This window comes from Vespa mandarinia, chromosome 4 (genome assembly GCF_050613455.1).
Source record: "Vespa mandarinia isolate Hongniang chromosome 4, ASM5061345v1, whole genome shotgun sequence".
Taxonomy (NCBI): Eukaryota; Metazoa; Arthropoda; class Insecta; order Hymenoptera; family Vespidae; genus Vespa; species Vespa mandarinia.
In genome coordinates this window covers 579,183-697,500 of record NC_140813.1, presented here as the reverse complement: position 1 = coordinate 697,500, position 118,318 = coordinate 579,183, and the positions used below count along the sequence as shown (strand labels likewise).

At 32.9% G+C, this 118,318-nt stretch overlaps 20 protein-coding genes and 2 long non-coding RNA genes across 68 annotated transcripts in view; 11 read left to right on the top strand and 11 right to left on the bottom strand.

Annotated features, from left to right (window-relative positions):
- LOC118447121 (uncharacterized) overlaps positions 1-7,596 on the bottom strand; it is an 18,397-nt gene extending 10,801 nt beyond the window's left edge. For both annotated transcript variants that reach the window (XR_014982022.1, XM_085656270.1), the window contains exons 1-3: positions 7,447-7,596; positions 7,181-7,340; positions 2,492-5,998 (exon numbers count right to left, since the gene is read on the bottom strand). Coding sequence is in view for 1 of the 2 variants with exons in the window: in XM_085656270.1 (XP_085512396.1) it covers positions 2,492-5,946 (3,455 nt within the window). In the remaining variant the exon portion in view is untranslated. The remainder of the gene's footprint in view (positions 1-2,491; positions 5,999-7,180; positions 7,341-7,446) is intronic.
- LOC118447150 (uncharacterized) lies at positions 7,541-11,381 on the top strand. 2 transcript variants are annotated; one of them, XR_014982023.1, is made up of 3 exons: positions 7,541-7,731; positions 8,189-8,369; positions 11,198-11,381. It is a non-coding gene; the product is annotated as an uncharacterized LOC118447150 (long non-coding RNA). The 2 variants fall into 2 exon arrangements; XR_004839795.2 differs by lacking the exon at positions 11,198-11,381 and having other exon boundaries at positions 8,189-8,710.
- A 1,216-nt stretch (positions 11,382-12,597) lies between these two features.
- LOC118447137 (G protein-coupled receptor Mth2-like) lies at positions 12,598-17,490 on the top strand. 10 transcript variants are annotated; one of them, XM_085656425.1, is made up of 8 exons: positions 13,393-13,722; positions 14,040-14,209; positions 14,338-14,571; positions 14,879-15,120; positions 15,503-15,660; positions 15,822-16,055; positions 16,286-16,555; positions 16,660-17,490. In XM_085656425.1, exons 3-8 carry the CDS (start codon positions 14,464-14,466, stop codon positions 17,100-17,102), a joined length of 1,455 nt encoding a protein of 484 aa, XP_085512551.1. In that variant the 5' UTR covers positions 13,393-13,722; positions 14,040-14,209; positions 14,338-14,463; the 3' UTR covers positions 17,103-17,490. The 10 variants fall into 10 exon arrangements, with proteins under 10 accessions (XP_085512556.1, XP_085512555.1, XP_085512550.1 ...); XM_085656426.1 differs by having other exon boundaries at positions 14,040-14,319; positions 14,460-14,571; XM_085656430.1 differs by lacking the exons at positions 13,393-13,722; positions 14,040-14,209 and adding an exon at positions 12,598-13,035 and having other exon boundaries at positions 14,460-14,571.
- An 894-nt stretch (positions 17,491-18,384) lies between these two features.
- On the top strand, positions 18,385-23,100 carry LOC118447129 (G protein-coupled receptor Mth2). 2 transcript variants are annotated; one of them, XM_085656713.1, is made up of 7 exons: positions 18,385-18,926; positions 19,071-19,851; positions 20,194-20,432; positions 21,096-21,262; positions 21,399-21,632; positions 21,826-22,095; positions 22,197-23,100. In XM_085656713.1, exons 2-7 carry the CDS (start codon positions 19,714-19,716, stop codon positions 22,649-22,651), a joined length of 1,503 nt encoding a protein of 500 aa, XP_085512839.1. In that variant the 5' UTR covers positions 18,385-18,926; positions 19,071-19,713; the 3' UTR covers positions 22,652-23,100. The 2 variants fall into 2 exon arrangements, with proteins under 2 accessions (XP_085512839.1, XP_035734552.1); XM_035878659.2 differs by having other exon boundaries at positions 18,385-19,851.
- Positions 23,101-23,184: 84 nt separating this feature from the next.
- LOC118447134 (inositol polyphosphate 5-phosphatase K) lies at positions 23,185-27,269 on the bottom strand. 5 transcript variants are annotated; one of them, XM_085656727.1, is made up of 9 exons: positions 26,675-27,269; positions 26,400-26,608; positions 26,251-26,331; positions 26,001-26,148; positions 25,718-25,893; positions 25,418-25,645; positions 25,166-25,319; positions 24,889-25,078; positions 23,185-24,810 (listed from the first exon to the last, which is right to left on the bottom strand). In XM_085656727.1, exons 2-9 carry the CDS (start codon positions 26,564-26,566, stop codon positions 24,629-24,631), a joined length of 1,326 nt encoding a protein of 441 aa, XP_085512853.1. In that variant the 5' UTR covers positions 26,567-26,608; positions 26,675-27,269; the 3' UTR covers positions 23,185-24,628. The 5 variants fall into 5 exon arrangements, with proteins under 5 accessions (XP_085512853.1, XP_035734572.2, XP_035734573.2 ...); XM_035878679.2 differs by having other exon boundaries at positions 26,400-26,513; positions 26,675-27,264; XM_035878680.2 differs by having other exon boundaries at positions 26,251-26,324; positions 26,675-27,261.
- Positions 27,270-27,404: 135 nt separating this feature from the next.
- On the bottom strand, positions 27,405-38,917 carry LOC118447131 (uncharacterized). Of its 12 annotated transcripts, none has more exons than XM_085656724.1 (11): positions 38,469-38,917; positions 37,760-38,317; positions 37,511-37,661; positions 37,179-37,276; positions 32,517-33,002; positions 31,291-31,524; positions 30,625-30,782; positions 30,098-30,498; positions 29,749-29,826; positions 27,877-27,915; positions 27,405-27,802 (listed from the first exon to the last, which is right to left on the bottom strand). In XM_085656724.1, the coding sequence occupies exons 5-11, from the start codon at positions 32,886-32,888 to the stop codon at positions 27,717-27,719; spliced, it is 1,368 nt and encodes a 455-aa protein (XP_085512850.1). In that variant the 5' UTR covers positions 32,889-33,002; positions 37,179-37,276; positions 37,511-37,661; positions 37,760-38,317; positions 38,469-38,917; the 3' UTR covers positions 27,405-27,716. The 12 variants fall into 12 exon arrangements, with proteins under 12 accessions (XP_085512850.1, XP_085512852.1, XP_085512844.1 ...); XM_085656718.1 differs by having other exon boundaries at positions 27,407-27,915; positions 37,760-38,152; positions 38,208-38,317; XM_085656717.1 differs by having other exon boundaries at positions 27,407-27,915; positions 37,760-38,047; positions 38,208-38,317.
- Positions 38,918-38,931: 14 nt separating this feature from the next.
- On the top strand, positions 38,932-40,295 carry LOC118447146 (tetratricopeptide repeat protein 36-like). The gene is made up of 3 exons (XM_035878704.2): positions 38,932-39,123; positions 39,195-39,392; positions 39,559-40,295. Exons 1-3 carry the CDS (start codon positions 39,024-39,026, stop codon positions 39,807-39,809), a joined length of 549 nt encoding a protein of 182 aa, XP_035734597.2. The 5' UTR covers positions 38,932-39,023; the 3' UTR covers positions 39,810-40,295.
- Positions 40,296-40,495: 200 nt separating this feature from the next.
- Positions 40,496-42,789, bottom strand: Trp1 (translocation protein 1). Its single transcript, XM_035878694.2, has 5 exons — positions 42,683-42,789; positions 41,731-42,180; positions 41,309-41,656; positions 41,123-41,226; positions 40,496-41,045 (listed from the first exon to the last, which is right to left on the bottom strand). Exons 1-5 carry the CDS (start codon positions 42,716-42,718, stop codon positions 40,868-40,870), a joined length of 1,116 nt encoding a protein of 371 aa, XP_035734587.1. The 5' UTR covers positions 42,719-42,789; the 3' UTR covers positions 40,496-40,867.
- Positions 42,790-42,873: 84 nt separating this feature from the next.
- Positions 42,874-49,301, top strand: LOC118447107 (putative phosphorylase b kinase regulatory subunit beta). Of its 2 annotated transcripts, XM_035878614.2 has the most exons (20): positions 42,874-43,589; positions 43,673-43,791; positions 43,878-44,013; positions 44,089-44,296; positions 44,384-44,740; positions 44,837-45,034; positions 45,123-45,261; positions 45,331-45,611; positions 45,727-45,741; positions 46,164-46,394; positions 46,452-46,639; positions 46,734-46,849; positions 46,961-47,103; positions 47,164-47,296; positions 47,404-47,546; positions 47,613-47,815; positions 47,931-48,068; positions 48,139-48,379; positions 48,498-48,605; positions 48,720-49,301. In XM_035878614.2, exons 1-20 carry the CDS (start codon positions 43,552-43,554, stop codon positions 48,894-48,896), a joined length of 3,312 nt encoding a protein of 1,103 aa, XP_035734507.1. In that variant the 5' UTR covers positions 42,874-43,551; the 3' UTR covers positions 48,897-49,301. The 2 variants fall into 2 exon arrangements, with proteins under 2 accessions (XP_035734507.1, XP_035734508.1); XM_035878615.2 differs by lacking the exon at positions 45,727-45,741.
- LOC118447108 (uncharacterized) lies at positions 49,160-51,502 on the bottom strand. The gene is made up of 6 exons (XM_035878616.2): positions 51,286-51,502; positions 50,762-51,101; positions 50,532-50,692; positions 49,813-50,463; positions 49,435-49,688; positions 49,160-49,298 (listed from the first exon to the last, which is right to left on the bottom strand). Exons 1-6 carry the CDS (start codon positions 51,301-51,303, stop codon positions 49,184-49,186), a joined length of 1,539 nt encoding a protein of 512 aa, XP_035734509.1. The 5' UTR covers positions 51,304-51,502; the 3' UTR covers positions 49,160-49,183.
- A 428-nt stretch (positions 51,503-51,930) lies between these two features.
- Gint3 (GDI interacting protein 3) lies at positions 51,931-54,552 on the top strand. Its single transcript, XM_035878520.2, has 6 exons — positions 51,931-52,429; positions 52,546-52,772; positions 52,866-53,018; positions 53,133-53,541; positions 53,617-53,912; positions 54,026-54,552. Exons 2-6 carry the CDS (start codon positions 52,696-52,698, stop codon positions 54,417-54,419), a joined length of 1,329 nt encoding a protein of 442 aa, XP_035734413.1. The 5' UTR covers positions 51,931-52,429; positions 52,546-52,695; the 3' UTR covers positions 54,420-54,552.
- A 359-nt stretch (positions 54,553-54,911) lies between these two features.
- LOC118447072 (synaptic vesicle 2-related protein) lies at positions 54,912-58,580 on the bottom strand. The gene is made up of 7 exons (XM_035878519.2): positions 57,969-58,580; positions 57,242-57,426; positions 56,963-57,159; positions 56,817-56,880; positions 56,616-56,741; positions 56,292-56,500; positions 54,912-56,023 (listed from the first exon to the last, which is right to left on the bottom strand). The coding sequence occupies exons 1-7, from the start codon at positions 58,135-58,137 to the stop codon at positions 55,411-55,413; spliced, it is 1,563 nt and encodes a 520-aa protein (XP_035734412.2). The 5' UTR covers positions 58,138-58,580; the 3' UTR covers positions 54,912-55,410.
- A 357-nt stretch (positions 58,581-58,937) lies between these two features.
- Positions 58,938-60,972, top strand: unc-119 (unc-119 lipid binding chaperone). 6 transcript variants are annotated; one of them, XM_035878527.2, is made up of 5 exons: positions 58,939-59,118; positions 59,221-59,411; positions 59,698-59,841; positions 59,936-60,235; positions 60,347-60,964. In XM_035878527.2, exons 2-5 carry the CDS (start codon positions 59,267-59,269, stop codon positions 60,472-60,474), a joined length of 717 nt encoding a protein of 238 aa, XP_035734420.1. In that variant the 5' UTR covers positions 58,939-59,118; positions 59,221-59,266; the 3' UTR covers positions 60,475-60,964. The 6 variants fall into 6 exon arrangements, with proteins under 6 accessions (XP_035734422.1, XP_035734420.1, XP_035734419.1 ...); XM_035878526.2 differs by having other exon boundaries at positions 59,204-59,411; positions 60,347-60,963; XM_035878525.2 differs by having other exon boundaries at positions 58,939-59,147; positions 59,204-59,411; positions 60,347-60,963.
- Positions 60,934-62,522, bottom strand: LOC118447074 (sn-1-specific diacylglycerol lipase ABHD11). 2 transcript variants are annotated; one of them, XM_035878523.2, is made up of 5 exons: positions 62,226-62,522; positions 61,999-62,155; positions 61,526-61,891; positions 61,062-61,392; positions 60,934-60,997 (listed from the first exon to the last, which is right to left on the bottom strand). In XM_035878523.2, exons 1-4 carry the CDS (start codon positions 62,339-62,341, stop codon positions 61,075-61,077), a joined length of 957 nt encoding a protein of 318 aa, XP_035734416.1. In that variant the 5' UTR covers positions 62,342-62,522; the 3' UTR covers positions 60,934-60,997; positions 61,062-61,074. The 2 variants fall into 2 exon arrangements, with proteins under 2 accessions (XP_035734416.1, XP_035734415.1); XM_035878522.2 differs by having other exon boundaries at positions 61,074-61,392; positions 62,226-62,521.
- A 288-nt stretch (positions 62,523-62,810) lies between these two features.
- Positions 62,811-64,003, top strand: LOC118447158 (transmembrane emp24 domain-containing protein 2). The gene is made up of 3 exons (XM_035878709.2): positions 62,811-63,041; positions 63,372-63,718; positions 63,831-64,003. The coding sequence occupies exons 1-3, from the start codon at positions 62,915-62,917 to the stop codon at positions 63,978-63,980; spliced, it is 624 nt and encodes a 207-aa protein (XP_035734602.1). The 5' UTR covers positions 62,811-62,914; the 3' UTR covers positions 63,981-64,003.
- Positions 64,004-67,958: 3,955 nt separating this feature from the next.
- Positions 67,959-83,055, top strand: LOC118447083 (protein Wnt-5b). 9 transcript variants are annotated; one of them, XM_085656568.1, is made up of 10 exons: positions 67,959-68,883; positions 69,369-69,409; positions 69,597-70,039; positions 76,568-76,653; positions 80,736-81,001; positions 81,100-81,280; positions 81,381-81,492; positions 81,571-81,673; positions 81,788-81,955; positions 82,106-83,055. In XM_085656568.1, exons 4-10 carry the CDS (start codon positions 76,574-76,576, stop codon positions 82,291-82,293), a joined length of 1,098 nt encoding a protein of 365 aa, XP_085512694.1. In that variant the 5' UTR covers positions 67,959-68,883; positions 69,369-69,409; positions 69,597-70,039; positions 76,568-76,573; the 3' UTR covers positions 82,294-83,055. The 9 variants fall into 9 exon arrangements, with proteins under 9 accessions (XP_085512694.1, XP_085512695.1, XP_085512692.1 ...); XM_085656569.1 differs by having other exon boundaries at positions 67,959-68,321; positions 69,369-70,039; XM_085656566.1 differs by having other exon boundaries at positions 67,959-69,265; positions 69,369-70,039.
- A 135-nt stretch (positions 83,056-83,190) lies between these two features.
- On the bottom strand, positions 83,191-84,543 carry mRpL18 (mitochondrial ribosomal protein L18). Of its 2 annotated transcripts, XM_035878559.2 has the most exons (4): positions 84,246-84,543; positions 84,017-84,130; positions 83,655-83,901; positions 83,191-83,332 (listed from the first exon to the last, which is right to left on the bottom strand). In XM_035878559.2, exons 1-3 carry the CDS (start codon positions 84,434-84,436, stop codon positions 83,673-83,675), a joined length of 534 nt encoding a protein of 177 aa, XP_035734452.2. In that variant the 5' UTR covers positions 84,437-84,543; the 3' UTR covers positions 83,191-83,332; positions 83,655-83,672. The 2 variants fall into 2 exon arrangements, with proteins under 2 accessions (XP_035734452.2, XP_085512701.1); XM_085656575.1 differs by lacking the exon at positions 83,191-83,332 and having other exon boundaries at positions 83,505-83,901.
- Positions 84,544-84,796: 253 nt separating this feature from the next.
- Positions 84,797-87,721, top strand: LOC118447082 (PHD finger protein 12). 2 transcript variants are annotated; one of them, XM_035878548.2, is made up of 5 exons: positions 84,797-85,083; positions 85,203-85,402; positions 85,698-85,975; positions 86,067-87,091; positions 87,189-87,721. In XM_035878548.2, exons 1-5 carry the CDS (start codon positions 85,036-85,038, stop codon positions 87,564-87,566), a joined length of 1,929 nt encoding a protein of 642 aa, XP_035734441.1. In that variant the 5' UTR covers positions 84,797-85,035; the 3' UTR covers positions 87,567-87,721. The 2 variants fall into 2 exon arrangements, with proteins under 2 accessions (XP_035734441.1, XP_035734440.1); XM_035878547.2 differs by having other exon boundaries at positions 84,799-85,083; positions 86,064-87,091; positions 87,189-87,719.
- Positions 87,717-89,104, bottom strand: LOC118447084 (GPN-loop GTPase 3). The gene is made up of 3 exons (XM_035878558.2): positions 88,843-89,104; positions 88,472-88,668; positions 87,717-88,356 (listed from the first exon to the last, which is right to left on the bottom strand). Exons 1-3 carry the CDS (start codon positions 88,885-88,887, stop codon positions 87,747-87,749), a joined length of 852 nt encoding a protein of 283 aa, XP_035734451.2. The 5' UTR covers positions 88,888-89,104; the 3' UTR covers positions 87,717-87,746.
- Positions 89,105-103,820: 14,716 nt separating this feature from the next.
- Positions 103,821-112,669, top strand: LOC118447188 (uncharacterized). 2 transcript variants are annotated; one of them, XM_035878789.2, is made up of 5 exons: positions 103,821-104,254; positions 104,342-104,614; positions 104,692-104,837; positions 111,353-111,868; positions 111,969-112,669. In XM_035878789.2, the coding sequence occupies exons 2-5, from the start codon at positions 104,360-104,362 to the stop codon at positions 112,162-112,164; spliced, it is 1,113 nt and encodes a 370-aa protein (XP_035734682.2). In that variant the 5' UTR covers positions 103,821-104,254; positions 104,342-104,359; the 3' UTR covers positions 112,165-112,669. The 2 variants fall into 2 exon arrangements, with proteins under 2 accessions (XP_035734682.2, XP_035734680.2); XM_035878787.2 differs by having other exon boundaries at positions 103,823-104,254; positions 104,358-104,614.
- LOC118447186 (carbohydrate sulfotransferase 11) lies at positions 105,257-110,833 on the bottom strand. Of its 2 annotated transcripts, none has more exons than XM_085656354.1 (7): positions 110,323-110,663; positions 109,122-109,291; positions 106,859-107,115; positions 106,357-106,597; positions 106,093-106,272; positions 105,828-105,985; positions 105,257-105,290 (listed from the first exon to the last, which is right to left on the bottom strand). In XM_085656354.1, the coding sequence occupies exons 1-7, from the start codon at positions 110,333-110,335 to the stop codon at positions 105,272-105,274; spliced, it is 1,038 nt and encodes a 345-aa protein (XP_085512480.1). In that variant the 5' UTR covers positions 110,336-110,663; the 3' UTR covers positions 105,257-105,271. The 2 variants fall into 2 exon arrangements, with proteins under 2 accessions (XP_085512480.1, XP_035734679.1); XM_035878786.2 differs by lacking the exon at positions 105,257-105,290 and adding an exon at positions 105,342-105,708 and having other exon boundaries at positions 110,323-110,833.
- Positions 112,441-117,082, bottom strand: LOC146873035 (uncharacterized). The gene is made up of 3 exons (XR_014982035.1): positions 116,742-117,082; positions 115,374-116,656; positions 112,441-113,117 (listed from the first exon to the last, which is right to left on the bottom strand). It is a non-coding gene; the product is annotated as an uncharacterized LOC146873035 (long non-coding RNA).
- Positions 117,083-118,318: the final 1,236 nt, after the last annotated feature.

The following is a 118,318-nucleotide window of genomic DNA, read 5'->3' as shown; positions in this document are numbered from 1 at the left end:
CATATGAGGACCCTCCTTTAATACCTCCCTCTCTTTCTCTTTCTCTCTCACTCTCTCCCAGCCCCCTCCTTCTCTCCCTCTCATTAAAGCCGTCCGCTCGTCGAGCGCTACGCGGAGAGTAGCATCCTAATGCTATTTACACAAGTGCTCTGCCGGAGCGAAAGGGCGTACGTACGAAACAGTTCGGCGCAATGTCGACGTACCAATACATATGTACGAACACGTGCGTATTATGCTTGGAAAATATAATGCGTGTGTGTAGTGGGTATGCGTGACTTTGTTTGGAGAGAATAGAGGGACGAGCGGAGGAAGGATATATGGCTAAATTTTCACATTTAACATTTTCCTCAACGATTAATTCACTCTATTGTAAACAAATTACTTTACGCAATCGAATCGTTGTTGCATTTTTTAATTAAATAATCTTTTATGCGAATTCACGTTATTATTGTTGTTGTTGTTGTTGTTGTTGTTGTTGTTGCATTTGGACTTGATAATCCTTTATGTCAAAAGTTATTTCGAAAGATATAACAGTTTGTGGGATTGAACGATTATATCATCTTTATCGTGAAAGTTGATAACGTAATATTCGTATATGTACGAAAAAAAAGAGAGAAAAAAAAGGAAAAAAAAAAGAGAAAGGAAAGAAAAAAAGAAATTTAAGTCGATACTCGTAATGATTTCGATGAAAATAGCTCGTAATATTTTATATGGGCCATCCTGTATACAGAAAGATCCCGTCAACTCAGACTTTACGATCTAACCAGATTGCTCAGTAATCCGTTATTTAAGCTTATTCGCATCATTCTCCGACTTCGGTTTAATACCGTATTGCGTAGATGAATCTTTGGGACTTTCCTAATCTTTTTTCTATTTTTTCTTCTTTATATATATTTTTATTTTTATTTAACTTTCTTCCATTCCAAGTAAAATCACTTTGAACCAGCGGGAGAGAGAGAGAGATGATTCGTTCATGTCATACTACGTTGTCTAGCTCGACGAGTAAAACGTCATTATGGGATTGCTTTTCATTGTCATTGTTTAACTATTTAAAATAGGACCCTATAAATTTGAAATATCATTTAGCAGGTGCATCGCACAAGTAAGTAACGAAGCGCCTCAGTCTAACGTAGGACAAAAAACGAAGTGGCGACCTAGTTTTCTAAAGTGCCAATGGCCGATCGCAAGACTGTATTGCTCCTAATTAAGAATGGTCTTTATTGTCAATTAGCTATCAGGAATTAGCGTTGATGGGAAAGGGGCAGCTTGAGATGGTCTTAAAAGATAGAACGCTGTTGGTGCCGCCGCTAAGAACGAGAACGAAAATCGATATCAATGGGTATTAGGTATATATGTATATATATATATATATATATATATATATATATATATATATAAAAGAAAAAAAGAGAAAAAAGATAACGAGGTAACGAGGGGTAGGAGGGAGGGTTAAATGAACGAATAGAATTTATTTTCTCTTTGATGATGATAATGCAAGATGGCCGTCACGATGGCCGAGAGGAAGGAGTACTGACTCTCTCATGGTTGGTCACGCGAAGAACGCGAAGAAAAGGTGTAAGAGAAACACAGTACGAGTGTAAGACCGTTCCGATCTCCGTTTAAATAATTTAGTAGTGGCCGTATACGTACGTTGATCGGCTCGTTATAAGCGAGTTGACAGGTCGAAGGTGGAGCAGGGCCGGTAACGCCGCCATTGCGTGGTGATATTAAAATGCAAATGATCACTGTCACCGACGGCGCTTGTCGCAGTATTTCCTCTCCTTCTCCATGAAATCGCCAGATATTCGAGACAGAATATATCTCTTTCTCTTTCTTTCTAACATACATATATATAGACATAGACGCATACATATACACACTCCTTAGAGCTGTATGCATAAACCATCGCGAAAGTCCGAATAGCTCTTCCTTAACTATCATATCGAAGGAAAGAAAAATGATGCGAAGGATAAAAGGAGCAAACGAATTATTCTCGTACACGTCGCGATAGACCTTTCTATATAGTTAAATATTATATAATCTGATGTTAAAGAAATCTTGCGCAGCATAAAAAATTTGAACCACGCATCATGACACCATTTGTTCATAAGCGAGAGGGAGGGAGGGAGAGAGGGAGGGGGGAAGAGAGAGAGAGAGAGAGAGAGAGAGAGAGACGAACGAAGATATTTGATAACGTTGCGAAATAAGTGAATGCTTCACGGTCACGTATCAGGCGATAAAACAATTGCAGAGGAGTGGACGATGTATCAACTTTCGTAGATTCTACATTTAAAAAGTCTAGAAGACTAGAGACGATCTAATATAAAGTGGCCTTCGTATCTTTTCTCCACATTGTCCTAAATAAACTCTAAGAAAACGGATATGTGTCTGGAGAAATCGAGGACACGACAGCGACAACAAAGATCGTTAAAAAGAATTGGAAAAAAAAAAAAAAAAAAAAGAAAGAGAAAAAAGATAGATGAAATATTACCTGCCAAAAAGGGGATGCCAAAGTTGCGAATCATCCGGCGAACTCGCTGTTGAGCTTACTTCCGGCTCCTGTTTAAGCAATCCAGTTCGTACCCTGAGTAATGGCGGATAAGGGCTGGAGCGGCGATTGCTAGAGAGATCGATAGGCGCCGGCATCAGCGTGCCGATAGGCTTGCAACTAAGCTTGGGCCTTATTTGCGTACCGTTCCTGATACCATTGTGATTAACGTGACTTGATCCTTTGTTAACGCCATTGCCGATCCTGGATTGGAATTGTCGTGACCTGGAGACAGGACCTTCTCCGTGATCGAGCACATGTTGTAGATGAGTCAAGGATATCACTAATAAATCTGGATCTCTTAATAGATCCGGCCTTGTTAATGCTTCTGGTAATCTTAATTCCGGTCTCGAGGTTAAAAGTTTTGGAATTTCGGTAGCCGGTGCCGCGGCCAAAGCTGGAAGATAGTCACGTGGTACTAAAAGGGGATCAGGTATTAAATGACCGGACGTTTCTATCAGTTCTCTGAGTTGACTGGCTGGATCCAAGAGTTTGTCCGTACTAGTAGACGTCGCGTAAGCTTCTTGATATTCAGCCGATTGCATCCTGGATCGTACTAAAATTTTATGATAACCAGCCTGTTTTCTTAGCCGATTAATCGCCCATTCGGTCGACATAGGCTTCTTTAACGCAGTACGATCGCTTATTAAGAATGTACTATGAATATCACCGCTCGACATTGGCCTTCCATTGGTATTCTTTATATCCTGATTCTGAACGTTCGAATGCTCGTGGAAGGTTCGTACCGTTCTACGCGTACCACCATTCGATTTTTCGTTATCTTTGGAATAATCCGACCGACTAGTCATATATTCGTTGGTTACAGGCTCGCATCGATTTGACGTAGTTTCCCTGTTCTTATCATAATCTTTATTTTCCAGACAACTTGGCGACGACAAAATACCCTTTAAGGTCAAATCGTTCTTCGCATCCTCCGAACAGGACACCGAACAAGGTGGGCTGGGTAATAGTCTTTCCAAGTACGCCGAGGAAGGCCTTTTGGAGGCAGGCGAACATGGGATACCACTAGGTTGGGGCGAAACTACTGTACCGCGAGATCTAAGTTCCTCAAGTACTTGCTCGTCAAAGTGTTCCACATCCTGATACTTACACTTTGCCTGAGCTTCGCTACTTCGACCGGAACTGTTCCATGCACCGTCCGTACGATCCTTAATACTTTCTATGGGAGTGTTTCTGTCATCCTGATTATTCCTAGAATTCGATCTGCGAAAACAGCCACTATCGACGCTATCGTAAACCAAAGAATCGGCCTTTTGTCTTCTAAGATCTTCTAAAACTTGAGAATCGTAATCATCTTCGTCGTCCTCGAGATCCCTCTCATCCTCCTCCTCGTGCGGGAAGTCAGTTTTTGGAAAATTGACGGTACTTTCTGGCGATTCCACCCTGTCCTTCGTTTTTGGAGACGTCGTATTCGTCGTTGACTGCGAATTGGATACGTTGCGATAACGATAATTCGGTATGACGATCGACAAGCCCGGAAGGTTTCGAGGTAAATTTAATACTTGACCACGGGCATCGAACGATTTCGTTGACGAATAATCGATCATGGAACCTTTCAAAAGTTTTTCTACATTTTCTGCCTGAGAATCGGGCGATCTGCTTGACGAAGAACTTTTCGAAGACGGCCTGGAGGAAGGTACGATTGAATTTTTCGTTCCCTCTTGGGGATGGGCCGTCGTAATCGAAACCGAAAGTCCTGGAGTATTTCTGAGAGCTTTCAAAATCTTTGAACTGCTACTGTAATCTATCTTCGTTGGTTCATCGGGTGCTTCCTCGTCTACTTCGGATACGTTCATAGCCAAGCTATTTTTCCATTTGTGAAGAGGATTGGGTTCGGACTTGGAACGACTAATACCACCGTCAGCTTCTACCACTTTGCAAGATTTCACATCGACATTATTTTTGCAATCGACAAAAGTAGACTCCTTCGATACGTGACTCTTTTTTTCGTCGATGTTCGAATTGCAACGTTCGAGTATCTTTTCCTCGTGTACCTCCAATTGATCACAATCATTAATATTATCGTTATTTTCAACATTTTCCTTTTGATAATTGGATATAAAATCTGTCCTTGATTTACCTTTAACTGAATTAGGTAAGGCAGGATCTAAGTCTTTATTCTTCTTATCGCTAATCTTTTTTTGATATACGTTTTCACTCAAAACTAATTCGAAAGTTTTCGTAGAGTGCATTGGTAAATCGGCATTGGGCGTGTCGGTTGCTAAAACGGGTGAGGCTGTGGCATCTATCATATTTAATATGTCTTGAATACCCTCCTTATTTCCTCGACATTTTTTGTTATCATCATTAATCTCTTCCTCCTCTTCCTCTTCCTCGTTGTTGTCGTCGTCGACGTCGTCGTCGTCGTCATCGTCGTCGTCGTCGTCGCCATCGTCGTCGTCGTCGTCCTCATCTTCATCCTCATCTTCCCCACCGATATCCTCATTTTGTCTTTCGTTATTCGGTTCTTCGTCCTCTTCTCTATCCTTCTCGTTATCGTTGGAATTATCGCCGGCATCCTTGGGATCGTCAACGATTTTATCGTCCGTTCGTAACAAAATATGATGGTGATGATCGGGTAGCTGAGATAAGTGAAGATGTTCTAGGACCACTCGCGGTTGAAAGTGTACGTCTTTTTGCAATCTCTCGAGATTGCTTTTACCGTTCGCCTTTATACAATCATTCGTAGTATCCAAAGTAAAGGAGCTGTCATCCTTTTTTCTTCCATTGTCTTCATTGTCATCCTGCTCGTCGCTATCATCATCCTCCTCCTCCTCCTCCTCCTCTTCCTCCTCCTCATCCTCCTCCTCATCCTCCGAACAAGAGGCCCTTCTTCGATTCCTTTCCCAATCCGCCATAACTCGGACTCCATTTTGGAGATTCTCCAATGGGAAATAATCCGGTGAATATTTCTTGTCCTTTAAAAAATCTTCGTACCTGCGTTTCTTACCCTTATCTATTAAATTATTATCTCTGATAATTGCGGTTACGGTCTTGCCATTTTCTTTCTCTTCGTTCAAACTCGAACTCGAAGACGTACACGCCGGTGTAGTCTTCTTTTCTTGATTTGCACCAAGACCGGTAGAATACATGTTCGATGTCGTTCTCGGTATCGAACGCCATCCTTGCGCGGTTTTCGTTAATTTTATACGATTTCTCTTGTCGTAATCCTCACATCTAACCTCGACTATTCTCTGTTCCCTTTGAGAGGCCCAAAGGAATATCGGATTGACCTTTGGCCGTTTTTCTTCCGGTTCCTCGGAAGGCTCCTTTCGAGCGTGTTTTGGATGTTTCTGATGATGATGATGATGATGATGATGATGATGATGGCGTCTTTGACGTCGGGGCACTGTGCCCCGTGCAGGGGCCCCGCTCATCACTCCATGCAAAGAACGGTGGTTATCCTGCCACTCGTCCAGCAAATGTTGACTAAAACTCACCAGTATTCTACCGTTATTAGCCTTGTCTTAAAATCGCTTAGCGTCTAATCCAATCTCTCTCTCTCTCTCTCTCTCTCTCTCTCTCTCTCTCTCTCTCCCTCTCCCTCTCCCTCTCCCTCCCTCTCCCTCTCCCCCTTTCTTTCCTTTGCCTCTTTTCTTCGAAAGATAATCGTACTATGTTCCTGGTGCACTTTTACAGGTACTTCGAATCTGCTTTCTTTTATCTGGCAAACGTCAGAGTTTCAACGTCGCACAACCTTACGTGGAAATCTTCCTTGAATAGTTTTTATTATATCAGAGGACATCTATCGTATGAAATACGTATCATAAGAGTTTAAATCGTCGCATATCGCATACTTGGTAAACGTACTTGTTTGTAGCTTCGAACGATGACATTCCCCTGAACATTCGTTCACCAATCGCATCGCGCGCATCCGTCAGCTGGACATCGATTTACACTTCTCGTACCAATCGTTCGTCGTTCACGGACATCGAAAGCCGCATGTGCGAAAGTCAATGACCGATCATTGATTTTCGATCGAATCAGCTCTTTCGTAGCTGCGATGATATAGAGTAAGATCGTATCGTCGTGTTACCAAAACTATCGTCCCCATCGAAAAAATTAGGAATAGCTTTAGCGTCGTCGTAAAAATTCAGCTCTTTCTCTGCCATGCACGAGAAAGCTTCTTCTTTACGAGGAGTTCGTTGACATCCGGTAGCAGAGCGGTCGACCGTTTCAGAGGACGTACTTCCTATACTCTCCAGGTACACGCCAACGCTGATGATGCTGCTGGGGTCGGCGACGTTCATCTGGCTATCGAACCGTGACACGTAGACACAGAGAGGGGAAATAGAGAGAAGGAAAACCACCGACGCTAACGTCGATCTTCATCGAAGAGATTCAACGGCGTCGATTTGCATCGAGCTTTCGGCGTCGACTCCGTTGAGAGAGATAGATAGATGGAGCGTGAGCGAACGAACGAGCGAGCGAGCGAGCGAGCGAGCGAGAGGGAGATAGCGAGAGATAGAGATAGATAGAAAGAGAGGGACAGACAGATAGTAAGAGAGAGAGAGAGAGAGAGAGAGAGAGAGGGAGAGAGAGAGACAGAGAAAGAGAGAGAGAGACAGAGAAAGAGCTTGCAACTGGCAGCACTGTGTTCGACCAATTCACCTCAGCCCAAGCTCTTCTTCCTCTTCTTCTACCTACGATGCAGGTAATAGCAGCAAGAAAGGTAGCTCGTTACTCGACACTGAATAATACCAGGTACTAAATACCCAAATAATTTATGTGAAATATTCTAAATACGGTTTTTTCGACTCCTCTTGTATACCTGAAAGAAAATACTTTGGCGTGAAACGGTACGTATTCGATCCGCACGGCGTAGTGTCAAGTGCTCGTTCGTACTCTAAGATATAATTTAGGTTTAAAACACTCACGTTATCCTTGACCTTGAGTTCCGATATCAAAGACATATTAAAAATTTCACGTCGATGGATTGTCATCTATGACATAACGCCGTGGGACGCACGGATGCCGGTTATACATCGTTACGCGCGGTCTCACTGCCTGGGAGCTACTGGCTGTGCCTCCTTGTTGCCTTCCTCACCACCACCACCACCACCACCACCACCACCACAGTCGCCGCCGCCGCCGCCACCATCACTACCACCACCACCACCCCCGCTCCGCGGGATCGTGATACAGGGACGTCTCTATTCCCGGTACCTCGTTTCTTCCTTTTTTTTCCGCTCCCTATTCAAATTACAATCGAACTTGTTAACTGTTAAAAATCACCAAGAAAAAAGAAGAATTCTTAAATTTGTTCAAAACTTTTTAATAACTTTAAATGATAAAATCAATGAATATATCTGATACATTAATAAATCAATTTCATTTGTTCATTCATCTTCCGTAATCGAAAGAAATTATTCATTCAGACATTATACGGTTTTTTAATATTAATCGACTTATGTAAACGAGAAAGTATCGAGACTTGTTTTGTTTATTCATAAATAAACTACCGGTCGCGCTTCCAATACATTTTCATCGAAATAATTAATTTAAGAATATAAATTAATGACAATGTAAATTAATACATACCGTAATAATTAAACTTAGTTTTTTTCTTTTTTTATATATATTAGTTGAAGAAACGTTATAATTAATTTTTTGTTTTAGAAAAACAAAGTCTAGCTGAGATCGTTATGTCGATGGAAAATTCCGCTTGATATATCCTCAAGGCGACGAAATGTCTTGGGTCGATACTGTATACTCTTACCCCTTACTCCGAGCCGGCTGCTCACGACCGGAGCACCGACCATGGAATGAGCCGAATAGGAGGAGTAGAGATAGATAAAGAGTGAGTGAGTGAGCAAGCGAGCGAGCGAGTGAGTGTGTGTAAGAGAGAGAGAGAGAGAGAGAGAGAGAGAGAGAGAGAGAGAGACTGGTGATGAGAAAGAGAAGAGAGGAAGGAAGGAGAGGTAATACAGAGCGAAAGAGTAAGAGAGAGAGCAAGAGAGAGAGAGAGAGAGAGTGAGGATATCGAGGGGAGGGGAAATACAACCTGTATATATGCATACTCGTATATACGTACACGTATATACATCGTATATACACCGAAGGTAAATTCAATTATAATGGCGTCAAACGGCGTACCATGTTTGGATGATTTTGTTATTACCATTCGTATCTGAAACGTATCATATCGTATCTCTTACAATCGTATAATCTTTTTTGTATGATGGAAGAAGAAAGAGAAAAGAAAAGAAAAAAAGAAAGGAAAGAAAAAAAAGGAAAAAAGAAAGAAAAAAAAGAAAAGAAATGAAAAGAAAAAAAAGAAAAGAAAATAAATATAAAATAAAGCGTATCAGAAATGATTCTATTATGGCGTCGTCTACACGTATCTTACTTACACGAATAGCATCCGTACAATACGGCTCTTGCTAATGCCACAATGAAAAAAAAAAAAGTAAAAGATTGTCGGTCGTGCTGGCACTTTTATACCGATTTTACATTTACTGCGTCACGACTCTAGGATAGTCGTGTTAATGTGTCTTCGTAACTAGTTTATTTGTTTGAAAAAGATAAAGAGAGAGTGAGAAAGAGAGAGAGAGAGAGAAAGAGAGAAAGAGACGAAGAAAGAAAAAGGGAGGTTTAATCACGTAGAAACGCATTAAGTGGCTTAACGAACTCACCCTATGTCCTCATACAGGAAAAAAAAATGAAAATACCGAATATTGCAAATGTTAGGGGAATCTGCGGAATACGAAATATCGTGGTATAAAGCAAAGGAGATATATATTTTAATTAATTGATTAAATTGTGAAGGGGGAAAAATTAATAGAGAGAGAGAGAGAGAGAGAGAGAGAGAGAGAGAGAGAGAGAAAGAGAGAAAGACGAAAATTGATCGAAATGCAATCCGCATTTCCAATACGGCTACAATAACGTCGATACCGGTTCATACTTTCAATCCAATTTCATACTTCCGCCTTTTCCATTTTTCGTCAACGAAAACGTTACGTCCTCGTTCTCCTCATCATCATCGTCGCCCTCAACGTCGTGACGATTCTCTTTCTATTACTTCTTCTTCTTCTTCTTCTTCTTATTATTATTATTTCTCTTTTTCTTCTTTCTCTTCTTCTCTTTTTCTTCTTCTTCTTCTTACTCGTTTCTTTTTTTTTTTTTTGGTTTTTTTTCTTTTTTGTAGTATTTTTCTTCTTTTTCCTTCCTTTTTTTTTTCTTATTTTCTTTTCCTTCTACGCATTCGCGGTGTTCGTGGGGGCCGCGAGGTGAGCCGCACAAGGTCACGTGGACTTCGTCCGCCATTGAACGAATGTACTTTACGTAGAAGGGAGACGTCACCGCAAGACCCAAGAGATTCGCGCGATACTCGTGACAATTTTCTTCTTAACAAGGCCAATATGATTCCTTCGTACGACAATTTTACGAAAAAAAGAAGAAGAAAAAAGAAAAGAAAAGAAAAATGTAAGATGGGGAAAAAAATCTTGTTGTTCGTTTAAACAACAAGATCTATATAGTTACTGGCTAAATTGATTGATTCGGAAAGATTCTTTTTTTATTCCTTTTTTTTTATCTTCTTTTTCTTCATTTATTTTTTATCCATATTGGATAATTCGAATTGATCAATTCTGTCGGCCTAATGTAATTAATGGGGAAACGTTAAAATTTTTTTTTTATTCTTCCTCTCTTTCTCTCCCTCTCTCTCTCTCTCTTTCTCTCTTTTTCTCTGTTCCTTCCGAAAATCAATGTTTCCGGCTATCTAACTTAAGTTGGTAGTGATAAAGTCGGTTACATGGCTTCCATCAGGTAATCCGAGGGAGTTGGTGTAAGGAATCACAAGAGTGTATCTGGATAGTGATATAGGATACACCAAAGCAATGATTATACAGTTACCATGCGGTTTTTATTCACTCCTTATCAAAGACATTTGAATATATTTGCATTTTTTGAAATCGAAATACATTGTTAGATAGATATATTGATAATCGTATAAATTAAGATAGGAGATATTACAATAAATAATATTTCACATATATTTATATTATTTTCAATTTGATCAATGGAAATCTTTAAAAGTTCAATTTATTAAAGTATATATTTAATAAAACATAGGAGAGCTCTGTATTACCGATCGATAAAACTTTAAAGTTTGCTACATTTTATCCTAGAGAGCGGACTTATATTCTTAAGAGACAATTTTCAAAATTTCAAAAGCCGCGCAAAAACGTACGAGAGGAAAGTATAAGTTGATCGAATCCATGAGAATATTAAAGAGAAAAAAAAAAACGAGAAACATTTTACGATTAATCGGATTTTATATTTGTAAATATTCTTAGACAATTCAAATTTAAAAAGAAAATTTATTGTCTGCATTTAAACGAATACTTTGTCGAAAAATGTCGATTTTATCCAAATTTGTATGATACATAATTCTAATAATTGAAAAGGAAATATTTGAGATGAAACGTATCTTTTTTTTAAGGGCATCGTTAAAAAAAAATTATTTATTTTGTCTCTCTCTCTCTCTCTCTCTATATATATATATATATATATATATATATATATATATATATAAAATATATATATATATATATATTTTTGCAAAATAAAATGGAACAAATTAAAAATATTCTTATGAAATTCAATCGTAACTTTTATTTTCCATAGGAAAACTACCAGTAATTCTGAAAACAATGGTTTACGTCAGCGAATGTCGACTCATTTGATTTTCAAGTATTCAAGTCATCATAGCTTAACCTCTCTGCCTTTCAATTCGTTTTGTTATATAGTCTTTATATATATATATACTAATTTATAGATCTAAATATATGTTTGGCTTTTAGAAATAATACACAAATTGAAGCTATTCATCGCTCCTTGTTTCATAATTGCTTATTCCATGAAAACATTCAAGAACAATTCTTTAAATTTCTTTTCTTTTTTAATTATATTTTTGATATATAAGGTTTATTTTTTTGACAAAAAAAACTCATCTCCAAAAAAATACTGTCTCTTCAAAAATACAGTTTAGAAATTAAAAAGATAGTACGAAAGATCTTTTTCGTAATTTGAAAAAGTGCAGTTTTTGTTTAAAATTTTGTTTAAAGTTTTGTTTAAAACGAAAACTCGTTCATTAAAATCTGTCAAGAATTGCGCCCGAATTCGGATTCGCATAAACGATATTTTCCACAATTTTCACAGCAACACGTTTGATCGGTGTTTTTAATCATATGGTTAAATTTATTGTAGAATGTTTTTGTTAGCTTCGAAATCAAGTCTTGGAATACTTTGGTTTGAAGTGTTCAACGAACTCGATTCAGAGAAAGAGGTGTAATACAGAAGTTATTTCGATCCGAAAATATTTTGGAACTGTCTTAATATTTATTTCTTAAACTTATGCGTCAGAGTGAAATAGAGAGAGAAAGAGAAAGAGAGAGAAAATTATATACATTTAGGAACGATCAACAATTTCAGGTTAAACAAAATTATATAGATATAGTAAATTTATTTGCGTAAAAATTCAATGATCTGAAAATTATTTTCAATCTAATTTTTTTTTCTCTTTGTTTTCTTCTTCTTCTTTTTTTTTTCTTAGATGAAGAAATAATCGATCAATTATCCAATCGTAACATATTTTTCTAAGGATTATCGAAATTTTTGTTTACAACAAACATTCTGTATATCGAAGTTTTTATTTTTTTTTTGTATAGACAACGAAAAGTATGCAAACGCGGAACAAATTTCCAACGTTTGTAGAGATCTATGAAGATTAAGTCGAATGATGATAATAAACTAGTAAACGTAATGACTCTTTAAATATACGCGGAGAATGATTAATATTCTTGGTCAAGTGTAAAATAATTAAAAATTTACGTCGAAGTTTAAACATTTTTCAAAAGTGTTGTTAATGGTTAAGTTATAAACAAGTCACAAATAAATGGATTTTTGTGCTTTACCGAGGTTACAACTTCGGTCTATAAAAGAAAATGTAATTATTGCATATATATATATAAACGATTACGTTTATAAACTAGTCACAAATGAACGGGTTCTTCTAGCTGCACCAAGATTATAAATTCATTCTAAAAAAAAGAAAAAGAAAAAAAAGACGCAAGAAAGAAAAATGTGATTATTGAAAATAAACTTGTGGTATGCTCGATGATAATCAAGGTTTTTTCCTGAATGCGGGAATTTTTTTTCCTTCTTGATACCACAGCAACCATTTGAATACTTTGAAAGTATTGATTCTTACAATTGATACCGAGAGAGAGAGAGAGAGAGAGAGAGAGAGAGCGAGAAAGAGAGAAAACAAAGAAACGTAGCTAAAAAGACAACGCAAAAAAGGATTTAACATAAAAGATCTAGATGAACGCTTAAACGTGTGACGTGGGTGGAAAGTGCGCGTGACATTTTATGAAAACATAGTGGGAGATCTTTTATTTGACGTCTTATAAAATTAATAATGCTAGCGTATGCTATATACATACGTAATATATACTAGATGAGTCAATTGGAAGCACTGAATATTTTGATTACTTTTTATCTTTTGATAAAATCAAATTTCTGTATATTTCTCTTAAAATGAAAAAGAAAAAAAAAAAAAAGAGAAAAAGAAAAATAAATACAAAGAAAAAAAAAAGAAAGATAAGAAATATGTTACGTTTCTAGAAAAGGATCGGATATAAAATTGAAGGGACGATACTTTATACGATTTAAAAATTTTAACAAAAATCTAAGAGAAAATCGTGTTATTTTAATATACATCTTTCGTAAGATTAATATATATTATATATCTCATGAATGATTGAACTTATCAAAGAGATTTCAAGGAAAGTGATCAGTTTCTTTCCAATCGTGGAAACGTTAACTACGCGAAATCATATTCTTTATCGCGTTGTCGCTCGTAATCATTAAGAAAAATTCTCAAAGCGAATGTTTGCGAATAATGTATAAAAGTTTAATGGAAATTTAAAAAAGAATCGAAATATTATAATATTTTGTGTTTATTTTTTACGAACGATTCTCATTAATTGTATTGTTTAATCGTATTTAAAAACGAATCGTGTACACGTGTCGTCTTCCTATCTTCGAACGATATATTCGATTTATAGAACGCACGGTTTTATTGATCTTCGTCATGTTTCTCAAACGAAAACGAAATGTCAATGTGTCTTTGAAGAAAAAATTAATATGTAATTGATCGTTTAAATATACGATAACTATTTATTCTTTCTTGCATCTTAACAGATAATATTTTTAATTAATACGATGATTGATATGATTCGTCTGTGAGATTTGACTGTGTCCATGTTTCTGTATGCGAACGGATATATATATATATACATATATATATATATATATATATATATATATATATATATATATATACATATATACATATAGAATAGGTCTGTGTTAAATTATTATCGTAGAGGCGTATATATAAGAGATATACTTGACCGACAAATAGCTGCTTTTTCAAAAAATATATATATATATAATGATTTAGTTTTGTTATTGAAGCGTTTATGTTCAATAAGGAAAAAAACATTAATAAGAAAAATGGCGTGTTCATACGGAAATAGCACACGCTGATAATCTCTGTGATAGTATCACAACGTGGTTGGAACTATACCAAGAAAGAAAAAGAAAAGGACACCATAGATGACAAGATAAAATGTATATACCTAGGCACGTCGATTAACTAGAATGAAAAATATTAAGAGATTAGGAATATACCGATTTATGACTAGACGACTAATAATAGTCTTCGCTTTTCATCGTTGAACGTAGGCTAACTTTTTCAGGAAGTTTTCTTTAAATTAATCGTCTAATTGTATGATCTTTTCCAACTACGAGTGAATATTTTGATAAGAAAAAGAAATTCGACGATTATCAAGCTACAAGTTTGACGAAAACATTTTTACAGAATTATGCATAATTCATCGTATTCGTTGGTGCCGTTAATTATAAGACTCCTTTTAATATCGAGATTGATTATCGTCGAAGGTTTATTGCCCGTTATTCATTCTATTACATTGGTACGTTAATTTTTATTTTATTGGAAAAATTTCTATTCAATGCCAGATAGGTATATGAAATGAATAGTATATAGTATCTATATACGTTATCGAACCGATGACTTCGATTTTCTTCGCAATTCTACGTATAACGCAAGCCTAAGAATGAAATTTTAATTACTAAATTGCTATTGATTTACATAAGTACATTCTCGTAGATAACACTTTTCAATATTTTCGAGACCTTTATATTCGTTTGAAATGATTTTTATTTTCTGTTTTTTTTTCTCTTTTTCCTTTTTTTTTCTCTTTTCCTCTTCTTTCACAGAAGAACGAGATTATTATACCAAAAGAATACCAAAATCTACCTTTGATAGCGAAATGTTGTTCGACGGATCAAATTTTAATTCGAAATAAAGATCAAAGCCCAAAATGTGTCCCTTCGAACTATTATTCGGTCTCATCGTTCTCACCGCTTTTTTGCAAATTCAATTCATCTGGTACTTGGTCTTTGGGCGAAGAAGCTAATCGTTTTGTTGCACTCATTGGTTATCCTTGTCGTTATGAAAGGTAAACTTTTTTTCTTTGTTCTTTATTTAAATAAGAAAATAATTCATTCGTTCTACGTAATAAATTAATAAATTTTCACTATCATTTCCTTTGCTTGTTCGATTGTATCTATAATCAACAGAAAAGAAAAGATATAAACATGTCGTAATTGATTTTAAGCGAAACATTATACGGTGTATTTCTAAAAATTTATCTACGCAAATTATATCATAATTTTTATTAGAATTTTCCGGAGATAAATTTTTCATCATTGTAAAGACAATTTCCGACGAAATAGAGTTTCACATCGGGATATATGATAGATCAGACGTATTAAATTTTTAAATCTTAAATATTTAATAATTTGAAATTGATTGTTAATCGTTTGAATATATTGTTTCAGTTTCGACATAAATACGGAAAATGATACGTATTATCTTTTACGAAATGGCTCGATATATTTTCCTTTATATGAGCATTCCATGCTAATGCCTGGTATAAATTATTGCATGGATGTAACACCAACGTTAAATCTTGTTACTGTGGTGTGCTCTTCTATAGGTAAATAATGTGGAAACGTCCAATTAAAAATAAATATCCTAACATTGTAAAATTGTCAAGGATATAAAAAAAAAAATCCACGTTTCGATTTATTTATTTATTTATTTTCTTTTCTTATTTTGCTTTTTTCTTTTTTTTTTTTTTCGTTTTTTTTCTTCCAGATAGTAAAATATTGATGGCAGGCACACAGATAATTTGTTATGCCTGCGGACTTATAATAGCCGTATCATTTCTAATCCTGACCATAGTAGCTTATTCGATAACGCCTAAATTAAGAGACGTTTATGGTAAAATACTTCATCACTATTGCGGATGTCTCGCATTAGCATTTATTATTTTAGCGATTACACAACTCGGTGGTGTACATTGGACGAGTGATACGTGCATGGCCATTGGTACGTTTAGAAAATGATCAATTTTAAATTATAGTTAGATCGGGATTTCACAAAGGGATCGAGAGCCGAACGATGTTGTTCCAGTAATTAACTTGGATTCATAAGTTATTGCTCTATTTTTTCCCATTTTGGAGTAATACGATATAATCTCTTTCTCTCTCTCTCTCTCTCTCTCTCTCTCCCTTTCTATCTTATTTATAATTAATTTATTAAACGATCGATTTTTACAGCCTTCGTCGTACAATTCTCGTTCGTCGCATGTTATTTCTGGTTGAACGTGATGTGTATCGAGACATGGTCGTTAATACAAAATCACGTTCATCATGATGCCTATCAAAGAATAAAACCTAATGTACTCTTTTTTTATTACTCGATATGGGCTTGGGGATCTTCGGGTATTCTTATTCTTGTATCACTAATAATGGATCTAAATCCGACGATACCGACGATATATATAAAGCCAAACTTCATTAGCGAAAACGACAGCTGTTGGTTTAAACGTAAGTTCTTTTGAAATTATTTATTAAATAATAATTCATAAAGACATTTTATAACGATTAAAAATATTTCTTATATATATATATATATACGTATGTTATTTCAGCGGACAGTAAAACTATGCCATACTTTTTCGTTCCAATTGGATTTCTCTTGCTAATCAATTTAATATTCTTTATCCTAACGGGAATTACGATAAGCCGATATCAAAAAGATCTGGCACTTAGACGATTAATCATAAATCAAGAATCCGTACGGCAAGAACAAATGGTATTTTATAATTTGAAGAAAACATTTATGATCTGCATAATATTATTTCTCTTTATGACCTTAACTTGGGCCTTGGAATTGATATCTTGGTGGACCAATATTTATTTCTTCGATTGGTTAACTTTGGATCTAGTGAATATATTGCATGGTGTTTTTATATTCAGCCTTTTCGTACTTCGTCAACCAATTAGAGGTTTAATTTGGTTTAGGATAAAAGAATTTCGTAATTTCGATAAAAAATCGATAATTTCGATTCCAATCACTAATCAATATTCCTAATTTTAATCTTCTTACAGTTACAAATGAACGATAAGATTTGTTAAACGATCAAACGATAATATGACGGTAACATGTATGAAGATTATTTGTTATATATGCTTAATCATTGGTTTTATTCGCTTGTAATATGCATAAGGTTTAAATTTAAAACAATTAATTAGATATAATATGATAATTAGATATAATATGATTTGAAATTCTATTATACAGGCGAATTAATAGAAAAAAGGTTAGATCTTCAACGAATAATCTCAAATTTGTCGACATGCATATGATCGATTTTTATAAGAATTCATTGATTTATTTATATTATTTAATAGAAAGAAATACGTCGTAATAATGGCTTCTAACTTTCGATGTGTGTAGTTTTTATAAAAAAAAACACACACACACACATCGGCAAAATATAATATGAATATATAATGTAAAGAAAATTTAAATTCCTATTTCTTGAAAATTATTGAGTTTTACGTATATCTGTTATCTTAGAAGAAATTATGAATTGAATTTTATAATATAATACGTGAGAAGATTCTTTTCGTAAAAGTAAGATTAAAAAAAAAAAAAAAAAAAAAAAACAAAAAAAGAAGAGAAAAAGAACATTCTAATATTATCAATAGCTTAGTGAATAACACTTCGTTAAAAAAAAATTATTTAATCATACCGCATAAAATTCTTTGATGCATTTTTACGATGATTAATCTCAATTAACTTTTTTTTGAACACATATTATAATACGCTAATGTATTCTAATATACCCGTCTATAAATTAAAATTAAAACTCTCGAATCAATTATCTTCATTGCATTCATATTTCCTGAGTTGACACTGGCTAATATTAAAATGATTAAAAAAATGTTAATGAAAAGTTGTTTTTCTTTATTAATAATAATAAAAAAAAAAAAAAAAAAAAATCAAATGAATTAAATTTTAATATAAAAAATAAATAACGTTAGCGTTTGAATTTTTATTGTATATTTATTCAATAAAAACTCAAATGGAAACATTTTTTAAAAATAGAATAGACAGGATTACTATGAACTACTTACTTACGTTGTTCTTAGTATATTCCAGCTCATTGCTTTATTATAGTTAAAGCATAATTACTTGCATAAATCTTCAAAATGAAAGCAAACGTCGATGGTGATCGTAAAGAGAAAGAATAATAGAAAAGATTTGTAAATTTTGAAATGAAATGACGGCAAACTTAATATTGTATCATCTTAGAAAGTCTATGTGTAGGTATCTCTTTTTGTATACGTAGAAATGATCTCGAGCACTAAACGATAAAACCTTGAGAGTCTTGAGGAGTCTGGCCAGTGCCTTCGCAGACGTGGATCCGCAAACTACATGAAATCGGTGTCTTTAACGCGTTCTGTGTCTGCGTCATCGGTTAATTCAATTTCGATAGACCGGAAGTATCTCTCACGAAAATACGTATTTGAATATAATGTGAGAAATGGTTATGATTGTGAAAGAAAGTGCGAATAATTACACTTACTTCTTATATTTATTTTTTACGATTGATCAAATTTATCAAAAATATACAAGAAAAGTCATTTGAAAACTAATACACGAACATCATAATCCAATACGTGTGTTATATTAGGTTTTTTGTTATTTTTTTTTTTTTTCCTTTTTTTTCTTTTCCGAAAGACAGATTAAATCAATAGAACAGCTCCCTCGATCCCTATCGATTCATCTTCGTCCCGAATTCTTACTCACAGTCAAAGCAAACATTTCGGTAAAAAAAGAAAGAAAAAAATAAAAAAGAAAGAAGAAAGGAAAAAAGAGAAAAGAAGAAAAAAAAGCGAAATCTGAAAGGCACGTGTATTTCGTGGATTACTATATACACTCGACAGACTTTTTTTCGATTTGTTACGACAGCTTACGTGATCAAGAAAAGAAATAGCAGAATTTCCAAGTCATTGGCCATTCATTCATTCCTATTCTCTCTTTCATCTCTAGGAATAACGTTCTCTGAATTTGATATTCTAAGAAGATTGCCCACGCCGAATTTTTCGAAATACCGGAAAGATGAAGTCATTAATTTGCACGTTATAAGCATACTTTTCAACGTCGAACGAGTCAGATAATATCGAGAACTCGAGTGTATCTGATTGGTAAGTTTGTTCGCGTGCATCAAAAAGGTGTGTATTAAATTATTGTCAAAGATACAAGAAAAGGTATAACTAAACGAAGAACTTTAGCTCGTCTATTGAAAGCGTCGTAATCAAGAATAATTCAATGGAAAATATGTCTATTAATATATCCATTTAAAAATCTAATATAACTGACATAAATATGTATTACTGATAGTCGAGTGAAGAAAATGTCAAGGTGAAACGGAAGATACCGAAGAATAAGAAAAAAAATCGACGAGAGAAACACGAAACGAGTCGATTGTTGATTGTAAGAAAAAAAAAAAAAAAAGAAAAAAAAGAAAAAGAAAAATCGTTTGAACAATATGCCAATCATTCATAAACGACAAATGGTCTTCTTAAGATTTCTTAATGCCAATCGTTCGAAAGGTGAACGAAATTCTCTCTGAGTGTATTTCTTGATAGAAAAAAAAAAAAAAAAGAAGAAAGAAAGAGAAAAAAAATTCGACATGCATCGACTTAACAATCCGAAAAGAAACTTGTGCAGTATTATGCACAACTTAACATCTTTGTCTTTACTCTTCGTTTTAATGTCGAGACTAATTATCGTCGAGAGTATAATGCCTGTCATTCATTCTATATCATTGGTACGTTGATTTTTATTTCATTACAAAATTTTAACTCAATACTGAGTACATAAATTATGCGGTATATATATGTGTGTGTGTGTGTGTGTATATATAGTACTTAATCGCATAATAATTCTAAAGAGTTGAACCGACGAATTCGATTTTTTTCACAATTCTATATGCACCTTGACATTAAATGAAATTTTTATTACGAAAACGTTATTGATTTACATTTATTATCGTAAAAACGCTTCCTACGTGAATTTTAATTTATATCCTAGTGAATTAATTATATTCGTCGTAAAACTTTCTCAAATATTAATTTAAAATATATTATATTTTATTTTCTTTCATTTACAGCGCAACGATACATTTATACCGGAAGACTACAAAGATCTACCGTTAGTTGGAAAATGTTGTCCGACGGATCAAATATTCATTTTAAAAAAAGGTCAAAGTAGGAAATGCATTCCATCGAATACATCGGAGTTAATATTCTCACCATCTTTTTATGAATACAATTCATCTGGTATTTGGCTACCGGGCAACGAACGTAAACGTTTCGTTGCCCTCGTTGGCGAACCTTGTCACTCAAAGAGGTATTATTTTTATTAACAATAAGAAAAACTTAATATTTTTCATTATTTATCAATAAATAATAAAATAATTCGATAAGTGTGAAATAAAATGAAAGATGAATATTTTCGATAAACGTGATGGATGTGTTTTCTCACGGGCATCACATTATTCGAAATGTGAAGAGAAAGAGGGGGGAGGGAGGGAGGAGAAAGAGATAGAGAAAAGAAAAACAATCTTGATTATAAACGCGATGTTGCAGGTAGGTTTTTTTTATGAAGAATATTATTTATCTATCGTTAAAAAAAAAAAAAAAAAAAAAAAAAAAGAAGAAAAGAAAGAAAGAAAAAAGAAAAATTATTATTTCTTCGGGCTTATCAATGTTCGGCCGGATCAAGTATCACCAAGTATCATCGTAATCAGTTTCAACGTAGAGTTTATCATTGTATTCTTACGTAAACCTATCATATATTTTTTAACGATCCATTGGAATGTGCCGTGATCGTCTTCCAATCGATAAAACAATCATCGAATAAATATATTTGGGGTTTTTTTTATCGGTATACGAGGAAGAAGAATCGTTCGCATTAACTTCTCCGCGTTCAACAATTTCAAATTATTTTTAATGAGAAACATTCTTTTTTGTTTTTTTCCTTTCTTTTCTTTTCTTTTCTTTTTTATTTCAGAGTCTCGGTAATACAACAAAACGATCAAGAAGAAGACCATTATCTTTTACTTAACGGTTCAATTTCTTTACCCGACTCTATTCCTCGTATCCTCATGCCTGGACAAGATTATTGCATGGAAATCACCCCAACGTTAGGTCTGGTAATAGTGATATGCTTTCCGAAAGGTATATAAATTGATAAACGTTCAACGAAAAATGAACGTCATTGTTAAAATCTTCAAGACAATAAAAAAAAAAAAAAAAAAAAGAAAAAAAACAGAAAAAGAAAAAAATTACGCGTTACCGATTTCTCTTATTTTAGATAATAAAATATTAATGGCAGACACTAGAATAATATTTTATGCCTGTGGACTTTTAATATCCGTACCATTTTTAATACTCACCATAATAGCCTTTTCAATAACGCCCAGGTTGAGAGATATCTATGGAAAAATACTTTGCCATTATTGTGGATGTCTCGCTTTAGCGTTCACCGGTTTAGCCATTACGCAACTTGGCGGTGTACATTGGGAAGGTCATACATGTATATGCATAGGTAAGTGTAACAAAAAAAATCGATCAATTTGAAATTCTATCAATATTTCATTCTCTTTAAGGTATAACCGATCGAACGTAATAAAAATAATTAAATTGATTATCAACTCATTGCTCTCCTTTTCCCATTTTGATGTAATACCATGCTCTATTATTTATAATTAATATATTAAACGAAAGATTCTTTTTTACAGCCTTCATCATTGAATTCTCGTTCGTGGCATGTTATTTCTGGTTGAACGTAATGTGCATCGAGACATGGTTGTTAATAAGAAATCACGTTCATCATGTTGCCTACCAAAGAATAAAACCTAATGTACTCTTTTTTTATTACTCGATATGGGCTTGGGGATCTTCAGGTATTTTTATTCTTTTATCTATAATAATGGATCTCAACCCGACGATACCAATGATATATATAAAACCAAACGACATTAGCGAAAACGACAACTGTTGGTTTAAACGTAAGTTCATTCCATTAAATAACAATTCATAACAATATTTTATAACAATTAAAAATGTTTCTAATATATATGTATATACATATATATATATATTATTATAGCGGACATCAAGACGATGCCATTCTTTTTTGTGCCAGTTGGGTTGCTCTTACTAGTCAATTTAATATTTTTTATCTTAACGGGAATAACGATAAGACGATACCAAAAAGATCTATCGCTTAGACGATTAGCCAGAAATCTGGAATCCGATCGGCAAGACCAAAGGATGTTTCGTAGTTTGAAGAGAACATTTATAGTCTGCATAGTATTATATTCATTGATGAGTTTAACTTGGACCATGGAATTAATATCATGGTTTACCGGTGGTAATCCCTTCGATTGGTCCGTCTACGATCTAGTGAATGCTTTACAAGGTCTTCTTATTTTTGGACTCTTTGTACTTCGTAGGCCAGCTAGAGACCTCATTTGGTATAGAATACAAAGATTTCGTGGTATCGACGTCGTTGAACCACAAACTGATACCGCTGTTTTTAGTTTACTTACGGTCATAAATTAAGGAAAAAAAAAAAAAAAGAAAGAAATATAAGAAAAAAGAAAATATCGCTGGCCCTCATAAATAAGTGATAAACTTGACCTTTATAAAGACTATATTTGGTATTACGTAATTGACAACTGTATTTATGTCTCGTGTTTTATATTAAAACGATTAAATTTAATGTAAATATACAAATATATATACTTTTAATGTCAAAATTCAATTCGATAACGTACTGATAAAACAAAAATTAAAATTGATATGTTTATTTCGTGAATTTAATTATTATATAATTAGGAATGTTCTTTTATGTTAAATTTTAATGTATATTTTTTTTTTTTTATCTGTTACAAAAATGTACGTTTATTCGATTGTACGTTATTTTTAAGGAAAAAATTCAAACATAGGAGAGTATTTTAAGAAAATGCTAAAGAAATTATGCAACAATCTAATAACAACATGTTTTCTCACCATGCTCAGCTATATTGGTGTATAACTGAGTGTTATTTATGTATCTGTACATTTGTTATCTAACCATTCGAAGTAATATGCCATTAATTCTAACATTTTCATCATTAAATGATCTCTCTTTTTATTATTAAATAATCGTTTTATCGTTTAACTTGTAAACAAACCTTGAAGGAATCATGTAAATTACATCGTGTCATATTCTCGTTATCGTTACTTCATTACAATATATTATACATTATTTTAATATTATTCAATGTCTAATTGACAATTATTATTATTTATTTATATATCTATCTATTTAAATACAACCGATCATGTAAATATTTTAATGATAATATTTTTCTTAATAAAAATATTTATACGAATTATAATAATATCTTATACTTCTAATTAATGAATGAAGGTTTACTCAACAATGAAATGCACAGATAAAAAATACTGTTACATTTTATTTTCATCGTTATATATATCGTGTATATATATATATATATATATAATATATGTATGTATATCATTGTATATATTTATTATTTTGTATTCATACACATCGTAAACCTGAACTGGTATATAATTTTAAAATAGCAAGTCATAACATTGACCTACATATCCAGTCAATAAGCCTCGTTATTTAATAACGAATGATCTAAAATGTCTCAAAAGAGTGCACGTGTGCATATATGATTACAACAATTGATTACATTTATAAAATGCGTCAATTCACTCTAATAAGCTCTTCGAGATATAAGGTAATTAAGTGCGAGTGCATCCGAGCAATAAACTCAGAAGCATTAACCAGGTACCAAAAATAACATAAAAATATTATAAACAAAATTGTCTAATATCTAATAATATAATAACTATATATATATATATAATATTATGCCAGATATTTTCCTCCATTAATTTCAACACGAATATTATAGATTATGTTTCTTTGTTCGATGGAATTATCACAATAGCAAGAAATAAGTATTCGATTAACCTTTCATGGTTAAGGCATTTAAAAGCGATATTTAAACAGTACGATATACTATTCCTATTTTGGGTATCATTTATTAATAAAAAATAATTGTTCTTGTAATTATATGTCAAATGAGATCAAATCAATTGTTTCTGCATTTAAAAATTATTCAATCTTTGCTAAAAGTTCCACTGAAATCGCTTGATTAACCAATTTCCATATTATAAAAAAAAGTTTGTAATTCATTTAGAAACGATACGATTTCTAACGTAACTAACATGCCGAAAATGAACAAGCTATTCGTACATTTTATGTTTCTTTTCTTTTTATCGTAATCGTAATTGTCATTATTTTTTTATATATTACTCTATATTCACAAAAAAAAGAAAGAATTTGTAAATCCTTTTTGTCGATTATTCTTCTTAGGCCCGTTAATTAAAATTAATGATCAAAATCAAACTGATTCGTATCATATATCGATAAAACATTTTCATTAATAGTCCTAAATTATAGATTACCGTGAAAATAATTCAACTAATTTGTCTGGATTTAGAGCACAGATTCAATCAAAGTGGTCTGCGATGACCTGGAAATGGTGGACTCATACCAAGAATTCCTCTGAGATCACCGCGTTGCGCTACATAAACTAAACGATACATTCCAGGAATTCTAAGGGCCGAATCGCTAAAAAATATTCTTTCCGTTATTGGTTCGGAAGATTCCACTTCTGAAGTTTCTGCTGTTCTACCTAACAGTAATTAAAACTTATTTGACAACATATAAAAATATTAATAAAATAAATCAAATAAATTGTATCTCTTCTTACCTCGTACAACATATTCATAGACGATATATTCATCTAAACTAGAAAATTGATTATGAAAAAGACCCACCCAATCTCCACTTACTGGTCTTACATCTCCAATCAATTTATACGATACTGAATTTTCTTCGTCTATAAACCAAGCAGAAACTGGTTGAAACTCTACGCCATGGTCTTCCACATTTGGCCTGATCTAAATAAATATATTTATATGTATGTTTACAAAATAAGGAATATATGTGGGGAAAAGAAAAAAAAAGAAAAGAACAATTTTCAATACCATAATATCAAATTCACCAGTTACAGGCTTGTGATCAGATTGAATGTAATTAGAATGACTCTTGTAATTAAGTTGTAGGGCGCTTAATGTAACATCGTCATATACGTCTGCATTAACTTTATACAAAATTCTATCTGTCCAAGATGGCCGGCGTCTACAAAAGAAATATTCAAATACAAATTTTGAATCGTTTAATTAAATCTTATAATTAAATTAATAATTTATTCATAAGACGTATAAATCGTGATATACTTGAGATCGAATTCCTGCGAAGCAAATTCAAATTTGTACGTAGGAGGAAATTTAATATTGTTTTCATTTAGTTCTGCGAATGCATCGCCATTCCGCATCACCAATTTCAATTGATCCCTTTCCAAAAGTAGATCCAATTTATTTTTCTTAACTAATAAATCAATATCAACTGCAGTCAGATCTTCCCCATGAAGTCTAAAATTCAAGTCCCCGATCCAAAATACATAACTACGAAAATAAAAACAAATTTTCCATTATCTTAACATAGAAATTAATATGCATATAGAAATAAATACAAACTCATGATATAAAATGTTTGATGTGTCAGGCGCACTAAAAGAATGTTCTCTAAGAATAGTATTATAATCTGCTATTCTATCTGCTAATAGATGATCATGAGGCGTTAAATGCGTATTTACTACACAAATGCTAACGCCATATATATTCAATCTTATGCTTACGGCACCTTTATTACCCTAAAATATATATATATATATATACATATGTATATATGTATAAATACATTTATTCTTTTTGAAAAAAATGATTTGTATATATACAAATTATAGTATCTAACTCTTACCCACATTCCACCAAATCCTGTTCTCGTATATTGTGCTTCTACCAATCTTAAATGAGTAATATGTTTTCTTAAACAGAACATATTTAAAACAAGACCCTGTAACCGTTGAGAACGGATTTTCACATAATCGTTATCTTTTAATACTTCTCTGTAATTATTAGCGTTGGCATATAGAATTTATATTGGTTAAAAACATTTAATTGTCATGATGTAATAGATAAATTATTACTATAATTCTGTAAAAACTTGCCTGAACGATTTGGTCCATGGATCCTCTTGAAAAATAATATCTAATACCATATTCTGAGGTTGTGCCTTTACTTCCTGTAGTCTAATACAAAATATAATCAATTTCACTTTTCTAACAATTTTTTTAGCCATTAAAATTATCAAACATACCCAATAAAATATATGTCTGGTAAAGATTTTATATTTCCATGTGTAATATTTAAAAGTTGATGTAAATCTTGTACAGGATACTTAGTGGCCACGTTCCACGTAACAAAGTAAATTCTTAACAATAAGAGAAAATAAATAAGCATATAGAATTCGATTAACAATTTCATTTTTAAACAAATGTTTTAGTTTAACTGCAACATTTATTTTTTCTGCAATTAAGATTAATTTTAATTGTTTACAAATGCATAAACATAATCAATTAAAACCTAACTTACCTTAGTCTTTCTAATTGTTCTGCCATTTCGTTTACCGTTATGTAAAATTTTAAAAGATTTTTATTATCTTAGTGAAACTGATGTTGATTACTAAATTTAAGGTTAGGATGGTGCATATCTTTAATGCTGTTCGTATTACGTGTACGTATCAATCGAAGTCCATCGAGCTATACTCTTATAAATTAATTCAATATTAATTGCACAAAAACGTTTGGCTATTACCACATACGGATTACTTCACAAGGCCATATTGTTGACAATTGTTGACATTTCGAAACAAGCAACACGGGAAGACCTTTCCCCGCTTAACTGTAACCACGTGACATAAAACGGCAACCTGTCGTTGGTGCCCTAGCATGATCCTCTTTAAATTATCAAAAGCCGATCTATACTCCTTCTTTATTCATTATTTTTTCGCAGTTATATCGATTATTTTTGCAAACATTTCTTTACATCACATATCCTCCATTAAATCGACTTTCAAATTTTATTTACTTAAAGTTTAATTATCGTAATATCTGCCATCGTGTGTATGCAAATTTTTATCTTTTTATTCGTACGTGAAACATTCGTCAAAAAAAAAGAAAAAAGAGAAAAAAAGAGAGAAAAAAAAGAAAGAAAAAAAAAAAAGAAAAAAAATCAATGCTTTCTGTCTCATAACGATCGACGAGTAAAATAGTTTATTAATTTTTCACTCATCCGTCAAAAATATAAAATTAATTTTTTAAAAATTAATAAAATCGAATGATCCAATGGTTTATCATCATTTGTCATTAATTGAAATGATTATTTTATAGTACGAAACTCGTGGCTCACTTTTTATGAAAAAACAATGTAATATAAAAAATTGTATATTATATAAAAGAAAGATGTTTATTCGCACAAACATATCACTCGGCGTACGTTCAATATTATTCTTCGTCCAGACATTGACAAAATTTGTCAAATACTAAATGCAACGTAAATATTTACAATCGATGTAATTATCTCGATCATTGATCGTAATCTAACGCGAAGAATTATAAAGCCGCGGATCTTCTCGTTAAATTAAATTCAAATATTTGAATAAAGTTCTTTCGCGTCGATTAAAAGAAGGGATCAATACATCATCCCCGGGTGCGTAGCTCTCTGGAAAAATACGTTGGGATTCGCTGATAGAGTCGTGTAGAGATTTCCAGCATCCTCCGGCCTTAAATACATACCGGTCGGTAGAACAAACGTCTCCATCGGTCCATGAACCTCTGAAAATGAGGAAGAGAAAACATACATATTATTTAAGTAGTACAAGTATTTTCTAATATACAGCGCATATCTCCATTTTAAAAATTATCAAATAATCAACTTCAAATACACAAAGATTTTTAATAAAAATAATTGAACTTATCCAGATCACATACACGTATAGATCAATTTTTAATATAAAATATATTTTGTTAAACAAAAATATTAGAAATATTTGCCAAAATATCGATCTTCTATAATAAAAAAAAAAAAAAAAAATCTTCTGTTCGTTGTATTAATAAACTAGAAATATTTAATAAAATATGACCAACGTAAAAGATCACAGTACAATTTATTAATGCGGTTTATCGGTGTCTGACATCGATAATAGTGTTCTACTTATGCGGCTGACCATAAACGTCATTTCATACTTCTCCAATAGCTCGTAATATGTCCCTCCGTGGGTATACAGTATAATAAATATTCCACATTTCTCATTATATATACGTACGTATATATACATACATACATACATATATATATATATATATATATATATATATATATATATCGTTATAATCCAAATCAACAAGGAAAAAAACAAATAAAACAAAGTCATTCATTTTGAAAGGATTCTAAAGTATCATTGTCAAAGAACTCGCATCATGATCGTCTATGATTAATCCGTTGTCTCTTATATGCGGGTTTTTAATCGCAGTTCTGTCTCATCAAAAGATTCATTATTTCGTTCTCTCCCTCCACCCTTTTGCCGCTTCTCCGCGCCCCGCTCCGCCCCGTTCCTTCACCTCGCCAAGCAAAAAAGAAGGAAAAAAAAAGGAAAACAAAAAGTCATATAAAAACTCTGAAGTAGGTGCGAGAGGGGTTTGATGTGTTTAAGTGAATGGCCAAGGGGCTAGTGACCTTTAGGTCGTAATTTCCAGTATATTCCACGCCTTGCTCGTAATAATGAACATTACGGTAAAGAGAGACGTATCGCATTATGAAGCTTCTCGTTTGTGTTTTACGCTTTCGACCTGAATAAAATACTTAGAACGTTGATGTAATTATTGACTAATCGAGACAAAAAAAAAGGATAATTATCATCGAAATGAATTTTAAACGAATCTACATATCCAAGTAGTATAACTATATTGTTAATATTTTCATTTGTTAACAAATTCATTCGGACTCGAGTCCAAATTATCGAGCGAAATTAAAATTGGAAAATATGTTAATACATATATACAAATGATCATTCCTTTTTGTTTTTTTTTAAGAGCGAAAGCGCAACTTGCAGGCCATTCGACGATGTCGTTCGTCCGATCTAACGGTATCCTTTTTCCCCTCTTCTTCCTTTAAACGCCGAAGAAGTGCTTGACCCTCGTCTTGGAACTTTCTCTCTCTCTCTCTCTCTCTCTCTCTCTCTCTCTCTCTCTCTTTCTCTCTCTGTCTCTCTTTGCTGTTTACTTCTCTTTCTCTTGCATCCCTAGCCATCGCACAAGATTTTTCTTCCCTTTGGTTTGATCCCTACGAGTTGAAGGTCGCGAGAAGTCAAGAGCGTAAACGAGGAACCAATTATGTTGAAGAAAAATGCACGGCAAGAAGAGGCGACATGTCGCCTTGAAGGCGTCGAGAGCGACTTTATTACACGTTACTACGCGTTGTAAATTTATCATGGAATTTTCTCTCAAGCGAAAAATACCAAGAATGCCTGGGTTTAGATATTCGATAAATGATGAATCGAGAGAATCTTGATCGAAGGAGCATCGAACGAGGAAAAAAGTTGATATGAAAAAAACGACAAAACGATCATTTCAAATCGTTGTTGTAGAATTGAACGCACGACGACTTACCATCGGAATATATTGGACTTCCCCCGTGTCTGCAAGCGCTGCAACCAGGTATTCCCGATGAGACCAGCGCGACACGATCTGCAGCGAAAACGTGTGAAAGTGATTCTCAATATTTTCCTTTCGAACGGATTACGTCCTTTCCAAATGCCCATTAATTCGTTTATACTTCGGATATGCCTAAGGTCTAAATTTACCGTGTAGAAACAGATATCGTAGATGCGAATCGAAAGGAAACTCATCGCAGTTGAGAAAGAAACGTAATCGCGCAACGCGAGCGTGCGTGCAAAGCAACAAGAGAAATTTACGAAGGATCGGGTGAAATCGTCGAAATTCATTTATTCTAACGTACCAGCGCTGTGATAGTGCATCTTCCTCTTCAAGGACGTCTCAGCAGGTTTAAAATGGAAAAAGGAAGGAGAGTAACCGCTGCCAGGTAGAGAGCTGAGTGCGTCATCGCGATCTCGAATGACGGTTGTAGGTCCTTCACGACCAAGTGCAGCCAATTGTCGACCCTTCGGCAGGAACATCGTCAAAAAAACGAGGAACGATGTAGTAAGGAGGCCGTAGGCCAGCCACGCCTCCTTATCGCTCTCGGAGGAGGCTACTGTAGAGCCAATTGCGCTTGATATCCAAATCGGCAATGACAGACCAACGGCGAGTCCGATAAAAGCAGCTTCCCTGTTATTATCACGTACGCCACGTGCTCGAACGGCTAAACAGGCAACCGCTATTAACAATATCCCTGGATATCTAAAATAAAAAATGAAAATAATGAAAAATCAATAGTTTCTTTTTCTTTTTTTTTTGTAATATTCATAATTTCTAAAGTATGTCTAACGTATGTATCTGCCCAAAAGTTACATTTCAAAAGTTTACCCTAGGGAAGCCACTGTCTGTCCGAGGGGAGTTTTGCAACCCAATAGAGGACCATTCTGATCCACATTTTGAACTTGTATAACCGCGGGTGGTTCTCCATAAAACCATTGGCCGACGATAGCTACTTGTACCAGTACAGCAAATACCAGTACCAAAGCCTGCGGTGAAGTAAAAAGAATTATTCAACTGTGCGTGTATACATATATATATATATATATGTGCATATATGTTGATATTATACTTTCCAATCTGTCAATGATAGTTACACGTTGCTTTTGCGCGAATAGTCGTATACCATCGGCATCCTGATCGTTGGCACAGACCGAACGTGAAAAATTCCGAGTATTCACGGTCTAAGTCGTCCCACGAGTTTCTATACATTAACTCACTATTGTATATACGTGTTGCCTATACACAACTACAAATAAGCTTTTCATTCATATCGAGCGCTCGCGTGATCGCTTTACCGCAGATCGAGAAACAAGACCGGATCTCTTTGATATTCTTAAATATAAAAACCTTTCTCGAAACCGCAATAACAAATTATATATCTTTGCCAATAGAATCAAATTTCCATTTATCTCTGGAAATCTTTGAATTTTTGGAAACATTAAAAATATTCTGATAATTATTACTAATTATTATACATTGATAATTATTACTAACTTGATAAGGTGCTGGTAAATAGACACCGCTGTTCAATGAAAGAAGGAAGACGCATTTGACGAGAAGGGCCGCAAATACGAGGGCCGCTGGTAAACCGACTAGTCTGAAGGCTGCACAAGAAAGAGGATTTTGGCTGAGAGAAGCTGCAGCTGAGAGTCCAGCCAAAAGAAAAAGACCAAGTAAAAGGGCTTGGCCTAGGAACAAGTGACGTCTGTTTGGAGCTGCTGCTCTTGCCTGAAATACATTATGAATATATTATTTTCACGAGGAATATATTTTTATAAGGATAGAGAGAGAGAGAGAGAGAGAGAGAGAGAAAGAAAGAGAGAGAGAGAGAGAAAAAAAACCTTCCTCTCGATTAAATTAATGGTAATATGATCGTTTTATCATCGATCTCGATTTGATATTCGAATCATTATGAGTGATTCAGAGTAAGGTAAATAACGAATATGAAACAAGTAGCTACCGTCTTGCTCCAGATTATATATGGAGGAACGCGCCATAATCGTAAGCAAATTAAATCAGATCATCTTTCCCGATGAGCGTAGATTAATTTCTCTAATTATAATAAAGAATATATTATGTATATATATATATATATATATATATATATATATATATATACACATATATACACACATATATATACATATATACATAAATACGGTATATACATACAATTATATTATTGCTCGTTGAGATTGAACGAGTAACCGTAAAAGTGCAAGCGTAATCGGCAACTTCCTCTAACGACAAGAACGGTAACGAGATAGTAATGGTATGATAATAATAGAGCGTCTACGTCTCACGCGTGTGATAGCGAACAAACTCGTTTTACTATCACGGCCTTTCTCGACTCGTTTGCTCGTGGCCCAATGGAGCGTGGCAATACGCAACCTAGACGAGACACGTCGTACGGAGAAACGTTGAACAAACTAGGCCTAGGTCTCGGCGAAATTCTCTTAGATTATCGGAGCTTGTCGAAGAAATTCAATCGAAAATAGTATATTACAACTATGGTTTAGGATCAATGGAAAATCTCGGTCAGAATCTTATTTCTTTAGAACTCGATGTTCTTTCGTCTATATCCAAAGATGATTTAAAATGATAAATACCGATACTTTATTTAATTACTTTAAATTACAAAAAAAGAAAAAAAAACAAAGAAAAATAAATGTAGAATAATAAAATGTTAATTTGATTTTCCGTTTGGAGCATTGACCAACCTTGAGAAGTACGAAAACCTCGAAACCAGCCATAAGAAGCATCGCTGCGGCACTTAGGGCTGCAAGGGGAAGAGCCCAAGGTCGTTGTCTGAGAAGGAAACGCGAGCTCGGTGGCCTGGTAGATTCGGTTTCGCGTTCTTGGCCCTTCCTCGTTGGCATTCTGAAGACGGATACGGTTCTATTGGGTGCTGGCACGCTGATAACACTAGCCACGCTAGCTAAACCATTTCTATCGGCCGTATCCTCCGACGGCACCAGGAAGAACTCTGTTGATAATTCGTAGTCCTTCGAATAAGAAGGGCTTCGAATAGCCTCGGCAGGACCGAGCCAGCTCGCCGTGGCGCATGATAAAAAAATTGGACTTAGCCTCATGTCGAGACAAATCCGTGTGTCGTCACCGCTTCGTGTATCTTCTCCTACGCACTCGCATCCTTACGTATAAGGGATCGCCTTTTCTTTCCTCAGGATGTTTTTCTTCTCCGACTTCTAAAAATAATCAGAATCAGAACTGACATACTTTCCTATTTTTTCTATCTTTCTCTCTCTCTCTCTCTCTCTCTCTCTCTCTCTCTCTTTCCTTTTCATTTTCTCATCAAACTGATTTTCATTATGATTTTGAAACAACGATAATTTTCCCGAGAAACGTTTTCCTTAATAAACGGAAATGGAAAAGCACGTGTCTCGTAATACCGATAAATAAAGCCAAAGAAATTAGCATTTGACATGCTTGTTACCTTGAGCCTTAAATCTTCTATAATTTATGAGCCAGGGTACGAATAAACGTGCTTTCACGATAAATACTTAAACGCACGCTATCGCTAAGGATGGATGCGTTGCAATAACCGGGTCACGATGATAAGACGACAGGAAAGAGATCATGGGATAGAGATTTGAAAGACCTAACAGCGAACCGTAAAAAAGTACATACGCAGGAACGTTCAACGATCTTTAAAGGCGATAATCGTCGAACAAGTTCGAACGTAAGTAGACTGGAGCGAAGTCAAGGAAATAAAAAAAAAAGTTAAGGGAAAAGTTGAAACTGCGTGCAGATGTAACGAAACGTTTTTCTTGATTGCGATTGAAAGAAAATAATGAAGATAGAATTAATCGAATTTATTTTTTAAGTAATATTTAACCTCTCTCTCTCTCTCTTTCTTTTTGTGTCTCTGTCTGTCTGTCTGTCTATTTCTCTCTATCTCTCTCTATCTCTCTCTCTCTCTCTCTCTCAGACCCTTCTCCTCATCCTTCGTAAAAAACGTGAAGAAACTTCCACGTGCATCCTCTTTCTGCGAGTCACTTTTCAGCTTTGAAACTATCCTTCTTCGAATCTTCCCGCGCTTTTTTTTCCAACAAATATTGAAAAACAACGCGAATAAAAAAATTCGGCCTTTGTTAACGATCGAATTAAAACAAATTTTAATTGATAATTTTAATTTGCCCAGAGAATAGTCGTCGTATTTGATAAAGAAGTGTGGAGCATCGAGGAGCTCGAGGTGCACGTTGCGAGAGGCACGTTCCTACTAAACCGCGAAGAACTCTCGAGGGCGAAACTGGAAGCGGACTAGAGTTCCGTCCTGCGGAGGTGAAGCCTATCCGTTACAGAGGAATCAGGGAGATGGTGATGACGATGGCATGGCGATGGTGGAGGTGATGGTGGTGGTGGTGGTGGTGGTAGTAGTGCTGTTGTGGTGATGGTCGTGCCGCGGACCAGGATCGGATGCTACGAATCTAAAAAGAAATGCCAAAGGCAAGACAATATACAATAAATAAATTTTTTAATTTGTTAACGCTTTTATTTTTTTTTTTTCTCTTTTTTTTTTTTTCTTTACTAACTAACCATCCACTTAAACAAAATCATCAGGCCGGTTCAATTGACTTTCTCGAAAGAATTATTTCTTTTTTTTACACGTTTATGTACATCTTTAAGGATCCAATGATGATGCGCGTACAATTTAAGATTGATTAGGATTTTTTTCTTTTCTTTATTTTATTTTATTTTCTTGTTTTTTTTTTTTTATTTATTTACTTTTTTTTATTTTTTTTTATCTTTTTTTTATTTTTTTTTTGTTTTTAATTGAAAATTATACACACTGTATTTACTTTCACTGAAAGCGGTGGGATCGGCTGCGTCCCTGTAAAGAAAAGAGAGAATACTGTGTGAGGAATAAAGGAGCTTAAGAGAAAGAGAGACATAGTAGGAGAAAGAGAGCGAGAGGAGTTGGTCCTCCGATGTCGAGGACCGGACTTCGCCGATGCATTTACATATCGGACATGTAATAACCTCGAAAAAGTATTAACAATGGCCAAAGGTTCGTCTCGGCTCGAAGCAAGAAACGACGAAGAAGAAGAAAGAGGAAGAAACGATGGAGAAAGAGGGGGAGGAGAAGGATGGAGAACGATCGAAGTTGCGTTTAACGAACTCTGTGACTTCGAACGACGACGTGGACAGTCGAAATTCCATAGCAAAAAGTTGACAGGACGCCCTTTCAATAATCGTAGGCGAGGTAAGATTGAAAAAAAAAAAAAAAAAAAAAAACAAAGAAAAAGAAAAAAGTAAATAATTAAAATAACATTTGGACAAATTCAAAGAATATTACCAGAAGCAATTTCAAGTTCGAACTTTTCATTCATCGTCATATCTCTATTAGAACGTGAAAAGTCATTAATTCTTCGTCATTTCTAGTACTTCCTTCTGATTACCATTTTTCCTCGTCAGATAAATAGCTCTGCATACGCGATCTCTTTGATTCAAATAAAAAAGAAAAAAAAAAAAAAAAAAAAAAAGAAAAAAAGAGAGAGAAAGAAAAAAGGAGATAAAAAATACAAACAAACAAAAATAAAATGAAGAACCGACCGTTGCATCTTTTTAACGATTCCCTTTGAGGTCAAATCTCGAGGATGCGACATAGCGGTACGTTTCCTTTCATTCTCGTAACAAACTTATATGTATGCTAGAGTCGATATATGTACGTGGGTGCGTTCACGTCATAGATCGACGATCTTACTCGTAAGGAGACATTCGGTAGCTCTGCCGATCGAACCCTGCACTCCGGAGTTCGACGAACCCTTTGTCTCGAAAACCGGACAAACCGTTTGCACATCGGTACGGGTCTCGACTTCGTGATACCATGGTACAGGATGTTTCAAAGCTCAAAAATTGCATACATATGTTTTCATAAATTTGATAATATTTTTTGTATCAGAAATAAAAAGGCTACAAATATATTTCTTCTTAAAACATCCTTGAGACAAATGTTTTTCTTTTTTTTTTTTTTTAATTAAAATTTGCATTAAATTTATAATTATATTCTATTTCTCTCTATTAACGAATTAAGGTTTATAATATTACGATTAAAAACGTTGTTATTAGATATGTAATTTGAAAGCACGACGATGAAAATATTTAAACGAATTATTATTCAATATCCAAAAACGATCCCTTCGAGAAGTATACAATAATTTCGAAGAGCAATGCAAAGCCACACCCGGTCACTTTCTCCACCAAAGCCAAAGTCATTCTTGTACCGTATAGTACCGTGCTTAATGACGCAAGCTACCCACGCGATCTAATGTAAGGTACGGTAAATCGTTTCCCTTTCACGTCGACGTAAAAAGAAAGAATTTAGACATAAGCTTTACAAACTTCGAAAAAAAGTTAGATATGATTAAAGAAATTCAGGATTTCCATTTATTCTTATATGTCCTTGAATAATTGAGAAAAAAAAATTGAAAATATAAAGACAAATTGATTTTGATTCGTGTCTTACGAAAACGAAACTTATTTATTATACATTTATATATAAATATACATTATATATATACGTGTATATATATATATATATGTGTGTGTGTGTGTGTATATACATATTTTTTTTTCTTTGCATAAAGAAACGTTTGAAAAATTATTATATCCCTAATAATATAATAAACGAGAGACTGTATTGAATCGAAAATATTTTAGAAAAATAAAGTGTTCTCGATGGTATGAGTTCGGTCGGCACAAGTTATTCTCTCTTTTTCTTTCTCGCGTGAAATTCCACGGAGCTGGTACGCAAAGCCGAAAACTCGCTGGTTGTACACCAAATCTCTGAGTTGCGCCATGGTATTGGGGACTGGCGAGCTCGATGCTTGAAAGAGAGAAAGAAAAAGAGAGAAAGAGAGAGAAAGAGAGAAAGAGAGAGAGAGAGAGGAGCATTCGCTTGTAACCGGTTTCGACGAACTAAAGCTAAATAAAGTCATGTATGTACCAGGACGAACGGAGAATATCGTCGTACCAATAATTCTGATCTCGAAAAACAATGATAGATTTACAAGTCGAACGAAAATCCATCCAACTATTCCGCAACTTTCAAACTTAGTATTACTTTACTGATACTGAGAAGATTAATACTGCCGAGTCTTGTTTCACGCAAATTTTTCTTTTTTTTTTAACTTTTTAACTTTCTTTTAACTTAAATTAAAATGAAAATGTATCAAAATTATGAAAATAAATATACTTATACATAAATAAATGACATTTTAGGATTTATCGTGATAAAAATCTATGTGTCTAATTTCAAAATAAAAAAGAAGAAAGAAAGAAAGAAAGAAAGAAAAAAGAAAGAAAGAAGAAAAGCAAAAGAAAAAACGAAAAAAAAAGAAAAAAAAAATAAAAATACGAACCTTGCATATATTATTTTTATTCTTGAAACTCTGAGACTCCCTTTGCTCCTTTTGTCTTTTTGCTTCATCGACCGCGATACGTTGATAAGTCGACCCTTCTACGGCGATTCATTTGAATATAAATCCGGTTGTCTGCACTCGGCGTAAGGTACATATGCGCAAAGGGCGAAGGGAGAAGAGTTGGAAGGAGATAGGAGCTAACTCTGCAAAGAGAGAAAGAGAGAGACAGAGAGAGAGAGAGAGAGAGAGAAATAGAAGACGAACGTATGCACGTAGTGAGAAAGAGAGAGAGAGAGAGAGAGAGAGAGAGAGAGAGAGAGACAGAGATGCACCTTTTTTCTTCCTTGTTTATTGTAACCACAAACTGCGGCGGTCGGTCACGCAGGATATTTTTTCTTATCCTTATTTCAAGGGTTCGTCCTCTTGCACGATCTTTATTTTTTTTCTTTTTTTTCGTTTTGTTGGTCGACAGGACACATTCCTCTACAAAAAATAAAATGAAATTAATAAAAGGAATTATAACGAGGGCTGATAATATAAAAAAAGGAAAAGAAAAAAAAAAAGAAAGAAGAAAGACGTACGCTTTTATCCTGATCATTTAAAAATTCCAAGAAAAATATAACGTTACTCGTCCATGAGATATCACCCTTCGTTGACGAGCTTGGCCGTTAAAGGGCAAAAGCTTAAGCGCGAAAAATCTAAGAAGAATCTTCTCCATCGAACAAGCAAGGCGAAAAGGCGTAGACACATACCGCCGAACGTTTATGTTCGGTCGACGTTATACACAGAATATACGTGAGGTCCCTCCATGCTTCACGTACGTTTCATATATGCTTATAAACCACTTCGCGAAAGTCCACGTGTGCTCACTATGGAGTAACGATATTTATTATATGTCGGCTATGAGTTATGGGCAGTTAACTTCGCCTTCGTGACGGAGCCCTCCCCGCATAGTACCATGTGTACTATGCAACCTAAGGACCACCAGATACATCTTCGCTCTTACGAATAACAAAAAGAATCTTTTACCTGCGGTCCTATTCCTTCAAATTTATTCTTAGTTAAATACAGGAACTTTTCCAACAGAATTTCTAATAACGATCTAATGTATTTCACCTTTCATACATAATTGATGATTTCTTTAAAAAAAAAAAAAAAAAAAAAAATTAAAATCAAATTATTAAAAAAAGAAATTAATCGATATGTAATATTTTAGTTAAGAAGTATCTAATAATTTAATCAATATGTAATATGTTACTTAAGAAGTATCTAATAATTCGATAAACTCACGGAAGTTGAAAGCAAACAGAATGACAAGTCTATTTTCTAAATGAGAAACGAGAATCCAAGAGCTTCGTAGTTGATAAATGCAACGTGCGTCGGCTTCCGTGATGCAAAAGTTTTCTTAGCGCGCTTATATCTTCGCTTCGTGGGAAACGTGAGAACGTTAAATGAACAAAATAGCTGTTTAACAGTACAACCGATAAATTTGCATATCCGAGAAAAAAGATCTTTATCGTGTCGTATGCATCGAGCTTCTACTTCTTTTTCTTTTTAAAATCCTAATTATCTACTTCCTTTTAAAATTTTCCATGTGAAACCGGTAAATTTATTACAACGAATAATGACAAACAAATTTCAAAGCATTGGAGCTCCTAAAACTAATACGTTTTTAACATTATATTATACATATCACACCTTTATGTAAAATAACCGGTATAATTTAAATAATGACGCATTCGGTATGGTGTCGCTTTGGAAACAAGTTAATTCATTCGTGATAAGCAGAAACGAGTTTTCTACCAATACCAAAGAAAAATAGAATATCTTAGATATTCAGTAGAAATGGAGCGATTGAGCGAACGTGATCGTGTCGTCTTAAACGTAATATTTGATCCAATTCAAGCGCATGGATCGATTGATTTTTCAGAAAATAATGATCCTGGTACGTAGTTCTTTTTTTTTGTCCTTTTTAAATGTTGCGACTTCTTACAATCTCTTTATGTATTTTTTCAGACGCATTGAATCAAAACGAAAGAGATGCTTTACCCGAGAACATTTGGGATATCTTGAAACAGGCTATATCTCACGCAGAGTCCGAAAATTTTGATGAATCTTTTCGTTTATTTGAGGAAGCTTTAAAGAAAGCACCTTCTTCCCCATCCATTTTGAATGATAGAGCTCAAGCATTTCGTTTAGCTGGTCGTGATAATGGTAATGGAATAATTTATTATTTGACATAAAAAAAAAGAAAAACGATTCAATATACTAGGAAATACTGTGACATAACGATATTGCGCATATCTATTGATAAAAAGAAAATAATAATTGCTAATGATAAAACGTATGATGTAATATTCGGAACTTACACCTTTCATAGAAGCATTAGAGGATCTGCATATGGCAGTTAAACTTAGCCAAGGAAAAGGAAAAGCAGGCATTCAGGCGCTTTGCCAACGTGGAATATTGTATCGTTACATGAAGGAGGATCAAAAAGCTAAAGAAGATTTTACGCTGGCAGCCGAAGCTGGTTCGAGCTTTGCCAAATCACAGCTCGTTTCTTTAAATCCTTATGCAGCTATGTGTAATGCTATGTTACGTGAAATTATTCTGAAATCCACTCGTCATTGACGATATCGTCGCTAATTCTAATAACAGAAGGATCAGATCTGTGAAAATGACATGTTAAATGAGAAATGATATATTAAATTATACAAAAGTTTTAAATGAAATTATAAATCTTCTCTTTTTTTTATACTGATCAATCGTCATTAACGTGATTCTCTTCATTGTTACCCTTTATTTGAATATAGATTTATGAATCATGCGCCTACAATGATCCAATTGATATATCCACATTAATAATAATGATTACACAAAATAATTATCATTGGAATCTTCAATAAAAATATAAATTACATTCTATCGTATTAAACGTGCAATATACGCACCTTTAAAAAGACAATTTCTGATCTACTAGAAAGAAGAAATCGCAAATACTTTCGATGAACAATTATGAAAATATTAGAGTTCCACGCACACGAGTTTCATTCTTCCAACTATTGTATTTTATGAAATAGAAAGGTACAACAGTAAAGAAGAAAATTTATTGCATTCCTTTTAATCCAATATTTTCAATTATTGATTAAGTACTTCTAATAACGTAGTAAAACACGTTTATAACACTTTACTTTTTATAACTTACAAACAATATATATATATATATATATATATTGTTATATATATATATATATATATAAAGAAAGTTAAATCATCGCGAGAAAGCGATATAATATTCTGATATTACATATTCCACACTATCTTCAACAATAAATTCTCTTCGTACAAAATGCAGACAAATTTTTTATTTGTCCATCTGCAATATCCTAAATGCACAAAATGCAGAATTTCTGGTACAAGTATATCCGTCTGATATTTTTTGTTTGTTTTTTTATCTATTAAGAAATGGATTGTACACCAAAAGATATTTTCACTTTTTCCATAGTACTTTGACATTAACATCTTTTCCCGTCCCTCAAATTATCAAATTAATTATAATAACCTGATTATTTGACAGTTATGCATTAGTAATGTACATAAAAGCATATGTCAATTTTAACGATTAATCATCGAATTAATTTTTACTTGTTCAAATGAACATGGAGATAATTAATGCCACAATATATGTTTTATACCATTACAAAATCACGACCTGTATTTGATTTTTCACTTTCTGAACCTTCTTCACTACCCTCAGAACCTTCTGCTGATTCGCTAACAGAAACTTTCTTATTGTCTCCATTAGAAATCTCTTCGATTCTGTTTGTCTCATCCTTTGGTAATTCTTCCATATTAGATCTATCTTCGCTATAAACAAAAATAACAATAAAAGTATTTCTAATATTCAAGATTATAAAATAACCTTTTTTTATCCATTTACTTACGTAGACGTACTAGGGGCTTCTTCAGTATCAGAATCTTTGTCCTTCTTCTTTTTCTTTTTACTACCTCTTTTATCGCTTTCATTTGAAGCACCATAATATTCATACTAAGAAGTAACAAAATACCATATAATTATTTTACATTTTATAATTCTATAAGAATTCATCATTTAGCAAATGAAAATTTACCTGATATAATGGCCAGAATGATGCGAAAAAGCCAACGTCTGCTATCAAATTGGGTAATAACCAAAAATGACACCTGCCAAGAGTAGGTACCCAAAGAAGACAGAATACGATCATTCTAAGAATAGTTAATGCAAGGATGAATACAAGCAATCCAGCAGCAGCTACGCTTAAATAATATACTCCCTGACGAATAGTTAGGGGCCATAACGGGAATAAACAAAGTCCAATTGCTCCTAATACTACCAAGGTACCAAAAAACCAATAATAAACTGGTATTGGTTCGTATATCCAAACGTAAGCATCATTACAATCTACGAAATATTGTTCCATATGCATTTCAAGTCGCACCTATAACGATAAAACATTGATCTATCTAAAAAGGTATATAATATTTTTAATGTTGTCTAAGGATAATAACTCACTTTTGATTTCTTCTTAATTTCTTTTCGTTCATCAGATTTCTCTTCATTATCTTTATTTGATGCATCCTTATTTTCCTTTAGATCTTCTTTTTCTTTTTCATTAGACTTCTTCTCTTCCTTTGGTTCTTTAATTTTCTTCTTAATACCACGAATTTTACAAAGCTCCTCTTCAGATATTACTACTTTTTTAGCTCTATGGAAAAACTTGTGCCTCAACATAATGTCAAGAAATTTTGTAACTTGTTCTCGAGTCTCGAATCTAGTCTTACTCCAGGGTGAGTTTTCCAATAGTGCATCGACTGCACGAGTACCAGTGAAATATTCAACATTATGATTTCTGTCAAATTTAGTCTTTTTGGAAGGTACATTGTTACGAATCCACTTGGCTACAGCATATTCTTCTTTCGATGGTTTATCCTGAGCAATTTCATTATCTAAACTTGAAATTTCCTATTTCAGAAATAAAACGTATTTTTAATGTATACTGAGGATGTAATAATTATTTACATTTCACATAAAAAAATTAGCCGGAAAGGAAGATGATAAGATATTTTCAAATATTTCGAGAAAATAATTGTTATTTTCCACACATATACATATATACATACATAATATATATATATACACATGTATATATATATATATATATGTATATATATATCAAAATATATATTTTACAATTAAAAATCGTAAAAACATGTACAAAATTAAAAGTATATAATAAAAAAGGCATAGGAAATATCGAGAAATGTATTCCATCTACGTCATCCTGTTTAATACTGTTGAAAATTGAGAAGAAGACATCAATCGTGACACGTGTACTAAAGACGATATTTCAAAATAAGCACAGAAAAAAAAACATAAGTAATAATGCAGATAATTCCAATCAAGTAATAATCTATTGCGACATCAAAAACATATCGTAGGAAGTAATTGAATATGCGATGCTTACATCTTTGCGTTTTCTGCCTTTCCTACGTTCCACCATGTTGTAAATCCAACTTTGCACTTGCGCATTTGAACTCTTTCCGTCACAGACGCTATAGAAAAAAAAAAAAAAAAAAAAAAAAAAAAGAGAAAATTAGAGGAAGTTCCTTCTACTTCGTTCAATTTAATATTTCTTCTACGCCCATTTGATCATACTATTAACGTTATTGACGTTCCAATAAAATAAATTTTTATGATGATGTATTACATTAATTATTTAATATCCGACAGAAATTTAAATTATTTCTGATGAAAAATTATATAAAACTTTTGATTACGATGAATTTAGCTGTAATAGATGTTTTTCAATTTTTGATATGCTGACGTTTTTAAATTCATTGAACAAAGCTTTCTATGCCAAATTCTATACTTATTCAACGTTACGTCAGATGATTTTCAATTCTTCTATTTATAACCTATAGATCTGTATAGTTTTGTGCTTTAAAAACATATAAGAGCAGAACAATCCTTTGTCTGGCCTTTAATCATAAGTATTTTTTTCGAATAAATCTTACAACTTACGAGAAAACAAAATATTAACTATCAATTATTCAATTATTTAATCTGTTTCGTTAGTGTGACAGGGGGGGAGAGGGAGAGAGAGAGAGAGAGAGAGAGAGAGAGAGAGAGAGAGAGAGAGAGAGAGAATTAAAATATAATTTCGTTGAAAAATAAGAACTCTAGTGATTTCGTAAGAATAAAAATAAAGTAAACATAACAATAGATTGTAATATTCTTTTTATATAAAACAAAAAAATAATGTTGTTTTTAATGAAAATTTTCTAAACTATATTTAATATTAAAAAATATTTTGTGTGCATATATTATAATAAAATGGCTTCTCTTAATATAACATCACCAAATGCAAAAAGGTTTGTTTTTATATTCTCTTTTCTTTAAAACGTTGATATAACGAAAAGAAAATCTTTGAATGAAATTTTCTTTTAACTTTCAGATTTTCTCAAATCAGAAATGTACGTCAAGCCAGTATCATTGATATTGATATGGATATGTTCCTTAAAATTACTAATTATGAGGATACAGTCAAACAGCTAGATATTTATTATGGAATTGGTAAGAAAATATTTATATATTTGTAGTATTAATAGATTTAATATGATTTCTTCATATAAAGATATATCATTTTTTCTTCTATTCAGTGAAACGACAATTACTTCGCTATCAAAGTTGTATAACTGGATTATTTCCACAAATCACAACTGATAAAGTAATTGGAAGTATACGTGAAAGTATTTATTGTGCTGCTGCAATATGGAGTTTATATCAAGCATATCGGTATTTATTAATAAAACATATATTTTCTTTATTTCCATAATAATTTATATTATTTTATCTTACTCTATTACATAGACGTATAGACGACGATCGTGGAAAGTCTTATGAACTTGGTCAATCGGCAATAAAATGTATGAGAGGTATTTTAGAATGTTGGATGAAACAATCATCGAGAGTAGAATTATTCAAACGCAATCAATCAAATCGTTTTGCTCTGCATTGCAAGTTTCATTTAAATACTGGGGATGAAATCCTTCAAGATACAGATTATCATCATTTACAAGTGAATTTTTTATATTAATTTTATACAAAATATTGTCAAATTCACATTAATTCTTTCTAATATATTATATATTATTTTTTTTTTTAGATTGACATTGTGTCTCTCTATTTAATATTTTTAGTACAAATGATTTCTTCAGGACTTCAAATTATATATACTCAGGATGAAGTAGCTTTCATACAAAATCTTGTATATTATGTAGAAAGGGCATATAGAACTCCAGATTTTGGAATGTGGGAACGTGGAAGTCGTTATAACGATGGGACTCCTGAAATACATGCAAGTTCCATTGGTATAGCAAAAAGTGCTTTAGAAGCTATAAATGGTTGTAATTTGTTTGGAGAAAAAGGTGCTTCCTGGTCTGTGATATATGTTGATATCGATGCTCATAATCGTAATCGTAGTATTTTTGAAACAATGTTACCGCGAGAATCAAGTTCAAAGGTAAATCAAATACTCAAATTATATGAAATATTTTCATATTATTCATATCTTTTGATTTTCCATTTATAATTTTTTTTTCTTTTCTTTTTTTTCCAGAGTGTAGATGCTGCTTTGTTACCAACAATATCCTTTCCTGCTTTTGCTACACATGAAGAAGTATTATATAATGAAACTAAATTAAATATAATTCGTAGACTCAAGGGTAATTATGGATTTAAAAGATTTGGGCGAGATGGCTATAAAACAGTGTTAGAAGACAAACAACGTCGTTATTACAAATCTGGTGAAATCAAAGCAAGTAAAATATATATGCCATATTTAGTATTAACATTTTAATATAAAATTATAATACAAGAAACAATAAAGCATATTTGTTCAATAGGAATTTGATAATGTTGAATGTGAATGGCCACTTTTTTATATTTTTATGATAATCGATGGTGTTTTTAAAACGTTACCTGAACAAGTAGAAGAATATCAAAATTTATTAAAATGTAGAATATATAAAGATCTTCATGGAGGTATTTATAAACAATATGTACATAAAAGTAAATTAAAAAATTAACTGACATATTATTTAATTCAAATAGATCCTGTAATACCTATGTACTATTATGTACCAGAAGAAAACTTAGAAAATGAAAGAAATGATCCTGGTAGTGTTTATCGGATACCTAGTGATGAAGGCAGAGGATATAGGCATTCTACAGATGCAGATGCATCACCAATGTATTTGTGGAATCAAGCAATGTTTATAATTTCACAATTATTGACTGCTGGTTTATTACATATCAATGAATTAGATCCTATTCGTCGCTATTTGCCTTCATATAATAGACCAAGAAGAGCTGGAAGATATTCTGCTTTTCAGGTAAGACATAACAAGTATGTTCAAAGAATAGTTATAGTAATTCATAATAAAACAGTTAATGTTATTTTTAATTGAGAAGGAAATTATATATATTATTTTCTTACATTTCATGCAGGCAAAGCCCACCATTGTAAGTAAATTATATTATATGCTTGCTGTTACATTACAGTAGAAATGTCATTTAATATAGTATTGTGTTTGGTATTATTAGAAAATAATCTGATCTTTTATGATCAATATGAACTATTAAAAATTATAATATTTTTTTTAATGTTATAATATATGCATGAGTTTGTAAACAAAAAATAGCAGTAATTTGTATCACAAAACTACAATTATTCTGCTATTTTTTTTTTTTTTTTCATTTATAAAAGTTATGGTAAATTAATTTGTATATATTTTGTAAGTAGAATGTTTGAGAAAAACTTAATTTTTTATTAAGCTCTTTACAATGGTATTTATATATGTTTTTTATATTACATATATAATTATGTAATATATTACGTGATATATTTTCCAATAGATATATACGTATATTGTTTTTTCCTCTAGGGCACTCATGCTGATCTTGTAGTACAAATCGTTCTAATTGCGGAATCTATGAGATTACAAGCTATGATGGCAACTTACGGTATTCAAACACAAACTCCACATGAAGTAGAACCAGTACAAATTTTATCTTCAACTCAATTAATAAAAGTCTATCAAAAGCTTGGAGTAAATAAGAAATTACATCTTCAAGGACGTCCAGTTAGACCTATTGGTTCTCTAGGTACAAGTAAGGTATGTATGATATACATTAAAGTAAAATATTTCTATGTCTAAATGGTGCATATACAGGTGTATAGGGTGTGCGGTATGACGGTACTTTGTTATCCACTCATATTTGAAGTATCTGAATTTTATCTATACAGAGATATGGCTTTGTTAATTGATGATATTAAAACAGAACTTCAATTCGTCGGTAAATATTGGCGACTTTCTGGTCGTCCGACTGTATGTCTTCTAATAAGAGAAGAACATATGAGGTACCTATCAACACTGTTAATTTTTACATAACAATATGATACAGTTTATATACATATATAATTATAATTGTTTTTTTTTTGTTTTGTTATCTAGAGATCCACAATTTAAAGAAATGTTGGACTTATTTGCAATGTTAAAGAAAGGATATTGTGATAAAACAAAAGTACGCATTGGACGATTGCAAAATTTAATTTCATCCTCTTGTATTGGTAATGTGTGGTGATATCTATTTTATATATTGCATACAATTGACACATCAGAAACATAAAATTCTTGTTTTTTTTTCTTTTTTTTTTTTTTTTTTTTTTTTTAATTTATAGAACATTTGGATTTTGTAAATTCTATGGAAACTGATCTTGAACTTACTCAATTCAAACAGTTACAACACGATTATATTGGTTATCAAAGTCTCACTGATGTTCCAAGAGCTTTGACTTATTCCGAAGATATAAAAAATTATTCCGTATGTATATACAAACGATATTGATCTAATCATTATTTATTGCATTTATTGCATTTTCAGTATTTTATGCACGAGCCTTTGCACAATGTATTAAATGAAATTCGCAATTGTGATGGGTTATATGTAAAGTGTCAGCTCTATGGTGTTCTATTAAAAAGAGAAGGTATCAATTATGAGATTAATGGAACAACAGGTATATATTTGGATTTATATAGTTAGAAAATTGTGCAAGTCTCATATAGATTTAATATAGAGATCGAGTATATAATATTTCAATAAAATTAATCATAAATTTTATAGTTGGTGATTATTTAAGAACACTATATCAGCAAGCAGGATGTCTTAGATATTGGATGGCTGTTCGTTATTGTAGTAGTTTATTAAATCACACTGTTGATAGTATAAGTCCTTTTATTACTGGTGTACTTGTTAAAGGGAAACAGGTAATATATGTCCTCGAATTTAGTATTATTAATTTTTCACATACAAGTGTATTTTTTATTATCTAGATAACTGTTGGAGTTATTGGCTATGAAGAAACTGTATTTGATAAACCTATGACACCTGCAGAAATTCAATCTGTTATGTATTCTACAATTCAACCTCACAATGTAATACAAGCTGTACTTCAACAGGAGGTATTATTGTATTGTGGTAGACTTATTGGAACAAATCCAGAAATGTTTAAAGGAATATTGAAAATTCGTATTGGGTATTTATACTATTTAGTTTCTATAATTTTTGCTATTATTTTTATTATTATTATTATTATTATTATTATTATTTGTAATGTAATATAAATACGTATGAAATTTATATACGATTAGGTGGGTTTTGGAAGCAATGAAGCTTTATTTAGAAATGTTTGTAAAAAATCCTGAGCCAATTGAAAACTACAGCCCCTATCAAATTAGACAGTTCCTGATTAAAGTATTGACTGTTAAGAATTGGGCCAGTTCAGAAAAGTATACCAATGTGATTTTCTTACAAAACCTTTATGGAATTTTTCAATTGTAATATTTTCTTTTGCAATAGGCTTACTGTACTTGGACGAAGGAAAATTGAAGGAAGTTTATGTAGAGTACCTACACACTTTTATAATCAAGTATGGGAAGTTTTAATGCGTTGTCCTGGAGGTATATGTGTTAATGGACGCGAATTGCCACAGCAACCAACGCTTTCTAACATGACACGATCAGAGTTAACTTTTGCTTTGCTCGTAGAATCTCTCCTTCATCATATACAATTACCGGAATATCGTCAAATTATAGTAGAGGTAATATTTAATTGATCATAGATTTGCACTTTTATTTTTTATTTAGAAGCAAAAGAGTAAAAAACTTTTAGGCAAATCTAAAAATTATGATATCATTTTATATCTAATTTGTTTACAGTTGCTTAATATAGTGTCAATAATTTTATTAAGAAATCCAGAGCTTAGTTTCCAAAAACAATTAAATCTAAATAAACTTGTTGAGGATAGCTTTGTTATGTATTCCAAGGTATGTACAACTTTTTGTTTTATTAAAAATCTCTCACTATACATGTTATATTCATCATGTGATGAATATATATTTCATTCATATAAGAATATATAATATGTTTGTTTAATATAGGATCAAAATTTAGAGAGAACAGACGACTTCACACCATTCTTTTCTGCACATTATTCGGTAACTACTGGTTACCTGGCTAGAGCAGTCGTAAATAATGTTCTTACGATTGGTCGTGTAACTACTATCATGGATGCGAAAGATAATTTTGAATCTCGTGAAATGTGCAAAATTACATAAATATACTTTCTAATTTACTTCCTGATAAGATATATTCTAATAGATTCAAAGTACAACATATATGATGAAATTGAATTTAAAAATGTGTATATATATATGCATATATATATATATTTGTATATGGTACAAAAGATTGTGTAATAATATTTATGTGTAGTCATCTTGGTAAAGATCCATTACGTATATTTTATTTTCTATACAAAATGTATAAAAAAAGATCTGAGAATTTACCGTGTCATTCTTGAATTCCTACATATTAACTGTACAAGTGGGCTTAACTAAATGACTCATCGCTTCGCGAAATTTGTATCCATTGCTCTGCAAGAACGTTGTATATTGTTTATATTAGATTTAATCCTTGATGCAACTGTACCCACTTCGGCTGCAGCAACTAATTGCTTCCTATGTTATAAAAATAAAAAATATATATATATATATATATACATAAATACACACATATATATATGTGTATGTATATATATATCAGAGATATATTCTAATGTATAATTGTATAAAGAAAGAAAGATTAATATCCTACCTAATAAAATCTCTATTATATATTTTTTCGTTTGATAATTCTTTCCTTTCTTCTTCATGATACTGCTTTATATTTCGTTCTCGTTCTTTATTTCGCCATGTTGCATTTTCCATCATTTCCTGTCTACGTTTTTCCTTTTCTTCTTCTGAAAGCTTCTTTTTTGGAACCCATTTCTGTTCAGTTTTCCTATCTTCATTAATTCTTCTTTGAGGTAAATTATAAGAGAAGTGATGCGATTTTCTTTTATGGCTTTCCTGTAATATAGAAATATATAAGTATGGATAAATAATTTTTTTTTATCGGAAATAATTGTAAAAACTATTAAATTATATATATCATGTACAAATTAATATTATATATATGTATGTATATATATACATTAAAGTATTTCTCTACTGAAGGCCTTTCTTTATATCTCTTCTTATTGTTTTCATTATCTTTATAGCTGCTATCTTCTTTATGCACTGTATTTCTTCTATACTGATATTCTTTTTCTTTTTTGAATGTTCTATCCGATTTTGTATAATATGCGTTGTTACTTCTATTAAGTAATTTTTTGCCATCTTCTTCATCACTTTTGTATGTACTTGACTTTGTATGCTTTTCCTTTTTTTCATTATCTTTCTTTTTATTTCTTTTTCTATGCATTGTTCCACTGTCATTACTACTGCTCCTCTTTTTGTGACTTCGTTTTCGTTTCTTACGTTTAACTAATTCGTTAGTACTACTACTGCTAGTACTACTACTATCGCTGTCACTATTACTGCTTTCGTTATCGCTATCACTTTCACTGTTACTGTCACTTTCAGAATCGCTACTGACTTTCTTAGACTTTTTCCTTTTCTTATGTTTAATTTTTTTCATAGACTTCATCAAATGTTTTTCACTAATTTTATCCTTCAGTTGTTTGTATTTTGCAGCTAATAAATTATCCAATTCAGTTTCGTCATCACTATTATCCGTATTATTCGTTGATTTCTTCTTCTTGCTTTTTTTCTTTGTTTCTTTTTTCTTTGTTTGTTGTTCTAACTGTAAAAAAATGAAATTATAATAATTGCAAAGACAATAATTAAGGATTTAACAATACTTATACTTACCAACTCTTTAATTTTTTTTAGCTTGACTGGATTTTTTAACAACTGACTTCTTGTTTCCATTTCTTTCTTTTTTATAGCGTACAATGGATCTTCTTGCATCTTCCTTGCTAGATCAACTTGCTCGTTTCCAGAAAAAAAACGTAAAGAAGGCGGAATACATTCTAAAATCATAAATTAATATTAATTAATAGGATCAAGAGTGAAAGGCGATAGAAATAAATTATACGAACCATATTCGACATGATTTTTTGGTGCGCGATTTAAATCTGTATCTTTTTGTGCTTGTGCTACTTGTTCAAAAGATTTGTCAATTGGACGACCAAGTAAATATTCTTCTCTATTTACCATTTCGTTTGGACCTTTATACATCCAATCTAATTTTTTATCATCTTTTTTTTCTATAACACCTTGCTCCATAGCATATTTTGTCATGTCTTCTCTGTCTCTTTCCATTGCTATTTCTCTCTTTAATTCTGCTATTCTTTTTTTCTCTTGATTCTTTTCTTGTTCGGCTTTCCATACTTTTTCCATATTCTTCATAGTAGATGGATGCCATGATTTCTTCAAATTCTAGGTTAATTTATATGATTTAATGATTATGAGATTGATATAAAATACGATATGTAATTATAATTGTTAATTAAACTTAAAATCGATTATTTATACATACACACACACACACACACATATATATATACGCGTACAACGGTTAATTTCACTTGAAAAAAAAAGAAAAGAAATAAAACATACATACCAGATCTCCACCACCCATTTTGTTTTTATTTTATTTATAGTAAACGATTTTTAAATGTACATTAAAATTATAAAATTCTCAATAGAAATTTATTATATATCATTGACACAAATAAAACAAACGTTCTCTTAACCACATTCGACTGCAGTAGACACTTTTAGAACACGGATCATTACAGACTGTTATGGATCACGAAATTGACGTAGTAAATAGAGAAAGACGAGAGGTATACTCTAGAACAAATTCTGTCCTCGTAGCGGCATTCCTGGGAACTAAAGTCAACTTACCGACTGATATGTATGATTTTAATGGTTACCGACCAGAGGCAACTTTAAAACACAAGCCTCATTCGAAAATCATGAAATTAATGAAATAAAGTGAGCACAAACTCATAACTTCGATAATATATATATATATATATATATAATATTGAAAATGTGTCATATATTTGACGATTTTAATAAATATATTGAATATGTTTAAAAATTAATTAATAATTTTATAGATTTTAAAAGGTACATTCTAAATTTAATACTTTTCTTTCAAATTTTTTTCAATATTAAAATTAATAAAACCATAAACTATAAAGATCAGTTGTAAGTGAAATAATATTATATAAGATGAGACTTGTATGTTTTGCATCTGTGGTCATTATAATGATGATGACTTTTGTTTCATAGTTTTACCAGTTTGCCACAGTGGCCATCGTTTGCTTGCGCTTGATTTACGTTGTAACTTTTTTTTTTTTAATAATGACAATTCTTGAATCCTTAAGTATGTTAGATACAGTGTGAGATACACACGAAAAAGTTTGTTCGTGTAATGAGCAGTACATGCGAAAATTCGTGTCCGTGGAAGGACTACCTGGAAGATACAATCAATAGATTTGCTTCTTATTTAACGGATTTTCTTCCATCGAATTTCGGCCTAACCCTCGATTCGACTAGTACTGTTATCTTTGGCAATGAGCCCTTTCAAAGATTTTTTGAATTTTTTCAAGAATTAATAGCCTTGTTATCATTTGATGAATTTCAACTTCAATTACTTAAGATTTTTCTATTTATACTTACTAGTACAATTGCTCTAATTTGTATTGCCTGGCATGTATACGGTTTAAGAATATCAGAACAATTTATGAATCCAAGTAAGTACGATTTTATTATCTTTTGCAAATTTTTTTTTTGTTTTATCAAATACAAGATCAAAGATAAAGATAAATAGAAAGTATACATTATCGTTAGAAATATATCTCTTTTTTAGGTGGTCTACCTGGATATTATGGGAAATCCTCAGAATAGTAATTAAATAATAATTACTATTTGAAAATATTTTTTTGTTTGTTTTTCCTAGAAATTATTATACAATTAATACCTGGAATTTCATCAGATTATATCTTTCTAAATATTCAAAATGGCAGATAAAATAAAGGCCTTCTTTCAGAAGAAAAAAGCAAATACTAAGTTTATGAATGCTGGAAGAGGATATAAGTATGTATATAATAAAAAAAAAAAAAGAACAAAGGAAAGATTGATCTTTATCCAAATTAGTATACATAAATATATATTAATTATATTTTGTAGATTGAATGAAAGTAGTAAACCTGAAACATCTGAAATGTATCAACCAAAAGAACCAATAAAAAGAGCAGAGCCCACGGAAGAAGCTAAAGTAGCTGGGCAAGCTGCATTAGCACGATTAAAAGCAAAAGAAAGTGATACACGTAGATTTAACACGTATGTTTGTTATTTTAAATTTAGTGATTTTTATTTTATTTAATTATATATGTGTATATATATATATATATATATATATATATATATATTAATCCATTTGATCTTTTATTATAGATCATATGCGGCGATACAGGCACGTGTAAAGAAAGAATTGGAATTGGAAAGAAAGGCACGACAGGAACTTGAAAAAGAAACTGCAACAAAATTAGTTGAAAAACCCAAAGATCAAGCTACAAATAATGAATTTTTAGCTGTCGTTGATGTATACTTTCGATGTCCATATATTTCTGATGAAATTTTAACGCGAGAGGAATGGAAAAGAAAAATTCGAGAATTTTTGTATGAACAATTGAAAGAAGAAGAGGCAGGGTTAACATCATGCTTGATCATTCATAATTGTAATACAGGAAAAACGAAGATTCAAAATTGTATAGAGACATTAGAAAAATACATAGAAAATATTTTAAACAATCCAGATGTAGAAAAATATCAAAAAATTAGAATGTGTAATAAAATATTTCAGGTAACGAGTTTATTGTTATAATATGAATTTTTTTGATAGATAATGTATAATTCAATATTATTATATCTTTTTAAGGAAAAAGTGTTGCCATTGGAGGGAGCTTTAGAATTTTTGAAAGCTGCTGGCTTTGAACAAAAGAAATTATTACACAATGACGTTGAAGAAGACTTTTTGGTATGGAATCCTGATGGTTCCAGTTTGGACGATTTAACTATGTTAGTAGAAGCGATAAGATCCGCAGAAATTATACCGCTTGAAGTAGACAGAAATTTACAAGTTCTGTTGCCTAGTCAAGCAAATGAGATGACTGAATTACCTGAAAGTTTCTTTAATATAACTTTAGAAGAATTGAAAAAAGAACAAAAACTTCGGCAAGTAACAAAAATTATTCAATTTTACTAAGTTACAAAGTGATACGTCTGAATGAAGAAATTGACATTGTACGAATAATCATTTAATTGTCATAATTATTTATTGTCACTAGGGCTGAAGCCATTGAAAGAAATCAAATGTTAAGGACGAAAGCTATGCGAGAAAAAGATGAAGAACGAGAACTTAGAAGATACAGATTTACATTAATTCGAATAAAGTTTCCGGACAACATAATATTGCAGGGAACATTTTCAGTGCATGATAAATATAAAGAAGTTGTGGATTTTGTTAAAGAAAATTTAATCAACGCCAATATTCCATTTTTTCTGCTATTATCAGTAGGTCAAAAGATACGAGAAAATGATTACGACAAAACATTATTAGAGTTAAGATTGATACCAGCATGTTTATTAAAATTTTCATATGAAAGTGATAAAGGAAAAAATCTTGATACATCCGGAGGATATTTAAAAGAAAGTGTACTTTGCTTAGTACGAAATGCATAAAATCATGGTGGATATTAAATATTTCTGACTTTTTTGTACAAAATAATTTTTTATAAGTGGTATTTAGTACATGCTTTACGTTAAATTATGTATCCCGTTTTTGTTCTAATAACAATTATATTTTTAATAAGTACTCTTATAGCTTCAACTTTGATACATGAATTATTTATAAAACAAAAACCCATATATACCTATGATCATTGAAATATTATAAATGTTGTTAAGTTTCAGAGTTCTAATTAAATATTATCTATCTGAATCAAGTTCACAAATTATGGATAATAGAAGAATATATCTTTACACTTACTACCTTAATTTTATGCTTGGAATTTAACGAATATTAAAAATCTTACAAATTAATGTACACATATATTGATTGAGAATATATATTTGCATTTTAATTCTTTTTTAACAATTTAATCAATAAATAATATATATATATATATGTATATACATATATGCATATATATAGCTTTAAATTATTTCTTATATTGTACTTAACGATGTGTAAACATAATATAAACATTATACCTACGCATATATATTCGTCAGAATTTTTTTGAAGATATCCTAAAAAAGTACGTAAGTAATATCAACTAAATCTTTTGCAAATATTATTTGTCCGTTTTATAAATATTTACAAAGAGAATACAATTTCATCTAAATATATCCTATAACTGTTATATGCTTTAAGTAGTTAGAAATCAGCATAAATATATAAATAAATATATTTTGGCACCTTCATTGTATATTAAAATTCATTTCAGTCTTGGTGCGTCACACGTACATCAAACTTAATTATTGTATCTTTCAACTTGCATTATAAAATATATAAGCATGATGTTTATGTAAATATAGAAACGTGTAATTAAATTATTTGGATAAAGTAAGAAATATGTTTGTATTAAATAAATATTAGCTGCTGTCGTATAAATACATATATGATCATAAAATCAATGATATTTGTATAATTCGGAAAAACCAATTTTAATTATTTAGTATTATTAGAGGAGTCCTTTAAATTTTGATTCTTAGATTCAACAGGTAAGGCAAGCGTAGCAATTGCTGCGCATAACGCGGCAACAGCATATATTGCCATAGCTCCTGTGATAGACCATTGTAAAAACACTTGCGCTATATATGGCGTTATCATAGCACCCATTCGTGCCATAGCGCTACACGCGCTCACACCTATACTACGTAAATGCGTTGGATAAACTTCTGGCGTATAAACATATGCCGCTTGAAATACGCCAGCAATTAATCCTCTTGCTAAAAATATTCCTATGGTCAATACTGCTCTACTTAACAAACAAGCTCTTCCCAAAAAACAAATAACTATTGAAAACATGACCAATTGGCATGACATAGTCTTTCTTCTTCCTATTTTTTCTATTGCAAATACAGTAGAAAAAATTCCTGGAAATTCTGCCAATGTAGTCCACAAAAGATCTATATAGTCGCTTCGCCTTAAACGACATTCTAATTGACAAGTATTTTCTATTTTCTCGCCATTTGCCCATGAGCCGCATTGTTCCGATGACGTATGGAATAGTTCGGTGGTCATTAATACCACACCGTAGTAACAAAATGCTGTAGCCATCCTATAATTTGTTACGTTTACGTGTAATAATATTTTAATATTTATTATAATTACAATGAAGAAGCAATAGAAAATTACGATATTAAGCAATACGATTAAAAAATATTTTCTATAAGAAAAAATTTAATATTTTGTTAATCTTATAATAATATATATATATATAGTAGAACTGTGCAAGCGCAAAAATGTTTTTCATTTTATATTTTACAAAGATAGTGTGTAAATTCAAGTTAACCACCACCAAAATAAATTATAATATGTGTATTTACCACACCAGCCAAAGTAAGGTAGAAGTCTTGCACATTTCCTTGCTTAACACATCCGTGAACCTACCGCGATTAGTTTGATAAAAGCGATCCATAATCAATCTTCCTAAAGGTAATGGTTTCTTATTTTCTCGTGCTATTCTTTCCAACGTAGATAAAGCTTTATCCATTCTACCAGTTGTCATATCAAAAATTGCAGATTCTGGAAGCCACTATTGAAATACAACGTAACTAACGTGTTACAATAAATATGAAAAAAAAAAAAAAAAAAAAAAAAAAAGAAAAAAGAAAGAAAAAGAAAAATGACGCGAGTTATTTCTAGCTTACTGGCGTAATAGATGCAAATATAAGAAGTGGGATTGCTGATAAGGTAAGGAGCCATCTCCATCCAAAGTTTGGCATTATTATTAATGCTATTGCAACTTCAAGACATGCACCGAGTGCCCAAAAACACTGGTAAAAATATTTACATTTTTAAAAAAATAATTATAATATGAATTTTAAAGGAATTAACGCAATAAGACTTACATCCAATAAAATGACACATTTGGCTCTCTGTTTCGCTGGTAAAAATTCGGCATACAATGTAACCCTGTTGATATTAAGAAATACTGGGCAATAACTAAATATAATATGCATCTTATATGCATTATATGGACTTACCAAATACTTACGATTGTGGTACACAACCAATAGCAAAACCTACTAAACCTCTTAGTAGTAATATCCAAAGGAAATTTGGTGCAAATGCACTTAAAAATGCATAATAAAATAATAATACTGCACATAAAGTCAAAGCTTGCTTTCTACCGTATCTATCGCTTAAATTACTCCAAAATGTCGAACTTAACATCATACCAAGGAAAACAACCTAAAAAAAAATAATAATCTAATTTATTTTATCCATAGAATGCATTAAAATATCACGATATTATACAATTTTAAATTATTACCGTCGTCGTCAAAGCCTGTTGATATCGGGAAATACCCCAGTCGCAGTGTAAAGATGGACTGAGAATACTTAATATTGTTATTTCCATGCTATCAACCATCCAACATAATCCAGTAAACAATGAAAGTTTAACTTGAAACTTTCCAAAACCCAATTCATTGATAGCTTGAATTACCGTGAATGTGTCTATTAAGAAAAAAAAAAAAAAAAAAAAAAAAATTAAAGTAGATTTTGTATTATATACAGTATATAAAAAAAATCTTTATAGCTTTAGATTATATACAACGTCCTTTTAATATTATTACCAATAGATATCATGGTAAAAACTTAATAATAATATTTACATTTTTGAATTGGAACGATAAAAATAATTTCATAAACATTCAATGAATTAAGATTATAATGTAATTTAGTTTTTATTACATTAATCACCTCTCTACTATAAACATCAATGTTATGATTCCCCAAAATTTGATTAGTTTATTTCAGCAGTCATTAGTCAAAGCGGCCTTCATAAATCTAACGATGTATTATCATGCATATTATTAAATATTTAATTTGTACATGCAGTTATTTCTTCTTTGAAGTTAAAAATGATGAACAAGCATGGTTATCCTATAGAACAAATTATAAAACATCTTGAGGTTTAGTTCATGATATAATACATAATAAATATGTATAATACATAATAAAATTTTAGTGACAAAAATATAAAGATAAGATCATACCATCAGGTATAACTACTATGGAGGAAAGTTCAATAGATCGATCAATGTTATCTTCAAAGGTGCCATTGTATCTTCCAGTATTTTGTTCATTGATATTTAATTCAGAACCACGTGATTCTTTTAATTCTCGATATGGTTCGTTAGATGTTTTACTATTTTGAGTTGTCATTATTACAAATTTGCCATGTATTTATATTTTCTTGAAGTTCTTTAAATTTTAAATAATAATTGTAGCACCGATTCAAACATAGCAAAACTAAAACACGACGATACAAATGACGGTAAGGCGTATATTATTACGGAAAATTATACTCATTTGTATGTAGAGCGTGACATTTCTTCGTGAAGTTTAGGTTATGACACATATCCCGTATATCAAATGTGCGTCGAATGTAAATGCATATACGGTGGTAAATGTATGGTACGATGAGGGGATTGCCTTCGCAATTTGTATAAAATTCTTTTTTTTTCTTTTTTTTTTTTTTTTTTTTTTTAATATCCTATATTATTTTTAATGTTCCTTTTCGAATAAAAACGTTATTGCGTTTTAAGACTATACCAAAAGTAACATTCTTAGAAATTTATATTTCGTAATATAGAGTATTTAGAAATTCTTGTTGACACATTTGAATATTGGATATTTTCAATCGATTATCGAGATGCCATCTGGTGAACAAACGGTTGAATTAATTTTCATACTTCTATTGATAGGTTACACATTATAAATTATACGTACGGGAAAATCTTACACGTAGGTGTAACATTAACGTCGAATTTTTAAATAAATAAAAAATATATGTAAAATTTAACGTAAGATTCGTTACACGAATGTAGAGAGAAAAAAAAATGACATGTTTTTTCAAGTAGCGTACGATCATTGTATGGATTTCGTTTCTTTTTAAAGAATAGTTTTCATTGGATGTTACGAGCAATAAAAACGCCACGTGTCGGCATTACGATATTGAATCATTCATTTATTATTCAAAGAGTTACGTTTCTTAAGAGTCTTATTTAGTAATGGACGTTTTGTTAAGAAATTTGATGTAACGGTTAACGTTTCAATGATTTTTTTTTTTTAAAATGAATAGACATGTGGAATTTTAGTGAGTACGAAAAAGAAATAGAAAAATTTGTTAAACGCGACTATTCGGTGAGAACCGCTGCTCTCAAAATCAAGCTGTTAGTTACGAATGTTATTTGAATTTATAAGAAATAATTATTATTGTCTTAAGTAGAATTCTCTTTTGAGCAGCAAATAAAAAATTAATTCCTGTACATGCTGTATTCGTGTCCAAATAATGAGTGTAGACAGCGAAAACAAGTCTAATGAAGCGATCACACCATTCACTCCGTCCGCCGATCAAGAGAACAGTGGCAATGGGAATATCGGTGATATTCCAATAACACCAGATATGGTGCTGCGACTGCCTACCATCACAGATAGTATGACAGTTTTATTTCGTGTTATTAATGTTATTAACCTACCGGCATATAGTTTGCAAACAAAACACAATGGAAAAGTTACATTGTTTGCCATCACCTAAGATAATAGACGCACATTCTTTTATTTTCTCATGGATATACAATTTTCACGTTGCATAATCAACATGCTATGTGTTTCTACATTTTATATCATGCCTATCCCAGAATCCCATTTCAATTTTGTCTTCACGCTTCTTTGGTACTGCAAAGTATACAAGATGATACAAATGATACGTCTTGTCTCAAGACGTAAATGCGGTACCTATATTGTTTTCAGAGTATTTATGCTCTCCGGAAGCTAATATTTATGACATAGACTTTACCAGATTCCAAATCAGAGATCTGGAAACAGGAGCAGTTTTGTTTGAGATAACAAAGCCACCAGCTGCTGGTCGGTACAATTTATATATACATATACATACAGTTAAAATATTTTTATACTTATTAAGTGTCTGTTATAATGTCTTATTGTTTTAAACGATTAGAATGTGATTCTCATCAAGATGCGGAGGCAGATTCCGAAGAATCTACTTGCGAGGATGCAAACACCGGAAGATTCGTGCGTTATCAATTTACCCCGCAGTTTCTTAAGCTAAAGACAGTTGGTGCCACGGTCGAATTTCTGGTAGGGCCAAAACCAGTAAACAATTTCAGGATGATAGAACGTCATTTTTTTCGAGATAGATTATTAAAAACATTTGATTTCCAATTTGGATTTTGTATTCCAAATAGCAAAAATACATGCGAACATATTTATGAATTTCCTACTCTACCAACTGATCTGGGTGTGTATCACTTTTAAATATTTATTTCTCGTCCAATTCTTTTATATATAACTTGTTAATATATATGTATATATAATAATAATAATAATAATAATAATACATATATTTCAGTTTCTGAAATGATTGCAAATCCATTTGAAACACGTTCAGACTCATTTTATTTTGTGGACAATCAACTGGTAATGCACAATAAAGCAGATTATGCGTATAATGGAGGACACCAAAATGATGTGATTTAATATGTTATTTGTTGGATAGTATTACTTGAAAGTTATAGATTAATAATACCGTAATATTTGCACATTATGAAAAGCAATTGTGTTAATAGTTCAATTATTCACCAGTCTGACTTAAAGGTAGAATTATATGGCACATAATTTTATTTGGTCTTTGCCATATTATTGCTGTCAATCATACACAAAAATAACAAGTAATTTTGAAGCATACTTTTATTAATAATATTTATCTCATTGATCATAAAAATTGAAACTAGATGCACATAATATTTTATCAGTGAATTACTTTTTCTGAGTTACTACTTCTCATATAATTGCTTGAAACGAGTAATAAACGGCCTCAAATCACTTTGTGCATTTTATAATATTTTTTCTCTAAATAAGAGAAAATATTGCCTATATTAATATCTATAATTAAAGATATATAAAAACACGACATCATGTTGTTGAACAAATTCTTACCTGACATAAGATTCATACTTTGTTTATACTGTGTTATATTTTTACTATTTTTCACCCATTATCTCTGTAAAAATTTTCACATAAATATATGTACATATTTACAAACAATAATATGCTGTTACTCATACATATTTACAAACATCACGAATGAGTTTGATTAATAAAATTGGTGACAATGTTGATAAATTCTGCCGGTTTATCTGCATGCACCCAATGATCGGCACCAGCAACATAAAGAAATTCTGCACGTGTAAATAATTTCTTAATAGCAGGATGATCTTCGATTTTTATGTAATCGCTATTTGAACCACCTATGAACAATGTTGGACCCATATAAACCTTCTCTGCTACATTAGGGAATATCGCAATTTCAGTAGAGAAGTTTTGCTCCAATACCGGTAAATTGACGCGCCATTTATATTTTCCAGGTTCTGCCTCCACAAGGTTCATTGTAAGAAACTAGAAAAATTTTAAAGAAAAAAAAGAAAGAAAAAAAGAAAAAAAAAAAAAAAAAAGAAAAAAAACATTTACTTTTATATATAGATCAGCGCGATAAAAAAATATTCAATACGATATAATCTATAATAAATACTTGTCGTAATGCTAATGGTTTGACAACTTTTGCGAGCTGTTCTTCCGCCATTTTACGTGCTTTTGACAAGGATGGACTTCCATCTAATGTGATAGAACGCATGGCTTTAAAAATTTTCACCATTTCTGTTAGACTAGGACTAGGTCTTGCAGGAGACATATCAACTACTACCAATTTTTCTACTAATTCTGGATAATGTAGTGCCAAATACATCATAGTCGATCCTCCCATACTATGTCCAATTAGAATAGCTTTTTCTAATTCTAAATCATTTAATAACTGTACTATATCTTTTGCCATATGTTTATAAGACATTTCTGACGAATGAGGTGAATCTCCATGATTCCTTGCATCTACCGCAATTACCTAAAAGTTATGCTGTTTCATAAATTTGATGACAAATTAAATGATAATAGAATAAATTAGAAAAGGAATGATATTAAAATTAGAACGTTATAAAATCCTTTCATTACCTTACGCTGACTCTTCTGATGAATTGCTTTGGACAAAGAATTCCAATTATTCTTTGATCCAAATAAACCATGCATTATTACAATAGGATGAATTGTAACATTTGAATTTTCTTTCATTGATTCATAAGAAGCATAAGCTAGTTTAACTGGTTCGACACTTAAAGAAAATAAATAATATAGAGGTTAGAATGTATAATGATTAAAATTGTATATCTTTTAATACGTACATATTGGAATTGTTTAAGGTTTTATAAGTTGAGAGAAATCGTAGAACGGATGAAACCAATGTTACATTTAATCTCCCAAAATGAATTAATCTATTTTGATTTGTTATTTGAATCATTGTCAAATATAGATATTATGAATAAAACGTATTGTAAAGTTGACTTAACAGCGTGATAGTATATTTATTTTAAATGAAAACATGTTACAACTGCATGGTACAGGGTGTTTTATAGTAAAATTTACAAGTTTTCATATTTTTATATCTTATTCTGTGGAAATCATATTCTATTTAATTTGTGTTCTTAGAATGGTAAGAAATTATGCAAAGTTTAGGATAGTTTTTATGAAAGTCACGTGTGCAGTAAGTAGTTTGCATGTATTCTAAAAATATTAAATAATTATTATAAAATTAATCAATCAGATTTTAGGTTATATTCTAAGCTTTGATTAATTAATACTGATTAAAAAAATGTATTAAAATATTTTTTGAAAATTTTTACAAATATCCTTTTTTACGTATTTCATGCATAAGAAATTTTCTTTCATTACACGTTTAGTAGATCTATATAGATTTGTAGATTTATGCCAAAGTGCATACGTGGCGCTGTGGTAGTGAATATGTCTCTATGAAGTGGCAGAAAAAAGAAAGAACATATGTCTTTTGCGTTGTCTTGCTGTAGAATTTGATAAAATGAGTAGGATTATTTCATGTTTGCTCCTAATTATATATAGTGTGTATGTGAAAGCTTATTTTATAACGGTGGATGCTCACGCAGAAGAATGTTTTTTCAATAGAGTCGAACTTGGCACCAAAATGGGTTGGTTTCTTTTACATTTAAAATACTTCTTTAAGTAATAAGGCAATAAAAAAAATCAATCGATTATAATTATTATTATTATATTTACTTATTATGAATATCATAAGCAAGCTATAATTTACTTTATATATATGTATATATATATATATACATATATATATATATATATATTTTAAAGGTTATATATAATTAATTGATTTATATATAAATCATTGAAGGGTATATATAATTTATTATATAGTTATTTTTATAATTATTTTCTCCAATGTCTAATATTTAATCTTAATTGTTTTCAAAATAATAGCAGTTAAATTAATATATACTTTTTAGGTCTCACATTTGAAATAGCAGAAGGTGGATTTTTAGATATAGATGTAAAAATAGTCGGTCCTGATGGTAAAATAATCTATCAAGGAGAACAAGAAAGGAGTGGTAAATTTACGTTTGCAGCGCATACTACAGGAGCGTATACATATTGTTTTAGTAATGAAAAAAGTACAATGACTCCAAAAGTTGTAATGTTTAATATGGATGTCGGTGAAAATCCTAAACAGGAAGAAGGTGCAGGTGGCGGAGGTGCAGAGGGAGAGACTAACAATCATGGAAAATTAGATGATATGATAAAAGAATTAAGTACTAGTTTGTGGGGTGTAAAGAACGAACAAGAATATATGCAGGTAATATGCGTTGTACTTGGACAAGTATTCCTAAATTAAAGATGATTAAAATGAACGTATATCGGGTGGATATGTAAAAGTTTTCTTCAAATGTTAAATTTATTAATTGCAGGTGCGTGACAGAACTCATAGGGCAATCAGTGAAAGCACAAATTTCCGAGTTATAATATGGTCATCTTTTGAAGCCCTGGTATTGTTATTTATGACATTCGGACAGATCTATTATTTGAAAAGATTCTTTGAGGTTCGAAGAGTCGTTTAATTTAGATCATTTTACAATTAATTCATCCGCTCATTGTACATTTTTCTATATAACTAAGTTATGTAAGATTATAAAATATCATCCTTTGGAAAATTGTTTGTTTTTGTTTTGACCTTTTCCTTTTTTTTTTATTTATTTATTTATTTATTTATTTTTTTTTTTTTTCACGTTACAATAGACTCTTCACGTATAAGACACGTTTGTATGTAAATATACATATATATATATATATCGCTGCGCTTTTTACATATATCTTCATAGTTATCATTGTAAAGTTTTTAACTGAGAAAATCTTTTCTTTTTTTTTTTTTTATATGTATTATTATAATACGTTTTATATATAAAAAAAAAATTGCTAACGTCTATGATGACTCGGGCGAAGGGCAATGGTACGTGAAAAGAATTTTCGTGTTTAAATCAACGTCGAACATTTTTCTCGGTGCAATAGCCTTAGGATATTCTTGGGTAACTCATTTCATTCGCGAAGCAGGCGTGAGAATAAATGAATCAAATGAGGAGGGTTGTACAAGTACCTCTTCCAGTGTCCTCTCCCTACGGTACTTAAACCAGAAAAACTCATTGTGCCCTCCTCCTCATTAGATGCCACCTAGCAGTCCCGTGCCAAGATAACAATACCGTTCGTGTTTTTCTTCAATGATCTGTAGTTGAGAAAAAAAAAAAAAAGACAGAAAAAGGAAAAAGAAGCAAAAGAAACAAATAGTGTCTGCTTATGCGTAGGGATTGTTTGTTTGTCTTTTTTTTCGAATGGCGATATTATATATACATTTTATATAATGTATACATATACGGTAAGTACAAAAAGTTTTTAAATCAAGTCTTGTTTCAATTGGAACTATCGAAAGATCAAGTTCCAACAAATGTAAAATTCCGTCGGATTATATCTATTGATCTTTAATTCGATATCTCTTATTGTTTTATCTCACCTTGCACGTCGTTTGCGTCGATCGATTCAAAGAATAGAAGTTTCCATCTGTAAACCGATATCGATATCGATTTCGTTCCTTTCATAGCTGGATGGTACGTACTCGTTTCAATTCTAAGAACTATATACATACATATATATGTATATATATATATATATATATATATATATATATATATATATTGTACAAGAGCAAAACGTAATATACACAGGTCGTAGAAACGATCGTTTTCTTTCGTCTCACGATGCGAATGAAGGCACTCCTTGATGTCACGCCGATCATCTTAAGAAATAAATTGTTTATACTTCCTTGATACGATCGAAATGATTTCGTCGTCGTTGTCGTCGTCGTTGTTGACGCCTTACCAGGCGTTAAAGTTCCATCTGGTAGGGCGAACGTAAATGATTTTTTTCAATGTAATCAATGTCGAAAATATAGTTCCGAATATAATGACACGAATGGACAATGTTATAAAACATTAATGAACGAATTTTCAAAGATTATATTGAAAAGATTTAATTGAATAAACCTAATAACATTTGCATTATTTTGTAGCTAATAATAATATGTTTCTTGCGTACGTGCCACTTTGGTGTGGAACCTGCTTAACGATTTTAGAAAAACATACTATTAGTATCTTGAAAAGAATCATTAATAAGATTGTCTCCGTGTTAACCGTGATTTTTCTTTTTTTTTTTTTTTAAGTAGATCCTTCGAAATCTCTGACAATTCTCGAATGCTTAGTCGTGACGATTTAAATCTCGAAATACCATCGTGGAGGATCTTCGTGGTAACGGTCGAAGATAGAAAATAATCGATCGACGGCAATTTTTATTCTCGATCGCAAGGGAGAAGGGAAAAAGGAGAAGATCAACTGGGATAATGTGGAAGGTCGGAAGCGAGCGTGGAAAGAGGGACATTTTAAATGAAGTAAAACGATCGTTCTTTTTTTCTTCTATCGTTTTAATTAGAGAGATAAGGAAAACCTGAGAAAAAAATCTTTTAGGAATGGTAGGTCTACTTTACAAAGGGGATCCATTTCCGAGATCATTCTCTCTGGTTCTCACGTGCATTCTCTTGTTCGAGTATTAGAAGAAAGATAGAGAGAGAGAGAGAGAGAGAGAGAGAGAGAGAGAGAGAGAGCGAAGAAAATTTCTCTTACATACAAAAGAAACAAAATTGTATCTATCAAGAAAATTAAATTATAAAACAGACAATATCCAATAATATTGTTTTTGATCTGATTATAGATAGTTATAGATAATATTAAAAACGATTAATATTAAAAATATAGATAATATTATAAAATGATTATAGATAATATTAAAAACTATAATATTAATTTTTAATATTAATTGCATTAGTCAATTTATATATACAGTATTCTAAAAATTATTTGACAATTCTTTTCATTGAGTTGTCAGAGCTACTGAGCAATTTACTGTACTCCAAATTAACTGGGTAAGAATAAAAGCGATTCTTAAAGTTAACAATCGTCGAGGCCTCTCCTTTTCTCCCTCCTTCCCCTGCCCGCCCTCTCTCTCTCTCTCTCTCTTCTCTTTTTTCTCTTATGAGCGACAAATTCCAAAGGAAAAAGAAAAAAATAAAGGATACCCGATGCGTTCGAAATGTTTTTCCAGCGTAACGACCGAAAAAAAAGCCCCTTTCCGAGCGAATCGCTCTTTCGTTCTTCGCAAAACTGGTTAAACTCGAAGAGAGAAAAAGTGAGAGAGAAAGAGAGAGGAAGGAAAGAGGTCGGCCCCCAAAAGAAAAGGACAAACCGCATTATTACGAAGAATAGCGCGTCGTTCCTCGTGCGTACAAGCACGCTCGTATATGTATATATATATATATATATATATACACATCCATATATGCATACTTACGTACGTAAATACATACGCACTTATGTACTCGTTTCATTCTGTTCTTGGGATCACTATTCCGGCGTCCTTGAACAATGATCCGAATGCGGAGCAACGTACCGTTTCCATCTCGAAACGCACGATCCTAATCGTTAATTGGGGGGTAGCTCGATCATACTAGCCCACCCTCCTTGGATATTCTTTCGAAAGGGTTTCTGCTAGGGTATGTAGTTGTGTATATACGTATCCTGGTCCATGGAGAAGAAGAAAAAGAAAAGAAAGAGAGAGAGAGAGAGAGAGAGAGAGAGAGAGATAGAGAAAAGTGAAGGAACGAAAGAAAGGAGCTGCTAATTGACACGAGCGATTGCACGTAACGGTATAATTAGAGAGAAGAATACGGAGCCCGGGCCGGTGCACCGATGAACCAATGAACCGGCCAGGGAAAGAGAGAAAGAGAAGAAGAGGAGAAGAACGGAAGAGCGGGCGGTTGAAGAGAGAGAGAGAGAGAGAGAGAGAGAGAGAGAGAGAGAGAGAGAGAGAGAACGAGGACGAGAAGAAAGGATAGAAAGGCAGAAAAGCAAAGGGGAAGAGAAGCAGCAACGGCGACGGTGGCAGCCGCTGGGTTTCGTGCGACCGATCGAGGGGGCTCCCTCTTTGGCAAGAATAAGAGAGTAAAAGAGAGATCGAAGAAGTTAGAAAAAGAAAGAGAGAAAGAGAACAAGAGTAAGAGAGGCACACATTGAGAATAAGGATAGAAGGATCGTTCGAGCGTCGAGAGAGCGAAAACTAGTGAGAGTAAGAAAGAAAGAAAAAGAGAGAGAGAGAGAACAAGGAAAGGGGTAGATGAGAAAAGAAAGAGAGAAAGAGTGAGCGAGAGAGAGAGAGAGAGAGAGAGAGAGAGAGAGAGAGAGAGAAAGAGAGAAAAGTCGTGGATTCTGGCTGATCCGCGAGCATTCCGTAGCATCTCAGCACGGCAGTAGGTTTCACACCGTGATTCGTACCCTTAGGGCTCGCAGCAGCAGCACGAGGCGGTCCTTCCACGAGGAGAATCGTTCTCCATAGTGTTCTTTCTCTCTCTCCCTCTCTCCCTCTCATTCTCTCATTCGCTCTTTCACGGCGTCTCTCTCCGCGCGTCGGTGCCGAAGGAGGCATACACCGGTGCCGCGAGGATCCCTCGACGTAGTCGCGCTCGACGCCTCGAACGGCGAGCGTCTTTCTTTCTCTCTCTCCCTCTCTCTCTCTCTCTTCCCTTCTCTTATCTTCTCTTCTCTGTTCTATTCCCGTTCGCTAGGAAGATATTTTTAAGAGGGATTAGAAAGAAACTTTATATTTACGTGATAAATTTTTACAGAAGGTACCGAGAGAGGGATTTTCCCTAAAAGGGAAAACTGAAAAATTCTCTATCGAGAAAATCTAAAGGCGCACAGTGTAGAATTGTTAAAGGGAGAAGAGAAAGAAGGGAGATCGGTGGTGTCCTGAAGGAATACGATAGAGATCGGAATTGCTCCAGAAACTATTCTTCTTTCTTGAGAGTAAGAGAGGGAGACGAAAGAGAAAGAGATTCGGAGAGTCTCACGTCGAGCGTTCGATCGTTCGTTCATTCGCTCGCTCGCTCGCTCGCTCGTTCGTTCGTTCGTTCGTTCGTTCGTTCGTTCGTTTATTCCTTCGCTCGTACGTTCTCCTTTTACTCTCCTTTGACATCGTCAACGAGCCTCTTTTAATCTCGTCTCTGATTTGCAACGAGAGGATCGTTAGTTCGATCTTGCATCGAGTAGTAGTAGACAGAGAACGACTTTTCCGTCGCGTGGGAGTCGAATACTCGCGCTCGCGTGCGCCCGCGCTCCAACCAGCTAGCCAGTCAGCTAACGCACGTAAATCGAGCTGACATCGAGATTTTCAGCGAACATTTTCAGCGTTTAGAAAGGAGAACGAGTGTCTTAGGGAATATAAGAAAAGTTCTTCGTATGAGAAGAATCTCATCGTCATCGTATCTCTCTCTCTCTCTCTCTATCTTTTGTTTATATGCATATACCTACGTCTATCCGTAGCAAGCTCGATCTAGCAAACTCGCTGGCACACAACGCATTGTTCTCCGTAGGTGTTTTACGAGCGTTTCGTGGAATCTCCAAAGCAAACGTAGAAAGTGTATGTGAGAGAGAGAGAGAGAGAGAGAGAGAGAGAGAGAGAGAGGGAGAGAGAGGAAGAGACAGAGGGAGGAAAGAGAGAAGGAATGAGAAAAAAAGACACGAGCTTTAGGAAAACGAAAGATTTGCTTTCGAAGAAACCTTGAATACGTTGTTAAACAAATTCCGGACATTTAAAAATCGTCGACTCGTTTGGAGAACCCTTCATAAAATAGCATCGCGAAATAGCCGCGTGTCTTCATCCGTACTGACCGCCCAGTGTTAACAGCCTCGAAGGCCAGGTGTTCGAAACTTTGGTGAAACAACGTATAATCAGCGCTCTCCTCTCGCAGGTTCTCTCTCTCTCTCTCTCTCTCTCTCTCTTTCTCTCTTTTTCTTATTCTATCTCTGTTTCTACGTTCCGTTGACTCGACGTTTCTTATTAAAACGACGAAGCCGATAGCTACGGAGGAAATGGGTCGAGAGGTTTCCGTCAGGCAAGTGTCATTGAGTGCTTTGAAAAACAGAGACGAAGTTATTTAACGAGTTTCGTAAGAATAAGAAGAAAACGAAGAAGGAAAAAGAAAAAGAAAAAGAAAAAGAAAAGAGAAAAAGAAGAGAAATACAATAACAACGACAACGACGAAGATCATAATCTAATCATTTGATTTCATCTGTCTTTAGACGAGTTCGATCTTCTCGATATATGTATCTCGATCTTGGATGTGTGCTCGAGAGCTTTTTGACAAAAAAGCAAAAAAAGAAAAGATAAATAAACAAACATTCTTCGAAAGTATCTTAGAAATATCTCGAAAGATAGATCATAAGAGAATCATAGTCGAGTGAACGGTGATAAGTATTGAGAAAAATGATGGGCGAACGTTTATTCTACGATGAGGATGTGCGGCACTTAATCCATTTGACAAAGAAAATACACGCGCCAAGTACGACTCGTTGAAAGCTCTCGTTGTTTGTCATTCCACGTGAAACTTCCGCGCGTCGATCTTCCTTTTGGTACACGTTGGAAATTTCAAGTGAACTTATCCCTTGCCGATGTAAGGCGTAATTGTATTCCACGAGGGTTAAACAATTGCACGCTGGTTAACGACGTTGGATATCATCGATTGGTAAGTAAACGATTACCGATTTGTCACTGTTTCATTGAAATTATTTGTCCACGCTCCATCGAGCACCATCTCTCCCCCATTAGCTTTTCTTTTTTCTCTTGAGAGAGAGAGAGAGAGACTCGAATCGTTTCGGGATTATCAATAACACAAAGCGTTACCATTAATAATACGAATGGATCTTACCGTACAACTTTCTAATGATAAAAAGAAGAAGGAGGAGGAGAAGGAGAAGGCGGCAATGAAAGAATCATAAAGATAGGAGTACTCTTATATATATATATATATATGTATATACGGAAGCCATATTATAATTCGCATGATTTTACATACTTTCTAGACGACTACCGGCATTCCTCTTTTTTTTTTTTTTTTTTTTTTTTCTTTTCTTTTGATGTCAAATATCCTCTTATTGAAAATATATAGAGGTATGCAATTAGAAAGGAGAATTCTTATTATACATTTTAGTTTGGACAAATGTGTGATCTAACGAAACGTGTGTTTACATACATACTTACTTACATACCTACGATCACCATCTAAGAAGTGTTTCTTTTTAAAACAAAGAAAAAAAAATATGTATAGGAAGAAAAAGGAAAGAAATCTTTATGTTCAACGGTATATGCGGCTCTAGGGAAGATAGGTGGGAGGCGTTCGGTATGATAAAAGCGACCGGTAAGATAAATTCTCATCGGCGCGTCCGCCAAGCCGTAAAGAGATGCATCGGCACTGGACACGTAGCGTGCCTTTGCGATCGGTAAGCCGGAGAGCAAGTACCAAGGAAGACGTTGCTAGCTCAGGATTTATTCCTCGTAATCGCTAAAGTGGCAATGATTTAACGATGTCTCGAAAGATTAATCGGCAGTCTCTTTTAACGACTCTTAATGCCACTCGTAAATCATCTCGCTAAATCTTAGAGTGCGAGAGTCTGATTTTATTGTATTTCACTCGCTAATCATAGTGCTCCGATTCCTCTTTTCTCTCGACCTTTTATCGTTTCGTCGTATCTTTTGTTATGTTCGCCGACTTATCTCATATATATATATATATATAGCAAGCACATAAATACTTTCTCCTTTTATAATAGCGAATAAAACAGCAAGTAGCGATTCTCCGTGTTAAAAAAAAAAAGAACTACTTAAATTGACTCGGAAATCTCATTAATCGATCTCTTTGTAGAATCTCAAGCAAAAGAAATTTTCTGCAGTCCGTGCTTTCGAATATAACTTTGCCTACACACACGATTCGACGACCTTCTCGATTCAGAGCGCAGAATTTATGCATCAACGTCTCGAGCTACCTGCGATCGTGGGTATCTCGAGGATACGGCAACGATCTCTTAATTACTCGAGCAAACGACTTTGCTGACAGCGCTAGTAATTGAAGTCTTCTCTGATGGTTGATCGAGTAGATTAATAATAATACTCGATGTACTATGCAGAATTATGTATTATCGCGAATACTCGAAGTTAACGATATCTCGTTAGGATCGAGCAATCGAGGAGGATGCAATCGGTGTTATCTTTAAACAATTATCAAATATGTCTCATTGACATTCAAGGTGGAACAAACGAAAAGTGTATATAAGAAAATCGATCATACGTATAAGCGATTGGAAATTTTCGTTGGCGTTAACGGTGCGATAAGTTAGTAGAATGAAAAGGAAGAAAGAAAAAAAGAAGAGAGAGAGAGAGAGAGAGAAAAAGAATAAACGGCGTAGAGCATAAGTAACGTTAATGGTTTTCCCAACGCCATTCGTAAATCAATCGAGAACCGTATAATAAAAGCGAACGCTTAGCTAACAATCCTGGCACTCACGTTTATCCTAACGATTATTGCTTGATTACGTAGGAAGTAGTCGCATTTATGATGGCTGCGTGAACGTTCGCACGCGTAAGAAAAAGGCAGAGAGAAAGAAAAAGAAAAAGAGAAAGAGAAAGAGAAAAAGAAAGAGTGCGAAGGACTCGTATTCAGGGACGATGATAGAGCCGCCTCCGTCATCGTCGTAGTCGTCATCTTCGCAAAAGCGCGCGCGAAAAGAAAGAAAAAAAGGAAGAAAGAAAAAAAGAATCAAACAAACAAAAAGGATGAAAAAAGAAAAGAGATTCAAAATTGCCTTCGATATTTTGTAACGAACGATAAAGCGATATGCGCGTCAGATTATCGCTGGCATTAAAAACTTTCTCTGTCGTGTTGGTGGACGAGCTGACACGCCGCTGAAATCTTATACAGCCCCGTAATATCGCGGTATACGGGATTTACAGCGCCATAACGAACGCATCGCGGATTTCAACCGGCGACATTCCCCGCTCGCCAACGAGTTTTATCCGCGCTTTTATCTCGAGCCTTTATAATGAAAATACGAACCGTAGGCGCGAGTACAAGACGCGCGCGCATTTCACGTTCTTCGTTCTGAGAGCACCTGTAAAAACGATTTCTCTTTAGGGAACAGAAAAAAGGCTCGTACGTCTATTTACTATTTGCATATAGAATTTGAAATTCAAAGAGTTTCTAATTTTATCATTTTTTTCAAATTATTTTCTTGTAAATTAATATTCTTTAATAGCGTCGAGGAAAAAGAAAAAAAGAAAAAAGAAGAAGAAGAAGAAAAAAAAAAGAAAAGAAAAAGCTTATCGCGTAATAATGAAGTTAATAAAAATATTACGTGATATAATAGAGTTACATTAGAATTAATATGAAATTGTTAGAAAATTATATAGGTATTAAAGTAAACGTTAGAAGTCACAAATGGGACAGTGTGTTAGCGCGACCAGTACCTATCTATTTGACGGTGCGTACCTTGGTGTAATAATATTTTGCCAATTAAAAATCAGTCCTTGCCGGAGGATAAATTAGTGCAGCTACGATGTTAATAAGGTACCTTCGCGAAAGCGTCGTAAAAGTTATGAGTTACGGCTGAACGACTCCCCAAGCGCGTAGCTACGCTCAAGTAACGTAACGTAGTACGTAGAGGCGTACAGTCCACCGAATCGAGGCTAACAAACAACAAACCGTTTGCCATTTACAGGAAGAGATTATACAGGCCGTTGAATGCAGAAGATGCATACGGCTTTCCTGCGTTATATGTAGTATGCGACTAACGAGCGAGCAAGTTCGAGCCTTTGGATAATTGCGCGAGCAAATGCTTCTGACTTCATGTACTTCGTGTACTTTCGGATAATTCCATAATGTATTTCGATCCGAGCACGTTATTATCTCGATATTTTCTCGATTAGGTTTCTCTATCGGTACGTGGTCTATCTCACGTTCACGAATAGCCTCCGGTCATGATTTACATTGCTAGAATATTCGATTGAGACTTTTAGTGGAACGAGTCAATAATTTGATCGCGATAAAAGTACCCAACGATTGCTGCCCGTCGAATTCCGGCCAATTATAAGCGAATAAATATTCTCGTTATCACCTACTTTATATATCCTGTCGTTTTTCCATATCGTAATGTAAGGAAATGAATAATATTTTATTACCTTACGATCCTGACAAGCGTCGATCAGGCTCAGTGTACCTGTACCAGCAGCTCTTCCTTCCAGGTTCAGATCTCCTATCTCCTCTCCAGCTTTTCTCTCTCTCTCTCTCTCTCTCTCTCTCTCTCTCTATCTCTCTCTCTTTCTCTCTCTCGCTCTATCTCTTCTCCCCTCATCTGGCCCCTCCATACTCCCTCCTCACTCTTCCCTCCTCTCTCCGACCTCGTAGACAGGCTCTCGTTTTCTTCTGCGTACGTACATCTCGAGTGTGTGTACACCATCCTTAGCTTCCAGCTTCGTTAAGAGGACTCGAGTTGTCTTGGTACTTCGCGTGAAAATCTAGAATCGATTCGTTCGCTCACCGATCAACTTAAACGCTCATTTTATATTCCGTTGATCGTACCTAAATAAGAGTCAATATCGGGGATCGAGTTAGAAGGACAATTATTAATGGAAACCTTCGCTGATAGTAGAATAATAGTCATGATCATTCCTCATGATTCTGATGCCGAGGGCAGGTTGCGATTACGAAGTCGGATGAGTCGGTCATACCGGCCATGATGGTTTTATGGTGATCCGTCTGGATTATCTCGTGGTCATATAGGGCTTCTGTGGGCAGAACAAAGAATATGTTAATGAAAGGTACCATACAAAAGCGTGCTTTCTCAGTTGCTCCTCGCATTTGTCGCATCTATTGTCCGAAAGATGGTACAGAAGGAAAGAAAATTGGCGAGTGTATTTACGAGAACAGAAGTGAGTTCAACGAAAAATATGATAAACGACGGTCCATTCAAAATGCATGTCAATGCATTTGTTCGAGATTTAGTTCTTTGAAGAAATTCGAGACCGGACTATTTCAAGTCAAGAAGAAGCACCGTGAAGACGCGTATCCATCTTGGATATTAGGGCCATTAACTTGCCGATCGGCAGGAAGGATTGTAATTCTGACCCTTGATGAGGCGGAGAACGTACATATGTACATTGTACATACGTTACGGGTGACGTATGTATGTAGATACATACGTAACGTACGTAGAGAGAGAGAGAGAGAGAGAACACAGCTCATTCGGCAACAAATGTAGCGGTGCTTATATTACCCACGGTCATGTCTTGTTCAACACACTGGGGAGATACTTTATTGCTGATAATTCGAGCCAGCCCGTGAGACATGCCGAAGCACGCCATTTACATTCCTGTCGCGATCACAAATGCATTTTATATACCGGCTAATATCCTGCTCGATCGCGTGGGCTAGATACATAGGTGCGTACGTGTACACCCATACATATATTAAGAGAAAGACGAAGGTAACGTACCGTATGATGATACGTCTTTGTGCTAGTGGTGATGACCGGTACTTGTACTTACGTACTGGTCCTGTGGGCAGCCATGATCTTTGCCTTGGAACGAAAAACAGCCAAGTCCTACCGATTATGGTACATCGATTCGACATTACACCTTGCTCGGACTTTCTCGCTCCTGGGACCCATGGCGTAGCTTGGGTCCTTGCCTCCTTGGATCTTGCTCTTGCCAACCCCAACTCCTTCGCTTGCCAACCAAGACCGGATAATATGAACTACGTCCTTGAGTTACGAGTTACAGACTGCATAACTTTTCATTTTATACTCCTGTCCTATTGCCCTTACACGCGTACGATCTTAAGGATAGATAGTCGTGATTTTTCCCTTTGCCAACGGGAGATAAGATCATCGAAGGGTTACCTCGCTCACCCGTAATAAAGTTCGTTTTTCGTTGCTCCAAGATAACAAATGCAAAGGCATTTTTTATCTTAAACCGTAATTTGCTGCACTTTCTGCATTCGTAAAAGACTTCCGATTTACTCGGAACACGCTTCGTCTCTTCTTATCGTCGCAAGGATTACGAAATACTTTTAATACTAGAATCTAGAAGTAGCCGATTGAACTTGAAAAAATTACGACGGAGCAAGGCGTACGAGTTGCAACGAAAGATATCTAAGCGATTCATGTTCTTAACAAGACCTGTCGAATTCGGAAGCTACTAACTGTTTTCATTCTTATCGCGTTTAACTGCTCCGCATTGGAGCAACGTAATTACACGTGATACCAGATACTTTTACAGATAATTCCATTATATTCCATAGAAAATTATATACGTCTAACTACTTGTTATACTTATTATACATTTTCGAACTAAATAAGACAAGTTACCGACTTGATCGATTATTAATTCTTCTATGGTTCGTTTCTTTTTCATAAAAATATATTCTAGATGCAAGAAAGGCATTTTAACGTAGCGTAGTTAAAGAAAATCTTAACGCTGGAGTGGTGTATGTGAGTTTGAATGAACAAAAAATGTTCAACACTTCGACAATCTAAGAATTATCTTCATATATCGAACAGAAATGTAATTAAACTCGCGTTTACTTCGCGATACTTATTGCGCCAATTCTCGCAATGGTGAGTCTTGATGAAACCTGAGTTCAGGAAGAATTACATGGCTACCGCCATTCAAAAATCTTACGGGTGTGTAGAGCTCGTCCGGTAAGTTTTCATTCTATTAAATCAAAAGCTTTCGAAGCGATTATGAGTACATGGATTCGAGGTTGCACCTTGCTCATACATACATGATAGTTGGGGCATATATGCCGTTGCTCTTGGTCTGGTTCGGTCGGTACTACTGGGTAAAATATATCGCTGGTATTAAGTTATGACTGACAAATTTAGTAACTTAAATCTTACTTGCTTGCTGCTTCGACTTCGATCGTTCGTACAGCCTTACCGGCTTTAATACACCATGTTTGTATGTACTACGAAATATGGCGATCTAATTACTTTGGTTATATAAAGCATTAGAAAAGAAATTGGTACGCACTTTTTTTTTTTCTTTTTTTTTATACCCTCTTGAAATGTACATACCAGTTCGAAGCAGGAATTATCGCGTTTGTCATTTTGTTAATTTATAATACGAATAAAGAAAGGTATTGACAGAAGTCGCGAGCATAAGCAATGTCTTGCGATAAGATAAGGGTAATAGTTGATCGCTAAACTATCCTTCATATTTTTAGATAAAGATGATAGTGCACGGCGGTCTACTGGTGATCCTGAAATTGGTATTGATCCTTGGTGCGTCGACTATTCCAGGAACGTGGATGTAAGTATGTCAACAGATAAATTTTTATTATCGTAATGATAATGAAAAGTAAAAAGAAAGCAAAAACGAAAAAAAAATTCTTATTTATGCGTTTCAATCTAGCCTCATATCTATTTATTCTACTGTATCTATCTGCAAGCAATTCGAATGGTATTTCCTCTGGAATTAATCCTGTTCCAACAACTGTATTAGACGCGAATATACAGATTGTGAATCTTTTTACGACGCATGTTATTACAATCGATTAAGAATCAGGAACGATCGGAGAAGATTGAATCTGAAATAAACCAAAAAAAAAGAAAAAGAAAAAAAATAAAAAGGAAAAGAAATCTAAGTGTAAGTAGAAAAAAAGAAAGGAGCTTACAGATGTTTCTTTTACCTTCCGGAGAGTGATTCAGATCAGCCGATATAAATCTCTTCTTTGCAAACGAGCAAGAAGAAGCAGTACCGGTCCTGTCACTTCGACCGACCGACTGGAAGAGCCACTTGGACACGCAGATTGTTTATATTGCAAATAGTGATAAATACGCAGAGTCATCGTGTCCCTTTCTCTCTCTTTTTTTTTTCTTTCTCCTTTTTTTTTCCTTTTTTCTTTTTTTTTTTTCCCTTTCTTTTTGGTTTCCTAGCGTGAAAGGTCGAACCTATTCGTTGGAAGGATACATCGTCACGAAAGGATACGCTTTCGTGACGCTTCGAGGAAGATCTTTTTCAAAGAACTAGAAAATCCAATTATCCTCGGGAAAGAAGCAATCGATGGAAAGTCTTTGGTAAAGGAAAAATCTGGAGCGATCCTGACGAAATCACAAAGAGAGAGGGAGAGAGAGAGAGAGAGAAGCGCGGGTGAGTTGGGACCATTCAATGATTGGTCATGCTATGGCGTAGGGTAGAACACTGGGGTGAGAATGGCAATTCAAAAATTGGACACACTCTCCTTGTCAGGGGTACCAACCAACAGCGTGCGATCGCTTCAGGCACGAAAAATTCCTTTCGATCGAGTTCCCACGAAATATCCCAGGCGGACCTACCTCTTCGACAAAGACCTATAAATTATACGTTACGCGTTGAATTTGGCAAGATTCGAAAGGGTCATACCCTCCCCCTTTGCGATACGCCTATGTACGTATGTATACGTGTACATATTAATTTATCGATCGTCGAGGCCATTCTTAAATCGCTAAAATTAACGAATATACCGTCAGCTTACTCTTTTCTTTCCTTCTCTCTTTTTTTTTCTTTTCCTTTCCTCTCCTTTTCTTTTCTTTTCCTTTCCTTTTTTTTCTTTTCTTTTTCATCCTCGACATCGGTACATCCATGACACACATCGTCGCCGGGATAACATTTTCTTTTCCTATTAATCTGGCTCGTTCTCTGCGAGTCGTAATCGCGTGGGTGGGCCCGTCGCACCTCTAAGATGGTTAATCCTTCTTACGTTCCTTCAAGAATTAAGACACGAACACAATGCCTCAAGGAGACCAGCTTTTTTTTTTTTTATCTAAATCTTGACCTTATCGTCCAATTACTTGTGCAATGATATGCCCTATATAGAGTTAATCCAAGTTTCATCCAAGGATTAGAAGTCATTTTGGTATTACAATAAACAAATAGTATAGATCTCGATTGTATATTATCAAAAATTTATTTTTCTCTAATAAGAATGTTCTTTCGAAAAGTATATATATATATATATATATATATATATATATATATAAAAAGAAAAAAAAATGATTAAAGAAATCATCGATATCTTTATCCGTAACCAATTGTGATTATCGCTTAGATACTCGTCTTAACGTTCGTTTGATATTAGATAGGAGTCGCATGATAACCTTTGTGTTGTAGTTCAGAAATTGCTAATCTTGTATCTACGGTTTACATCCTTTTAGGTCAACGGCCAACAACGTTCCGAGATTAGATTCCACGGGAGCAGATAAATATTTCGCGGGTGCCATGTTCCCTGCGTGAACTGTCCTGATTCGAATCGCAGCATAAACCCTCGTAAATAGCGTTTCACACGAATCTTACTGATATTGCGAAGCGCCGATTAAAAAAGTGGCCCGTCGAGCGTTCCATGTCGGCCCACGTAAAAAAGGAAAAGAATTAAAAAAAAAAAGAAAAAAAAAAATAAATAAATAAAAAGAGGCAGCACGTCGAACGGTCACGGGACAGCCTATATTACTCCTATCACGTTATTTTATTTAATGCATTAATTTAAGGGTTTAACGTGTGAGGGAAGCTCAAGAAAGGAGAGAGGAAGAGGGAATGTTATCGTTTCGTTCTTTTTTCTTTTCATTTTTCTTGTTTCGTTAAAAAGAAGAAAAAAGAAATTCGTCGCTCGTATCAAGACAAGACTGTGAATTTGATCATTTGAAAAAGAACGTATTATTGAGTTCTACATGGTTAAGTGTTCGAAATTGAAATTCGCACGCTAACGTCCATTAATCTTCTCTAATCTACGCAATAAGAAATATGCAAAGGAGATAAAAGTCGAACTGGGAACATAATAAATCGGATGATCCTCGTTGAGCGAGAGGCTCGATATTTAACGTCGAAAGGACGACGGTATAGGAGCTCGCGCTTATATTCGAACGTCGGTACAATCTTTTAAGAGACACAAGACATTACTTTTTTTCGGGACCAGGGGCCAGTGCAACCCACGAGAGAATCCCAGCGTGGTTAGTGATGCTGATGTGGTGGTAGGCTCTCGTGCTGCTGCGTGGGCCGAATCCTTCGAAATATTATCGTTCCCTTCTGCCCATTTCCCCGCTCGTGTCATTGTTTTACAGAGGGGAGTGCAAAGCCGATGATATATCGCGGCTGAAGTTCATTCTAGAATATTAATGTGCTCTATTATGTACTCCCTAGATTCTACCTCTCCAGGGTTGCAAGTCGAATTCAAAAGAAATCCGTGGAATCTCACGGTGAGCGTCATCCAGCAAAAAAGAATATTGGTGACATCAATTCGGGGATTTTGTTCCTCCTTAAAGAAATTCCTTTTGAGTGCATCACCGTTATCTCCTACGCTCGCGAACCTCTATTATCGTTAATTTTCTCGACAAATAGTTATATCTATTTATAAAGAAACATAACGAGCGGCTTCTCCTTATTATAGTAAAAAATCGATATGTATACGTCGGCCGAGATAACTCTTAGTGACCTTAACGTTACGTTTTAAAGCTTCGTTTAATCTGCCCTTAATTAATTTTGCCGGCTCGTTGAAAATAATTTTTGTTTAAGATAATATCTGATCGTCGTCGTCGTCGTCGTCGTTGTCGTCATCGTAACACAGGGGGAGAAATCATTGACGCGATTCTAATCAGTACGATGCACGCTATTACGCACGATAGTGGACGCACGTAGACTCTATTCAAGAGATCGCATGAACGGCCATCTCGAATTACAGATTAGCTCGTCCCAGCCTGTAACCTCCCCTTGACTTCTGTCTTTGACGGCGTCGTTCCATCAACTTGGTCCGTTGACTCACAAATGCGCCATTAAGAATAGCCGTGGAGGAAATCCGAGGGCCGTTCCTCGCCCACGAACTGCCTGCACCGAATTTATATAATCGGCGTAACAAATCTCTTCTAGGCGTTAAGGAGGGGCCTAGCTCGTTCACGATAGGGCCGCTTCGTAAACCACGTGCATTCGACTGCCTATCTCTAACTATTGCTTTACGAAGTAATACTTAAGAAAAATGTCTTTGCATTTTTATTCGAAAGTCAGCTTACTATGGTTATCGTGAGTAAAACTATATCTCTGTGTAGTAAGGTATACGCCATGATTGTAAGTGGGGATAACGGAATGTCTGCGAACGCTGGATAGAAAGAAAATTACCCTTTTTTCTCGTTAAATCCTTTAAGAATTCCCTTTCTCCCAATATTTCTCAGAAAGAGAATCCAAGATCTCTACTTCGCTATAATATCTTTTTTTATCTTTTTATTATCCATTTACGAGGAAGAAGAAAAAAGAAGAGAAAGAGAGAGAGAGAGAGAGAGAGAGAGAGAGAGAGAGAGAGAGAGAGAAAGAGAGAAAAGAAAAAGCTTTGGCTCATTCATTTAAAAATGTCATATCATCGGTGATTTTAGAAACATGGGTGTGCAGCACTTTCCACAATTGGAGACGGCTCAGCTGATGGAAAGTTACGACGTAGAAGCCTCGACGATTTGCATCGGTCTGAAGGGTCTCTCTCAGGGACAGGGGAAGCTTTGCCAATTATCCGTGGATCATATGCCGAGCGTGGCGAAGGGCGCCAAATTCGGAGTCCTCGAGTGCCAGCATCAGTTTCGAGATAGAAGATGGAACTGTTCTACCGTCAATGATGAAACTGTTTTTGGGCCGATCCTTAAAATAGGTGTGCCTATTATCTGTCACCTCTAATATCTAAGATTGTAAAACGGTAGTAATGGTAAAATCATGTCTGTTATTTATTGATCGTAATTTACATTGCAGCGAGCAGAGAAACTGCATTTGTACATGCTATCACAGCCGCGGGAGTTGTTTATTCCATAAGTCGAGCTTGTAGGGACGGACAATTATCATCGTGCGGTTGTTCGAGGAGTAGCAGACCAAGAGATCTTAATCGCGAATGGATTTGGGGTGGATGCGGCGATAATCTCGAATATGGATATAAGTGAGTGAAATAGTAAACGAGTTGTTATGCTCCATGCATTTTCTTTATGCAATATATATGCGTGTGTGTGTGTGCATGTATTTTTAATGCGATCTTACAGATTCACCCAAGCATTCGTCGACGTAAGAGAACGCGAGCGTAGCTTCAAAAGAGGTAGTAGAGAGCAAGGAAGAAGCCTAATGAATTTGCATAACAACGAAGCAGGACGTAGGGTATCTATCGTCCTTTATTTTCGACGATTTTAATATAGACGAACGAGAAATTAATGTTAAGATGTTGTTTCTTAACAGGCCGTTATAAAAAGATCTAAAGTGACATGCAAATGCCATGGGGTATCTGGCAGTTGCAGCTTAATCACCTGTTGGCAGCAACTTGCGTCGTTTCGAGAAGTTGGTATGTCCTTTTTTTTTTTTTCCTTTTTTTCTACAAATTTCTCTTGCAAATTGACAAATATTGACAAAAATAACAAAACAAAGGATTTCATCGATAATTCGATTTGTTCCATAGGTGATCTTTTATTGGACAAATACGATGGTGCAACTGAAGTCCGAGTAAACAGGCGTGGAAGATTATCCATGCGAGATCCAAGATTTTCTTTGCCCACAGCCAATGATTTAGTTTATTTGGATGACTCACCAAATTATTGCCTTCCAAATGATACTCTTGGCTCTTTAGGTAATATATATATATATATATATATATATATATATATATTTATGAAATAATTTTTATATATATAAATATATTTTATATATAAATATATATATATATTTATGAAATAATTTGCCGTTAATAATAATATCTCATCTTACGTCGCGTTGTTAGGTACGCATGGACGAATTTGTAACAGAACATCGTCCGGTATGGATGGATGTAATCTTCTCTGTTGTGGAAGGGGTTACAATACTCAAAAGTCAACGATAAGGGAAAGATGCGATTGTAAATTCCATTGGTGTTGCTTCGTTGAATGTAAAACATGTGTTAAAAACATTGATATTCATACCTGCAAATAAATTTGCACGTGTGTCATTATATAAAATATACTTTTAAAGTTAATACTACTTGGAATCCAAGTTTTATACCATGAAGCTATCGAGTAACGAAAAAAATCTATTCAGTATGTAGGGTGTTCGATTCAACGTGATCATCTACATACCATCCATTTGTATTTAATATTTTAAATTAAACATTTTTCTATCGTTATATTTTTTCCATTACGACGTACATTTATTACGTTGACGATAACCATGGGAATTTTTGGAAAGAAGATTAAATTAAATTTAACACCCTACTGACGATGTATATTTTGATAAAAATTTTAGGATAATCGTACAAATTTTAGATGTATACTAGAAATTTATAAATGTAATCATAATTTAGAAGTGTAATTAATTTGATAAGATAATAATTTAACGATCATACATATATCATACTTTTATTTAAATAATTGATTTTTCATATATGTTATTAAAAATAGAGGAGTACTTTTTGTAGATGCAGTAGTATCGATATATCATATGGCCTATTGGAAACTTATATGAACAAAGGCCTTTTACTGCACAACTGTATTTTTGAATTACATTCATCATATATATCATCTATATAATTATCAATATGATGATAATTATTTAAAGTATTTCACTTTCTAAATACTACACAATTTCAAAGACTCGTACTATAAAAATTTATTTATTGTCACTTATGAATAATTAGACATTGTAATAAAGAAATGACTTAAGTAATCTATAAACGCATCTTTATATTTATGCTTGTTCAATAATATAAATCTTAAAAATTTTAGAAACTTATTAAAATATATTTCACTTTGTGCTGTAAGAAAAACTAACTTAAAATTTACAAAAACGAATACATTTGAAATTTAATAAAATCTTGAATTAATATTTATATATTTAATTATTCTATTTTATTCTATTTGTTACTAAGGTTTCAGAGTTCCTACAAAATGTTCCACTGCAATGTTCTATGGTCGCAGACTCATCAAAAATGACATAGTTTTCCAATGAAGATAAGATTGGATATTATCTCCAGTATCTAACGGTTAAAAACGGACTTGTTTTTATTATTACATAATAAAATGATAAACAATCAATCTAGAATAATTTATTATTTTCAGACATCTCAAATTCGTATCATATAAATTCTTATATACTTTTCTTATGTATATTAAGCTACAAAGTTTTTGAAATAAAAATAACTAAATATATATTTTTAATTCATTATATTACTACATTACAATTAATAAAATTGTTTCTTTTCTTTTTTATCCAAGTATGTTGTAATTACATTGAACAACTTTTCTTTTTATGACACTCCCTTGAAATATTTTATTAAAAAAAGAAAAAAAAATACTAACTTCAATTGTACATTTGTATTACTCATGAGTTTCCCAAGGTTTTTCTGGTCTGAATAAACTCCAAGGGAATGGATGAATATACCTATCGGATTCATGAAGAATAATGTTGTTCTTTTCTAATTCTTTTAATAATAATGATACTTTATTAGTGATACTTTCATTGTGATAAATTTCACATATTCCACTTTCTAAACAGCGCTGTGCCAGCACTTGTCCCAAGGCAACATATGCCATACTATCATATTTTCTAAAATATTTAAATGACATTTAATCTCTTGAAATTATATTACTACATAAATCAGAGAATATGAACAATTTTTCATTTGATTAATATAAATATATCATACTTTAGAGTTACTAACCTGTACAATAGTTTCTTAAGTGCCCATTCATTACTCGATGCAGTGATAACAGGACCATTTTTAAAATGTACTATTCTGACGGTTACATGACGTTGGGATGGTAAAATTTCTAATCTGTATAAACATGAAAAATTTTCAGAAGAAAAATATAATTTCTATCATCTGACGATCACCTAACCTATAATATTTTAATTATATTTGTGAAATTTTCTAGACGTGAATAACGTACTTATGCCAGAAATTACGAAATTGTTTTTCGAGATGATATCCTTGAGGCTTCCTAGCTATTAGTAAACGTTCCAAATTTCGTGGATTCCGATTTCTAACCTCGATACAATTGTCTATTAAACTAACATTGTCGTGTATTTCTCTCTTGAATATGGAATTAATTAAACACAGGTGTAGATTTTTGGTAAACATAATCGTTTTTCTATTTTTTTTTTCTTTTAATTATGTTTAATACTGTAAATTATTATTTACAAGTCATAACAACTTAGAAGTTCAATAATTTATAGCGGACTAACATTCTATATATATATATATATATATATGTTACGTATACATAGAACTGGTATGCGTAGCTTTGTTTTGAAGATCGATTTGAATTTCAAGAATCGATAATCAATATCGAAATTAGATTATTGATATATACGTAATCTAATTCAATTAATAATATTAATATAAAAGAAAAATAAACGTATGAGACACTTCTAGTTGAAAATTATTATGTTCTTTTTAATTACTTTTCTCGACACTTCTTTCTGACGAAAAGTACATTTCAATTTTACCGCGTTGAAAGTCGATCATGTAACTGCATATATCATGGATATAACTATTCCATGATTTAAACTTACCCAATATTCTCAGCAAATGTTTCAGCGCTGAAGCGCGCTGAAGAATGGTGCTTAGTTATGGAGGACATATACCTTACAAAGACAATATTTATCTTATAATGATGGAATGAAATAGAAAGTAAAAAAAAAAATAGTACGGTTGAAATAGATATAAATTAAATTAAAATGGGTACCGTTGAGTATGGTTTTCCTATGATTGGAGGATTAATGCCCGTAAGTAAATATTAATTTATTAAAAAATGTTAATAATTTGAACAATTAGACATTAACACTATGTTTCTTCGAACATATATTTTCCTTACTTTCTTAATATATTAAATTTTTCCTTCTAGCAAATTCAGGCGCTTATAGCTCCTCCAGTATCAGAAGATTCCAAGTCAGCAAAATCTAAAAAGGAAAAGGAAGAAAAGAAACATCCTTATTTTAAAAGACGAGGACGTGGCCATAATCATGATTTTTGCGATGCATGTAGAGATGGAGGTGAACTTATATGTTGCGACAAATGTCCTGCCTCGTACCACTTACAATGCCAGTGAGTCAATGATAAATAATAGGTCTTTGATTCACTTAATTGTATATATGTATTTAAATCATGTATTTACGCTTTAAATTCATTATAAATTATTGAAGGGAGAGCATGCTTTGTAAAGAGACATGATAATATAAAAAAAAAATCTCAGACATGTATTTGCAATAAACATTTGAGAAATTGATTCCGCATTACTGAGTGAAAATAATAATTTATGTCCTTTCTATGAAGTTGTTAAGAAATCTTAAATTATCTATGTATAATTTTTTTTTTCTTTTTTTTTTTTTTTTTCATGTAGTTATCCACCAGTGGATCCAACAGATATACCTAATGGCGAATGGCTGTGTTATGCCTGTCGGTGTGCAACGAAAAGAGAAATTTTAGGGAATAAAGGGATTGATAAAAAGAAGAAAAAGTCTGCATTAGAAATATTAGCTTTAGCAGCTTCTTTAGTTAATCCTCGCGAATTTGAGCTTCCAAAAGAGTTACAGTTGCCAATAATATTTCCTGGAAGTAATAAAGTAGATTATGTATCTGGTAGAAGAGGAAAGCAACAAAGTTCATCAAACAGCAATGGTAATAGTTGCTTTTCCATTGTTAATAAAATTGTTCATATTTTTATATTGTTATTATAAAATATCTAAATGAATATTTTTTATATTAGTAGGGAAAAGTCATTGCTTGGATAATAATCTGATGGTGCCATTACCGGCTCGTTTGTGCTTTGAGTGTGGACGTAGTTGCAGGAAAGCACCATTAATTGCTTGCGATTATTGCCCACTCTATTTTCATCAGGATTGTTTGGATCCTCCACTAACTGCCTTTCCTATTGGAAGATGGATGTGTCCTAATCATCCAAATCATTTTATAGATCAAAATCTTTTAACTTCGTGTAGAGTTACAGAACGTATCAAGCTTTGGGATAAATATGCTAATCAAAGGATAGATCAGCATGCTGTGAAACTTGATTTTTTGCGTAAAGCAAGTACTGCCAATCCATTATTTCGCACAAAAGTAAAATTGGAAGGACGTATGCGGGTTAAAGTTCCTCCTTCAGTTAAATACCATTATGAAAATCCATCTCATTTGGATCTTAGTCACTTTAATCAAGAAACTTCTATAAGATCGACAATTAAAATAGAAAATGAGCAACAGGATGAAGAAAAAGAAATTACAATAATAAATAATGTAGATACATTGAAAAAGAGTAATTACACGGATGATAAGGAATTAGATACACAAATGGAAATTGATAATTTATCCTGCAAGAATAATCTAATAGAGGGAAAATACAATAAGAAAGAAAGCGACGAAGTGAAATGTATCAACAAAACAGAATTGCTCGAACGAAATGATATCAACGAAAAACAAAATAATATAACGCATGCAAATCAGTTTACATACAGTGTGAAAGAAGGAGTACAGTTATTAGAAAGACCGGTATTAGAGGCATTGGCACGTCAAAGATTGGAACAAATATTAAATCCAGAAGGAGAAAATTATAATGAAATAAATTGTCAGGTAAAAGCTCGAGCTGCACTTTTTTCTTTAAGCGAGATACCAAAACCACCTGTCTTTATGATACATAAGACAATGATTATTGGAAATGGACCAAATTGCGATTTAATTCTATCTAGTTATGGCAATTGCAGTTTTATATCATCGAAACATGCCATTATATTTTTCGACGAGGTAAATAATATTTTTCTATGACCGTTATATTATTCAATATATGAAATCGTAGAATCGATGAAACCTATTATGTGGTCATTTATCCTATTTGTTTCAGGCAACAAATCGTTACGAATTACTTAATTACAGTGAATATGGAACAATCGTCGATAACGTATTATATTCTTGTAATTATGCAGAAAAATTAGAAGGTGATAATAAAGAAGATAGTGATTATAGTAAAATTATAAGTAAAGAACAGGAAACATCTGAGATGTTGAAAGCAATTATATATAAAGAAAATCCTCCTCCTTCTTCTCAAAACGAAAGTAAAAAAGGTTTATGTAAGTGCACCACGAAATATCAAGAAGTAAGAAAAAGTAATTATTTAGAAGAAGGTTGGGAAGGAAGTGCGATTATTGCTCATGGGTCTATTCTAAGCTTTGGATGTTTTACATTTATATTTAATACAATAAGCTCACAATCAGATTATTGAAATTTAATATTGTGTAAATACTGTGTACTTTGTGCATAGAATTTTTTAAGTCAATAAGTAAGTTAACAAATGATCTTTTTTATTATATTATTTAAGACTTTATAACCTGTGATAAGGAGCATTAAAACATAAAAACGTTAAGAAAACATTTTATTAAAATATACATCATGTAGGATTTTCTCAACCATAATTCGTGTCATTTGCATCATCGTCATCGTCATCATCGTTACAAGATTCATCAAAATCCCTAATTTTTACATCTGCATCTTCTCCATATTGAATAATATTATCGATTGTTAATTTTATATCGGCGATACTTTCTTCATCTTTAATATTCAGAGGATAAAAACGAACTAAACTATAATCTTCAATGAGTTTACCTACGGCTTCTGTGAGATTTCGGTATTTTTCATCCCATGGATCATTTTCCATATTAGATAATAAACTATGTGGATCAGGTTCCAAATATTTATCCAATTGTTTTTTTGCGCTCTTTGACAATAAATCCATTTTACTTAATATATTAACATGTGGTATTTCTAGATTGATCATAACGCTTAAAGCTGCCATGGTGCCTGATAAAAATTTTGACCCATCGACCATAAATTGACTGTCCACTATAAATATTCCACATATACGAAAGTTCATGTTTTGTAATATTGTTATTAACTGACGCATAACTGTCATATGCGTATAAAGCTCAATTTGACCGGGACAATCAAAAATAATATAATCGTCATCTGCGTCGCCTAATTTTTCTTCTAGCCATGTTGAATTTTCGACTAAGTATCTATAAGGAAAAAACAAAAAAAAAAACAAAAAAGAAAACAGAAAAAAAGAAGAAAAGTATTCTATATAAATAATCCTATTATAAATATAATTAATACAATTTCCATATAACTTACTCCATACAAAAGACAAGACCACCATTAGGGCCAAATTTTAATTCGTCATCCTCCATGGCATCATCTAATTGAATCAATTCTCTTATGTCAATAAGTGGTTCGTACTCAAAATATTCTGCTGCAGGATCCAAATTGACTACTTCAATCATTTTCCTCTCATCCGCTGCATGCTGTTGCATGGTAGAACAATACGTAGACTAAGAAAATACATTTTACATTAGCTCAATGAATTATTAATAAATTGATCGATTTTACATAGTAATTTCTAAATTATTTCAGGTTATTTAACCTTTTTTTTTCAAGTACAGACATATAGAAACTGTATTATTAATTTTTGGACAATTAATAAGAAATAATAATTAACAAATTACCTTTCCACTACCGGCAGGTCCCATAACAAGTTGCGCGTATCTCATTTTGATAAAAGTAAAATTTGATACATACAAAAATATAAATTTACGTTCAAAAATTATTTCATCTTCGTAAACGCTGTAAACAGTTAACCAATCGTATAAATGTTGAGGTTATGTTCGATGATGCTTACGTTTGTTCGCTTCTTTCATTCATTCTCATCCATTTGTATACTCTCATTATATATATATATACTTTATATGAACCGTTGTACACTACTAGCGTCAAAGTACAATCTCTAATAATCAAATTCAATCAGTTTATTATTTATTGTATCAATGAATATTGATATAGTCAATTAATTCATACGTTTTGTACGTATACATTACGTATTATTTTTATAAAAATCGATACATGAGTTTGATTATCAATGAGATAGAATTTCTCGCGCGTTTTTTCTTTTTCTGTTTTACCCATGTAGTAATACAGCTTATATTATTATTATTATTATTATTATCACTACTACTACTACAGATATTAAATATAAAATAATCTTATATTAATATTTCAATATGTTTACCTTACGAACTCGGAATTGTTGCACTTTATACTGACTTTAACAATAATTAAACCAGTTTTCTTTTCCATTTCTATATCAATAAATAACGAAATTCTATCTCTCCATACGACTAACTTGAAATAATTTATACTATCAATGATATTATAATAATGTTAACAATGTACACGAAGAACAATAACTTAATATTTAAACAATAGTACATTTTTTTTAACTTTACGAAGACAGTGACGGGCGAGAATATTAATATAATTTTAATATGAAACGTCTATACTTTAACATTATTTGCTCGCGATTGTTGGCCTAGCAAAATATAAACATAAACGGTCCTTCTATTAACTTTGACGATTCGGGAGTTAGTATTCTTTTGCACTTCGACCCGTGAACATCGATACTCTCTATTTCTAATCGCGGAAACTTATAAATTATTACTTTCGATAATTTTATAATTATTTAACGTACGCTGTATAAAATAATATTATATTTAAGCAAGAGTACATTTGTTTAAACATTAAGACGACGGAAACCCTCGAGAAAATAAAAATAATTTTAAAATAAAATACGGATACTTCAAAATTGTAATCTCGGCGTTGTTGGCCTTGTGCAATATAAACATAAACGGTCTTTCTATTAACTTTGACAATTATCGAGTTAGTATTCTTTTGCACTTCGACCCGTGAACATCGATACTCTCTATTTCTAATCGCGGAAACTTATAAATTATTACTTTCGATAATTTTATAATTATTTAACGTACGCTGTATAAAATAATATTATATTTAAGCAAGAGTACATTTGTTTAAACATTAAAACGACGGAAACCCTCGAGAAAATAAAAATAATTTTAAAATAAAATACGGATACTTCAAAATTGTAATCTCGGGGTTGTTGGCCTTGCGCAATATAAACATAAACGGTCCTTCTATTAACTTTGACAATTATCGAGTTAGTATTCTTTTGCACTTCGACCAGTACACATCAATAATCTCTATTTCTAATCGAGAAAACTTATTAATTAATAATTTCGATAATTTTTCAATTATTTAAACAATATTTAATGTACACGTAGTACAATATAGTAATATTTAAACAACAGTACATTTTTTAAACATTACTAAGATCGTAATGCGCGAGAATTTAAAATAGCATCAATTTAAAAACGTCTATACACTAAAATTATTCGCTCGTGATCGTTGGCCTTGCAAAATATAAACATAAGCGGTCCTTCTATTAACTTTGACGTTTCGGGAGTTAGTATTCTTTTGCACTCCGACCAGTGCACATCAATAATCTCTATTTCTAAACGCGAAACATTCCAAATTAATACTTTCGATAACTTTTCAATTAATTAAACAATATTTTACGTACACTGAGTACAATAAACTAATATTTAAACAATACTACATTGGTTTAAACATTACGAAGTTTAGAACGCGCGAGAAACTTAAAATAATTTTAATATTAATTTCCAATACTTCAAAATTTTAATCTCGGGATAGTTGGCCTTGCGTAATATAAACATAAACGGTCCTTCTGTTAACTTTGACAATTATCGAGTTAGTTTCCTTTTGAACTTCGACCAGTACACATCAATAATCTCTATTTCTAATCGGGAAAACTTATTAATTAATAATTTCGATAATTTTTCAATTATTTAAACAATATTTAATGTACACGTAGTACAATATAGTAATATTTAAATAATAGTTTATTCGTTTAAACATTAAAAAGACGGGGACGCGTGATAAACTAAAAATAATTTTAAAATAAAATTCCAATACTTAAAAATTTGATCTCGCGGTTGTTGGCCTTGTGCATTATAAACATAAACGATCCTTCGATTAACTTTGACGGTTCGCGAGTTAGTTTTCTTTTGCATTCCGACCAGTGCACATCAATAATCTCTATTTCTAAACGCGAAACATTCCAAATTAATACTTTCGATAACTTTTCAATTAATTAAACAATATTTTACGTACACTGAGTACAATAAACTAATATTTAAACAATATTACATTCGTTTAAACATTACGAAGTTCAGAACGCGCGAGAAACTTAAAATAATTTTAATATTAATCTCCAATACTTCAAAATTTTAATCCCGGGATAGTTGGCCTCGTGTAATATAAACATAAACGCCTTCTATTAACTTTGACAATTCGCGAGTTAGTATTCTTTTGTACTTCGACCCGTGAACATCGATTCTCTCTATTTCTAATCGGGAAAACTTATTAATTAATAATTTCGATAATTTTTCAATTATTTAAACAATATTTAATGTACACGTAGTACAATATAGTAATATTTAAATAATAGTTTATTCGTTTAAACATTAAAAAGACGGGGACGCGTGAAAAACTAAAAATAATTTTAAAATAAAATTCCAATACTTAAAAATTTGATCTCGCGGTTGTTGGCCTTGTGCATTATAAACATAAACGATCCTTCGATTAACTTTGACGGTTCGCGAGTTAGTTTTCTTTTGCATTCCGACCAGTGCACATCAATAATCTCTATTTCTAATCGGGAAAACTTATTAATTAATAATTTCGATAATTTTTCAATTATTTAAACAATATTTAATGTACACGTAATACAATATAGTAATATTTAAATAATAGTTTATTCGTTTAAACATTAAAAAGACGGGGACGCGTGAAAAACTAAAAATAATTTTAAAATAAAATTCCAATACTTAAAAATTTGATCTCGGGATAGTTGGCCTTGCGTAATATAAACATAAACGGTCCTTCTGTTAACTTTGACAATTATCGAGTTAGTATTCTTTTGCACTTCGACCAGTACATATCGATACTCCCTTCCTAAACGCGAAAACTTATACATTAATACTTTCGATAATTTTTTAATTATTTAAACAATCTGTTACGTACACGGAGTACAATAAACTAATATTTAAACAATATTACATTCGTTTAAACATTACGAAGTTCAGAACGCGCGAGAAACTTAAAATAATTTTAATATTAATCTCCAATACTTCAAAATTTTAATCTCGGGATAGTTGGCCTTGCGTAATATAAACATAAACGGTCCTTCTGTTAACTTTGACAATTATCGAGTTAGTATTCTTTTGCACTTCGACCAGTACATATCGATACTCCCTTCCTAAACGCGAAAACTTATACATTAATACTTTCGATAATTTTTTAATTATTTAAACAATCTGTTACGTACACGGAGTACAATAAACTAATATTTAAACAATATTACATTCGTTTAAACATTACGAAGTTCAGAACGCGCGAGAAACTTAAAATAATTTTAATATTAATCTCCAATACTTCAAAATTTTAATCTCGGGATAGTTGGCCTTGCGTAATATAAACATAAACGGTCCTTCTGTTAACTTTGACAATTATCGAGTTAGTATTCTTTTGCACTTCGACCAGTACATATCGATACTCCCTTCCTAAACGCGAAAACTTATACATTAATACTTTCGATAATTTTTTAATTATTTAAACAATCTGTTACGTACACGGAGTACAATAAACTAATATTTAAACAATATTACATTCGTTTAAACATTACGAAGTTCAGAACGCGCGAGAAACTTAAAATAATTTTAATATTAATTTCCAATACTTAAAAATTTTAATCCCGGGATAGTTGGCCTCGTGTAATATAAACATAAACGCCTTCTATTAACTTTGACAATTCGCGAGTTAGTATTCTTTTGCACTTCGACCCGTGAACATCGATACTCTCTATTTCTAATCGCGAAAACTTATACATTAATACTTTCGATAATTTTTTAATAACATAAACGATTTTTAACGTACACGGAGTACAATAAACTAATATTTAAACAAAATTACATTCGTTTAAACATTACGAAGTTCAGAACGCGTGATAAACTAAAAATAATTTTAAAATAAAATTCCAATACTTAAAAATTTGATCTCGGGATAGTTGGCCTTGCGTAATATAAACATAAACGGTCCTTCTGTTAACTTTGACAATTATCGAGTTAGTATTCTTTTGCACTTCGACCAGTACATATCGATACTCCCTTCCTAAACGCGAAAACTTATACATTAATACTTTCGATAATTTTTTAATTATTTAAACAATCTGTTACGTACACTGAGTACAATAAACTAATATTTAAACAATATTACATTGGTTTAAACATTACGAAGTTCAGAACGCGCGAGAAACTTAAAATAATTTTAATATTAATTTCCAATACTTCAAAATTTTAATCCCGGGATAGTTGGCCTCGTGTAATATAAACATAAACGGTCCTTCTATTAACTTTGACAATTCGCGAGTTAGTATTCTTTTGTACTTCGACCCGTGAACATCGATTCTCTCTATTTCTAATCGCGAAAACTTATACATTAATAATTTCGATAATTTTTCAATTATTTAAACAATATTTAATGTACACGTAGTACAATATAGTAATATTTAAATAATAGTTTATTCGTTTAAACATTAAAAAGACGGGGACGCGTGATAAACTAAAAATAATTTTGAAATAAAATTCCAATACTTAAAAATTTGATCTCGCGGTTGTTGGCCTTGTGCATTATAAACATAAACGATCCTTCGATTAACTTTGACGGTTCGCGAGTTAGTTTCCTTTCGCACTTCGACCAGTACACATCAATAATCTCTATTTCTAATCGGGAAAACTTATACATTAATACTTTCGATAATTTTCTAATTATTTGAACAATCTTTTACGTACACGGAGTACAATGAACTAATATTTAAACAATATTACATTTGATTAAACATAACGAAGTTCAAAACGCGTGAGAGACTTAAAATAATTTTAATATTAATTTCCAATACTTCAAAATTTTAATCTCGGGATAGTTGGCCTTGCGTAATATAAACATAAACGGTCCTTCTGTTAACTTTGACAATTATCGAGTTAGTATTCTTTTGCACTTCGACCAGTACATATCGATACTCCCTTCCTAAACGCGAAAACTTATACATTAATACTTTCGATAATTTTTTAATTATTTAAACAATCTGTTACGTACATGGAGTACAATAAACTAATATTTAAACAATATTACATTCGTTTAAACATTACGAAGTTCAGAACGCGCGAGAAACTTAAAATAATTTTAATATTAATCTCCAATACTTAAAAATTTTAATCTCGGGATAGTTGGCCTTGCGTAATATAAACATAAACGGTCCTTCTGTTAACTTTGACAATTATCGAGTTAGTATTCTTTTGCACTTCGACCAATACACATCGATACTCCCTTCCTAAACGCGAAAACTTATACATTAATACTTTCGATAATTTTTTAATTATTTAAACCATCTTTTACGTACAAGGAGTACAATAAACTAATATTTAAACAAAATTACATTCGTTTAAACATTACGAAGTTCAGAACGCGCGAGAAACTTAAAATAATTTTAATATTAATTTCCAATACTTAAAAATTTTAATCCCGGGATAGTTGGCCTCGTGTAATATAAACATAAACGCCTTCTATTAACTTTGACAATTCGCGAGTTAGTATTCTTTTGCACTTCGACCCGTGAACATCGATACTCTCTATTTCTAATCGCGAAAACTTATACATTAATACTTTCGATAATTTTTTAATAACATAAACGATTTTTAACGTACACGGAGTACAATAAACTAATATTTAAACAAAATTACATTCGTTTAAACATTACGAAGTTCAGAACGCGTGATAAACTAAAAATAATTTTAAAATAAAATTCCAATACTTAAAAATTTGATCTCGCGGCTGTTGGCCTTGTGCATTATAAACATAAACGATCCTTCGATTAACTTTGACGGTTCGCGAGTTAGTTTTCTTTTGCACTCCGACCAGTGCACATCAATAATCTCTATTTCTAAACGCGAAACATTCCAAATTAATACTTTCAATAACTTTTCAATTAATTAAACAATATTTTACGTACACTGAGTACAATAAACTAATATTTAAACAATATTACATTGGTTTAAACATTACGAAGTTCAGAACGCGCGAGAAACTTAAAATAATTTTAATCTTAATTTCCAATACTTAAAAATTTTAATCTCGAGATAGTTGGCCTCTTCTTTTTATTAATATATACTATATTTTTATTGTTTTAGACGATTACCGGATCAGTTCTCCTTTGTCCTTTGAATGAGTAAACGTCGAAAGTCTCTTAGAATATCTTTGCTGCAACTATCAACAAATATTTAAGGTAAATATATTTTTATATCGTTTTTATATTTTTATTCTTACCTATCTGGTTCTTCAATAATTTATACAGTTTCTTATTGTAACAGTGATAGTAATAATTTTGTTTTAATTTTTTTGTTTCAGAACATCATTGTAGTCTCACGGGAAACAATGATTTAATCGAATATTTGTATTGCTGAAATAAGAATATCGCGAAGTAATATTTTTTCGTTCGGGTTTCGCGATTTAAAAAAGTGTATTTGCATCGATTGCGTGCAATGCAATCGTTAGAGTCAGTGTTTGCTCGCAAAGCGTTTTGTTTTTTCAACAGTCGCACAGACTGTTTATTTATAAAAGACAGTAGAGTTTCGCGAAGTAAATTCAGTGACCGTTCGTTAAAAAATATTCATCGCGTAATAGAGTCAGTGCATCTTTGAAGAGGATCTTGATCAGTTTAGATGTCGATCTACCCAATTTTAAAGATTCATCCACCAATTAATTTCGACTTAAACTGTGAACGAGTGTTTTGGAGCCATCGCAGAACTTCTTAAGTAGTAAGTGAATTTTTAAGTCCCTCCGATCACTCAATCATGTCAATGAGAAAGAAAGGTCCGAATTGGCACGAGTGATTGGTTGTAATTAATTAGTAGAAGAGCATTGAGTGACCACGAGTAAATTTCTTTGGAGATTTATTTGTGAATGGTTTTTTATTTTTTGATTTATTTATTAGACCAGGATAGGGTCTTCTTGTTCAAACGCGTTTATAAATATTACAAATTTGGAATATTTTAATTCATTTTTAAATATTTTTCTCGCACGATAATATCAAAGAATCGTTATCCATGAGCTTTAACAAAGAATGAACAAGAAGATATTCGCGATGGATAGTCTCTGGATTACAAGCGTAATTGTGCATAATTTTCTTATAATAATAAAAATATTCGCTTGTAAGAAGAAGCGTCGAAGGGTTTGTTTTATATTTTTAAATAACTATTAATTAAATATTTTATTAATTTGAATTGATAAAACAGAAGTCTCAATAGAGTCATTGATTTTAAAAAAGAAAAGTCGAGTAGAATAATTGCTAAAAAACAAAGAGACTTATAGAGTCATAGTTCGTATGCCTGAATGATAAATTAATTAATTTTTAGCTCAGGATTTTCAGCAATTAATATACTGATTCTAATTTCTCCTACGCTGCGAAAAAATATCTTCCGAAAAAATAATAATATGTTTTCAGATACGTTAGGATTGTGTTAGAGTTTTCTTTCATATCTTAGAATTTGGAATCAAATTTTGTCGTTACAGTTTTAGAATGCTAATCAATTAGGTTGGGGCACGAAGCAAAGAAGAGGCTATATGCTGAAGAGGTCCCCAAAATATGTGGCTCAAGAGGACAACTATTAGGCTATTGAGTTATTTTCGAAGGTTCACTAGAAACTTTCGAGAATGGCTCTTAGTCATATTTTAATTTTACCATGTTGTCACTCAAAATGCTCTTATGGTGATGGGTGTAGAGGTGTAAATTTAAAAAACTGAGACGAAGTAACTTTCCGTAAATAATATTCCCACATTGCCACGCGTACGCGAATAGGATTATTTCATATTTTATGCCTTTTTAATATTAAACTTTTTTTTAAAACTTAATTGAATTTATGATTCTAGTTTAATAAAATCAAATTTTACGTTAAAGTCGATTGATAAATTTTGCACATTTTTTCTTTTCTAAAGTTCAATTCAATTCATAATTTTATTTTAATAAAATCGAGTTCTATATTAAAATCATATATCTATGAAATGTACAGATAATACAATATTTTTTTCAGAGAAAATAATATTTCTTTAGATCAGTATTCAGCATATTTCATGTTTTTTGTTAATTAATCTTTTATTTTCCTTAAGTTTAATTAAATTAAATCCAGAATTTTATCGTTCGTATAATTTATATACGTATATACATATTCTTTTTTCTTTCCTTATTTCTTTTCAGCTAGTTCCAGGTCGTGGGATCGCCAACACAGCAAGGACACAGGAAGAAATCATCAAGAAGACCATCTTAACATTTAAATAATGTAGGATATAATATATAATTAATAAATGTAAAATATAATTAACTAATATTTAAACAATGTAATATTCTTAGCAACGTTATAAAGATCATATATAAGTACCACAATATACTATTGATTTAAAATTGAAATGCACAGAAAATTTTCTTCACTGTCATTACTATTTATTCTAATTTACTCTCATTAATTATCCTTTATATATCTCGGGTGGGACCCATGGGAGGGGGCCCATGGGTGAGGGCCTCTGTGCGGGTTGCTGTCTCAGCATCATGTAGAACTGCTTCTATTCTCTTATCTTTCTGTGGCTCTCTTTTTTAAGTTATATTTTTCTTGTTCTTATTTTCTATGTTATTAATATACTCTTATGAATTATGATTTATAGTCTCGGGTGGGACCCATGGGATGGGCCATGGGGGTGTGCCTCTGTGCGGGTTGCTGTCTCAGCATCGTATAGAATTGCATCTCTTTTTTTCTCTTTTCTATTTCATATTTTTCCTTTTAATTATGTTTTTTTAATATTTATTTATGTTGTCTCTTTTTAATTATGTTTTTAATTATATGTCTAATTATGTGTTTAATTATGTGTTTAATTATGTGTTTAATTATGTGTTTATTTGTGTTTATTTGTGTTTATTTGTGTTTATTTATGTGTTTAATTATGTGTTTAATCATGTTTTAATTATGTTATTAATATATTCTTATTAATTATGATTTATAAATTTTAGGTAGGACACATGAGAAGGTGCGGGCTGCTGTCAGCACCGTATAGAAATGCATTTCTTTTTTTCTCTTTTCTATCTCATGTCTTTCTTTTTTAATTATGTTTTCAGTTATGTTATTAATAAGTTATTTCTTTTCAGTTATGTTTCCTTAATATTTATTTATGTTGTTTCCTTTTAATTATGTTTTTAATTATGTTTTAATTATGTTATTAATATATTCTTATTAATTATGATTTATATATTTTAGGTAGGACCCATGAAAAGGTGCGGCTTGCTGTCTTGTCATCGTATAGAACTGCATATCTTTTTTTCTTTTTTAATTATGTTTTCAGTTGTTATTAATAAGTTATTTCTTTTCAGTTATGATTTCTTAATATTTATTTAGGTTGTATCTTTTCAATTACGTTTTCTTAATTTAATTTATTTATGTTGTTTTTTTAATTATGTTTTCAATTATGTTTTCAGTTATGTTATTAATATATGCTTATTAATTATGATTTATAAGTTTTAGGTAGGACCCATGAGATGATGCGGGCAGCTGTTTCAGCATCGTGCAGAGCTCTTTCTTTCTCCAGCACCCTCTTATCTATTTATACGTATTTATTTTCTATTTTATATATTTTTCTCTTTCTCTTATTCATCTTCTTTCTTTCTTTTTTAGGGATGATCGAGTAATCATGCAGCGATATTCAATATGTCTTTTCTTTTCTTTTTCTTATTTTCCCCTTAACTTCTTCTCTTCCAGGATAGATCATCAAGGGATAGTTCATCTCTGGTCGAATGCGTCATCGCCTGGCTCGATTCATCATCGATTTTTATACGCGGTTACGGGCAGGATAGGAGAACACTCGCACGTGTGTCGGCAAGCACAGGTGTGGGTGTTCGCGGGCGCGATTAAACTTCGTTTGATTGTTCGTATCGAAATCGCGAATTTAGAGTAGAGTCACCGTTTTTTAACACTCACGTGAATGAACGCGAGCGCGACTTAAAAGTCCTACCGGGGACTTCGTTTATATTTGCTCGAATATTCGATTAGATTACCTCGCGAACGCGTTTTTTTAGAGTAGAGTCACCGTTTTCCGAACACTTGCGTGGGTGTCCGGGCGCGATTAAAAGTCCTACCATGGACTTCGTTTTAGTGTTGAAATTCGGGGTGCGCGAACGGTTTACCTTGTAGTGCTGTACATAGTTTGCTGATGTTATGACAATCCTCATATTTGGTAGCGGGGCGGAAATCCCGACAAATATTATAGGAAAGTCTAAACACCGGTTAACATATGTCACTTTGGATTTCAACTTAGAGTCACCGTTATTCTAACACTCACGTGAGTGTTCGCGTGCGCGATTAAAAGTCCTACCGGGGACTTCGTTTTGTTTGCTCGAATATTCGATTAGTTTATTTAGACTAGAGTCACCGTTTTCCGAACTCTAGCGTGGGTGTCCGGGCGCGATTAAAAGTCCTATCATGGACTTCGTTTTAGTGTTGAAATTCGGAGTGCGCTTCGGATTTCAACTTAGAGTCACCGTTATTCTAACACTCACGTGAGAGTTCGCGTGCGCGATTGTAAGTCCTACCGGGGACTTCGTTTTATTTCTTCGACATATCGATTAGATTACTTCGCGAATTTGGATAGAACAGTAGAATCTACGTAATAATAACAAACGTGAGTGTCGCGAACGCGATTAATGCGCTTTGATTGTTCGAAATTCGGATGCACGAATTCAGATGTGCTTAATAATCCGTTATGCCTGAGGCGGAGGGTGTCGAACGGTTAAGCTTTCTGTAAGTGGAGTCCCTGTAGCTAAGGCTAGATACTTCCTGTTAGCTTTGTCCCATGCCCAAGATATCCGAAGCGGAAGGCATGAGGGATCGGTATCGCGGAACGCGGATTTTAGAGTAAAGTAGAGTCACCGTTAGCTCGTGGGTCTCCACATGCAGCAACCTCCACGTGGTGAGACCTGGATCGTTAATACTTGCAAAGTCTAATTGTAAATTTTTAAATGCAAGTATTACCGAACGAATAGCTGCATATTGTATTACTTTTCCAATATCTTTTCAAACTAATTCAAACTAATCATTAACATATTTTCATTTTATATAGCCAATAATACTTCAAAAGAAGAAATATAGCAGAAATCTATTGTACAATAATTCCTCAGAGAAACGAAAAGGAAATTTTTCTATCACACTTTTTCGTTCCCTTTCTTTCTATTTATTCTTATTATTTCTATTTATTCTTATTTATTTTCATTAATTATCCTTTATATATCTCGGGTGGGACCCATGGGAGGGGCCTGTGGGCGAGGGCTTCTGTGCGGGTTGCTGTCTCAGCATCATATAAAGCTGTTTTTCTAGTCTTATCTTTTTGGGGCTCTCTATTCTTCTCTTTCTGGGGCTCTCTTTTCTTTCTCCGGCTCTCGTTTCTATCTCATATTTTACTTTTTGAATTATGTTTTCAATTATGTTATTAATATGTTATGTCTGTTTAATTATGTATTCTTAATATTTATTTATGTTGTTTCTTTCTAATTATTTATTTAATTATGTGTTTAATTATGTTTTTAATTATGTTTTTAATATATGGTTATTCATTATGATTTACAGCTTTAGTTAAGATCCATGGGATGGTGTATTCCGCTTCTCTTCTCATTTCTTTTTCTAGGTCTCATATCTATTTATATATATTTATTTTCTATTTGTATTTTATATATGTATATATATATATATTATTTTATGTTTAATATTTTTTTTTTGTTCTTTTATTTTCTCTTTAGCTTTTTCTTTTTCAGGATAGATCATCGAGCTATAGGTTCATCAGTGGACGGATTCGTCGTTGCATATCGGGATTCATCATCGATTTCTATGCGCGAATACGGGAAGGATAGGAAGAACACTGGCGCGCGTGTCGGCGGGCACAGGCGTTGGTGTTCTCGGGCGCGATTAAACTTCGTTTGATTGTTCGAATCGAAAACGCGAATTGTAGAGTAGAGTCATCGTTTTTCTAACACTCGCGTGGGTGTTCGGGCGCGATTAAAGGTCCTACCGTGGACTTCGTTTGATTTCTTCAAAATTTCGATGGGGGTACTTCGCGAATTTCGGCTTAACAGTAGAATCTACGTAATTATAACACACACGTTAGTGTCGCGACGCGATTAGTATTTCTAAGGAGTGCGCTTTGATTGTTCGACATTCGGAAAGCACGAATTCAGATGTGCTTAATTATCCGTTATGTCTGAAGCGGACGGTGCAAATGGTGGAGCTATCTGTAAGAGGTGTGTAGTAGCTAAGCTACGCATACCCTGTTAGTTATGAAGCCAATGCATTGAAGCGGAAAGGTATAGCGGATCGGTATCGCGGTACGCGGATTTTAGAGTAGAGTCACCGTCAGTCCGTGGGTCTCCACATGCAGCAACTTCCACGTAGTGAGACCTGGGTCGGTATTACTTGCATACACTAATTATAAATTCTTTAACGCAAGTATTACCGAGCGAATGGCTGCATATTTTTTTACTTTTCCAATATCTTTTTAATCTAATTCCAACTATACATTAATATTTTTTCATTGTATATCGCTGATAATACTTCAAAAGAAGTAATATGGCAGAATTTTATAGTACAATAATTTCTCAGAGAAACGAAAAGGAATTTTTTCTATCACACTTTAATGTCCGGTGTCATTTCTATTTTTTTTTGTTTACTATCATAAATTATCCTTTATAAATCTTGGGTGGGACCCATGGGTTACTGTCTCAGCATCTTATAGAGCTGCTTCTCTTTTCTTCTCTTTCTGGGGCTCTCTTTTCTATTTCATATTTTTCATACCGATTTACTCTTATTAATTATGATTAATATGCTTTATTAGTATGATTTATTAGTCTCGGGTGGGACCCATGGGAGGGGCCTGTGGGCGAGGGCTTCTGTGCGGGTTGCTGTTCAGCATCATATGGTGTTGTTTCTCTTTTCGTTTTCTGGGGCACTCTTTCTTTCTCCGGCACTTTTTTTGTTCTCTGGTTCTCTCTTCTATATCATTTTTTTTATTTTTCAATTATGTTTTTAATTATGTTATTAATATGTTATGTCTGTTTAATTATGTATTCTTAATATTTATTTATGTTGTTTCTTTCTAATTATTTATTTAATTATGTGTTTAATTATGTTTTTAATTATGTTTTTAATATATGGTTATTCATTATGATTTACAGCTTTAGTTAAGATCCATGGGATGGTACATGCCGCTTCTCTTTTCGTTTCTTTTTCTAGGTCTCTTATCTATTTAAATATATTTATTTTCTATTTGTATTTTATATATGTATGTATATATTATTTTCTGTTTAATATTTTTTTTTGTTCTTTTATTTTCTCTTTAGCTTTTTCTTTTTCAGGATAGATCATCGAGGGATAGGTTCATCAGTGGACGGATTCGTCGTTGCATATCGGGATTCATCATCGATTTCTATGCGCGAATACGGGAAGGATAGGAAGAACATTAGCGCGCGTGTCGGCGGGCACAGGCGTTGGTGTTCTCGGGCGCGATTAAACTTCGTTTGATTGTTCGAATCGAAAACGCGAATTGTAGAGTAGAGTCAACGTTTTTCTAACACTCGCGTGGGTGTTCGGGCGCGATTAAAAGTCCTACCGTGGACTTCGTTTGATTTCTTCAAAATTTCGATGGGGGTACTTCGCGAATTTCGGCTTAGCAGTAGAATCTACGTAATTATAACACACACGTTAGTGTCGCGACGCGATTAGTATTTTTAAGGAGTGCGCTTTGATTGTTCGACATTCGGAAAGCACGAATTCAGATGTGCTTAATTATCCGTTATGTCTGAAGCGGACGGTGCAAATGGTGGAGCTATCTGTAAGAGGTGTGTAGTAGCTAAAGCTACGCATACCCTGTTAGTTAAGAAGCCAGTGCATTGAAGCGGAAAGGTATAGCGGATCGGTATCGCGGTACGCGGATTTTAGAGTAGAGTCACCGTTAGCCCGTGGGTCTCCACATGCAGCAACTTCCACGTAGTGAGACCTGGGTCGATAGTACTAGCGATGTATTGAAATCTAATAATCGATAAATCACGCAACGCAAGTACTATCGAGCGAATGGCTGCATATTTCCATGTATTTTCATAAATTTCTTTCAATTTAATTCAGGATAATAATGCAAGACGTGCATTATTATCAAAAGGAGATATATCCATGAGAAATTGAAGAGTGTGAATTCTCAATTTACTAACACTATTTATTTTAACTCATTTTAATTTATCAAAGTGTGAAGTAATGGTATAATCAACAGAAGGTTATACTCCGATACGATAGACGCATATATTGAGAACAGCATTTCCGCTTGCGTTTGTAGTTCATACTTTGTCGATACGCGTCGCTGAAGTCGTATGTACGCTTCAGCGAAACTGCCTTAATCTTTGGATAGTAATTTTATTCATATATTATTCTCCCTAATATTATTATCTGATAAAAGTTTATTATATATTTTTACGTTGGTGTTAATCGGTAGAGTTTGATACATTTTGATGGTAACTCGTCGAATGTATTGTCGATGGTATCAAAGTACTGTCAACTATATTTTTCTTTTCATTTCCATGAAATACCGTTATCTTTATTTCTCATAAATATCATTTCAAAGCCACCTTTATACGTTGGAATGTTTACATTTTAATGAATATTTATGAGGCTTTCGTAGGATCGCTTAGGTCTTTCATGTGGAGATTGCTGCGTACAGAGATCCTGCTATTTATAAAAACATATTATAGATTTAAGAAGACTTTAATTTATTTCGTCAAAACATTAAGATTTAGTCGTGTCGGAGTATTGATTGTTACTCGCAATGAAACGGGACGATTGATGTCTTAACTACGATTAAGAGGTTAAACATTCGAGAGTTTGTTGTTTACTTGATAAGTGTTTATATAATCGCTTGATGTTTTCTAACGACTTTGCGGTTTTATGAAAGGTTTTATTTTTCAAAGATATGGACTGTTTCGACGACGATATATTTGAATTTAGTGACAAAGATGAAGATGCCTCCATTTCTAAAACTACATCTCATAAGGAATTTAATCCCATCGAGGAACATCTTGTAAAACAATTAGATTCAATACAGAATAGAATAGATAAAGCAAAAAATGAACTCGAAGAAATGAAAGAAACGGTTCGGCACATCTCAAATAATTTACTTTACAAAGCTGTCTTTGGCCAAGATAAGAATGTCGATTCAGACAACGATGTAAGCCATTATTTATTACAATTATCAATTGTTTAATGCGTTAGCAACAGGTATTTCTTTATTTATATTTGTTATAGTTATACACTGTCGAAGGAGAACCTGTATTAATAGAAAAACACGAAGAAGACAAACCCTGCGATTTTTTGGTCTGGAAGGAACAATGGCAATATGTTCTTTTTGATAAATGGATATTAGGCGTAGTACTACAAAATGTATCGTTTCAGTAAGTATCTGCTCCCTTTCTCTCTGTCTCTTTCCCTCTCTCTTTCTCTCTTTTAATATAACATGATATTTTTCTTCTGCAATGTAGATGAAACAGCGAAAAGTTTATGGCTACTTATAATAAGACATTAATACTATAGGCGGTTATTTTTCAATTTCATAACATGTTACATATATTATAGCAATGAATTATAACAATTATTTTACAATATTATAGAGAAAAAGTAACAATGGCATTTCCTTCTTTCTACATAAACGTATCTTTATAAAAGTTATATTAGCAATTTCATTGCATAGCCGCTTGTAGATTTATTATCCTTGTTGAGAAGTTTTTCTTTCCTTTTTCTTCTCGTTTTATCATTGATTTCCACGTCTTTCCAAGCTGTCTTGTGCATTAGATGCAAGCATCAAAGATGTCTCTCAGTTGCACGATAATTAAATAACAAAATAATTTCTAGAGGAAGTAATGGATCAATGTTTAATTTTCATTGTAAAAATTCTCTAGAATATTTGAATATTTATTACATTAGGAAAATATTTAGGATAATGTATTATCATTTAAAGTACATCTTTAAAATTATGTTTCTTTTTATTTCTATGTAATAAGTTACTCTCAATCTCATGACTATTATATACAGATAATATAGCAGTTTTCAACTTTATGAAAGCATAATCTAATGTTTCGTTGTTTTTCAAGTAACAATTTACATTTATATAAAAAAAGGAATGCTACATTCTCATAAGTAATACGTTCGACGCGTCATATAGTTTAAGTATTTCGACTTCAATTTTTGCATATCAACGTAATCGGGTTGTCTTTTCCAAGTGGAATATATTCCTCGGGAGAGTAATCGAAGAGTATAAAATCATACCTATAATAATGATTGATATTTACTAGGAAATCGTTAATATCGTATTGCTATTAGGGAAAAAAAGGAAAAAAAAAGAAAAAAAAATACAATACACTCGTCGATTAAAAATTTCTTTGTACCTAAACATCTCATAGAGATCATTGATCTGTGTCTTGGACAATTGAGCGAAATAATTTTTAACGACGTCTTTCGTTTGAACACCTCTCGTTGGATTTTTCCATTCCGGTTTAATGATATGTCCAACGTGTGCCTGCTTTATAAGGAAGTCCTGATCTTCCTAAAGATTAAAATTCATTCTTTTTTTTTCTCTCTCTCTCTCTTTTTTTTTTTTTTGTGAATACATTAGAATAAAAGGAGTCGTCGTTATCGCGTAACGTAACTTACTCGAAGTGTTTCGAATTTAGCGATTATATCGAATCGCACTTGGCAGGGCGTGCAAAAGTTGACTATCGGTGTCCAGTGCATATCTAACTCGTTTCCAGCTTTCCACTGACACAAAAGCCATCTTACAAATTCTTCGAAGAATGGATATCTCGGTCCATGTTTTCCATTCGTTTTCGTATTCTGTAAAATAATTAAGAAAATCGTGTCAAACGATAGAGAAAAAGTCCCAGGATTGTTTGTTAAAGTGATTAAAGTAAAAAATACCTTCAATCTATAATGCCAAACTATATGGGCACCGAGATTACTGTGAAACGTATGGGGTAAACTATGCTCCAGTTTGTCTCTATAGGCACTCAATAGTCTCTCGAAGGGATGTCTCACGATTAGAAAGCTGATACTATCGTTTAAAAATTTTGCTAATTCTTCGGCCGTGTGTCTAGGATATTTTTGCCGTGCCAGAGAAACAGGCACAGCTTTAGAGGCTTTCAAAAATTGAGGACTGTATCTGAAAGATTTGTTTTAAACGATCGGCAAAAACCATTAAAATACCATACAAATAATTTAAATGTAAATTTAAATCATGATATTGCGTATAATAGCGCGGAGAGAGAAAAACAAAGCTATTAATTCATTCATATTGATAATATTTAAGTCTTTCGAATATAAGTATTATATTCGAAAGAAAAAAGAAGTATTAAAAAAAGAAAAGAAAAAGAAATGGAAGAGATAAATCAGATAAATAAAGATTTAGGATTAGATTTCTTACCCTGCAAGTAGATTAAAATTATACATCCACGAAGTGGATGCTGCTTTGAATACGTTGCACCATATCAGATGATATTCTCTATTTACAAGGAACTCCCAGGCATTGGGCTTGTGAAGGGAATCGTTTCCAGGACGATCGAGTCCTTCCTCGGCACACTTTTCCGCCAAAAATTTTCTTCGTTCGTTCAAACGAGCCTCCGTTTCCGCAGCCGTCGCTTGTTCGATCATTTTCTCCTCTGGCGTTAGGTTGGCATCGTCCTTAAAATATATTCCACAAATGTGAACAAATGGAAAAATGAATGAATGAATGAATGAATGAATGAATGTACGAATGAACGAACGAACCAGTTTATCCCAGGGTCAAGATCCCCTGTGAGCACGTGCGTACGTGTATTGCTACGTATATGCATACGTATGTATTTATGTACACATACATACGTTAATATACCCGTCTGTATATATATATATATATATATATATATATGTATGTATGTATGTATGTATGTATGTATGCATGGAAGTATGTATGTATGTATGTATACATCTACCACAGCGACCTTCTATTGCACACGCAAGGTTAAGTCAATTTCCACAATTAAACTAAACACTTTTATCTATGGGCCATTCGCGCGTCCTACGTTACGTTGCATCGGGAACGATGGAGTCGTGTTGCAAAACACGTGACATTTGACCTACATATGCATTTGAAACAGATGCACCATATAAATTATAATAATATGTATAAATCGACCTCGTAAAACGATCTTATCGTTTCATATGTAGATAAAGATTGTAGATCTTTAAATTGAATCACATCGAGGACGATAAAAGAGGATTAGAAGGGAGGAAAAGAGAAGGGAGGAAAAGAACGAAATAAGAAATAAACAAAAAGTAAGTAAAATCGATCGTATCTTCGAGACAATATCAATTTGTCTTGGTAAAAAGATGATGCCATAAGGTAAAAAGGTGAGATAAAGTTGACCGAGAAGACCGAACGTATAATAGAAGCGCTGCTTTCCGTTTATTGATTTCGTTCTAGAGACTATACCGCTATTGCAAATGTGGGCCACACCGCCGCACGACCGAAGGGCTGTGGGCGGAGGTGGTGCATCAGTGAGAAGTCGATCTTGGTGTTGGTGTAGGCGCGCATCGGAGTTATACCACACGTATTTACATGCATACATACATACGTACATACGTACATACATACATACATACATACATACATACATACATACATACATACGTACGTACGCATTGTGCAATCGTTCTTCTTCTCCTTTTTTTTTTTTCTTCTTTTTCCTACTACCCAGTTATGCTTATTAATGTTCGCATTAGGCGATACGGTGGAACAACGTATCTTTTGACTTTGCGTATATATTCATACATTCTTATCGTATTAAAGCACATGTCCATGGAGATATCTCCTTTGATAATTCTTTTTATACGATTATTTGTATATCTGAATTGTTTACATATACTGCCAAGCAACGTCGCGTGGGTTTCATATTATGGGGATTTATCGATCGTTCTAAAAAAGAAAAAAGAAGAAAAGCGGGGGAGATTAGAATCGGACAAGGAACGAACAAGAGCTTAGATATTCTTCTTTTTTTTTCTTCTTCTTTTCTTTCCTTTCTCTCTTTTTTCTTCTTTTAAAACAAACAGATTTCAAGGTTGATTTCGTTGAATTTTTCTACCAATTGTCTCTTCTCTCTCTCTCTCTCTCTTTTTCTTTTCCCTTTTATCGAGAGTTCGCTTAGCGTGACCGCGTCTCAAAGCCAAATCCCACATACATACATACATACATACATACATATATATATATATCTTATCGTTCAACTTTGCTGCTCTTTTGCATAGTTCAAAGAGGCCGTATCGGCCGATCTGCGTGTGTCCATGCGCCGCATTGCGTCTGGAACTTCGCCAATCCGTGCTTGTCGTGTTTTAAAAGCGACCCTACAGATTTCGATCTCTTTAAGAGATTCTAAGGTGAACAAAGTTGTGATGTTTTAAGAACTTTATCGAAAATGTTATATAAGAACACACGCGTTATAACGTAATTCGTATAGAACCATGTCCAATGACAAATTCGATGACCTTAAGATAATCTAAATCCTTGGATAAACGAGTATAACGGTTACGGTTACGCGGCTTCTTAAACTACCTTAACTATTCCTTTTTAATTAGATGAAATCGAAGAACGAAAAGGATAAAGTAAAAATTTAGAAATAAATATTTCCTCGTTTTTTTTTTTTCTCACTCACGTCCAAAAGCGATCCCTGTTGCACGTTGTTGGTACCATCTTGATTGGAGAGGGCTAAGATGATCAAGCCCACGATCGCGGCAGCTAAAATTGCTCGACGAATACCCGCGAATACGTGACGTCGTGGTGTCATCTCCCTGAGAACGTTCTTCCTTCTGTACTCATATCGGACTGAAACAAACGAATGAATTCCATTTTTTCTTTTCCCTCTGTTTTATATTTTTTTAACATCGACGAAATGTCTCCGATAGTTCGAAGTAAACAATCGTTTTGTTTGTCACATAAATGTAGAATATACAAAATCGTTGATATTGTTACACGCGTAATCTTTTTTTCGCGTTTAACACATTGACGCATACTTTCTTCCATTCTTTTCTTTTTTCCTTTTTCCTCGACGTACTTTTTTTTTGTTTTTCTTTTTTTGATTTTTTTTTTTTTTTAACGTTCCACTATTCATACAAGGAAGTTAAATGAAATGAATGCCTTTTGACAGTACTCATAACAGTAAATTAATACACGAACGGTATAATGTTTAAGTTACATTGCTGACAAATACCGTTGTATTTAGCCGTAATTTGCGCCAACGTGTTAATACCGTCAACAATTGCGCCAAGAGAAAACCGATTCTTCTCTGTCGATCATTTTCACTGTGTCGAATATTCCTTATTGGTAAGCAGTATTTTGCAATATTTTTATTATTCGTGAATAAATCAAAATTGAAGCGCGTCAGGATTGAATTATGCAAGTATCCCCACACGATGACACACGAAACGTTTGCGTAGTAGTCAGCGAATTTCCGATGAGATTTTTCAAGAAGTTTGTTTTCCACACGTAAGAGATATATCATGAACATCCTTGTCTCTGAAGTAAAAAAAAGGTGAGAGGCGTTCCTTCTCTGTGATTAACGCTTCTCACGCGTATTTCAATGATCACTTCCGGCCGATATCGTTCTCGCGTAACGCCAATTTTGCGAAATACCAAGTTACATGCATACGTGGATTTACGTTACGCCCTTTTCTGCTTATTCCTTGAGAAACATTCGACTTTTACGTTCGTTCATTAATCACGCGCTTTTGTTATCTATCTATCTATCTATCTATTTATTTATTGTTATTACTTATTTGTTTGTTTGTTTGTTCGTTTGTTTATTCTTTTCTGCCCCTTGTTGTTTCGCATAAAGAACAAAAATACGAATTCTCTACCTTTTTCGGGCATACAAGCCGAAAATCCCGCGACGTCGGGCTTCGTTAGAGCATTTATATCGCACTTCTCTGTAAACGAGCCGTTGAGCGATCCCTTTTATTGTCGTGTTATTGCTAGCTGTAATTGTTGTCGTCGTCGTTTCGAGAAAAGTCACACCTTCCCTCTTTCCGTTTTTTTTTTTTTGGATCCCTTCCGACCGTCCTTCTAGATGACGCACGTGATTCTCGCGCACGTCTACGCGGAAAGAAATGCGCGAACGGATCGGATCACCGAACGATCACGGCGGCATCACGTAGATCACTGAGCGTTAAAACGGTCGTCTGTACTCGTCTAACAATATGAGCGACCGAGCGGGCGAACGAACTACTGAGAGAGATAGATAGATTGGTAGATGGATAGATAGAGGGAGAAAAAACAGAGAGAGAAAGAGAGAGAGAGAGAGAGAGAGAGAGAGAGAGAGAGAGAGACGCCAGGCGTCCCAACGTCCAGCGTCGTTGCTCCTGATGATGTTGCTGCTGCTGCTTCTGATGCTTCTGCTCTGATGCTTCAGCTCTGCTGCTGCTGGTGCTGCTGCTAATTCCAATGGTAGTGGTGGTAGCTGCGGTTTGTCCGTGTACAATACGCGTACAGTTCCGGATTGGCTGGATTTTTCGCGGGTCGATTTGTCGGCATTGGAAACGAGCAGCGCAAGCGCGAGACAAGTCGGATAGGTCGGGAGGTCGAGCAAAGGGAAGATGTTCCGCAAAAGTGGAGTGAGAGACGAGGAAACACCGGGAGAGACGCCAAGGGGGATAGATGAGCTTGATCCAATGCCCGACTTTCTTCTTTACCGTGAATCGTTCAGACGAGGGAACTGGTAACAGGGACTTTAATAGAAATAGTACAGATCATCTGCTATTTCGGATCATTAATTCATTCGAATGTTTTGTCACAGATATTCTTTGATTTATTTCATATTACATATGTTATTTTACTTTTCATGATATCTTGTTCGTAACAAATATACACGTTTTCTTCTTTTCCTTGCAGAACGTTAAACGAACTCAGATTTTATGCCTTACCGAAAGGTATCAGCGAGATTCACGGCGTCGTTTCAGCTTTCTGGGAAGAGGAGAACGATCTTTGGAAGAGGATTAACTTGATCTCCTCGAAGAGGGACAACGTCGTAGCCACGCTTGTTCTCGATCCCTTGGATTTTAATGAAAACACGATCATCGAGATATACGGCACGATATCCTACGAGAACTTGGATACGGAATTGCAGATAGCCATACCGGTCGTTACTTTCACGTCCCACGATATTCTACGTGGAACCTATAAATTAAACTATTCGGAACACCCGAAATACACCGTGTTAGCGTTGAAAAGTATCTTCGTTGAGACGATCCTCGAGCTTCCATATCAATTTGATTCAGAAAATTTCATTAATCTTTTGCGATGTCTCGATGCAAAGAAAATCTTAAAAAATGTTTATTGCATCGAGAACACCGAATGTTACGCCATTATAGAAACTTTATCGGCAAATAAAATAACGATATTGGCGAAGTAAGTGATATCGATAAATGATATCTTATGAATGTTCATTTAAATGATCTATTAAATTTTCGATTAACGTTTCTCCAAAACGTTTTTTTTTCCCTTGCAGAACAATGTCACGGTTGAAGTTAATCCTGCGTATGATACAAGAGGAATCCTCGATTCCCATTACGAGACTCGAGGAATCCGGTTACGTTGAAGAAGCGGCGGAGGCTTTGATAGAAGAATTGGAAATGTATCTCGGTGATCTCAATCTTGCGAGAATCCAAAGGGCAAGGATAAAGAGCGACCTGCTTATACCGTGATCGACGAGTGTACGACGAAATCACGTATCTTGAGACGTCTGTTAAATCGTACGAATCGTTTAACCATCCCCCGTTCTTTCGATTTTATCGAATAACAAAGTATCTCTAACGTTTGGCATTTCTCTCAAGAGATTTTTTATTATCTTTTTTTTGTTTTTTTTTTGTTTTTTTTTTTTTCAATAAATTAAGAAAGAAAGAAGGGATAAGGCTAGAGGATCGTGGAAAATGGATTTGTGTGCCTCCATAAAAGAATTCAAAACCTCTAAAGAATATCGATTTTATTTTTTCAAATTTTACGTACGTACGTATGTACGCACGTATGTATATGTGTACATGTGTGTGTATGTGTGTGGTGTGTGCATGCATGAGTGAGTGTGTGTGTGTGTGTATGTTGTACGTTTATATCGCATCTGTACGGTGAAACGTAGATAATATATTTTTTTGAAGCCGGATATGATGCTGAACACGACAGTGCACTCAGCCAATCAATGATAGTGGATTGTAATGCTGCTCTTTTATTTCGTTCTTCTTTTATTTCTTTTCTTTTCTTCCTTTGTTTTCTTGTTCTTTTGAGAAGATAATCGAAAGAAGCCGATTAAAAAGGTTTGATATTGTAATATTTTTCTTGATTTTTTTCCCCTTTTCTTTACCGTTGCAAGATGACGAATGTGATATATTATATATTGAATATATTCTGCCAAATATATATATATACATATACACACCCGTACATATATATATATATACACACGGCAAGTCTGTCCGTAAGATCTATGTATTCTAAAAGCCGAGACATACCATGCAGTACGGCTTCAAAACTAGAAATGGACGGGTGAAGTCGAATATTGCCACCGATGGTACGTAGATGCTTCTTTTTAATGATTTTATCTTTTCTTTCCTTTGGGATAATAATTTTTCTTTTTTCTTTTTTTTCCTTTTGCCATTCTTTATCTCTGAAAACACATCTAGGGTTAACATAATTTTGCATCTTTTGCCATCTTCGCTCTTTGATATCTTTAATTTGTTCTCCCTCTATTTTCTTTTCATTTTTTCTCTTTTCTTATCTTTCCTTTTCTATTCTTATCTTTTCTTTTCTTATCTTTTTTCTTTTCTTTTTTTTCATCGTGCTCTTTCTCCCCTTTGCTCTTTTTCTTTTCACCTATCTATTTATCTACCTACCTATCTATTTTTATTTCTAGCTCTAACTCTAACTCTATCTATAACCCTATCTCTATTTCTACCTCTATTTTTGTCTCTGTCTCTCTTTCTCTCTTACGAAAAGAGATTCGCTTAGACAGTGCTTTAATAATCGGTTCAATTTATACGCGCGTAATAGCTATCACGAAAAAAAAGATCGCGATACATTTTATACGATACAATCGATCAATTAATTGCTCTTTTACATGTAGTTATCTACATGCATTGGTATATCGAACCGGCGGCTTCGTTAGCTTCTTTGCTTCTATATTTTGCGTGTTCTGCTTCTTTTTTTTCCTCTTTTCTTTTCATTTATTTCTTTTCTGTTTCTTTTTTTTTTTTTTTTTTTTACTTCGTTTTATTTTCCCCGACATATTTTTTCTTTATATTTATGTTTTTTCTTTCTTTTTTATAATGCAGTACATACTTGTACATACATATATATATATTTTCTGTTCGATTATATATATATATATATATATATATATATACATATATAGGTAGCTTTCATCTCTTACGTATTTCAATAATATTTCTCGCTAAGGCATTCGTTTATGGCAAGTATATTTGATAAGTGCCGATATTTAAATGTGCGTGAAATACGATTTATACATAGGTTACAAAAGTATATTGACAAACGTTCGCATGTCTTCTTTTATAATTCGCGACTATTTTGCTGAAGTAACCGAAAAAAAACGGGAAAAACATGGTTATCGATTACACGTTGGAAAATGTCACTACATGCTCACGTTGATATTTACTATGCGTAAGTTTTCCTCGTGTATATATATATATATATATATATATATATATATATATATAATTTATATATATACCTCTTTGGTTAAAATATATCGAATCACAGTCTACGATAGCTGGAAATAATTTCGAAAGTTTATAAGTCTCTTCCAGCGTAGCACGTACGATCACTAAGTTTTCTTTCAATTATCTAGTATACTATAATATAGTACATATATGTGTATGTACATATATATATATATATGTATATGTATATACAAACAAGTGTAACGCGCAGCATAATTTGCACTTTGGAGTACTTGAGTAACTTGAGAGTACTCGAGCGTATAGAGGATGACACGATCAACTGGGTATTAGTTGACGACGTGATCTCTGGTTGTCCTTGAAAATGAACAAAGAAAGGCTGTTTTCAGAGTAATAAGTTACTCAGCTCGAAGGGAGAAATACAACGATAGAAAAATAATACTTTTCTTTCTTTCTTCTTTTTTTTGTTTTGTATTTTTTTTTTCGCGAATCCATTTTGGTCGAACATTAATATCGCCTTGTTTAAGGTATGCCTTTGTGCATGCACATTTATTTACGTTTATTCGTGTAAATTTTGACGAATTTGTCGATGAATAGAATAATGCATTTTTCGATTGAACAAGACTACGTATTAATACCAAAAATTCGTTTTCAAAGGTACAATTAATTAAATTATGCTAACCAAGGCAATACAAAAATTCGAATATGTACTAAATAGATTTTATCTAATAACGAGATCCCTACGACGATTTATCGACGAGCGTTAGAAAAGAAATAATGTAAGAAATATCGCGAAGGAAATATTTAACTATAATATATTATTTTAAAGAAGACATTGTCAGAACGACTCCGTATCTTTTTTTTCTTCTTCTTATTCTTCTTTTTAGTTTTCTTCTTCTTTCCCTAATTCTAATAGCTCTTAAAATTTAAAGTAATACGCGAGGACTAATTTTTTTTTTTCTAATTCTCTGAATCACAAATCTCTAATATTGATGCACTTTTTACAAGATTTTTCGTAGCAAACTAATAAAACGACTCGAACGTACGAACGATTGTACTTATGTGTGTCATCCACGAGAATAAAGTTCGAAGAAAAATGATAATTCTATGTTATATTTAGTCAATTTGCCTTTTTCTCTTTTCCCTAATAATATTACAATTTATAATAATAATAATATGTGTGTGTATGTATGTATGTATATATGTATGTCATTTGAACAAGCACCTACCATTAGTAATAGCGTCCTATCATGCTCTTTCTTGGCCTCTCGTTTGCTTTGTCGTTATTATTTTTCTTTTGTTTTCTTTTTGTTGTTTGCTCGTGTTTTCCGTTTTTCTTTTTTCCTTTTTTCTTTTTTTTTTTTTTTTTTTTATGTTAGAAAAGAACAGCCCTCAGCTGTCCGCAGAAAATTAATGGTTTGTCTAATAGAAAAGTGTTGATAGATCGCTTTATTTGTTAACCGGTGCTGCATAGCGTACATACATACACATTTACGCTATAACCGTTATATTTTTTACAACGTGCGCGTTTACGGGTTGAATTTTGTAGAAAATTTCTTTGTAGAAAATTGACGCTAGGGTATTATTTTCTGTCTTATTCTTGATTTTTTTATTCTTTCTTTTTTCTTTTCTTTTGTTTCTCTCCTTTTTGTACATTTTTTTTTCTTTATTTTTTTGTCCCTTTCTCTTTTTTTTTTTTTTTTTTTTTTTTTTTTTTTTTGTTATGCTCTTTCCTCCTTTTATAAAGCGTGCTACACGAGAATCCTTCGCGAAACGCCAGAGAAATAATTTTTACACGGCGCCATACGATTTTACATTATATTCACTATAACTTTTCTTTCCTTTAATTTCAATCCACAACTTCGAAATTAATTATTCTTCGCACGAGCATTCTTCTTTGTTCAACAAGTTTTTCCGCGATCATGATGTCAAGGATTGATTAATCAACGCGATAAACAGCATTAACGATTCTTAATGTTGTTTAAATTTAAAGATATTCTTTTTGCGAAATAAAAATTTTTAGCTTCTTTTTTTCTGCACTCATCGCAATAATTATAATCGTCACGTTTAAAAGGATTACGATGATGATAAGCGTAAAGAGATTCTATTGGACACGATCAATTTTTGCTGAGATTCTTTTTTTTTCCTTTTTTTTCTTTTTTAGTTTTCTTTCATCGTATTATTACTTTCGTTGTGTACATAATCACATACGATATTTTTTTTGAAAATATAAATCATTCGCGAGAGAAAATTCATCGACGCGTGATTTTCTTCCTTTTGAATTTCTCTCCCTTTGTCTTTTCTTTTTCTTCTTTTTTTCTTTTTCTTGTTTTTTTTTTTTTCAATTTCTTCGATTATTTTTTAATAAGGAGACACCGTGTAAAAAATATTTGATAAATATTTTGCAGCATGTAATATCTAACAAAGCTTAGCGTTTCTACACGTTTTAAAATTTTTCATAATCGCCGATGAAACCGTTTTTCCATTCGTTTATTCGACCTCGCTTGTGATCCTTCAAACCGAAAACAGAAATTATTCTTTATAATCTAATCTATATATATGTATATGCGTGTGTATGTATATATTTAAGTACCTACATATTATCGACTAAGGCTCGTTTTCTTAAACTTTTTCTTGGACTTCTTCGACATCAAGAAGTGACGTTAATCGTGCCGACCATTGGATCCATTTGCGTTCCAAATGAAAATTATTCCATTTCGTTCCTTGTCATATCTTCATCGTGCACCAAAAAAAAAATATCTCTTCTCGCTCGCAACAAAAACATTAAGATTAACCTGAAGCCTGATAAATGTAACGAAGCGCGAAATTAATTCGTCAGTTTTACTATCAGTTTTATGCGATCGGAATAAATATGTGGAAAGTACGAGAGAAAGAGAGAGAGAGAGAGAGAGAGAGAAAGAGGGAGAGAAAGAAGAAGAGAGAGAGAGAGAGAGAGAGAAAGAGGGAGAGAAAGAAGAAGAGAGAGGGAGAGAGAGAGAGAGAGAGAGAGAGAGAGAGAGAGAGAAAGAGGGAGAGAAAGAAGAAGAGAGAGGGAGAGAGAGAGAGAGAGAGGAATGAGAAGGATGATCGTTTGAAATGTCTATCTTTTTGATTATATATATATATGTATATATATATATATATATATATATATATATATATATATATATATATTCGGTCGGTCTTTTTTTTTAATTGCTGTATAGCAGGAAACAGAATTTTATTAAAACTATGCACGAAAATGCGATATATAAAATGCCTTTTTTTTCCTCTTCTTTTCTTTCCTTTTCTTTTATTTTTTAATTTTTTTTTTTTTGTTTTTTTTGTTTTTGTTTACTCTTTTTCATTTCTAAAGGAACGCAGATGAAGATCTAGTGTGGCAAAAATCCTTTGCAAAAGTAAGTATCAATGAAGTCTCGCGAAATATGTTTCTCATTTCCTAAACAGAAGGTGTGTGATATGTACACGATTTGCATTTGCACATTATTTTTTCTTTTTCTTTTTTTTTTCTTTTTTTTTTTTTCTTTTCTTTTCTTTTTCCTTTCACGTAGAATAGTAACTATTGATACTATGGAACTTTTACATAAACATCGGACGATGTTTTGCTTCGTGTGTCTATAGTCTCGCAATTCGCAAACGACTGTTTATTTCTTTTATTATTATTATTATTTTTTTTTTTATATACCTATATATATATATGTACTTTTTTTTTTTTTTTTTGGTTTTGTTCTCATCCTCATAAGCACACTGTTTTTCACCACTTCCGATTTCCGGATCGGACATTTTATTACGTTTTTCGTTTTATTTTATATTATTTTATTTTATTTTATTTCCTTTTATTTTTTATTTTTTTCTTCCTTTCTTCTTTTTCTCTCCTTTACGTTCAATTCGACGTTTCACTATTTTGCGAGCTATCGTTTCGTTATACAAAAACTATTTTTGTATATTATGTCTTTAATTAACGTCTCACTCTTGTATCTTAGCAGTTACGTAAAAGGATCGCATCATTTTGCTTTAATAGCTGTACGATAATTATCATTTTAACGCTATAATATTTTTTGCTCTTCTTTGTATACTCTTGGTGTATGCGTCGTGCTGCGCTAGCAGGGTGCGCCGAAGTTATCGCGGGTAATGCGAAAACGTAAAGCGATTATCGGAATCGATTATGTTTTAG

Excerpts from the sequence above, each read along its gene's own strand:
- LOC118447186 (XM_035878786.2), bottom strand. Across the intron at positions 106,273-106,356 it reads TTTGGCATTATAGATTGAAG|AATACGAAAACGAATGGAAA; the intron begins GTATTTTTTACT and ends ATTATTTTACAG. Across the intron at positions 105,986-106,092 it reads CTAAATTCGAAACACTTCGA|GAAGATCAGGACTTCCTTAT; the intron begins GTAAGTTACGTT and ends TTTAATCTTTAG.
- LOC118447107 (XM_035878614.2), top strand. The coding sequence starts at position 43,552 with ATGGCTTCTCTTAATATAACATCACCAAATGCAAAAAG. Across the intron at positions 43,590-43,672 it reads ACATCACCAAATGCAAAAAG|ATTTTCTCAAATCAGAAATG; the intron begins GTTTGTTTTTAT and ends TTTAACTTTCAG. Across the intron at positions 45,035-45,122 it reads ACAAATCTGGTGAAATCAAA|GAATTTGATAATGTTGAATG; the intron begins GCAAGTAAAATA and ends TTTGTTCAATAG.
- LOC118447108 (XM_035878616.2), bottom strand. Across the intron at positions 50,693-50,761 it reads AAAAAATCATGTCGAATATG|AATGTATTCCGCCTTCTTTA; the intron begins GTTCGTATAATT and ends TTATGATTTTAG. Across the intron at positions 50,464-50,531 it reads TAAAAAAAATTAAAGAGTTG|TTAGAACAACAAACAAAGAA; the intron begins GTAAGTATAAGT and ends ATTTTTTTACAG.
- LOC118447131 (XM_085656714.1), bottom strand. The coding sequence starts at position 32,888 with ATGAGGCTAAGTCCAATTTTTTTATCATGCGCCACGGCGAGCTGGCTC. Across the intron at positions 30,783-31,290 it reads ATTTACCAGCACCTTATCAA|GCTTTGGTACTGGTATTTGC; the intron begins GTTAGTAATAAT and ends ACTTCACCGCAG. Across the intron at positions 27,916-29,748 it reads AAGTCCAATATATTCCGATG|AGGTTCATGGACCGATGGAG; the intron begins GTAAGTCGTCGT and ends CCTCATTTTCAG.
- LOC118447134 (XM_085656727.1), bottom strand. The coding sequence starts at position 26,566 with ATGAAATTGTTAATCGAATTCTATATGCTTATTTATTTTCTCTTATTG. Across the intron at positions 25,320-25,417 it reads TCGCAGGAATTCGATCTCAA|ACGCCGGCCATCTTGGACAG; the intron begins GTATATCACGAT and ends TTTCTTTTGTAG. Across the intron at positions 24,811-24,888 it reads CTATGAATATGTTGTACGAG|GTAGAACAGCAGAAACTTCA; the intron begins GTAAGAAGAGAT and ends AATTACTGTTAG.
- LOC118447129 (XM_085656713.1), top strand. The coding sequence starts at position 19,714 with ATGCATCGACTTAACAATCCGAAAAGAAACTTGTGCAGTATTATGCAC. Across the intron at positions 21,633-21,825 it reads TCATACATGTATATGCATAG|CCTTCATCATTGAATTCTCG; the intron begins GTAAGTGTAACA and ends TCTTTTTTACAG. Across the intron at positions 22,096-22,196 it reads CGACAACTGTTGGTTTAAAC|CGGACATCAAGACGATGCCA; the intron begins GTAAGTTCATTC and ends ATATTATTATAG.
- LOC118447137 (XM_085656430.1), top strand. The coding sequence starts at position 14,464 with ATGCATAATTCATCGTATTCGTTGGTGCCGTTAATTATAAGACTCCTT. Across the intron at positions 14,572-14,878 it reads TTATTCATTCTATTACATTG|AAGAACGAGATTATTATACC; the intron begins GTACGTTAATTT and ends CTTCTTTCACAG. Across the intron at positions 16,556-16,659 it reads CGACAGCTGTTGGTTTAAAC|CGGACAGTAAAACTATGCCA; the intron begins GTAAGTTCTTTT and ends ATGTTATTTCAG.
- LOC118447084 (XM_035878558.2), bottom strand. The coding sequence starts at position 88,887 with ATGAGATACGCGCAACTTGTTATGGGACCTGCCGGTAGTGGAAAG. Across the intron at positions 88,669-88,842 it reads GACCTGCCGGTAGTGGAAAG|TCTACGTATTGTTCTACCAT; the intron begins GTAATTTGTTAA and ends GTATTTTCTTAG. Across the intron at positions 88,357-88,471 it reads GGTCTTGTCTTTTGTATGGA|ATACTTAGTCGAAAATTCAA; the intron begins GTAAGTTATATG and ends TTTTCCTTATAG.
- LOC118447072 (XM_035878519.2), bottom strand. The coding sequence starts at position 58,137 with ATGACAACTCAAAATAGTAAAACATCTAACGAACCATATCGAGAATTA. Across the intron at positions 57,427-57,968 it reads CATAGTAGTTATACCTGATG|ACACATTCACGGTAATTCAA; the intron begins GTATGATCTTAT and ends TTTTCTTAATAG. Across the intron at positions 56,742-56,816 it reads AATGTGTCATTTTATTGGAT|TGTTTTTGGGCACTCGGTGC; the intron begins GTAAGTCTTATT and ends TATTTTTACCAG.
- LOC118447083 (XM_085656569.1), top strand. The coding sequence starts at position 76,574 with ATGATAGTGCACGGCGGTCTACTGGTGATCCTGAAATTGGTATTGATC. Across the intron at positions 76,654-80,735 it reads ACTATTCCAGGAACGTGGAT|AAACATGGGTGTGCAGCACT; the intron begins GTAAGTATGTCA and ends CGGTGATTTTAG. Across the intron at positions 81,956-82,105 it reads TGATACTCTTGGCTCTTTAG|GTACGCATGGACGAATTTGT; the intron begins GTAATATATATA and ends TCGCGTTGTTAG.
- Trp1 (XM_035878694.2), bottom strand. The coding sequence starts at position 42,718 with ATGGTGGAACGTAGGAAAGGCAGAAAACGCAAAGAT. Across the intron at positions 41,657-41,730 it reads AAATTAAGAAGAAATCAAAA|GTGCGACTTGAAATGCATAT; the intron begins GTGAGTTATTAT and ends TTATCGTTATAG. Across the intron at positions 41,227-41,308 it reads CATTCTGGCCATTATATCAG|TATGAATATTATGGTGCTTC; the intron begins GTAAATTTTCAT and ends GTTACTTCTTAG.
- unc-119 (XM_035878527.2), top strand. The coding sequence starts at position 59,267 with ATGAGTGTAGACAGCGAAAACAAGTCTAATGAAGCGATCACACCATTC. Across the intron at positions 59,842-59,935 it reads AACAAAGCCACCAGCTGCTG|AATGTGATTCTCATCAAGAT; the intron begins GTCGGTACAATT and ends TTAAACGATTAG. Across the intron at positions 60,236-60,346 it reads TACTCTACCAACTGATCTGG|TTTCTGAAATGATTGCAAAT; the intron begins GTGTGTATCACT and ends CATATATTTCAG.
- LOC118447158 (XM_035878709.2), top strand. The coding sequence starts at position 62,915 with ATGAGTAGGATTATTTCATGTTTGCTCCTAATTATATATAGTGTGTAT. Across the intron at positions 63,042-63,371 it reads CGAACTTGGCACCAAAATGG|GTCTCACATTTGAAATAGCA; the intron begins GTTGGTTTCTTT and ends TATACTTTTTAG. Across the intron at positions 63,719-63,830 it reads ACGAACAAGAATATATGCAG|GTGCGTGACAGAACTCATAG; the intron begins GTAATATGCGTT and ends TATTAATTGCAG.
- mRpL18 (XM_035878559.2), bottom strand. The coding sequence starts at position 84,436 with ATGTTTACCAAAAATCTACACCTGTGTTTAATTAATTCCATATTCAAG. Across the intron at positions 84,131-84,245 it reads TTTCGTAATTTCTGGCATAA|ATTAGAAATTTTACCATCCC; the intron begins GTACGTTATTCA and ends ATGTTTATACAG. Across the intron at positions 83,902-84,016 it reads CTTAAGAAACTATTGTACAG|AAAATATGATAGTATGGCAT; the intron begins GTTAGTAACTCT and ends TAAATATTTTAG.
- LOC118447188 (XM_035878789.2), top strand. The coding sequence starts at position 104,360 with ATGGACTGTTTCGACGACGATATATTTGAATTTAGTGACAAAGATGAA. Across the intron at positions 104,838-111,352 it reads CTACAAAATGTATCGTTTCA|AACGTTAAACGAACTCAGAT; the intron begins GTAAGTATCTGC and ends TTTTCCTTGCAG. Across the intron at positions 111,869-111,968 it reads AAAATAACGATATTGGCGAA|AACAATGTCACGGTTGAAGT; the intron begins GTAAGTGATATC and ends TTTCCCTTGCAG.
- LOC118447082 (XM_035878547.2), top strand. The coding sequence starts at position 85,036 with ATGGGTACCGTTGAGTATGGTTTTCCTATGATTGGAGGATTAATGCCC. Across the intron at positions 85,403-85,697 it reads TCGTACCACTTACAATGCCA|TTATCCACCAGTGGATCCAA; the intron begins GTGAGTCAATGA and ends TTTTTCATGTAG. Across the intron at positions 85,976-86,063 it reads AAGTTCATCAAACAGCAATG|TAGGGAAAAGTCATTGCTTG; the intron begins GTAATAGTTGCT and ends TTTTTATATTAG.
- LOC118447146 (XM_035878704.2), top strand. The coding sequence starts at position 39,024 with ATGGAGCGATTGAGCGAACGTGATCGTGTCGTCTTAAACGTAATATTT. Across the intron at positions 39,124-39,194 it reads TTCAGAAAATAATGATCCTG|ACGCATTGAATCAAAACGAA; the intron begins GTACGTAGTTCT and ends GTATTTTTTCAG. Across the intron at positions 39,393-39,558 it reads TTTAGCTGGTCGTGATAATG|AAGCATTAGAGGATCTGCAT; the intron begins GTAATGGAATAA and ends CACCTTTCATAG.
- LOC118447074 (XM_035878523.2), bottom strand. The coding sequence starts at position 62,341 with ATGATTCAAATAACAAATCAAAATAGATTAATTCATTTTGGGAGATTA. Across the intron at positions 62,156-62,225 it reads ACCTTAAACAATTCCAATAT|TGTCGAACCAGTTAAACTAG; the intron begins GTACGTATTAAA and ends ATTTTCTTTAAG. Across the intron at positions 61,393-61,525 it reads AACCATTAGCATTACGACAA|TTTCTTACAATGAACCTTGT; the intron begins GTATTTATTATA and ends AAATTTTTCTAG.
- Gint3 (XM_035878520.2), top strand. The coding sequence starts at position 52,696 with ATGGCAGATAAAATAAAGGCCTTCTTTCAGAAGAAAAAAGCAAATACT. Across the intron at positions 53,019-53,132 it reads GATACACGTAGATTTAACAC|ATCATATGCGGCGATACAGG; the intron begins GTATGTTTGTTA and ends CTTTTATTATAG. Across the intron at positions 53,913-54,025 it reads AAAAAAGAACAAAAACTTCG|GGCTGAAGCCATTGAAAGAA; the intron begins GCAAGTAACAAA and ends TATTGTCACTAG.